Below are 144,179 nucleotides of genomic sequence, written 5' to 3'. Positions count from 1 at the left end.
ATGGGAGCGGGGGACGATGGCTGGCGGGGCCCTTGTATGGCCGTCACTATGGGAGCAGGGGCCGATGGCTGGCGGGGGCCCTTGTATGGCCGTCACTATGGGAGCGGGGGCCGATGGCTGGCGGGGGCCCTTGTATGGCCGTCACTATGGGAGCGGGGGACGATGGCTGGCGGGGCCCTTGTATGGCCGTCACTATGGGAGCAGGGGCCGATGGCTGGCGGGGGCCCTTGTATGGCCGTCACTATGGGAGCGGGGGACGATGGCTGGTGGGGGCCCTTGTATGGCCGTCACTATGGGAGCGGGGGACGATGGCTGGCGGGGGCCCTTGTATGGCCGTCACTATGGGAGCAGGGGCCGATGGCTGGCGGGGGCCCTTGTATGGCCGTCACTATGGGAGCGGGGGACGATGGCTGGCGGGGCCCTTGTATGGCCGTCACTATGGGAGCAGGGGCCGATGGCTGGCGGGGCCCTTGTATGGCCGTCACTATGGGAGTGGGGGACGATGGCTGGCGGGGGCCCTTGTATGGCCGTCACTATGGGAGCGGGGGACGATGGCTGGCGGGGCCCTTGTATGGCCGTCACTATGGGAGCAGGGGCCGATGGCCGGCGGGGGCCCTTGTATGGCCGTCACTATGGGAGCGGGGGACGATGTCCGGCGGGGGCCCTTGTATGGCCGTCACTATGGGAGCGGGGGACGATGGCTGGCGGGGGCCCTTGTATGGCCGTCACTATGGGAGCAGGGGCCGATGGCTGGCGGGAGCCCTTGTATGGCCGTCACTATGAGAGCGGGGGCCAATGGCTGGTGGGGCCCTTGTATGGCCGTCACTATAGGAGCAGGGGCTGATGGCTGGCGGGAGCCCTTGTATGGCCGTCACTATAGGAGCGGGGGCCAATGGCTGGTGGGGTCCATGTATGGCGGTCACTATGGGAGCGGGGGACGATGGCTGGCGGGGCCCTTGTATGGCCGTCACTATGGGAGCAGGGGCCGATGGCTGGCGGGGCCCTTGTATGGCCGTCACTATGGGAGCAGGGGCCGATGGCTGGCGGGGGCCCTTGTATGGCCGTCACTATGGGAGCATGGGCCGATGGCTGGTGGGGGCCCTTGTATGGCCGTCACTATGGGAGCAGGGGCCGATGGCTGGCGGGGGCCCTTGTATGGCCGTCACTATGGGAGCGGGGGACGATGGCTGGCGGGGGCCCTTGTATGGCCGTCACTATGGGAGCAGGGGCGGATGGCTGGCGGGGGCCCTTGTATGGCCGTCACTATAGGAACGGGGGCCAATGGCTGGTGGGGTCCATGTATGGCCGTCACTATGGGAGCGGGGGACGATGGCTGGCGGGGCCCTTGTATGGCCATCACTATGGGAGCAGGGGCCAATGGCTGGTGGGGGCCCTTGTATGGCCGTCACTATGGGAGCAGGGGCCGATGGCTGGCGGGGGCCCTTGTATGGCCGTCACTATGGGAGCGGGGGACGATGGCTGGCGGGGCCCTTGTATGGCCGTCACTATGGGAGCATGGGCCGATGGCTGGCAGGGGCCCTTGTATGGCCGTCACTATGGGAGCGGGGGACGATGGCTGGCGGGGGCCCTTGTATGGCCGTCACTATGGGAGCGGGGGACGATGGCTGGCGGGGGCCCTTGTATGGCCGTCACTATGGGAGTGGGGGACGATGGCTGGCGGGGGCCCTTGTATGGCCGTCACTATGGGAGCGGGGGACGATGGCTGGCGGGAGCCCTTGTATGGCCGTCACTAAGGAAGCAGGGACCGATGGCTGGTGGGGCCCTTGTATGGCCGTCACTATAGGAGCGGGGGCCAATGGCTGGTGGGGTCCATGTATGGCCGTCACTATGGGAGCGGGGGACGATGGCTGGCGGGGCCCTTGTATGGCCGTCACTATGGGAGCAGGGGCCGATGGCTGGCGGGGGCCCTTGTATGGCCGTCACTATAGGAGCGGGGGCCAATGGCTGGTGGGGTCCGTGTATGGCCGTCACTATGGGAGCGGGGGACGATGGCTGGCGGGGCCCTTGTATGGCCGTCACTATGGGAGCAGGGGCCGATGGCTGGTGGGGGCCCTTGTATGGCCGTCACTATGGGAGCAGGGGCCGATGGCTGGCGGGGCCCTTGTATGGCCGTCACTATGGGAGCAGGGGCCGATGGCTGGCGGGGGCCCTTGTATGGCCGTCACTATGGGAGCGGGGGACGATGGCTGGCGGGGGCCCTTGTATGGCCGTCACTATGGGAGCAGGGGCCGATGGCTGGTGGGGGCCCTTGTATGGCCGTCACTATGGGAGCAGGGGCCGGTGGCTGGCGGGGGCCCTTGTATGGCCGTCACTATGGGAGCGGGGGATGATGACTGGCGGGGGCCCTTGTATGGCCGTCACTATGGGAGCAGGGGCGGATGGCTGGCGGGGGCCCTTGTATGGCCGTCACTATAGGAGCGGGGGCCAATGGCTGGTGGGGTCCATGTATGGCCGTCACTATGGGAGCGGGGGACGATGGCTGGCGGGGCCCTTGTATGGCCGTCACTATGGGAGCAGGGGCCAATGGCTGGTGGGGGCCCTTGTATGGCCGTCACTATGGGAGCAGGGGCCGATGGCTGGCGGGGGCCCTTGTATGGCCGTCACTATGGGAGCGGGGGACGATGGCTGGCGGGGCCCTTGTATGGCCGTCACTATGGGAGCAGGGGCCGATGGCTGGCGGGGGCCCTTGTATGGCCATCACTATGGGAGCGGGGGACGATGGCTGGCGGGGCCCTTGTATGGCCGTCACTATGGGAGCAGGGGCCGATGGCTGGCGGGAGCCCTTGTATGGCCGTCACTATGGGAGCAGGGGCCGATGGCTGGCGGGGGCCCTTGTATGGCCGTCACTATGGGAGCAGGGGCCGATGGCTGGTGGGGCCCTTGTATGGCCGTCACTATAGGAGCGGGGGCCAATGGCTGGTGGGGTCCATGTATGGCCATCACTATGGGAGCGGGGGACGATGGCTGGCGGGGCCCTTGTATGGCCGTCACTATGGGAGCAGGGGCCGATGGCTGGCGGGGGCCCTTGTATGGCCGTCACTATAGGAGCGGGGGCCAATGGCTGGTGGGGTCCATGTATGGCCGTCACTATGGGAGCGGGGGACGATGGCTGGCGGGGCCCTTGTATGGCCGTCACTATGGGAGCAGGGGCCGATGGCTGGTGGGAGCCCTTGTATGGCCATCACTATGGGAGCAGGGGCCGATGGCTGGCGGGGCCCTTGTATGGCCGTCACTATGGGAGCAGGGGCCGATGGCTGGCGGGGGCCCTTGTATGGCCGTCACTATGGGAGCAGGGGACGATGGCTGGTGGGGGCCCTTGTATGGCCGTCACTATGGGAGCGGGGGCCAATGGCTGGTGGGGTCCATGTATGGCCGTCACTATGGGAGCGGGGGACGACGGCTGGCGGGGCCCTTGTATGGCCGTCACTATGGGAGCAGGGGCCGATGGCTGGCGGGGGCCCTTGTATGGCCGTCACTATAGGAGCGGGGGCCAATGGCTGGTGGGGTCCATGTATGGCCGTCACTATGGGAGCGGGGGACGATGGCTGGCGGGGCCCTTGTATGGCCGTCACTATGGGAGCAGGGGCCGATGGCTGGCGGGGGCCCTTGTATGGCCGTCACTATGGGAGCGGGGGACGATGGCTGGCGGGGGCCCTTGTATGGCCGTCACTATGGGAGCAGGGGCCGATGGCTGGTGGGGGCCCTTGTATGGCCGTCACTATGGGAGCAGGGGCCGATGGCTGGCGGGGGCCCTTGTATGGCCGTCACTATGGGAGCGGGGGACGATGGCTGGCGGGGGCCCTTGTATGGCCGTCACTATGGGAGCAGGGGCGGATGGCTGGCGGGGGCCCTTGTATGGCCGTCACTATAGGAGCGGGGGCCAATGGCTGGTGGGGTCCATGTATGGCCGTCACTATGGGAGCGGGGGACGATGGCTGGCGGGGCCCTTGTATGGCCGTCACTATGGGAGCAGGGGCCGATGGCTGGTGGGGGCCCTTGTATGGCCGTCACTATGGGAGCAGGGGCCGATGGCTGGCGGGGGCCCTTGTATGGCCGTCACTATGGGAGCGGGGGACGATGGCTGGCGGGGCCCTTGTATGGCCGTCACTATGGGAGCAGGGGCCGATGGCTGGCGGGGGCCCTTGTATGGCCATCACTATGGGAGCGGGGGACGATGGCTGGCGGGAGCCCTTGTATGGCCGTCACTATGGGAGCAGGGGCCGATGGCTGGCGGGGGCCCTTGTATGGCCGTCACTATGGGAGCAGGGGCCGATGGCTGGTGGGGCCCTTGTATGGCCGTCACTATGGGAGCGGGGGACGATGGCTGGCGGGGCCCTTGTATGGCCGTCACTATGGGAGCGGGGGACGATGGCTGGCGGGGGCCCTTGTATGGCCGTCACTATGGGAGCGGGGGACGATGGCTGGCGGGGGCCCTTGTATGGCCGTCACTATGGGAGCAGGGGCGGATGGCTGGCGGGGGCCCTTGTATGGCCGTCACTATAGGAGCGGGGGCCAATGGCTGGTGGGGTCCATGTATGGCCGTCACTATGGGAGCGGGGGACGATGGCTGGCGGGGCCCTTGTATGGCCGTCACTATGGGAGCAGGGGCTGATGGCTGGTGGGGGCCCTTGTATGGCCGTCACTATGGGAGCGGGGGCCGATGGCTGGCGGGGGCCCTTGTATGGCCGTCACTATGGGAGCGGGGGACGATGGCTGGCGGGGCCCTTGTATGGCCGTCACTATGGGAGCAGGGGCCGATGGCTGGCGGGGGCCCTTGTATGGCCGTCACTATGGGAGCGGGGGACGATGGCTGGCGGGGGCCCTTGTATGGCCGTCACTATGGGAGCAGGGGCGGATGGCTGGCGGGGGCCCTTGTATGGCCGTCACTATAGGAGCGGGGGCCAATGGCTGGTGGGGTCCATGTATGGCCGTCACTATGGGAGCGGGGGACGATGGCTGGCGGGGCCCTTGTATGGCCGTCACTATGGGAGCAGGGGCCAATGGCTGGCGGGGGCCCTTGTATGGCCGTCACTATGGGAGCGGGGGACGATGGCTGGCGGGGCCCTTGTATGGCCGTCACTATGGGAGCAGGGGCCGATGGCTGGCGGGGGCCCTTGTATGGCCGTCACTATGGGAGCGGGGGACGATGGCTGGCGGGGCCCTTGTATGGCCGTCACTATGGGAGCAGGGGCCGATGGCTGGCGGGGGCCCTTGTATGGCCATCACTATGGGAGCGGGGGACGATGGCTGGCGGGAGCCCTTGTATGGCCGTCACTATGGGAGCAGGGGCCGATGGCTGGCGGGGGCCCTTGTATGGCCGTCACTATGGGAGCAGGGGCCGATGGCTGGTGGGGCCCTTGTATGGCCGTCACTATAGGAGCGGGGGCCAATGGCTGGTGGGGTCCATGTATGGCCGTCACTATGGGAGCGGGGGACGATGGCTGGCGGGGCCCTTGTATGGCCGTCACTATGGGAGCAGGGGCCGATGGCTGGTGGGGGCCCTTGTATGGCCGTCACTATGGGAGCAGGGGCCGATGGCTGGCGGGGCCCTTGTATGGCCGTCACTATGGGAGCAGGGGCCGATGGCTGGCGGGGGCCCTTGTATGGCCGTCACTATGGGAGCAGGGGCCGATGGCTGGCGGGGGCCCTTGTATGGCCGTCACTATGGGAGCGGGGGACGATGGCTGGCGGGGGCCCTTGTATGGCCGTCACTATGGGAGCGGGGGCCGATGGCTGGCGGGGGCCCTTGTATGGCCGTCACTATGGGAGCGGGGGACGATGGCTGGCGGGGCCCTTGTATGGCCGTCACTATGGGAGCAGGGGCCGATGGCTGGCGGGGGCCCTTGTATGGCCGTCACTATGGGAGCGGGGGACGATGGCTGGCGGGGGCCCTTGTATGGCCGTCACTATGGGAGCAGGGGCGGATGGCTGGCGGGGGCCCTTGTATGGCCGTCACTATAGGAGCGGGGGCCAATGGCTGGTGGGGTCCATGTATGGCCGTCACTATGGGAGCGGGGGACGATGGCTGGCGGGGCCCTTGTATGGCCGTCACTATGGGAGCGGGGGACGATGGCTGGCGGGGCCCTTGTATGGCCGTCACTATGGGAGCAGGGGCCGATGGCTGGCGGGGGCCCTTGTATGGCCGTCACTATGGGAGCGGGGGACGATGGCTGGCGGGGCCCTTGTATGGCCGTCACTATGGGAGCAGGGGCCGATGGCTGGCGGGGGCCCTTGTATGGCCATCACTATGGGAGCGGGGGACGATGGCTGGCGGGAGCCCTTGTATGGCCGTCACTATGGGAGCAGGGGCCGATGGCTGGCGGGGGCCCTTGTATGGCCGTCACTATGGGAGCAGGGGCCGATGGCTGGTGGGGTCCATGTATGGCCGTCACTATGGGAGCGGGGGACGATGGCTGGCGGGGCCCTTGTATGGCCGTCACTATGGGAGCAGGGGCCGATGGCTGGTGGGGGCCCTTGTATGGCCGTCACTATGGGAGCAGGGGCCGATGGCTGGCGGGGCCCTTGTATGGCCGTCACTATGGGAGCAGGGGCCGATGGCTGGCGGGGGCCCTTGTATGGCCGTCACTATGGGAGCAGGGGCCGATGGCTGGCGGGGGCCCTTGTATGGCCGTCACTATGGGAGCGGGGGACGATGGCTGGCGGGGGCCCTTGTATGGCCGTCACTATGGGAGCGGGGGACGATGGCTGGTGGGGGCCCTTGTATGGCCGTCACTATGGGAGCAGGGGCCGATGGCTGGCGGGGGCCCTTGTATGGCCGTCACTATGGGAGCGGGGGACGATGGCTGGCGGGGGCCCTTGTATGGCCGTCACTATGGGAGCGGGGGACGATGGCTGGCGGGGGCCCTTGTATGGCCGTCACTATGGGAGCAGGGGCCGATGGCTGGCGGGGGCCCTTGTATGGCCGTCACTATAGGAGCGGGGGCCAATGGCTGGTGGGGTCCATGTATGGCCGTCACTATGGGAGCGGGGGCCGATGGCTGGCGGGGGCCCTTGTATGGCCGTCACTATGGGAGCGGGGGACGATGGCTGGCGGGGCCCTTGTATGGCCGTCACTATGGGAGCAGGGGCCGATGGCTGGCGGGGGCCCTTGTATGGCCGTCACTATGGGAGCGGGGGACGATGGCTGGCGGGGGCCCTTGTATGGCCGTCACTATGGGAGCAGGGGCCGATGGCTGGCGGGGCCCTTGTATGGCCGCCACTATGGATGCATTTAACCTCTTCAGGCCTGCACACATTTTGGTGGTTTTTTTGGGCTTATGTAAATAACTTTCTTTTTTCGGGAACACGGATCCTAATTGTTATATTTTTGGGATCGAAGCGTTTGTTTTTCACATTTTTTTTCTTTGTTTTTTTATTTCCTGATTGCGAAAAGTGCAACTAAGTTTTAGGTGAAGTCCCCACTTAGCAAGCCGTGACAGGAAACCTCTGCAGAAAAGTCCACAGCGGAAACGCATTGCGGGTTTTTCTTCCTCTATGCTGGCGTTTACCTAGTGATAATTGGCGCGCTGCGGGTGTTTTCGATCTCTCAGCAGCTCCGCTGCAGGTATTTTTCTGCAACGTGTAGATGGGGTTCGCCAGAATCTCTTCCACTGTGCAGGTAATGTAACATTCAGCATTTTATGCATTGACTTTTTCGCAACGTAGGGCTTCGGTATTAAAATAGTTTTTCTTGTCCGTTCCAATCATTTTTATGCAGCTGACACAATGTGTTTGGGGTGAGACTCTGTGATGTGATGTGAGTGGATTTTTGTATTTATTTTACGTTTAGCATGCAAATACAATAAAAAGCTGATCTAAGGCCTTTAGGACCCAGCAGCTCCTGTAGTTCCCAAACCTTGTTGGATCACATGATCGCTGGGTCAGAGGGGAGCTGCATCATGGCGGATGCTATAGCTGTGTACACAGTGATGGTAATAAACCAGCTGTAGTAACGGCAGCCGCTTAACATTGCAAAGATAGATCGCAACGTCCTAGCAGCATTAAATGGCTGAAGGGGTTCAAGAGCGATCAGGAGTACGAGAGAGTGAAAGTCCCCAACAGTCTCTTTGTAGTGCACTTGTGTGAACAGTGCTCCATTTACTGTTATGGGGCTGTGATGCCAGAGGTGACACATAGAAGTCAATGGAGTGTCCTGTGAATGTACTGTTGCTTCATTCACAAGGAGACTGGGGGGAGGGGGGATGTTTGGTTCTGAGCACTGGAGAACCTTGTGGTTGGCCCCCCTGAAAACTAACAATTATTCATCGCCCTGTTTATGGGTTTAATTGTCCTTAACCAGTTCTAGATTGTCCATAGACTAAATACATCTGGAGAGTGCTCCTCTAACGCTGTGTTCACACCTGCGTTCATGTCTCCGTTCTATGGTTTCCGTCTTCTGCATGGCAGAAGACGGAAACCATAGACCGGGTCTGGCCGTGCGCGGCGGTGAGCGTTTTAGGCTCTCCGCCGCGAAACCGGATTTTTTAATCCGGACACAGAGTAGTGCATGTCTGACTCTGTGTCCGGATTATAAAACCCGGTTTCGCGGCGGAGAGCGCAAAACGCTCACTGCCGCACAGCTTTCTCACCCATTCAAATGAATGGGTGAGAAAGTCTCCTGCAGGCTTCCATCTCCTGCATCTGTTTTATGCAGGAAACGGAAACCTGCAATAAGGACAGATGAACGCAGATGTGAACGAGCCCTAACCCTACAAGGACGTATATATGTATATGTGAGTATATGTAATGTCCCTGCAAGGTTAGCTTGGGATCGGGATGTCGGCTGTTAGTACATCCCATAGGGAAGGCAGGAACTGATTTTTTTAATTTTTTAAAAAAAATTTAAATTATTTTTACGGGTTAAAACATAAAATCTATATAAATTTGGTATCTCCGTAATCGTACTGACCCTCAATCCGTTTTCAGTGATAAATTGACCTTTCTTTTTTTGTTTTTATTTTTCAGTTTTTTTTCTCTTTATTTTAATATCTGAGAAAATGTTAAAAAGGAGGGGTTTTTTTTTTTTTTTTTTTTTTTAACAGCAGGCCGGGCTCCTAATAATTTTCTCCCTCTGTTACAATCATTTTCACTTTGGTGACACCATTGTTGTGTCGCTGTGGGTGGGGCTACCTAGCCCAGAGGTGCCTTCCTTTATTTTTGTGTTATTAATTATTATAATTTTTTTTTAAATATTGTGTTGTATTATATAAATCTGGATTTAAGAAAAACAAAACTCAGATTTGATGTCATTATCATCTGTCACCCTTTAGCAAAGTTCGGCAACCTTACAGAGATCGGGGGTCCCTGCCAAGTTATTGCACTCCTGTGACAGGACCCTGGGGTGAGGGTTCCGGGCCACTAGATAACAAATGGAGCTTTCTGGCCCTGTATTAGATGAACACCGGGGGGTTGTCCCATCACAAGGATCCTATCTATACTGCTTGTTAATGTGGTTTTAAGACTTTTCCTAAATACATTGCTTCAGCAAAACTGCTTTGTTTGTACACTATCTTACTTTATTCAATTCATTGTTGACACAGCCCTTGATTTATCTGCTCAAAAGTCAAGTGATGTATCTGCCTGCAATCAGGGGGGAAGGAGGAGGGGCTAAGTGCACGGGAGCGAGCCTGTGTATCTAGCTATTCCTGTGTCTACACCACGTGACCTAGGTCCTGCACTCAGATAGGGGAGAGGAGCTGCTTTCATTTCTTCTGTTCTCCCATTTATCAGGCTAGCTAATTCAATTGTGTTCATTATGGCAGAGACAGGCAGAATTGTGCATATAGTGTTGTTTGAGGACCTTTGATGACATTACAACATTCAGCTGCCTCATAGGATCATGCTATGAGGTGGGCGGAGCCACACATTAATTTGGGGGTGGAGCTAAATGGCAGATTGCATGAAACCCCGCCCACCAAATAATGCAAGAAACCAGGAAGAAAGAAGATTTTACAGCAGTGAAGACTGGTGACTATGCGATGTGGGAATACCCCTTTAAGTGACTCCGTCCAGATGATTGGTGCCAAGCGTCGGTCCCCTACAGATCACTTATTTATGTATAATCAAGTTTATTAAAGGTTTTTCAATAACGTAAAATACAAACAGAAAAATAAATGAACAAGGCACACAGGAGATATAAAATAGAGGCCGGCAAGGGGGCAGCCCCCAACTGGTATATCAATATAGCATATACACATTGCCTAAGCAAAACGAAAATGAGACCAGGTGGGAGAAGATTGTCACGGAAGAGGAGGAAGGGAGACAACCAACAAGAACATAGGCGACAGACGAGGAAACCAGACAACAAAAACGGACAAGACAAATGGCAAAGAGGGAAGACCAAGAGGAGGGGATGGGAGGAAAAAGAGGAGGAAATGAGGGGCAACCGACCCCCAGCTTAGGAGAAGGAAGAGGAAAAGTCGGAAGACTCCTGGAACAATACCCAAGGCTGCCAGGGTGCTCAAACCTGGAGGGGTCGGGAGAGTCCTCCGCAACCAGGGCTTCCATCCTCCGAATAAGGAGAAACTCCTGAAGGAATTTTTAATTTTTTTTTAAATGTAGATTGTGAGCCCCACATAGAGTTCACAATGTACATTTTTTCATCAGTATGTCTTTAGAATAGGGGTTGGAAATCCATGCAAACACGGGGAGAACATACAAACTCCTTGCAGATGTTTTTTTGCACTTGGCTGGATTCAAACACCGGGACTCCAGCACTGCAATGTGACCCCACTCCTGAAGGAATTTGAGCATGGAAGGTGGAGTAGAGCTGCGCCAATGTCTCAGGATGACAGCCCTGGCGGCCGAGAGGAAATGCCCCAGGAGATCCTTCTTCTATATCTCTACTACAACTACCAGGGATGACCGACAGAAGTGCTAACTGGGGTGTGGCGGCAACAGGGTGCCCACACACCCTGGAATACAAGGAGAAGACCGCGCCCCAGAACGGCCGAAGGACATCACATTCCCACCAGATGTGGAGCATAGTGCCCCTCTTGGTGCCACAGTGCCAACACCGGTCAGAGACCGCAGGGAAGATCCTATGAAGGAGGGTAGGGCACCTATACCATCAGGTTAGGCTCTTGAAGCTCCTCTCCTGCGCACTGCAGGGCAGAGCTAGCTTGTGAGACAGCAGAAAGGATTTATCTCAGTCAGCAGGCTGAAGATTAGACAAAAGGTCAGAGTTCCAAGCAGCCACGTAGGAGGGGAGCTCAGGAGTGGCATCATTGAGGAGGAAGTCGTACAGCGCGGACAATGCGTGCTGAGGAGGGTCCGGGCATGCGAGAGCGGACTCCAAAGCCAAAAGGGGCGAGGAGAGCTGGGGCGGGAGGCAGAACTTCCTTAAAAAAGGATCACAACTGACCATGCCCTAACCAAGACAGGTGTAAATCAGGATGAGCGATGCATAATTGAGCAAATGGGAGGAGCGGAGAGTCTCTGGCAACTTGATGAAGACGGACATCATCCCCCTTATTCCAACAGAGAAATCTATCCACAGAACAGCCCGGAGGGTTCATGGAGTTGTCAAAGTGGAGAGTCAGCGGACCCGGAACTCGGGCCAGTCGTCCGCTAGAGCACACCAGATCCCAGACTTTAGGAAATGTGACGAGAGAATGTAATGGCCAGGAGATTTAGAGCGGAAGTGCGGTGGGTTTCATGGCATGGAGGGTAATGAAGGCGAGATCAAATCAGCCTCAGTAGAGACCCACTGCTTGTCTCCACGCCGATAACGCCAGTCAAACAGAGTAAACCCGAGGAGCGGTAGTACATTCGAACGTCCGGTAGGTCCGCGCCCCCTCTATGCTTGCGTCTAGTGAGAGAGCGATAGTTAAGCCTGCTCTACGAAGCGCCCCACACAAACCTCCCAAATAACGATTGGACCCAGACCAGGAAGCCGCGCGGTAGCGGAACGGGAAGGGCCTGAAACAAATACAAAAACCACGGAAGGACGTCCATTTTAAGGGCGTGGATACATCCAAACCATGAGAGGGACCGGGCGTCGTAAGAGTGCATGTCGGAGGTGACCTTATCAAGGAGCAGCAGGTAATTAAGTTGGAAAAGGTGGGACAGATCAGGGGGAATATGTATCCCTAGGTATTTAAAGGATGTGGGCTGCCAGCGGAATGGGAAGTTACTCGCCAGAAAGTTGGCCTCCGTGGAGGGGAGCGAGACATTAAGAGCCTCGCTCTTAGAGAGATTTACTTTGCAGTTACTGCGGAAGCCGAAACGAGAAAACTTGCGCAGGATGGCAGGAAACGACACCCGCGTCTCAGTAATCTACAGCAAGAGATCGTCTGCATATAATACTGCCTTAACCGTACGGGAGCCCATCTGCAGAACATGAATCCTAGGGCAATGCCGAATCGCAACCGCCAAATGCTCCATAACCAGGGCATAGAGCAGCGACGATAACAGACAGCCCTGGCAGGTGCCGTTCCGAAACAGAAAGGACCTGGTTTGCCCGAACACGCGCTGACGCTTCGCCATAGAGAGTGAGGACCTTGCTCAAAAAGCCAGGGCCTACAACCACTTGAGAAAGGGGAACCCCCGTAGGAACCCCCAATGCACTCGGTCAAACGCCATTTCGGCGTCGAACGAGAGCAAGCAAAGAGGTGAATTAGTGGAAAGAGCCACTGGGCAAACGGGATCCTTACCAGGCTTAGAGAGCATGGTGATCAGGGCAGAGAGGGACTGCGAGGCAAATGGGGACGAGTCATCCACACTATTGAAGACCCGCGTCATTACCGGGGAAAGTAAATCAATGAAGCACTTATAGAATCGCGCGTTAAAACCATCCGGGGCCTTGCCTGGAGGAGACGACTGAATGGTGAGGGAGACTTCCTTCAGGGAGAAAAGGCGTCTCAAGGGGTGGCCCTTCCAGCGGTCCAGTGTGTCTGTGTGTATTTGTCTGTGTGTGTGTTTGTCTTTATGTGTCTGTCTTTCTGTGTGTGAGTCCGTGTGTGTTTGTGTCTGTGTGTGTTTGTGTCTGTGTGTGTCTTTTTGTGTTTGTGTCTGTGTGTGTGTCTTTGTGTTTGTGTGTTTGTCTTCGTGTGTGTGTGTCTGTGTGTGTGTATGTGTCTGTATGTCGGTCTGTGTGTCTTTGTGTGTGTGTGTGTGTCTGTGTGTGTGTCTATGTGTGTTACCCCAAGGGCCAAAAACTAAAACACTGCTGGTGCAAGGTTCAACTCCCCCCAAGGGCCAAAAACACTGCTGGTGCAAGGCTCATCTCATCCCAAGGGCCAAAAAACTAAAACACTGTTGGTGCAAGGCTCTATTAACCCCAAGGGCCAAACACTAACATTATTTTAATATTTGGCCCTTGGGGTAAGTTGAGCCTTGCACCAGCAGTGTTCTTGGCCCTTGGGGTGAGTTGAGCCTTGAACCAGCAGTGTTTTAGTTTTTGGTCCTTGGGGTGAGTTGAGCTTTGCACCAGCAGTGTTTTTTGACCTTGGGTTGAGTTGAGCCTTGCACCAACAGTGTATTGGTGCAAGGCTTTACTCATCCCAAGGGCCAAACAGTAATACACTGCTGATGCAAGGCTCAACTCACCTCAAGGGCCAAAAACTAAATCACTGCTGGTGCAAGGCTCAACTCACCCCAAGGGCCAAAAACACTGCAGGTGCAAGGCTCTACTCACCCCAAGGGTCATAACCTAAAACACTGCTGGTGCAAGGCTCTACTCATCCCAAGGGCCAAAAACTAAAACACTGTTGGTGCAAGGCTCAACTCACTCCAAGGGCCAAACACTAACAGTTTTTTTTTAATTTTTGGCCCTTGGGATGATTTGAGCCTTGCACCAGCAGTGTTTTAGGCTCTTGGGTTGAGGTGTGCCTTGCACCAGCAGTGTTTTAGGTTCTTGGGGTGAGTTGTGCCTTGCACCAGCAGTGTTTTAGTTTTTGGCCCTTGGGGTAAGCTGAGACTTGCACCAGCAGTGTTTTTGGCCTTTGGAGTGAGTTGAGCCTTGCACCAGCAGTGTTTTATTTTTAGGCCCTTGAGGCGAGTAGAGCCTTGCACCAGCAGTGTTTTAGTTTTTGTTCCTTGGGGTGCGTAGAGCCTTGCACGAACAGTGTTTTAGTTTTTGGCCCTTGGGATGAGTAGTGCCTTGCACCAGCAGTTTTTTAGGTTATGGCCCTTGGGGTGAGATGAACCTTGCACCAGCAGTGTTTTTGGCCCTTAGGGTGAGTTGATCCTTACAACAGCAGTGTTTCAGTTTTTGACCCTTGGGGTGTGTTGAGCCTTGCACTAGCAGTGTTTTAGTTTTTAGCCCTTGGGATGAGTAGAGCCTTGTACCAGCAGTGTTTTTGTCCCTTGGGGTGAGTTGAGCCTTGCACCAGCAGTATTTTAGTTTTTGGCACTTGGGGTGAGTTGATCCTTACAACAGTAGTGTTTTAGTTTTTGACCCTTGAGGTGAGTTGAGCCTTGCACCAGCAGTGTTTTAGTTTTTGGCCCTTGGGGAGAGTTGAGCCTTGCAGCAGCAGTGTTTTAGATTTTGGCCCTTCGGGTGAGTTGATCCTTACAACAGCAGTGTTTCAGTTTTTGACCCTTGGGGTGTGTTGAGCCTTGCACTAGCAGTGTTTCGTTTTTGGCCTTTGAGGTGAGTTGAGCTTTGCACCAGCAGTGTTTTTGGCCCTTGGGTTAAGGTGAGCCTTGCACCAATAGTGTTTTAGTGTTTGGCCATTGGGAAGAGTTGAGCCTCGAACCAGCAGTGTTTTAGTTTTTGACCCTTGCGGTGAGTTGAGCCTTGCGCCAGTAGTGTTTTAAGCTCTTGGGGTGAGTTGAGCCTTGAACCAGCAGTGTTTTAGTTTTTGGCCCTTGTGGTGAGTTGAGCCTTGCACCATCAGTGTTTTAGGCTCTAGGGGTGAGTTGAGCCTTGCACCATCAGTGTTTTAAGCTCTTGAGGTGAGTTGAGCCTTGCACCAGCCGTGTTTTAGTTTTTGGCCCTTGGGGAGAGTTGAGCCTTGCAGCAGCAGTGTTTTAGATTTTGGCCCTTCGGGTGAGTTGATCCTTACAACAGCAGTGTTTCAGTTTTTGACCCTTGGGGTGTGTTGAGCCTTGCACTAGCAGTGTTTCGTTTTTGGCCTTTGAGGTGAGTTGAGCTTTGCACCAGCAGTGTTTTTGGCCCTTGGGTTAAGGTGAGCCTTGCACCAATAGTGTTTTAGTGTTTGGCCATTGGGAAGAGTTGAGCCTCGAACCAGCAGTGTTTTAGTTTTTGACCCTTGCGGTGAGTTGAGCCTTGCGCCAGTAGTGTTTTAAGCTCTTGGGGTGAGTTGAGCCTTGAACCAGCAGTGTTTTAGTTTTTGGCCCTTGTGGTGAGTTGAGCCTTGCACCATCAGTGTTTTAGGCTCTAGGGGTGAGTTGAGCCTTGCACCATCAGTGTTTTAAGCTCTTGAGGTGAGTTGAGCCTTGCACCAGCCGTGTTTTAGTTTTTGGCCCTTGTGGTGAGTTGAGCCTTGTACCATCAGTGTTTTAGGCTCTAGGGGTGAGTTGAGTCTTGCACCAGCAGTGTTTTAGAATCTTGGGGTGAGTTGAGCCTTGCACCAGCAGTGTTTTAGACTCTTGGGGAGAGTTGAGCCTTGCACCATCAGTGTTTTAAGCTCTTGGGGTGAGTTGAGCCTTGCACCAGCAGTGTTTTAGTTTTTGGCCCTTGTGGTGAGTTGAGCCTTGCACCATCAGTGTTTTAGGCTCTTGGGGTGAGTTGAGTCTTGCACCTGCAGTGTTTTAGACTCTTGGGGAGAGTTGAGCCTTGCACAAGCAGTGTTTTAGTTTCTTGCCCTTGGGATAAGTAGTGCCTTGCAGCGGCAATGTTTTAGGTTATGGCCCTTGGGGTGAGATGAGCCTTGCACCAGCAGTGTTTTTGGCCCTTCGGGTGAGTTGAGCCTTGCACCAGCAGTGTTTTAGGTTATGGCCCTTGGGGTGAGTTGAGCCTTGCACCAGCAGTATTTTTGCCTCCTGGGGTGAGTTGAGCCTTGCACCAGCAGTGTTTTAGTTTTTGGCCGTTGAGATGAGTAGCGTATTGCACCAGCAGTGTTTTAGGTTATGGCCCTTGGGGTGAGATGAGCCTTGCACCAGCAGTATTTTATTTTTTGGCTGTTGAGATGAGTAGAGCCTTGCACCAGCAGTGTTTTAGGTTATGGCCCTTGGGGTGAGTTGAGCCTTGCACCAGCAGTATTTTTGCCTCCTGGGGTGAGTTGAGCCTTGCACCAGTAGTGTTTTATATTTTGGCCCTTCGGGTGAGTTGATCCTCACAACAGCAGTGTGTCAGTTTTTGACCCTTGGGGTGTGTTGAGCCTTGCACTAGCAGTGTTTTCGTTTTTGGCCTTTGGGATGAGTTCAGCTTTGCACCAGCAGTGTTTTTGGCCCTTGGGTTTAGGTGAGCCTTGCACCAATAGTGTTTTAGTGTTTGGCCATTGGGAAGAGTTGAGCCTCGAACCAGCAGTGTTTTAGTTTTTGACCCTTGCGGTGAGTTGAGCCTTGCGCCAGTAGTGTTTTAAGCTCTTGGGGTGAGTTGAGCCTTGAACCAGCAGTGTTTTAGTTTTTGGCCCTTGTGGTGAGTTGAGCCTTGCACCATCAGTGTTTTAGGCTCTAGGGGTGAGTTGAGCCTTGCACCATCAGTGTTTTAAGCTCTTGAGGTGAGTTGAGCCTTGCACCAGCCGTGTTTTAGTTTTTGGCCCTTGTGGTGAGTTGAGCCTTGTACCATCAGTGTTTTAGGCTCTAGGGGTGAGTTGAGTCTTGCACCAGCAGTGTTTTAGAATCTTGGGGTGAGTTGAGCCTTGCACCAGCAGTGTTTTAGACTCTTGGGGAGAGTTGAGCCTTGCACCATCAGTGTTTTAAGCTCTTGGGGTGAGTTGAGCCTTGCACCAGCAGTGTTTTAGTTTTTGGCCCTTGTGGTGAGTTGAGCCTTGCACCATCAGTGTTTTAGGCTCTTGGGGTGAGTTGAGTCTTGCACCTGCAGTGTTTTAGACTCTTGGGGAGAGTTGAGCCTTGCACAAGCAGTGTTTTAGTTTCTTGCCCTTGGGATAAGTAGTGCCTTGCAGCGGCAATGTTTTAGGTTATGGCCCTTGGGGTGAGATGAGCCTTGCACCAGCAGTGTTTTTGGCCCTTCGGGTGAGTTGAGCCTTGCACCAGCAGTGTTTTAGGTTATGGCCCTTGGGGTGAGTTGAGCCTTGCACCAGCAGTATTTTTGCCTCCTGGGGTGAGTTGAGCCTTGCACCAGCAGTGTTTTAGTTTTTGGCCGTTGAGATGAGTAGCGTATTGCACCAGCAGTGTTTTAGGTTATGGCCCTTGGGGTGAGATGAGCCTTGCACCAGCAGTATTTTATTTTTTGGCTGTTGAGATGAGTAGAGCCTTGCACCAGCAGTGTTTTAGGTTATGGCCCTTGGGGTGAGTTGAGCCTTGCACCAGCAGTATTTTTGCCTCCTGGGGTGAGTTGAGCCTTGCACCAGTAGTGTTTTATATTTTGGCCCTTCGGGTGAGTTGATCCTCACAACAGCAGTGTGTCAGTTTTTGACCCTTGGGGTGTGTTGAGCCTTGCACTAGCAGTGTTTTAGTTTTTGGCCTTTGGGATGAGTTCAGCTTTGCACCAGCAGTGTTTTTGGCCCTTGGGTTTAGGTGAGCCTTGCACCAATAGTGTTTTAGTGTTTGGCCATTGGGAAGAGTTGAGCCTCGAACCTGCAGTGTTTTCGTTTTTGACCCTTGCGGTGAGTTGAGCCTTGCACCAGCAGTGTTTTTGGCTCTTGGGGTGAGTTGAGCCTTGCACCAGCAGTGTTTTAGTTTTTGGCCCTTGTGGTGTGTTGAGCCTTGCACCATCAGTGTTTTAGGCTCTTGGGGTGAGTTGAGCCTTGCACCAGCAGTGTTTTAGAATCTTGGGGTGAGTTGAGCCTTGCACCAGCAGTGTTTTAGACTCTTGGGGAGAATTGAGCCTTGCACAAGCAGTGTTTTAGTTTTTGGCCCTTGGGATAAGTAGTGCCTTGCAGCAGCAGTGTTTTAGGTTATGGCCCTTGGGGTGAGATGAGCCGTGCACCAGCAATGTTTTTGGCCCTTCGGGTGAGTTGAGCCTTGCACCAGCAGTGTTTTAGTTTTTGGCCCTTGAGATGAGTAGAGCCTTGCACCAGCAGTTTTTTAGGTTATGGCCCTTGGGGTGAGTTGAGCCTTGCACCAGCAGTATTTTTGCCTCCTGGGGTGAGTTGAGCCTTGCTCCAGCAGTGTTTTAGTTTTTGGCCCTTCGGGTGAGTTGATCCTTACAACAGCAGTGTTTCAGTTTTTGACCCTTGGGGTGAGTTGAGCCTCGAACCAGCAGTGTTTTACGCTTTTGGGGTGAGATGAGCTTTGCACCAGCAGTGTTTTAGTTTTTGGCCCTTGTGGTGAGTTGAGCCTTGCACCAGCAGTGTTTTAGACTCTTGGGGTGAGTTGAGCCTTGCAACAGCAGTGTTTTAGACTCTTGGGGAGAGTTGCGCCTTGCACCAGCAGTGTTTTAGTTTTAGGCCCTTGGGGTGAGTTGAGCCTTGCACCAGCAGTGTTTATGGCTCTTGGGGTGAGTTGTGCCTTGCACCAGCAGTGTTTTAGATTTTGGCTCTTGGGGTAAGTTGAGCCTTGCACCAGCAGTGTTTTAGTATTTGGCCTTTAGGGTAAGTTGAGCCTTGCACAAGCACTGTTTTTGGCCCTTGGAGTGAGTTGAGCCTTGTACCAGCAGTGTTTTATTTTTTGGCCCTTGAGGTGAGTAGATCCTTGCACCAGCAGTGTTTTAGTTTTTGTCCCTTGGGGTGAGTTAAGCTTTGCCCCAGCAGTGTTTTAGGTTTTGGCACTTGAGGTGAGTTGAACCTTGCACCAGCAGTGTTTTAATTTTTGGCCCTTGTGGTGAGTTGAGCCTTGCTCCAGCAGTGTTTTAGTTTTTGGGTCTTGGGGTGAGTTGAGCTTTGCACCAGCAGAGTTTTTCGCCCTTGGGTTGAGTTGAGCATTGCACCAGCAGTGTTTTAGTTTTTGGCCCTTGGGGGTGAGTTGAGCCTTGCACCAGCAGTGTTTTAGTTTTTGGCCCTTGGAATGAGCTCAGCCTTGTACCAGCAGTGTTTTATTTTTTTGCCCTTGAGGTGAGTAGAGCCATTCACCAGCAGTGTTTTAATTTTTTGGCCCTTGGGGTGAGTTGAGCCTTGCAGCAGCAGTGTTTTAGTTTTTGGCCCTTGGAGTAAGTTGTGCCTTGCACCAGCAGTGTTTTAGTTTTTGGCCCTTGGGGTAATTTACGCCTTGCACCAGCAGTGTTTTTGGCCCTTGGGGTGAGTTGAGCCTTGCACCAGCAGTGTTTTAGTTTTTGGCAGAGCTTTCTCCCAGACTGGTTGATTGTGTCAGTACTTCCGTCTCACTTCTCTCTTTTCACCTGTGCTACTTACAAAGCCCTGCTGGTCTGTTTCCAAGCCTGAAGTGGATTGCCCTGTAGGACTGGCCCAAACTCTTACTCCAGTCCAGGGCCTACAAGCTAAACGACTGTGCATACTGCAACAGTTTTGTGGAAAAATGGTGGTTCTCCCACACTATACCTCTCTCCACTTCACACAGGTCACAGACCGAGGCACACGTGTTTAAGTGTACAGCAAGGGGGGTTGAACATGTCCAAATGGGTCCCCAATGTAGGTATGCCGATATTCTCACTATATGATGACATATAGTGGTATATATCGGCTCTACACAGGGCTCTGCAGACAATTTAGTTGAATACAGGGCATTAACATTTAGTGACTTAGCGGTGACGTATCTGCCTAGTCGTTCATATTCCCCGTCCCTTTCATCTGCATCGCCATGACCACTTCTTCCAGTCTCTGTAAGTTTGCAGCACAGACATCTTTGGCTCCTCACTTTTCCAGGCACCTGACCCACATTGTCCTCACCTGCACACCCATCCTGCTGCTAACCCAATTATAGCGTACACAATATAACCCCCCATAATGAATAACACCCCCAAGTGCATCTTTACATTAATAACATGATGAATAATAATGAATAAAAATTCAATCAGTAAAAGATCACCTTTTGAACTAATGGCACGTTGGAATAGCCTTTAAAAAGCTGCGATCGGGGCAAACACTGTTTGCAGGTGTCAACACTTTTGACGTCCCAGTTAAATGCGACCGCGGCAGATAAAGTGTGCAAGTGCTGAGGGCGCCACCTTCTTTTACTGAATGTCGCCCTCTGGAATGGTCTCTGAGGGCAGCCAAAGGTTGCCATGACAGCTGGGGGCCTATCGAAGGCTCCTGGGCTTGTCATTACATCAGTTTTATCACATGGTGCAATAGGCAAAATAAAAAAACACATCAATAATGGAAAGAGGCTTGCCGTCATGTGCCACAGGGCCACTTTCAAATAGGAGGCTGCCAGCGGAAATCTGGAAAAAAAAACAAACACATTTTTACTAACCTCTCATGGATGTCCAGCGTCACGTTCCAGGCGTGTGATTGGACCTCAGGGTTTACATTAGGCGCTAGCGTCATAATGTCAGGATGCCCCATGTGACCGCTAAGGTCCACTCACTGGCCTAAGCAGTGATGTCAGAGGCAGACCTGAAGAAGAAGAATGTTCGTGAAAATGAGTCTTGATGGGTTCACCTGAAGTGGCTCAAGGCTCTGGGCAGTAAATTATTGTGTTCTATGGCCGTATTATTCCCTCATAAAGTCCGGTGCATAAATCGGCCATGGAGCTATTGGGCATCATGGTAGTATAGGGGATGACGATGTAGAGAACATATTAGGTTATGCCAAAAAGACATACATATGTAAGATGTAAGTGAAGGAGCTGTGGTGTATGCTATTAGCAGGAACCTGTTGGGTGAGCCCCCAGAACAAGTTCCTCTGGTGGGTCATAGTTCTTTCAGGCCAACATTGTATAAGGGGGAACAAATATATATAAGAGGGTTATAAGGGAGAAATATTTTATATGAGAGGGAGGTCTTTTTTATATGGGAGGGACAATGACGTAACTACTGCCATAGCAGCAGAGGCAGCTGTCACAGGGCCCGGGACATTAGGGGCCCGGCGAAAGCCTCTATCGCTGCTATCATTATACTCTGGGGTCTTTTCGGACCCCGAGTATAATGATTGGCGGATCGGGAGAGGTAAGAAACATAAAAAACACTGTTACTTACCTCTCCACGATCCGTGCAGACTTCGGCCTAGTCGTCTGACGTTTCATGACCCCGGCCTGCGTCCCGGGTCATGTGACGTCTGACGTCATTGAAGACTTGTGTAGGTTACTGATTCTTTCAGCTGCAGTTCATTTATTGCCCTGCAGTAAGGTAAGCCACCTCTTTCAGCTTTCCCTCTGTGGTCACTGCAGAGACTAAAAACACTACGTGGTACGTTGAAAACTGGCTTGGTGGTCCCAGCTCAGGAAGTCCACGGTCCAGACATCCTACCCTGTTGAACTACAAGTTCCTCCCTCACAGGATGGGGAGCGCTTCTGGGGAGACCCCGGTATGTGGGACCTGGAACCAGCTAGAGAAGGCTCATTTGTCCAACTTGCGAGAGCTCACTGCGGTGCACTGTGCGCTTCTAATGTTTGCACCCCACCTGCAAGGGAAAGCTGTGAGAGTGAGAACAGACAAGTTAACAGCAGTCCGATATATAAACAAACAAGGGGGGAACCAGATCCCCCCTCACTTCTGCAGGTGACGAATCTAATATTCTCCTGGCAGAGAGAAATCTTTCACAACTATCAGCGGTTCATATTCGAGGTTGGCTGAATATCCTTGCGGATCAGCAAAGCAGAGGCCTGGTGACGACAGGCGAATGGTCCCTAAATCCGGACATCTTTCATCATCTCACCGAGATGTGGGGTCTCCCCGAGGTGGATCTGATGGCCACCCAGTACAATGCCAAAGTGAGGAAGTTTTGCTCCCTCTACCGAGAAGACAATTCTTTGGCGGTAGATGCCCTGTCAATACCTTGGAGGTTCAAACTGGCATACGTTTTTCCTCCGATTCCCATGATTCTGAAGGTATTGGTGAAACTCAGGCACGACCAGACTTCGGCAATAGTGATCACGCCGTTCTGGCCAAAGAGGGCATGGTTTACCCACCTCATTCTGATGAATTGAGGGACCTACTGGACGCTTCCACAAGTCCAAAACCTGGTAACTCTAGACAGACAGCTCTGCCACGACCTGGACAGGTTCAACCTCACTGCCTGGAGGTTGACCACGCCATATGCGGAGATAAAGGATTGTCCCAGGCCGTTCTAAGAACGTTGGCCCATTCAAGAGCGGATTCAACTAACAGGAGATACCAAAGGATCTCACAGATATTTCAAGATTGGTGTGAGGATAGGTAGCTTAACAACTCTGCTATCGAATCGGTCTTGGCATTTCTACAGAGTGGCCTGGATAAGGGGCTAACTCCAGCTACCTGAAGGTTCATGTTTCAGCACTTTCCGCTCTTCTAGGGACCTGGTTATCACAAGATCCTCTAATAAAGGAATTCCTTTAAGGGGTTTCTAGGCTCTGTCCTCAGGTACAGTCCCCCTCCCCCCTTTGAACCCTTACCAGAAGTGGACTGGCGATATCTCTCATACAAGGTAACCTTCTTATTGGCAATTACCTCTGCCAAAAGGGTTGGATCGTACAGCTTCCTTTCGAAGAATCTACTCATCAATATCTACGGCCATAACAAAGGTGTTAAAGCCTCTAAAGCCACCCTGTCAAGATGGATCAGGGAGGCCAACGTTTGCTCTCTTCGCTCTCAAGACCTACCAGTACTGGAATTCATGCGTGCCCATGCAACCAGAGCTGGATCAACTTCCTGGGCAGAGAGACACTCGCTCTCCTTAGAGCAGATATGTTCCGCTGCTTCCTGAAGTTCTCATCTGATGTCCGCCAGACACTACAGATTGGACGGGGCTCAGAGGCCGCAGGCTTCGGACATTCTGTCTTGGCATCTGCTTGCCAAGATCTCCCGCTCTACTTGGGATTATACTTGCTAGTTCCCCATCTTGTGCTGCTGTTGGGTGTAGGGGGAATGGAAGATTATAAAGATAATCTGTTTTCCCTTAGCCCAAACAGCAGCACAAGGCTCCCTCCCATTGTTTATGATAATGTGTGTTTATATTGCCTTTTATACTTTTTGACTAACACAGGGGGAGGAGGTCTCTCCAGCCTCTTATAGGGGAAAAACTATTAGCTAATTAAAAGTTCCACCTGTCCTAACAGCACACAGGGGCAGGAATACCCCATCTTGTGCTGCTTTTTGGGCTAAGGGAAAACAGATTATCCTTATGATCTTCCATTTCCTACCAATTTTGTGGTTGTGGACTCACAACCGGCATTTCTGGGCCTCAGTGATGATAACGAGACACAGTTGCCATCAGGTCAAGCTGTGGTTATGTGCGGTTTGCAGTAAGAGGAGAGTGAGCAATTGGAAGAGGAGTTGGTAGACCACGAGGCCACCGACCCGACATGGACAGGGGTGATGTCTAGCGGGAAAGCAGTGTAGATGTGGAGGAAAGCGCAGCAGCAAAAAATGTGGCTAGAGGCAGAGGCATGTCCAGAGGCAGCAAGGCCAAAGATTTTCCATGTACTAGCCACTCGCGCAAAACTCGCCCATGTTGGCAGACTTATGTGAGATCTTGCGTGTCTTTGAGGAGTCCACCAAGAGGGTCCCACTCCTGTGTGTGATGGAAGAATCCCTCAATGCCATCAGGGATAACGCATTGTACGCTGAGGAATAGGGCATAGGAGCAGAACCATCCCAGCAGGATAGTCAGTGCACACTCCTGTCTGCTTCACAGCGTATAGTGATGGAGGAAGAGGAGGAGGAGGATGACGAAATGGTAGATGATCTCATTGTAACACAGCGGCACCCCCTGGCCAAACTACTGCCACTGAGGGGCCTAGTGTCACCAGGAGGGACAAGTATAGGCGCATGTTGTGGGAGTACTTGGCTGACCACAGCCCTGTCCTCTCTGATCTCTCTGCGCCCTACACTTAGTGGTTCTACAAGTTGGATTTGTGGCTGGAACTTGCGCTATACGCCTTGGAGGTCCTTTCCTGCCCTGCCGTCAGCGTGCTATCAGAAAGGGTCTTCAGCGCAGCCAGTGGCATCATCACGGATAAGCACAGACGGCTGTCAGCTGACAGTGCTGACCGGCTGACTTTCATCAAAATGAATAGCCAATGGCTAGACCCATCATGTACATGTCCACCAGTGTTAAGCACCCTGACATGAAGTTTCATGTGTGTGCTCACCCTCTACAATTCCTCCTCCTCATACTCCTCCACCATGAGCATTGCACAAATCTGCTCCTACTAGGCTCAATTCACTCTGATTCCCCCAACTCTGCTGGTTAGAAGCTCATTAGAAGTCATGCCAAGTAACACACTGGCACACATGGCTGACTTCATGTTGGGTTGCTTTTCAAGAGATAAAGGCATAGTTCACATCATGGAGAGCAAACAATACTGGATTTTTGCAATCCTCGACCCCTGATATAAGTAAAAAATCTCGTCCTTTGTTCTGGTAGGGGAGAGGAAAAAAAAAAATCGCAAAAATGAAATGTAGATATGGAGGCAAGCTAAGCAGGTAAAAAGGTGGCTAGATGCAGAGGCATGTCCAGAGGCACAGGACACCTGCTTCCCAGAAGCCAGGCCTGAGGCAGCAAGGCCCAAGATGCTCCCTCTTCTAGCCACCTGAGAGAAACTCCCCCATAGAGGCCTCGTTCCGCGATGGTGTGGAAATTTTTCAATGTATACGTGGAGATCAAATTTAGTGCGGTTTGCACACTTTGCATGGCTAAACTGAGTAGGGGCTCCGAAAAGAGCAACCATACCACCTCTGGCATGCACCGTCATTTGGAAGGCAAACCCTGGGCTCAGTGGGAGCAAATGCAGGACAATCGTCGGCTGGCGTTGCCAACATTGACTCTTCCACAGTTTCCAGTGCTGGAGATGCAGTCCAGACCACCAGCCTGGACACCTCAATATCTGCCTCTAACACTTTGTGGAGTTCACCCTCATCTGCCCCTTTTCCTGCCTCTGCTCCTCTCGCCTGCACCATCATGCGCCTCTTCCCAGCAACTCCCCATCTCCCAGGCGTTTCATCGCCAGCAGAAGTACAGCGCAACCCCCCACATGCCCAAGCCTTCAATGGCCTCATATCAAAACTGCTGGCCCTGGAGATGTTGGCGTTCCTGCTAGTGGAGACTCATGCTTTCCGTGACCTGATGGCAGCTGCGGCACCTCACTATGATGCCCCTAGACATCACTACCTCTGTTGGTGTATCATCTCTGCCTTGCGCCTGCACGTGTCCCCTAACATTACTCAGGCCCTGAGTTCCACACTTTGCTGTAACGTCCACTTGATCACCGATGCATGGACAAGCGCCTGCGGTCAGGGACACTGCTTCTCTGTAATGACAGGCCGGGTGAATGTCGTTGAGGATTAACCTGGGGTGCAAACTGGGGTGGCCTATCTCCTCTCCCAGCCCAAAAATCCTGGCAGGGCCTCTCTGAAAGCCTACTCCTCCGCTGCAACCTTGACCACACCTGCGACCTGTAAGTGCTTCAGCACTGGGGTGTGGAGACATCAGCAGGTCGTGCTGAAGCTCATCAGCTTGGCCGACAGAAAACACACTTCCCCCGAGGTTAGGGATGCCATCCTCGATGCGACGGCAACGTGGTTTTCCCCGCTGCACCTGGGTCCAGGCATGTTGGCGTATGTGATAATGGTTGGAACCTGGTAGCAGATCTGGAGCTTGCCAGACTCAAACACGGTCCACACATGGCCCAAGTTTTGTAACTTGTTGGTGCAAAGGTTCTTTGAAACCTACACCATTGTGTCTGATATACTGGTGAAAGTGCGGCCATTTTCGTAAGTGAGAAGTAGCCTCTGCTAGGCTGAAAACATTCAGAACACACCTGTCATCACAGCGTTGGCTGGTGGAGGAAGACGAGGGGGATGATGTGGCATTTCATGTCACTGTCCCACACGAGGCTTGAGGGTGAAGTTCAGTGCATCCCATTGCTTCAGCACGGATGGTGTGAAGGGGAGTGGAAAATGGAGGAAATGGAGAGTGACCCTAACAGTTGGGGGGCAGCAAAATCATGTCAAGTAACACACTGGCACACATGGCTGACTTCGTGTTGGGTTGCTTTTCAAGAGACAAAAGCATAGTTCACATCATGGAGAGCAAACAATACTGGATTGAACAAAAACTGGATTGAGCTTATATAGCCTGACGGAATTGCTGTGTATCCCACTTAGCTTTTGGGGGGTAGACCCTTAAAAATTGGATTGACCTTATATAGCCTGTCTAAATTGCTGTGTATCCCACTTAGCTTTGGGGGGTACAGCATTAAAAACTGATTTAAGCATACATGGACTGAATGAATTGCTGTTTATCCCACTTAGCTTTTGGGGGGTAGACCCTTAAAAATTGGATTGACCTTATATAGCCTGTCTAAATTGCTGTGTATCCCACTTAGCTTTGGGGGGTACAGCATTAAAAACTGATTTAAGCATACATGGACTGAATGAATTGCTGTTTATCCCACTTAGCTTTGGGGGGTACAGCATTATAAAGCTGGATTTCGCATATATGGACTGACTGAATGGCATTGTATCCCACTTAACTTTGGGGGGTACAGCATTAAAAACAAGTTTGAGCATACATGGACTGACTGAAATGATGTTTATACCACTTAGTTTTGGGAGGTACAGCTTTAGAAAGCTGGATTTCACATATATGGACTGACTGAATGGCTATATGTCCCACTTAGCTTTGGGGGTACAGTATTAAAAACAAGTTTGAGCATACATGGACTGACTGAATTGCTTTGTATCCCTGTTAGGTGTTTGGGGGTACACCCCGTGGAAAGCTGGGTTGAGCGTATATAGCCGGAATTAATTGCTCTGTGTCCTTGTTAGCTGTTTGGGGGGGCACCCTGTGGAAAGCTGGGATGAGCGTATATAGCCGGACCTCATTGCTCTGTATCCCTGTTAGTTTTCGGGGGGACACCCCATGGAAGGCTGGACTCCTCTCCCTGCAGTATAGCTCTGAAAAGAGCTGTTGTTTTTCTTCAGTTTTTCCCTGCCTACTAGAAGCTAATCCTCTCTAGCCCTCAGCAGCACATCTGTCCCTACGTCTACAAGCCGCAAAATGGCATGAAGATGGCGACCGGTATTCTTATAAATCGGAGGTCACATGTTTTTCGGCAGCCAATGGGTTTTTTTTAAAAAAAAAATTCAATTCTTATGTTGTCGTAGTTCCTGTCCCACCTCCCCTGCACAGCTATTGGTGCAAAAAACGCACCAGGGAAGGTGGGAGGGGATACAAATTTTTACTGAGTTTTCCGCGTGGTATTCTATTGGAATCGAATACCACGAACGACCTGATATTCAATCCAATACCTATTCGATCGAACGGCGTTCGCTCATCTCTAGTCACTGTTATGTCAATTAATTCGTCAGGTGCGCAATACAAAGGTGCACATTTTAAGCCCAAAGACCATAAGCCTAGGGGCCTAGGAGGAGTCCAGACACCAAACTCATTACCTTGACAGTTCGCTCTTGACTGCTATCCTGTACACATATGAGCAAGTCGGCTCTGTGTGTTTGGCCCCCTCCCCCCTTGATGGGGGGAAGGGCGGGACTAAGAAGCCATGTGACTGAGGGACTCTGGAAGAACATGTGTTTTTGTACTCTGATCATGGACTTTCATACCAGTATGCACTAAAAACTCTCTCTATTGTTATATGTTATGTGGTGGGCTGTATGTCTACACTATGTATACACTATTGGACTGTAATCTCTTGCCTTATGGATACCATGTGCTAGATGTGGAAATGCCATGTGCCTAAGGACTGTTCTGTAATGGAGTAGTCAGCCCCCAACAACCTAAGGACTACTTATGGACTCTAAAGGACTGTGCCCTGGATTTCATGAGGTGAAATTCCAGAGACCCAATCGGGTATTACATTTATTTCTCAAATTTTTTATCCTTTTTATCTTACTGTACTGTATCATACCTTTCTGTAACCGTATAAGCTTGTATCTGCTAGCATATATCTCTATGTATGTTGGATGTCTAGTATCGACCCTCTTGGGTTAATATAAAAACTTTAGAAACTTTGTCTCGTATTATCCTATAAGACCCAGTCCGTTCTCATTGTAGGAGAGTGGACGGTAAAGGTAAGAAGGTGATTGCAGTTTTGCCTGTGTAAGGCCAGGTGGGCCAGCGGCAGGGCCAAAGTGGCTTTGGCGGAGGTGAGATCCTTCACATTGATGTCAGCGGTGGGAATAGGATAATAGTGTTGTGAGTTCGTTATAACTTAAGCATTGCAGATTGTTGTGGCAATTCTATGATTCAAGCTCGGTACTAGAACAAGCTGTATATACGGTGAAAGTGTGATTCGGTGCAGTTTCCTTCTTTCTCTCTGTTTGTCTATCCTATCTCCTAGTCTGCAAGATTTTCCAGCAGGTGGCTGGTGAGCAGACAGAAGCAGATGGACACGATATCTGACCCCAGGGTTAAAAGGCAAAGCCCTGGAAGTATTTGCTAACCTACCATCTGAGGCAGATGGGGACTGTAATATCATTAAGGCAACCCTCCTCAAAAAAGTACAACCTCACTCCGGAGGTTTAGTGAAGAAAATTCAAAAGCGTCAAGCGGGATGTCACAGACAGCTATGCCATTGTTGCGGACAACTTACTATCTTCTGGCGATGGATTGGAGGAATTACTGTTACCAAGTTTGAGGACCTTGCGGATCTTGTGATTAAAGACCAGTTCCTCCATGTTTTTCTTTTGGATGTCCCCCAGTTTGTGTGTGACCAGGAGCCTAAAACAGAAGTCCAAGCTGCATAGTTTGCAGGTTGCCATGCGGCCACCTGGAGGCCCAGAGACCGAGGGAGGAGCCAAACTGCAAAGACAGGCCGGAAGGAATGTGTTACGGTCAGCAGGGTTTATTTAAAAAAAACTAAACAAAAACCCTACAGAACCCACTCAATTCTGACTGCTAAACACTCTGATGCAAACAGGGTCAGGCAGTTAGTGTCACTGCTAGCTAAACAAAACAACCAGGTGAGCTCTGTTAGAAATCACAGAGACCTATGCAGCTTCAGAGCAGCCACAAACAATAAACAAAACTGTCTCGCCAGAAGTCCTGGTCTAGACAGAGACCGATTAAACCCAGTGTGCTACAGTTCCACCCAACCAGCAAGGAAGCTTACTGCCAAACCCACTTTCAGTAACCCTGACTGAGAAGTAAAGCTAGCTAAAGCCTACTGAGTTCTTCACCACACAAGGCAGTATGCTGCCTAACAGTGACATTGCTATCTCAGAAGGATATTGCTAGCTAGGCCAACTAATAGTTTGTTCAGGCTGGAACCCAAGCACACACACACCAATTCAGGTTTGATCTTAGAGTGCCGGGCGTCCACACCAGCCCCCTTAAATAGGCAAGGGCTGGTCACAAGCAAATATCCCAGCTGCCCACGCCAAGCGCAGATTGGCCGACATGCCAGTCAGTCAAAGAAGTCAACCCTTACAGTGCTGGACTGTGCAGTGGAACAGGCTGCGACTTCCATATCATGGCCGCACCTGCTGCACAATCCTAACAATACCTCCCCCTCCACGGCGCAACGTATGGTGAGGAGTGAGCCAAACACGATCCCCAGGGGACAACTCCGTCCCTGACCTACGTTTGGGGTCAGTTGTTGCTCTCCTTCCTTTGGCCTGCCACATGGCAGAACATATAGACAGTGGAGCTTTGCCATTAGGTACAAGATTTGGCAAGTCAGGGGTGTAAACAAGTCCAGTCCTTTTATCCTGCCCAGATACTGTGCCAACACTCTGCTCAGTGTTCGGCTTTTTCCCACTTATTTTTTGCGGGCGCAAAACCTGACTGGCACCTGATGGCAGGGGACGAGACTTTGTTGTAGATTTTAGCCTCCTGCTTCTGCTCTGAGGTGGCTTTGTCCTCGGCAACAGGTCAGTGGAGTAAACATGAGGCCTGGGTTCTGGCAGAGTCTTAATAGCTTTTTTTTTTTTAGAAAAGACCTCATCAGGCTTAGGGGGTAAGCCCTCCTGTTTTGAAGGCCTTACTGGGGGGACGGCTGATGGTATAGCCTCCATACACCTTCCCTTGGACTCAGAACTCCACTTAATCTCCCCATGCCTCCACTCTATAACTGGCGAGTGCCGGTGTAACCGCGGGAGACCTAGTAATACTGCATCAGTTAAGCCCTCCAAGACGTAGAAAGAGAGCTTTTCTGCGTGCAGTGTCCCACTCTGCAGAAGCAACGGTGGCCAAATCTGAGAACCATCAACCACTGTAATGTTAATGGGGGTCTGGAGAGCTTTCATGGGAATACCATATTGCTGAGCAAATCTTATAGAAATGAAATTTCGCATGACTTCAGAATCTACAAATGCCCTAGTTTTAACCCAATCATTACCCAGATTGAGGGCTACTGGGAAACAGACATGAGTAAGGGACTTTTGTGTACCAAGTTGCCCACCCCCAATGGACACTTGGCTAGTCTTCTTTCCTGGTGAACTCGAGCATTGAGGAGCAATATGCCCTAGCCTGTTGCAATAGTAGCAGATCACCTTCCTAGTTTTCCTACTCCTGCTGCCACCAGAAATGGAAGCACGGGATGTGTCCATAGGTTCCGTGGACTCCTCAACAGCCGAGGCAAAGGTAGATTTTATGACCCCCCTCTGAGACATGAGGTTATGCTTGAGCCCCCGCTCCACTCTCCTATCAGACAACTGTGTATCCACACGAGTCACCAAATTTATAAGGGCTGAGAGTGAAGAAGAAGGTTCTCGGCCTGCTAGTTCATCCTTTATATTTGAGGACAAACCTTCCCAAAAAAGGTTTCAAATACACTTGTATTGTCGTCTATGGGACTCAAATGATTGCAGGTTCAAGTCCCCTAGGGGGGCTAATATAATAGTGAAAAAAATAAAAAGCTTTAATAAAATATAATAAAAAAAATAAAGTTCTAAATCACTTCTTTCCCTAGAATACATATAAAAGTAGAAAATTACTGTGAAACACATACACATTATGGCAGGTTCACACCAGCGCCCAATCTCCGTTTTGCAGGTTTCCGTTTCCTGCCCGGGAGACGGAAACCGGCAGACAGTTTTCAAACCCATTCACTGGGGACTTTCAGACACAGGGCTACCTAAGGGCGGGTTCACACCAGTGCCCGATGTCTGTTTTAACGTTTCCGTCTTCTGCCGACAGGAGACGGAAACCCGGCATTCAGTGTCAGCCAGTGAGTGCCCATGAGCGTCTTCTGCTCTCCACGGCGAAACAGTTTTTTTTTTTTAACCGGACACAAAGTTGGACATGCAGGACTTTGTCTCTGGTTAAAAAACAAAACAAAACAAAAAACTGTTTCGCTGCGGAGAGCAGAAGACGCTCATGGGCAGATTCTGAATCCCAGGTTTCCATCTCCTGTTGGCAAAAGACGGAAACCTGAAAAAGGAGATCGGGCGCTGGTGTGAACCCGCCCTTAGGTATCCCTGTGTCTGAAAGTCTCCGGTCTACTGAATATAGGGGATCTGCAAGGCTCCTATTCCATCAGGAAGGGGTTAATAGGAGCACTGCAGATCCCCTATATTCAGCCAGGCTGAATTCCAAGTGGGGGAAAAAAACCCTCAAAAAACCTCAAGCTCAGGGAAGGGGCAGACAGACAACCAAAACACCCCCTCCCCAGCAACTACTGCACCCAAAAACTCCAGCCATATAGATTTTTGAAATTTTCCAGTAGCTGCTGCATTTTCCCCCCTCGGCTTATACTCGAGTCAATAAGTTTTCCTAGTTTTTTTTTTGTAAAATTAGGGGCCTCTGTTTATATTCGGGTTGGCTTATACTCAAGTATATATTATATACAGTGAAAACTAAAATTTAAAAAAACAACAAAAACAAATAAATAAGCTACACTTTTATATTATAAATAAAAACTAAATCTTGCCCTGCAAAAAGAAACACCCTACACAGATTTCTACACTAAAATGTGATAAAGTTATGGGAATTTCAGTAAGACAACACAAATTAGCTTCTTTTAGTAATTTTGTTTTTTATATAAAATATTTTATTTTGGTAAATTTATTAAAACACGAAGAAAACTTTGTAAACTTGTTATCTCCAGTATCATACCGATTTGCACAATATAGGAAACGTATCATTTTATCGGGATGTGAGCACCATAAAAATGAAACCTGTAAAAAAAATGTTTTAAAAAAATGGAACAAATGTGTTTTTTCCCCCAATTCTAACTTAGTGTGATTTTTTTTCCAGCTGCAGCACAGAATATTAAATTGCGCCATTATGTACAAACTGTCCTGAAAAAAAAAAATTGTCATACAGCTCTGTGAACGGAAAAAATGAAGACACAGTCGCATGGTTTGTAAAGTTTTAGAAGATGAGATATCTGGGCAATTGTAATATGAAAATGCTTTTTCACTTGTGTCCAAATGTGTCCTATGAAAACATTTTACACATTCAGTACCTGAAAATGATTTATCTCGTCACCCTCAAGATGTGCTTTGTGTTCCTGGTAACATATATTGCGTGTGTGTAAATCTTGATGCTTAAGAAGAAGGGATTTCCTTGTGAAATATTTCCCACAATCTGAGCAAGAAAATGGCTTCTCCCCCGTGTGAGTCCTTTGATGATGAAGAAGACGCGACCTCATTGTAAAACACTTCCCACATTCTGGACACGAGAAGGGTTTATTTCCTGAGTGAGTCATCTGATGTTCTACAAGACTCCATTTCCTGGTGAAGCATTTCTCACATTCTGGACATGAGAATGGCTTCACCCCAGTGTGAGTTCTTTGATGCTTTAAGAGAAGCGATTTCAGCCGAAAACTTTTTTCACATTCGGAACATGAAAATGGCTTCTCCCCTGTGTGAATTTTCTGATGTTCCACAAGATGTGATTTTTGGGCAAAACATTTCCCACATTCGGAACACGCAAATGGCTTCCTCCCTGTGTGAATTTTCTGATGTTCCACAAGTTGTGCTTTTTGGGCAAAACACTTGTCACATTCAGAACATGTGAATGGCTTCTCCCCTGTGTGAATTTTCTGATGTTTCACAAGATGCTCTTTTTGAGCAAAACATTTCTCACATTCGGAGCATATATACGGCTTCTCCCCCGTGTGAATTCTTTGATGTTTAACAAGATTAGATTTTTGGGTGAAATATTTACCACATTGTGAACATAAAAATGGTTTCTCCCCTGTGTGAACTCTTTGATGTTTAGCACGATCTGATTTATGTCTAAAACATTTTCCACATTCTAGACATGAATATGGCTTCTCTCCTGTGTGAATTTTCTGATGTCTAACAAGGTCCGATTTCTGGGTTAAATGCTTACCACATTCTGAACACGAAAATGGCTTCTCCCCTTTGTGACTTTTCTGATGTCTAATAAGATCTGATTTCTGCGTTAAGTATTTTCCACATTCTGAACATGAAAACTTCCCGTCATTCCCGTGAATTCTTTTGTGCGCAGAAACATTACATTTCTTCGTCATTTTTTTCCCACCTTCGCCATCTCTCATGCCCTCTCTATAACCTGTATCCTGATTCTGAAATAGATTAGAGGAAGGTTGTGTGTGAGGAGTTAGATCAGAAGGCAGATTTCTGCTGTGAAGGTCTGAGTTTAACCAAGAGGTAAGTGAGGTTTCCTCGTAACTATGTTCTGTGATATTGTTGTGATATTGTAAATGATAACCTGGAGATGAAAAGAGATGTTCTGCCATGTTCACAGCACAATCATCTGTGGGGAACAAAACAGATTTTATGGTTTCAGTTTCCAAAGCCAAATAGTAGATATTAGAGATGAGCGAACAGTGAAATATTCGATATTCGTTTCCAGTAGAGCCTCAATATTCGACTACTAGATCGAATATCGAATCTCATTATAGTCTATGGGAAAAAATGCTCGTTTCAGGGGAAACCACTATTTGACTAAAGGAGAGTCACCAAGTCCACGAGTAGCAGGAGGAGAGTGTTTAGGAGGAGCGCTGTGCAGTTAAAGCGCACAGACCCCATTATAGTCTATGGAGTCCGTGCGCTTTAACTGCACAGTGTTTACAGTTGCGCTGATAAAAAGTAAGCTCCCTCGTAACTGCAAGCTGCCAGCTCTCCCGACTAGCAAAGATGAGCCTGCGGCAAATCAACGCTGGTTCTGCAGCAGGCTCGTCCTTGCTAGTCAGGAGAGCTGGCAGCTTGTTGTTACGAGGGAGTTTACTTTTTCTCATAGGAATGAATTGACCAGCGTTGATTGGCCAGTGTACAGCATTCTAAAAGATAGAAAAACACCGAGCACACTTTATAGTGTAGATAGTCTATTCACCTTTTTAGATAATTGTAATGAATGTATCAGACCTGGTGGCTTCTCACCTGGTTTGGTTGTGACAGCGTTCACAACTCCGTACTAAGGTGTATATGATACCAGGTATGGGGAGCAGCACGTCTCAAAGGCACCAGTTGTGTCAACCGGGGAAACAGCAGAGGAATAGGGCAGGACGGCGCTCACAGGTCCAATAGATTTTATTAATAAGAAGAAGTGCAATTCTTCTTATTAATAAAATCTATTGGACCTGTGAGCGCCGTCCTGCCCTATTCCTCTAGTGTACAGCATTCGGCCAATCAACGTTGGTTCTGCCGGAGGCTCGTCTGTGAGGAGGCGGAGTCTAAAATCAGACCACAATGGAGACTGCTGTGGTCCAATCCTAGACTCAACCTCCTCACAGACGAGCCTCTGGCAGAACCAGCATTGATTGTCTGAATGCTGTACACTGGCTAATCAACACTGGTCAATTAATTCCTATGAGAAAAAGTCAGCTCCCTCGTAACACCAAGCTGCCAGCTCTCCTGACTAGCAAGGACGAGCCTGCTGCAGAACCAACGTTGATTTGCTGAATGCTATACACTGTATAGAATTTGACCAATCAACACTGGTTCTGAATCGAATATTTACTGCGCATAGAAGTAGCATTCGATCAAGTACGAATATTTCAAATACCGTACACTGTCTGCTTTCCCGATGTGTGCCCCGGGTGAAGAGCTAGCGGTCCCGGTACCGTAGGTCTTCACAGTCAGAAGGGCGTGTGACAGTCTGTCAGGAACGTCGTTCTTCACAGCAGCGCCTATAGCGCTGTACAGTGTAAGCGGGGAGGAACCTCCTCCTATGGACGAGTACTGTGAGAAGAGGGAGGGGGGCGTTCCTCCCCGTTCACACTATTGGCGCTGCTTGTACAGAAGGACGTTCCTGACAGAGTGTCAGAAGTGCCCTTCTGACTGTAAAGAGCTACGGTACCGGGACCGCTAGCTCTTCACCTGGGGCACAGATCGGGAAAGCCGACATTGCGCTGAATTCAGCGCACTGTCGGCTTTCCAGTAGTATATAGAACTACCTGTGCCCCAAACCATGAAAGGTCCTCTTTAATTAAAGGGGTTAAGCTTAGGACAAGCCATCAATAGTAGATCTGCAAGGGTTTGTCACTGAAGTCTATGGGGCATGCCATTACAAAATCTCCCCAAGAAAACCATGCCACTACAAATCGATAACATTACTGAGAGCTGCGCTCTCCTTGACCAGTAGATCTGTGGGAGACTCGGCTGTCAACTCTCGCCAGTCTGCCATTTGTGAGGTCCTTATTACGTATCAGAATATGAAAGTTTATGATCTGAATTATTTATTGGCAGAATTGTCTGAAATATAGCCATGTTTGCAGGGTAACACAAACTTGGATTTTTTTTTAAATGCAAATCTTAGAATTTTGCATCAAGGCCAATGTCTACCTAGGATTGCTGCATAGATTTCTGTGGTCTAAAGTTACATAAAAAGTAGAAAGTGGTTAACGCTTACCTGTGCTCGTATCTGTAGAAACTTGCTCTCCTTTACATTGCTGGCTGATGTCTACACACATCTGTATATCTCCTGTTATAGCTTCTTCTTTAATGTAACTTAAGCATTCAGCCTACGATACCCCATAATGTCCAAACAAGAAAGAGGTTAGTGAGGTTTTAATGGAAGCAAAGAGTAAGAAATTATGATAAAAAAATTTTAAAAAAATTCAAAGGGGCTCTATCACTGGATTTTCGCTATTTTAGATAAACATATGCCTGAATAGCCTATAAAAAGGCTATTCAAGCACAGTTCCCTCTGTCTATCATAGATTTCCACGTGCACAGTAGATCTATGATATGATAGACACAGGGAGCTGCAGCCCCTGCTCTGTATAGATCACTAATTAGAAGACGACAAAGGACGTTGTAGTGACATCATCACAGGTCCTGTGCCACTAGCAGGGAAGAGACAGTTGAGAGGCAGTGAATCGAAAAGAGGAGGAGGGACTTACATAGAAGAACCACAGAGGAGGGCGTGAACAGAGTATGACATGAGGGGTGCACAGTGCACGGAGGGCTCATTTACATATATGTTTAAAAGGTAATTCATTAAAACGGGGGGGGGGGGGGTCTTTTAACAAACGATTAGCAGGACTTAAATAGCCTTTATAAAGGCTATTCATGGATATGTTTATCTAAAATAGCGAAAATCTAGTGATAGAGCTCCTTTAAGCAGTTAACAAAGACCAAACTAAATCATAGATAGCACTTGGTGATTGTCTACCTGATAATCCTGTTGGAGGTTGTGAATTTTCTTGCAATAATCTTGTGTATGAAGACGACTGGAAAATCCTTCGGTCTTGTTCTCTGTACTGGATTTTTCTGTACGGGACAAACAAAGTTACTGAATACGTTGATTGTATGAAGTTTTCAAGAGACAGATATTTCTCGGTGACCTAAACTGCTGTCTCCTTTCCAGTCAATGAAAGTCTCCTCTTACCCCATGACGTGAGGGGCTTGAGGGTCTTCATCATGATGTCCTCGTACAAATGCTTATGTGCCTTTAAGTACTCCCACTCCTCCATGGAGAAATAGACAGTGATATCCTGACTTCTTATAGGAACCTAACACACAGGGAAACAGATTGACTAGAAAAATTCAAAAACATTACTTGGAAACTTATATTGGCCTATATATCTGTAAGGAGTTGTGAGGGGATCTAAAAAACCCCAAAACCACAGTATTGTGCAAAAGTTGAAGGCATGTGTTGAAAAAAGTATGTCAAGAATGCTTTCAAAAATAGAAGTCATTAAATCACATCACTAGGTGTGTTCATGCTTTGCTTTCTATCAGTTCTTCTCGGTACACTTGCAGACAGATTTTGATGGAACCATACCTTTAATACCACTCCTCCGCTGCTTGTGCTCCGTCTGCCCTCCTCCTCAAATCTCAGTTCTCCAGAGAACTACGCAAAAACAGCCGCTCGGACATGCGGTGCTATACTGGGTATGTCTGAGCGGCCATTTAGGTGTAGTTCTCTGGAGAACTGAGATTTGAGGAGGAGGGAAGATGGAGGAGAAGGAGTATCCAGGGAAGAGGAGGGCAGACGGAGCATAAGCAGTGGAGGGGCAATATTAAAGATATGACGTTTGGGCTTTGTGGGGGTCATATCATCACTTCCAGGACTCCTCCTCCAAAAGTTGGTCACACCAAATATTGATCGGATTTAGATCATCACTTACTTCCTCCAGGGTTTTTTATATGATGAACCCAGTTGTTCCAGACTGGGTCACATGATTGTAACCAGCACTAGGTACCTAAGGCGCTCCCATGGTACAGAAGACTACCAGTAAACACAGGAAAGGAAGGAGCAGACTAAGTGACTTGGGGGTCAGCTGCTGGTTTTGATCATGTGACCTGGAATCGGAACCAGTTTAGCACCACTGAGTTTGTTGCAGACAAATGTTGGAAGAATTAAGTGATGATAGACTTCCTGAAGAACCCTTTTAAAGAAGAAAGTCTACTGCCTACAGGAATAATCTGGCATTAGAACTTCAATTTTGTAACCTTGTCAGGAATTGTGAACTCTCTAACTTAACTTCTCGGAAATCTCTGTCTGCCTAAATACTGGCCTATTTACGACTGAGGCAACTTCGGAAATCTCTTGGAAGATTAGAAACTCACAGGAGGCCGCAGAAACCAAGCACTGGGCAGAGGCCGCTGAGCAGAATCTTTTAAGAGCACAAATCCTATGCAATTCATTAGTGGACATAAATATTAGAAAAACAAGCATTGACTTTGTATATTATCGACTAGCAATCATTGCAGGCAGAAATCTGCCAATGTAAGAGAACCCTTAGGGTAAGTTTACACGACGGAAAAGGTGGTGGAAACTTTTTCCGCCTTGTGAACATACCTAGTGCAGTATCGGCATTCCGTTGCGGCATCCTGCTCCTAATTAGGCCCAAATGAATGAGCCGTCTCGAGCCGTGGACGCCGCAGCTGACTCAGCCACGTAATCTGCGGCAAGCTAGGTCATGTCGCTTCTTTTTTCCACTACTAGCTAGCGGGAAAAAAAAGCAAGCTGCTCCCATTGAAGTCAATGGAAGCTATTTTTGCAAGCAAATTTTGAGGCGGATTCCGCGTCAAAGTCCGCCTGCAAAAAAACTCTGTGTGAACATCCCCTTAATGTGTAATATCCCAACAGCACTCACCTCTCCCGTCAACAGTTCTATGATCTTGTTGGTCAGGGCTAGAATCTCCTGCTCATTGTTTCTCTCGTCCACCAGTGAGCACTCCATGATGGGAATGTGAGCCTTACTCCATTTTTCACCCTCCTCCTCAGGTATCTTCTTTACCACTATATAATCCTGTACATGGAGAGACAATGATGTCACTTTATACATTCCCTTTATTTGATCATGTCCCTGACTAAATGATAAGCACTTTATGGATAGTGTACTTACTTCCATACAATCTAGCATCCTGAAGGCTTCTCAATACATTAATAATATTCTTAATAGATGTGGTGCCATGTTTAACTCCCCTATGCCATAAGGTGATCTAGGGAGAGACTGATAAAGCCCCATGTGTATTTAGTACCGCAGCTTCTGCTATGTCATAACCTTATTCACAAGGCTAAGGTCAGAGGTCAGCTAAGAGGTTGTCTCCTGCAGCAGTAAATTTCTCTTAAGATCATTCACACCCACGTCACACTGTGGGGACTGATAGCAGGGCAAAAAGTATGACGTTCTCTCCTCTATGTAGTTCTTGACTCCTCGCAGCTCTGTGCTGGAGGCCTTATACCCGGGTTAGAACAGGTGTATAAAACATAGAGCACAGAGCTGCATGGAGGGGAAGGAGAGGATTTATGATTTTGTTTATCCTGCTATCAGCCCCCAAAGCCTGACAGATCGGAGGCTCGTACTGCAAACAAAAAAATTTACTTTGGTAGAACAAAATCTCTTCACTGACCTGTGACCGTGAGAACTGAGAACAAAAAGCTCTGGCACAAATTATAATAAATGTGTTGATTGTAGAAGGCTCCACTCCATTCTGCTAATCCCCACCCACTTTCTCCCATCACATTTTAAAAGCGACAGGAGAGACCCAAAATGGTCAAAATACGTGAAACCTGAAAAACCCCTTTAAGGGTCAGTTCACACGTGAAAACCGCCTAGCTTATTTGTGCGAGGTAAAAAACCTCGGGGAGTTTTTTTGACGCTGTTTTTTGCATTCCACGCGGTTTTTGACACGGTTTTCGCTAGGGTTTTTTTTTCCTATATGTGCTATAGAAACTGCAAGTCGAAAACCGCGCGGTTTTTTGCAAAAAACCACGCGGTTTTGTGTGCAAAAAACCGCGCGGTTTTTTACCGCGCGGTTTTCGCCTCCCATTCACTTCTATGCAATTCTTCAGGCGTTTTCCGCCTGAAGAAAGGTCATGTCGCTTCTTCAGGCGGGAAACGCTAGGAGGAAAAAAAAAGCTAGTGGTCTACATAGACCACCATGTTAAAGGAGAGGTTTTTGAAGCGAATTCCGCTGTCAAAAACCTCCCCTTTGCCCACGTGTGAACTAGCCCTTAGAGCAGTTTACACCGACTAGAGATAAAAATCACAATTTATAACAAGATTCCCCAAATCCCTCACCTCGCCAGTAAGCAGGTAGATGATCTCTAGGGTGATATTTAATATCCTTCCAGCCATGCGTTTCCCATTCTCCGCCATCCTTGGTGGGTAAGGGAGGAAGAGAGTCATATCTAGTTGAGGAGACTTTGCCTGGGAAGGTACTTGACTTCACGAACCGGAGAGAAACAACTGATAATGGAGAACAAACATGGAAGAACGTCCTATGTTATCCAGATTATCATCCATGACATTTTGATGTATTGTGTTGTGGCTTTCTGGTTTGATTTGTTGACCAGCACAGTATGAATAACACACACACACACACACGTGGACAAAATTGTTGTTACCCCTCGATTAATGAAAGAAAAACCCACAATGGTCGCAGAAATAACTTGAATCTGACTAAAGTAATAAGAAATAAAAATTCTATGAAAATGAACAAATGAAAGTCAGAAATTGCTTTTCAACCAAAGCTTCAACAGAAAAAAAAAATAAAAATTCATAAAACAGGCCTGGACAGAAAAGATCCCGCTCTCAAGTCTGTACCTATATTCTACCTTTATACTTTGCATTACTCACCGTTCCACCCACAGTATTACACTATTAGCGCTGTTTTGTGTGTATTTTTCTTCTGTGGACAGAAATGACTGTTCCCTTACCTTAATATTTTGTTGCACAACATTTTGAGGCAATCGCTGCAATCAAACAATTCCTGTAACTGTCAATGAGACTTCTGCCCCTCTCAGCAGGGATTTTGGCCCCCTCCTCATGAGCAAACTGCTCCAGTTGTCTCGGGTTTGAAGGGGGCCTTTTCCAGACGGCAGGTTTCAGCTCCTTCCAAAGATGCTCAATAGGATTTAGGTCAGGGCTCATTGAAGGCCACTTCAGAATAGTCCAATGTTTTCCTCTTAGCCATTTTTGGGTGTTTTTAGCTGTGTGTTTTGGGTCATTATCCCGTTGCAAGATCCATGACCTGTGACTGAGACCAAGCTTTCTGACACTGGACAGCACATTTCTCTCTAGAATCCCTTGATAGTCTTGAGATTTCATTGTACCCTGCACAGATTCAAGACACCGTGTGCCAGATGCAGCAAAGCAGCCCCAGCACATAACAGAACCTCCTCCATGTCTCACAGTAGGGACAGTGTTCTTTTCAAGATAGGCTTCATTTTTCCATCTGTGAACATAGAGCTGATGTGCCTTGCCAAAAAGTTTGATTTTTGTCTCACCTGTCCATAGGACATTCTCTCAGGAGCTTTGTGGCTTGTCAACATGTAGTTCGGCAAATTCCAGTCTGGCTTTTTTTATTATTATTTGTATTCAATAATGGAGTCCTACTTGGTCGTCTCCCATGAAGTCCACTTTGGCTCAAACAATGATGGATGGTACGATCTGACAATGATGTTCCTTGAGCTTAAAGTTCACTTATAATCTCCTTAGAAATTTTTCTGGGCTCTTTTGTTACCATTCATATTATTCGGATTTGTCATCAATTTTCCTCCTGCGGCCACGTCCAAGGAGTTTGGTTACAGTCCCATGAATCTTAAATTTCTGAATAATATGTGTAACTGTAGTCACAGGACATCAAGCTGCTTGGAGATGGTCTTATAACCCTTACCTTTAACATGCTTGTCTATAATTTTCTATCTAAGCTCCTGAAACAACTCTTTCCTTCGCTTCCTCTGGTCTATATTGAGTGTGGTCCACACCATGTCCCCAAACAGCACAGTGAGTATCTGTAGCCCTATATACAGGTCACCAAACAGCACAGTGAGCATCTGTAGCCCTATATACAGGCCTCTGACTGATTACAAAAGGAGACCCCTGTGATGCTATTTAGTGGACACACCTTGATGTAACACGTCCCTTTGGTCATATTTTTTTCAGGGGAACCATCATTTTTGTCCAGGCCGGTTTCAGGAGTTTTATTTTTTTTTAAATTCTGTTGAAGCGAAAAGCAATGTCTGACTTTCATTTGTTCATTTTCATAGAATTTTTTATTACTTTTGTCAGATTCAAGTTATTTCTGTGACCATTGTTGGTTTTTATTTCATTAAACAAGGGAACCAACAATTTTGTCAACGTGTACATATGTATATGAATAACGTGAAGAGAACATTGTTGCAGCCTTCAAATCCGTATGTGCAAAACAACCCCAAAAATGTGTATACTAAGGGGCCCTGGGACACGCAGATCTGGTGACCCGGATCGGAGCACCACTAGTAACAAGTGTAATCGGCATTCTATGCACGCTGATACTATGGACATCTATGCCAGAGCAAGGAGCTAAGTCCCTGCTCTTACTATGACGTCACTACATCGCGCCGGACCTACTCACAAGCGGGAGAGACTTCTGCATCAGGACTCAGCGTGGGAACGTGGTATGGTGAGTAAGTTTTATTATTTTTTGAGAAATAAGAGGGCGCTATTGCTAAAAGACTAGGCCACATATTTATAATAGTTCCCCTACTACATTTACTATTAATAGTTACATTTTATAAATCCCCTGATATAATAGCTCCCCAGCCTTATTAATGATAATCTCGCCTTATAAATAGCTCTATTCATCAAATATATATATATATATATATATATATATATATATATATATATATATATATATATAGAAGGAGAGAGAGGAGAGAGGAGGTAGAGAGAGAGAGACAGAGACTTATTAATAAGGCTGGGGGATCTATTATATAAGGGGATTTATAAAGAGGAACTACTAATAGTAAATTAAGCAACTGCACGTGATAAATAAGCAGAAATATAATTTTGCACATCCTACTGTGATGTCCATCATTACATGATTGACTACAGGTTGGGACCCTACGTCTACAGGATTTAGAATCCACAACTGCATCCTTCTACAGTAAACTGCTGCTTGGGCACACAGTAGGGCTCAGTAAAGTGGAAATCACAGACATGTCACCCCATTTTGGAAACTACACTCCTAAAGGGATTTATCAAGTGGGGTAGCGAGCATTTTTAACCCTTGAGTGTTACATTCACTTAATTTCCAGAAATGAACGTGCAGTTGATAATAAAAAGTGACTTTTGCAATTTCTCCAGAGATTCGCCATTTCAGTACTCGATATATTGCACTCAGCTTGTGTCAGTAGAGGCACAAATTACAAAAACTGGTAAGCGGGTATCCCGGGTACAACAGCATTCGGCGCGTTCATCTCTTATACAAGTCGGGCACAACATATTATGCACTAAAATGAAGTATGCCTGGAAATATTTAAGCTTTTCCTATCACCGCCATCTGCAGATTAATTTCTGGAAAATAAATTAATACAACACTTTGAAGTTAAAAATGATCTTTGTACCTCGGGGTACACGTCAGGGGTGTAGTTTCCAAAATGTGGTTACATGTTAGGAGACTCCACCTTACTGGCATTTCAGAGTTCTGCAAAAGTGGTATAACATCCAAAACCAAACCATCTAAATCTGTGCTCCAAAATATCGCTCCTTCCCTTCTGTGCCTGGTTGTGCCCTAATATCAGTTTATACCCACATATGACATTAACTACGTTATCCTGGGTACACCAGTGTCATACATGGGGCATAAACTGCAGTTTGGGCGCACAGCAGGGCGCAGATGTGAATGAGCGAGATGTAGCTTTTGGGGTACAGATTCAGATGTTTGGTATCTGGACGCCATGTCATGTTTGTAGAGCCTGTAAGGTACCAGAAAAGTGAATTCTCCAAAAGAGTGACCCCATTTTAAATACTGCACCCCTCAAAGAATTTATCAGGGGGTGTAGTGAGTATTAGTATCACAGGCAGGAATGCACAGCGGATGGCGAAGAGGGAATATATAAGCTGTGCGAAGGACATTGCAGACACCAAATTCCCTACTATGTCCCAGTAGCTCCTATAATTGGGGGAGTCACTCTGGGGGTCACTTCTGGTGTATTTTCCCTCATAAGCTGTAAATATGGGGTGTCCCCTGATATTCGCTCACACAGCTTATATATTCCCTACCTGCCACAGCCAGTTGTATTCTAATGATTTAGTGATTTTTTGGGGCTTTTGTCTTCACATTGCTAGATGCTATATTTTTCTGGTTATGTGGCCATATAAGATTTTGTTTTTTGCGGGATGAGATGTATTTTGTAATGACATCCTTTTTGGGTGCCTATAACTAATAGAATAAATGTTATTAACTCTTTCTTAGTGGACTAAGAAAAACTATGCCAGAATTTCTTTTTTTTTTTTACCTTTTAATTTTTTGGCCGTGCAGCGTACACTATAAGTAACATGTGACCTTTATTCTGATGCCAAAAGTATAAGGATCACTGACTTCACCCGATGGATAAATCATCAAATCTTCTTTATTTAACGTCCAGAGTAAACAATGCATTTCGGGCCTCTAATTGCCCTTTCTCAAGTGCAATGAACTTCTGTGGGTTGCTGGTTGCGCAGTGATCCATATTCTTTGGTCCTTTTGGTATTTGATTGACACTGTTGGAGGTACGGATCCTGCGGCTCAACATCACCCAGGGAGGAACCCCCTGCTATATGGTTCTGAGGCACGTCTGGTAGTTGTGAATCCCTCACAACTTAGTCAAGTGAGAGTTATCGCTGCTTAGTTGTATCATCACAATATTTTACAATACTTCACCCTATACAGCTCGGTGCTGTCTTTGCTTTTGTTTTCACCTTTATTCTGAGAGTCGGTAAGATTACGGCGAGACCTCATTTATCATTTATATTGTTTTTTTATGCAGAACAAAAACCCATTTGGGGACATAAATCCATTATTTTTGCATTGCAATCTTCTGAGATGTGTAACGTTTTTATTTTTCGGTTTACAGAGTTGGTTGAAGTCTTATGTTTTGCGGGACAACCTCTGCTTCTCATTGGTACTGATTTGGGTGTATGTATGACTTTCTGATCACTTTTTATAGCATTTTTTGTAAGGCAAAAAGTGTAAAAACATTTATTTCCATCGTTTTTTTCCGTATATATATGAAATGGGAATTTTGGTTGCATTATAACTATATGAATTTTTTTAAAACTTTTTTTTTTTTTTACATTTTTTATTTGTCCTATAAGGACACCAGAGCCAGCCTGCCATCGCAAGCAGGATAAACCAGGTATTTGGGGCTTCTAGCAGCCTGGGGTCACTGGCCAGACCCCAGGCTACAAATTATAGATGCTGGCACCCCACAATCTCGCCGCGAGAGTCGGGGAGGAGTCAGCGGCAGTGTTAAAACCCCTCATTGGAGCTTAACTCCAATAGGGGAGTTAAGGAGCAGGGTTTTAGCTGTCAGACACAGATAACACCCTGTCCTGATCCCGCCCGTGACATTCAGAGTCTCTGAAAAACCCCTAAGATGCCACGGTCTTTATTGATCATGGTATCTTAAGGTTTAAACAGCGTGGTTTGGTGTTATCACAGTCCCCACTGTTGCAGCAGAAGCCTGGCTGTCAGATACAGCCGGTCTCCTATGGTGAACGTACGGGCTCTGCTTCTGAGCCTGTGTGATCACCATCACGTGCATGCATGTGGGGATGCGGTAAGTAACCACATTCTTCCATGTACGTGAGAACGCATGAAGGGGTTATAGGGGTTTTCAGACGCAAACTGATTTTTGATACTAATGACCTATGCACAGGATAAGACAATACTATGTGATCTGTGGGGTCCAATTGTTCTAGCAGCCTCCATGTGCTGATAGCTGGTGATGGACAGGATGCAACACCGTTACTTTTCAAGTAATAGGAGTGGCAGAGCAGCGCCCTTCTCTGTATAGTGGTGATTCTGGGTAATTGCAGTGCTTTTCCTATGGCTTGAATAGTAGTGGTGTGGCATCCTGTCCATTAGCAGCGTCTGGCACTCACAAGCTGCTAGTACAGCTGATCTGTGTGGGGTTCGGGTGTTGAACCCTGACAGATTACATCCTGATGAGCCGTCCTGAGGAGAGATTATCAGTATATATATATATATATATATATATATATATAAAAAAAAAAACGCTGGAAAAACCTTTACTTGATCTGGTGTTTGTTAGAAGTCTGTGCAGAGCCAGACGACCTCATGGAGATAGTCACAATGTGGAGCTAGTAGTGTGCTACCTGGGCCTAGTATACAGGTATTACTAGTCTATATATGATGTGTATTGTCTGTATAGCGGTAATAATTCTCCCCAGTATAGCATTATACACATAGCGGTGCACATGGTGGTTACAGAACTATATACCTTTGCAATATTTTTCCCCTAACCTTCTCAGACTATATCACTTCCGCTGGCCGTGCAGCTCTGACTTCTGAAAGGACTATGACGGTGTTTTTGGTATGTCAGGATTTTGGGCCCCGGGGCCCCATTTTGTCTAAAACCGTCCCTGTCCACTGGCGGGTCACACACGCACGTCTATTGTGCAGGACATGGCTGAGGGCACTACGTATAGCTGAGGCTTATCAGTCAAACTGAAGAATTGTACTGTCCTAAATAAAGCCATTGCTGTTACTGAGAGGATTTGGCTACTGGACATAGTTACAGATCTGTCAGAGACTGACACACATGTGACTGTCATACAGACACATCCTCTAACAGTCACTGTATATAATACACACACACACACACACACAATCACAAGAAATACAAGTCACATACCCTGGTCACCAACTTGTCTGCAGGTGCTCTATCCTAGGTACTGCAGGACCTCTGATGACGTCACAGTCACCTGATCAGGCAGTATAAGACCTGTGTTGATGTTACGGTCATGTGACCAGTCATGGGCGGAGTCAGCTTGGGTTTATAGTTATAGTCAGGTCGGTGTGTAGTCACGTGATGTGCGATCTCCTCAGCACCGCTGTAGCGCAGGTTTCATGTAGTAGAGCTGTGTGTGTAATGTGTAGCTGCAGTTCTTGTACCGTCTGCCTATGGCTCGGTAAAGCGGTAACTGACATACTACCTATAGGTGGGGGGCGTCTGACTGCTTACTCCATAGCAACCATAGTGAGTACAGCAGCCTGTGTATCATAGACATGAATGGGAGCAGCTACTAAAGTACCACAAGTGAGACGGGGGGAGGGGGGAGCAGCAGGTGTTTGGGGGTCTGGTCTACATAATCGAAAGCCAATAGAATATCAAAATTACATATACCGTTAGATACCCTTTAAAGGGGCTCTACCAAATATTATGGTGGGGGGGGGGAGAGATAGGCAAAACAGTGAAAGATAATAGCAAAAAGAAAAAATAGGAAGGGCACTCACCCATAAAGAGGCTTATCTTTCTTTAAAAGGACTTCCTTTATTAGGGTATCACATCTTTAAAAACAAAATTCTTCTTAGGGAAGTACAGCATCAATGGCATGAAAGGCAACAGTCGTTTCACGCTTCTACATGCGCTTTTTCAAGCCTCAGAATGCAATCCTGATTACATTCTGAGACTTGAAAAAGCGCATGTAGAAGCGCGAAACGACTGTTGCCTTTCATGCCATTGATGCTGTACTTCCCTAAGAAGAATTTTGTTTTTAACCCCTTAAGGACCCGGCCATTTTTTGGTTTCGCATTTTCGTTTTTCCCTCCTCACATTTCAAGAGCCATAACTTTTTCATTTTTCAGTTCACAGAGTCACATGATGGCTTATTGTTTGCGGGACAAATTGTACTTTGTAATGGCACCATTCAATATGCTGTGCAATGTACTGGGAAGCTGGAAAAAAATTCAGAATGAGGTGCAATTGGAGAAAAAATGCATTTGCGCCATTTTCTTATGGGTTTAATTTTTACAGCGTTCACTGTTTGGTACAAATGACATGTTACCTGTGTTCTACGTGTCAGTACAAACGCGGTGATACCAAATTTATATAGTATTTGAAATGTTTTGATACTTTTAAAAAAATGATAAACTTTGCAAAATAGAAAAAAAATTTGTGTCATCATGTTCTAACACCTGTAACTTTTTCATATTTCCATGTATGGAGCTGGTTGTGGTGTCTTTTTATGCGGGACAAGATGTCGTTTCTATTGATACCATTTGGGGAAAGATCCGATGGTTTGATCACTTTTTATTCAATTTTTTATAGGAGGCAAAGTGTTGAAAAAAACACTTTTTGGCTGTTTTTATTTTTTTTGCCGCTACGCCGTTCGCAGTACGGGATAAATGTTTTAATATTCTAATAGTTCGGGCATTTTGGAGCGCGGGGATACCTAATATGTTTATGTTTAATGTTCTTTAATTACTTTTATAGCTAATCTAGGGAAAGGGGGGTGATTTGAACTTTTATATTTTTTTTATTTTTTTAATACTTTTAAAAACTTTTTTTTTCTTCTGTTACATTTATGATCAGACCCCTTAGGTACCTTGAAACCTAGGGAGTCTGATCGCTCATACTATTCACTGCAATACTACAGTACTGCAGTGAATAGCAGAATCCCAGCACTTCTATTAGACGATGCCTCTGGCATCGTCTAATAGATCTAGTGCAGAGACAAGCCTGGAAGCCTTCAATAGGCTTCCGGCTGTCATAGCAACCGATCACCGCCCTCATGTGACGTTCAGGAGGGCGGCGATCGGCAAAACATGGCGGCGCCCATGCCGCCGGCGCCGTTTACACACTGCGGTCACGTTTGACCGCAGTGTGTAAAGGGTTAACAGCAGCGATCGGCTCGGGCACCAACCGCTGCTGTTAGTGGCAGGTCCTGGCTGTATGATACAGCCGGCATCTGCCGTGTATGGAGCGAGCTCAGCGTGTGAGCTCGCTCCATACATCCCCATGCGACCCATGACGTACAGTTACGTCAAGGGTCGCTAAGGGGTTAAAGATGTGATACCCTAATAAAGGAAGTCCTTTTAAAGAAAGATAAGCCTCTTTATGGGTGAGTGCCCTTCCTATTTTTTCTTTTTGCTATTATTTTTCGAATGTCTCTTATTGGATGTTGAGCACCCCTACGGCTTTATCTATACGAGGTTATATTCCTGTCTATTTACCTCCTGCCTACCAGCAGCTACACTATATAAAGACTCGGCTGTGCCATCCTGACTATTTCTCTATTAAAACAGTGAAAGAATGGAGATTCAATTATTTTTTTTTACTGCTATGGCCTTTATTGTATGCGATGAATTATATATATATAGTTTGGGCATTCTGAATGCGAGATGCGTAATATGCTTATTTTATAGAAACAGGTCATTTGAAACTTTAGATATATTTTAATGGGGGTTATGGTTATGACACGATAAATGGGATTTTTTTGTACTCACCATAAAATACTTTTCTCGATATATTGACTGGGGGACACCGCACCATTGGTATAGATCTGGCCACTAGGAGAATCAAAAACTGTCGGCTCCGCCTCTGGGCTATATCCTCCTCAGGGCAGGTTCACACCTGCGCTCCGGTCTTCGCTTTTACGATTGCGTCTTCTGCCCGAGAAACTGGACAAAAGACGGAAACCGTTTGCACAAGAGACGGAGAGACCAAGACCGAGGTCCAGGCCAGACTGGAAAAAAAACAAAAACAAACAGGAACCTGGGAAAAGAAAAAGAGAGCAGAAGACAAAACAGCACTCTCACAGGAGTGGGCCTAAGACTTCCATGAACAAGGGAAGAACCTGGCTTACCGTGGTTTACAGGCCTAATAGATCATCTGGACATCAAATTCTAAAGACATTTCACAACCCCTGCTTCATCAGCCACGCGTTAAATGCAGTTGAGGCAAGGCATTCTTGAAAGAGAAGGGCAACTGCAGAGTAAGAGCCAAGGAGCGCCCGCCAGCAGCAATATGAGATTCGCATACCAGGCCTAGCAGGGTCAATCCAGAGGCACCAGGATGGTTGGAACCCCCTTGGACTTGCGCTCTTGAAACCCGAAGATGAGGAGAAAAGAGGTACAGAAGGAAGTCTGATCATGGAATCACAAGAGCAGCAATGGGCCGAGGGCCCAGGGACCTAGCCACGAGGCAGGGAAAACTGGGACTCAGGAGGGAGATGAAGAGGTCAACATGCCCCAATGGGAGCAAGCTGGAGGACCACCTACAGATGACGCGACCACGCACCCGGGAAGTATACCCGGGCAAGGACGTGAGAAGCTCTGCCCATTGGGAGAGTGGGAGGCTTCTAGAAACACCGCACAGTGCCAGGAAACACCCCAGAAGGTTCAAGTAAGCAACCGCAGTGGGGTGGCCGGACTGGACTCTGACCGGATGCCCTAGGAGAGAAATCCAAATAGACAGGGTTGAGAAGATGGCCCCCATGTCCAGAGGTAGATATGGAGAAGGACTTCGCTTTAGACCACAGGCCATGAACTGTCAAGGCACTGAAGACTGCTCCCCAGCCAGAAGACTGGCGACAGGGGGGCAACCTGCGAAAGGAGGGTAAGAGAAACTCTGCTGAGAGAGGGTCCCGGAGAGGTGAGCCAAGAGGCTCCAGCCGAACCTGGGAAGACAGGAGAAACAGGCAGACAAACTGGACACAGATCAGTCCCAGTGGCCCAGAAACACCATTGCAAGGACTTAGGAGGAACTAAGCCAAAGGGAGGGCCTCGAAGGACAAAACTATCGAGCCCAGGGCTCGCAGACAGAATTGCAAACAGCACAAAGGGAACCTTGGAAGGCAGGAAACACTGGAATGGGGGGCCCAAATCTCAGACTCCGGGAGGAAAAAAAAAAACTTGACCAGGAGCGTACCGAGCATCATTCCCCAGAATTTCAGGTACAAGTACATTGTGAGTCCTATATGGGGCTCACAATCTATATTTAAAAATATTTTCATTCTCCTAGGTCTATAGCCATGGTGCTGTGCCCCCTAGTAAATTGCTCATTAGTGGGGATCTGACTGCTGAGAATAGGAGTATAATATCCCTGTTGTGAAAATAGTTGTGGTAAATACAAACCCCCCCCCCCCACACACACACACACACACACACACACTCATTTCAATGGGAACACTAGAGAAGAGCTGCATTCCAGTTCAGTTAATGGGAATATGACTGCACCTGTCTTCACTACAATAGTATTGCAGTCTATGCATACTTGCATAACTACTGAAGCCTGCTAGGCCTCAATAGTTGTATTACTATGACTGCAATGTTAGAATGCGGGCATTATGGCCAGATCTCTACTGTGTAATACAGCAGAGACCCGGTAGTTATGGTATTCACTCTGCTTGTGAGAAGACACCATACTGAAGGGGAGGGGCATAAAAGGCAGTAATCAATTTGACGATTCTGTTAAACGACGTGACTCACTGCTCTGTGGGGGGAAGGGTGGCTGAGTTCTCCATATCGTGCTTTCTCACAGAGCTGTTCTCTCCTTTTATTATCCGGTCTGCAAATAGATGTTAAAGGACCTGGCAGTGTCTGTTATCGCTCTATGTAAATGAAAAGATAACATTAAATTTACTGCAAGAACATTCAATGTGGACGCATGGTAAATGTGCTCTACAACTTGTGTAATGTAATAGACATTTACTTTGCATGTTTGATCTACATTATTACAGATTTCTAGCCTTCATATTAAATACATCTCTTATGGTAAATGAAATCTCTATATCTACTGAGGCACTTCATAGTGTTTTACCAAACAGTTCACTTGTCTGTACGAAATTAGTAAATCTGGGCCAGTGTTTGTGACTGAAGGAAACAAAATAAAAAGTTAAAATAAAATTCAATCAGTTATTCTCGAACAAGGAGAGAAGGTCATCATTTCCGCTGCTTGGAAGGTCTGGAGGGCCTAGCAGACAGCTCCTCCAGTCTAAGGCTGCATTCACACGGAGTAAACGCTGGCGTTTTTTGTGTGTTTTTTGCACATAGCGCCGCGTTTACGCCGCGTAGCGTCGCGTTAACGCCGCGCTATTTAGCGGTGGCGTTGCCCGGCGTTAACGCGGCGTATACGCGGCGTTAACGCGGCGCTACGCGGCGTAAACGCGGCGCTATGTGCAAAAAACACACAAAAAACGCCAGCGTTTACTCCGTGTGAATGCAGCCTAACACTGCAGTGTCCACTAAACTCAAATGAGGGCTGACTGCCATGCTTTTATCATCAATGGATACTCACTACCAGCAGATTATTTAGCCCAATGTCCAGACCTTCTAACACCTGATACTACATAGGACATCATGAATATTGGCTAGTCTCTCCAATTCGGAAATATCAATTCTACATATTCAGAAAAAAGTTCCCCCCAAAATATTTTATTCATCCTTTCCATTTATTCCAAGGATACAAACATAAAAGTCGAGGGCTGTTATCATGTATGATTGCGACTCCTCTGATGTATTACCAGATTTGATTTCTTAGTAAAACGTTTCCCACATTGTGAACATGAGAAGGGCTTCTCGCCTGTGTGGATTCTGAGATGTTCGAGAAGCCTGGACTTGTTTGTGAAGCCTTTCCCGCATTCAGAACAAGGATATGGCTTCTCCCCTGTGTGGGTTCTCCGATGTTCGACCAGATGAGATTTATTCTTGAAACATTTCCCACATTCAGAACATGGAAATGGCTTCTCCCCTGTGTGAACTCGAAGATGTCCGAGAAGGTTGGACTTCTGGGCAAAACTCTTCCCACAATGAGGACATACAAATGGTTTCTCCCCCGTGTGAACGCGCTGATGTTCTAGAAGGTTTGACTTCTTTGCAAATCCTTTTCCACATTGAGAACAAAGAAATGGCTTCTCCCCCGTGTGTGTCTTTAGATGATTCACAAGGTTAGATCGCTGTCCAAAACATCGACCACATTCTAGGCATATATGGTCATGTCTTCCTAGTATAAAGTCATTATGAGAGTCTAAACCTGTGTATACGGTATTGTCAATGTGAGTAGAACTTTGTGTAACCGTGTCAGCTGCAGGAGCGGTATATCCTCTATGTATAATAGTTTCATATGAGTGATCTAGACCATGAATTGCTGGAAGGATATTCACATATTCAACTTCTGGAAAAGGACTGAGTTGATGGTCTAAGGTACTGGTCATGTGTCCATCTGCTGGAAATAAAATCATATGTTATTTACAGTCAACTGTCTCCTAATTCTGCAGCTATGTAGCATTAGGTTATACTCATACGACTGTGCTGATTCTTGACCATGTTTTTTCACACGACAGTCAGCACCCGTAGACCTATACCTTGCCACTATTGTCCTGATGATTCCTGATTTCCTACTGGCCTCTGTGTTATTTTTTGCATTCGAGGTGGCTGGACAAAGGCCCTAATCCTGAGCCACTGGCTAAGGATAAACCAGGAGCAGTGTAAGAACACAGAACAAGTGCAAATGTTTTCATTATACCTTAGCTCTGCGTTGTCTCCAATCCTGGTTTTGGCTGACAATCACTGATGGAAAACACTGACCCTTGTGAATAAGAACTTAGTGTTCATATACTCATATACTATGCCCCATTTACTGGATCACTGATCACAGCTGTATGCATGAGCCCTGATGGGCCAGACATGAACCTATAGGGTAGATGCTTATATTGTAGGTAACACTAGAACAGGGGTAGGCTACCTTTTTTGTTCAGCGTGCCGAGTTAAATTAAAAAAAATCAAAGATGAGGTCCTCGGACTGCCGTCAATAATTGTACAGCTGACGACCCCTACACTATAGTCATATAGCACAAACAATAACATAGGGGTGCTGCCATACTGCGCTCCCAGCCACATATGTTTACCGCTATTTGCCTTGATACACCTGTACTTTTCCATTAAAAGCAATGTAAGTACATGTGTAACTGGAAATGAGTGGTAAATGTATGTGACTGGGAGCAGGGTGAGGTAACACCTGTACAGCGGTGACACATGATATACCTGGATGCTACATCCCCCAGCCATTGGTACTTTCACTTTTCTGTAAGTGAAACGCAGATTAATTTCAGCCACATTTAATTCCTGGCGATGCGGCAACAGCAAAACCACAGCCAGGAATTAATGGGTGTCACACTTACACCAAAGTGACTGTACTAGCACCCGGGGACTGAATTTGGCTAAAGCCGCATCTGGGTGCACAGTGTCACAACCTGAAAAGAAACACCCTAAGTCTGAGGCCCCAAGTTATGGAAATGCAGCTTTTTTTTTTTGTTACAGATATTGCTGTGTTTTTCTGAGCCAAAGCCAGCAGTGGATTGAGCAGAAGGGAGACATATAAGAAGCTTCCTAGGCATTTCCCTTTCTTTTAGTAGCCTTGGCTACTTGGTACCCTTGGCTTTGGCTCAAAAAACTGCTGCAAAATCTGCAACAAAAACGCTGTGTTTCCGCAATGCGGGGCTTCAGCCTTAGGCCTCCTGCACACAAATGGCACCGATGTGGTTTTCACTGATCTATACATTAAGAATTAATTGACAGGGCCGTAAATGCAGTCCCATATAGGACAGGTATAGGACAGATATACAACCTGCTCCATAATTTGCAGCTCTTCAATTTGGCCCGGACACAGAACCGCAAAAACGACGGCATCTATGTGTACGGGCTTACTGAAATATAATAGTCCATATTTTTATCCGCAATTGCGGATAAAAAGTCTGGTCATGTGCATTACAGTTTTGTAAGGTTGCGTTCACACTACCGCCGCTGTCCACCCTGGGGTTTCCATCCTATACCCTGGTGTCCGTATGTGGCTTCTCCACCTGGAAACCATTTTTTTTTTTTTTGCATGGACACAACATCGTACATGCAGGACTTTGTGTCCATGCAAAAAAATGGTTTCCAGGCGGGCAGGCTGCATACGGAAAGTGGCGGTTACTTTTAAAAACCAACTCAGTTTCCCCAGGGTTTAGGACAGAAACCCAGGGGCGGATAGCGGCGGTAGTGTGAACACCCCGTAACTAAATTAATAGCAATTAACCCCATCATGTCCTTCACATTAACCCCTGTGTGCCTCACATAAGGGTTACTGATATGTGAGACATATGGAGGTAACAATCAAGTATCATCATTATTAAGGTACTTTATTAGTACCTCCATATATCTCACATATTAGTAACCCTTATATGAGGTACCCAGGGGTTAATGTGAGGGACTTGATGGGGTTAACTGCTATTAAGGTGAGGCACATGGAGTCACTAACACTAAATTAATAACCCCAAATGCCTGACACTACTAGGAATAGAAACCTAGTATGTACCTGGTGTTTTTACTTTCACTTCAGAGCTCGTTCACACGGGGCAACAGGGGGCGGATTTTGGCACTGAATCCTCCTCAAAATCCGCCCCCACAATAGAGATCTATGCAGACCGCTAGCATTCTTTTTTCCACTAGCGGTTTGTTGCTGCTAGTGGAAAAAAGCGGCGAGCTGCCCTTTTTACAGGCAGATTCCACGGCTGATTCAGCTGCGGCGTCCACCTCGCGGCAGCACCCTCCGGACTAGGCCCATTCATTTGGGCCTACTCCGGAGCGGGAAGCCGTGACTGTCGGCTTCCCGTGTCAAAATCAGGACCTAAATACACGGTCACAACCCCCGTGTGAACTAACCCTTACTGTACAGAGCTCTCCTCTCCTCCTCTTCTTTGCAGGAGCTCCTCACTATAGCAGGCAAAGGTCATCCTGCTGCACAGTGTACGCTCAGCCTCCTGGGCTTTCCTCTCTAGCAAGAGAAGAGGGAGCATCCTATATTATTGCTGTAAAAGAGCCCTAAAGGACGCTCCCTCCTCTCTTAATATATGCAGGTCCTGTGCTTGGCTGCTGTGCCAGCAAGATACGCCACATGTGCCAGGGGCTGCCGAGCCCTGTACTCGAGAGACATTGCCTTCATTCTGAAGGAGAGCTAATTTTCATGTTCCAGGAAGCAATGTCTGCAAGGAGAGCCAGTACTTTTCAACTGGTGGGCTGGAAATATCACCTCATGGAAGCAATAGTCATATCATGGTTTAATGTATAAAATATGCAGTAACAGCAAAACAAGAGAAGGATCTTGTTATCAGTGGTTAGTAATCCTTTCCATTAACTGAGGTTTGGACCACTGTGAAAACCCTATGGAGTGGAGCGGCAAACTACATGGTGCAAGACTGTAAGCAACCAGTGTATGCCCTGGAATTAAAGGCACTGGGCAGTAGGTGAAGAGTGGCCCCTAGATCAAAATCATGGGCAAAGTAGTTTGAAAGCTGAGGTGCAGAAATGCCTCTGAGGTGCAGAAGTGACCCTCCTGGGGTATATATTTTATAGATATGGCAGGAAGGCCGGGCTGTCATCACAGCACACTTTCACTTATTTATTTTATGTTTTTTACAGTGTGTTATGTATGTTTCACAGGATGAAGGGATGCAGAAGCCTTTTCTAGGACCCCTGCGAGGTCCAAGGGAAAGAGTCGTGTGGCCATATAGCTTGTCTCCTACCCTGCAACCAAGCCCCTCCCCCCCTTCCCCAGCATCTTCTTCTGCGGTTGGGTCTAATACAATGCCAACTCCTTGGTAGACACTGGGTTGAGAATTGAGGAGCATGTACAGTATTGGGCTCCCTAAACTTCCGTGATTGGGTCTTGAAGGGGACCCAGGGAGGTGGCCATTGAATGGGGAAACCGAAGAAAAAAAAACCTAAGACACATCCTGTCCTCTGGTGTCCGTTGCTGCTTTCTGTTCCACGTGCCGAGGATTAGGAGGGGGCTTGCAATAGACTACATATTGTGCACATTTTTTTGCGTGGCACTCCTATACTTTTTACACTTTCCTACACTTATTTATATAATGCAGAAACCCAGGAAAACCTCTGCACTGAAAAAATAAGAATACAAATAATTTGTGATTCCCTATTCCATTTTTGGCTTACATGTTCCTAATATTTGTATGCACGTGACTGTCTGGGATATATTTTTGCCTACCTAGCATAGGGTTAAGATGGACGTAAAGCTGACAATACACAAGACATTGATCCGCTGAAAATGACTTCTCCCATGAACACGCTGCTGCCAGCCACCTCTGTCTCACCAAAAGAATATCTAGGATGAAATACAAAATGCTGGATCCCTCTTTTCCCCAGCACCCCGAACACTGTTTTGGCCATTACTCACCTGGACTGACATCTGTAGAAACCTCCTCCCTCTGATCATCTATCATTTCCTCTTCATCAGTCTCTTCTATTTTAATCTTGATGAAGTCTTCATCCTAAATATCGTGTAACTTATTAATCTTATGCTTTAGTTAACTTTCTAAACAGCAGATATTAGCAGTGATCCTTTCCATAGCTCTCAAGTTGGCAGCCATTTACCCATGTGACTGTGTCCCTAGCTTTCTGCTTTACCTTGCCACAGCTGAATTATCGATGAATGGGGTCAGCACGTGCACATATACAGAAAGCTGAATCTACTACATTTGCGCATGTACTGAACCAGTGGCGTAACTACCGCCATAGCAGCAGTGGCAGCTGCCACAGGGCCCGGGACATTAGGGGCCCGGTGACAGCCGCTACTATCATTATACTCAGAGGTCTTTTCGGACCCCAAGTACAATGATTGGCGGACCGGGAGAGGTAAGAAACATAAAAAAAAACACTGTTACCTCTCCACGATTCTGCCGGGCCTCCTTCCTAGTTGACTGACGTCACATGAACCCGGCCTGCGTCCGGGGTCATGTGACGTCCAACGTCATTGAAGAAGGACAGCAGCGGAGAAGACAGCGTAGGAGCCGGGGACAGGTAAGAAACAGTAGTTTTTTATGTTTTTATTCCCCCGGGTCTCTGATTATTATACTCTGGGGTCTGAAAAGACCCCAGATTATAATAATTGTTTATGGGTGTCCACTGTGGGCTATAATACTGTGTGCAGGGGCCACTATGGGGTATAATACTGTGTACAGGGGCCACTTTGGGGGATAATACTGTGTGCAGGGGCCACTATGGGGGATAATACTGTGTGGAGGGGCCACTGAGGGACATAATAGTGTGTGCAGGGGCCACTAAGGGACATAATACTGTGTGCTGGGGCCACTATGGGGGATAATACTGTGTGCAGGGGCCACTATGGGGGATAATACTGTGTGGAGGGGCCACTATGGGGGATAATACTGTGTACTGGGGCCACTATGGGGCATAATACTGTGTGCAGGGGCCACTATGGGGGATAATACTGTGTGGAGGGGCCACTGAGGGACATAATACTGTGTGCAGTGGCCACTATTGGGGATAATACTGTGTGGAGGGGCCACTATCGGGCATAATACTGTGTGCAGGGGCCACTATGGGGGATAATACTGTGTGGAGGGGCCACTGAGGGACATAATACTGTGTTCAGGGGCCACTATGGGGGATAATCCTGTGTGCAGGGGCCACTATGGGGGATAATGCTGTGTGCAGGAGCCACTATGGGCATAATGCTGTGTGCAGGGGCCACTATGGGGGATAATATTGTGTGCAGGGGCCACTATGGGGCATAATACTGTGTGCAGGGGCCACTATGGGGCATAATACTGTGTGCAGGGGCCACTATGGGGGATAATACTGTGTGTAGGGGCCACTGAGGGACATAATAGTGTGTGCAGGGGCCACTAAGGGACATAATACTGTGTGCAGGGGCCACTATGGGGGATAATACTGTGTGCAGGGGCCACTATGGGGGATAATACTGTGTGTAGGGGCCACTATGGGGGATAATACTGTGTACTGGGGCCACTATGGGGCATAATACTGTGTGCAGGGGCCACTATGGGGGATAATACTGTGTGGAGGGGCCACTATGGGGGATAATACTGTGTGGAGGGGCCACTGAAGGACATAATACTGTGTGCAGTGGCCACTATTGGGGATAATACTGTGTTCAGGGGCCACTATGGGGGATAATCCTGTGTGCAGGGGCCACTATGGGGGATAATCCTGTGTGCAGGGGCCACTATGGGGGATAATCCTGTGTGCAGGGGCCACTATGGGGGATAATCCTGTGTGCAGGGGTTACTATGGGACATAATCCTGTGTGCAGGGGGCCACTATGGGGGATAATCCTGTGTGCAGGGGCCACTATGGGGGATAATACTGTGTGCAGGGGTTACTATGGGACATAATACTGTGTGCAGGGGCCACAATGGGGGATAATCCTGTGTGCAGGGGCCACTATGGGACATAATACAGTGTGCAGGGGCCACTATGGGGCATAATACTGTGTGCAGGGGCCACTATGGGGGATAATCCTGTGTGCAGGGGCCACTATGGGGGATAATACTGTGTGAAGGGGTCACTATGGGGCATAATAGAACACGCAGGAATGCGTGGGGGGGGGGGGCGGTCGAGGTCTTCGGTGTCGGTTGGGGGGGCATGTCAGAAGTTCGCCACAGGGCCCCACCATTCCTAGTTACGCCACGGTACTGAACGTTTATAGACATTGCCAGCTTCAGCGCATAAATGCAGAAAGTCAAGGAGATGGGGAGTAAATCATGTTGCTATTGCATTTTAAAATTGTGACTAAAAAGTGAAAAACACTTGGTTTAATGTAAACTTACACTTTGGGATTTGGTAAAAGTGAAATTCTATCTACCTGAGGATTCTGTGGGCCTTGGGGATTTATCTCTAGATAATCCTGGGAATGCAGAGGACTGGGACATCCCACTGATGGATTTCTTTTGCTGATTCCATCTGAAGGAAACACATACACAATGTATTCAGTCACTGTGTATATCGGATGATCAGCTCATGGATGCATCTAGGTGATCCTGACAAGAGCTCTCTCATTTACCCTGTGATGTGAGGCTTTGGTAATTCTCCACCATGATGTCCTCATACAGGTCCTTGTGTCCTTCTAAATACTCCCACTCCTCCATAGAGAAATGGACAGAGACATCCTGACATCTTATAGGAACCTGACAACACACAAAGATATAGTCATTATCCAAACACAGGGGGAGAAATTTATAATATGTTTGCCAAGAAATTGTGTACAAAATGGTGCAGATTTTATGCATCAAAATTTGTGACTTGTGCTGTAATTTGCACCCCACATGCCTTTTTTCCAAGAAGTAGGCATACCAGCTGGAGGATTCTTAGAAAGAAGTGTTGAGCGCTGTATACACAGCGATCAAGATGGCAGGGAAGGGAATAAACCTTCCCTGTCATCTCTCTGGGAGCTCCGGCTGAAGTTACAGCCGGCTCCCAGCTTCAGTAGCTGCATGATCTCAGTGCATCTGCTGAGTTCTGACTGGACGTACGGGTACGTCCTGTCAGAACTAAGCAACCACTTCTTGGACGTATAAAATCTATGGGCGGTCCGGAAGTGGTTAAGAGCTGCCGAAACACCGGAGCAGGCAAACCATCGACGGCAGAAATTTGCTGAATATGGGCAGATCATCGACGCCAACAACACGCAGACGAAATCGCGGGCAGAGGCTAGTAGCTCATATTTACGCCAGCCACTAGCTGGTATAGATGTGAGATTCTGGCACATGGCAGGCAGGAGATGTGCCTAACTTATTAAGAGGCATTACTATCTTTACTGAGAACCCAATCTTCCCATTAAGTCCCACTACCAGGATGCACATCATTCAGTAAAGTGACATGTAAGGTGCAAATTGCCAATGAGTTGCATATATAATATTGTATAAACCCCCGCAGCGCTCACCTCTCCCGTCAAAAGCTCAATGATCTTACTGGTCAGGTCCAGGATTTCCTGCTCGTTGTTTCTCTTGTGCAGTAAGTGAGCTGGAGGCTCCTTCATTGGGCTTTGGCTCTTGTCCCAACTGCTTGGTACGTGAGATTCCAACATGGATGTCATCTGTTTCCCTGATTTCCTCACAGGTCCATAATTCTAAATAATCATCCAGAAAATAAATGATTATATAGAAAATGCCCTGAAGGCTCTGCAGTGGTCACTGTGGCATCTGAAGCACCCTCACCTCTCCTGTCAGCAGGTATATAATCTCCAAAGTCAGGTTTAGTATCAGATCAGTGGTACTCTTCTTTTCACTCTTCCTCTGTGAATCCATCTGACGACCCAAGGAGTATTTCATCTTAACCCCAAAGGCTGCAGGATCAGAAAAAGAACAAGACTGAACCACAACATATCTTACTGACCTCAAGATGCTGCCATGCCAGCTATCTCAAAAACACATAAAAGGCATTGTTTGTATTTTTAACCCCTTCCTGCCACGGGCATTTTCCGATTTTCGTGTTTGACTCCCCACCTTCCAAACTCCATAACTTTTTTATTTCTCTGGTTCCAGAGCCATATGACGTCTTAAAGGGATTCTACCATTAAACTACCTTTTTTTCTAATTACCACATCAGAATAGCCTTCAGAAAGGCTATTCGTCTCCTACCTTTAGACGTGGTCTCCGCCACGCCATTCCATACAAATACCAGTTTTAACCGGTATGTAAATGAGCTCTCCGCAGCAATGAGGGCGGGCCCCAGCGCTGAAAGGCCGATGAGTGCATCCCCATTGCTGCCCGGAGCTCTTTCCTGCGCCGCCTCCTTCATCTGCAGCAACTCCGCCTCTTCTGGCTTCTCTTGCTCTTGTAGTTCTATACAGGAGCATAGAGAGGCCACCTCAAAAATGGCCGCCGGCTCCTGTATTGAACTGCAAGAGTGGCTACCCAAAAATGGCCACCGGCCATTTTTGGGTAGCCGCTCTTGCAGTTCGATACAGGAGCCGGCGGCCATTTTGGGGTAGCCGCTCTCGCAGTTCAATACAGGAGCTGGCCAGCGGCCATTTTGGGGTAGCCGCTCTTGCAGTTCAATACAGGAGCCGGCCGGCGGCCATTTTGGGGTAGCCGCTCTAGCAGTTCAATACAGGAGCTGGCCAGCGGCCATTTTGGAGTGGCCTCTCTATGCTCCTGTATAGAACTACAAGAGCAAGAGAAGCCAGAAGAGTTGCTGCAGGAGAAGGAGGCGGCGCAGGAAAGAGCTCTTGGGCAGCAATGTGGATGCGCTCATCGGTGTTTCAGTGCTGGGGCCCGCCCTCATTGCTGCGGAGAGCTCATTTGCATACCGGTTAAAACCTATATTTCTACGGAACGGTGCGGCGGAGAACACGTCTAAAGGTAGGAAACGAATAGCCTTTCTTAAGGATATTCCGACGTGTTCATTAGAAAAAAAGGTGGTTTAATGGTAGAATCCCTTTAATGTTTGCAGGACAAATTTTTCCTCATGATGCCGCCATTAATTATTCTGTATAATGTACTAGGAAGCTGGAAAAAAATTCAGAATGGGGTGGATTTGAAGAAAAAGAACATCTGTGCAACTTTCTTACAGGCTTCGTTTTTACGGCGTTCACTCTGCAGAAAAAATAACATGTCCCCTGTATTCTATGTTTCGGTATGATTCCGGGGATACCAAATTTATAAGGTTTCATTTACATTTTAATCCCTTAACAAAAATTCAAAACCATGCCAACATTTTTTTTTTTCTAAAAGTCGCCATATTCTGACCCGTAACTTTTTTATACTTCCATGTATGGGGATGTATGGGCGTCTTTTTTGCGGGACCAGGTTTACTTTGTAGTTATATCATTTTGGGGAATTGCTATTGCTTTGATCACTTTCTATTAAAATTTTTATCAAAAGAAAAAACAGTGGTTTGGCACTTTTGATTTTTAGATAGATTTGCAGAGCGGGCGATTTCGGACACAGGGATATCTAATGTGTATGTGTTTCACTGTATTTAAGTACTTTTATATGCGTTCTAAGAAAGGGGGGCGATTTGAACTTTTAATGCATATATATATATATATATATATATATATATATATATATATATATATTTTTCTGCATTTATTAGACCCTCTAAGGCCATGATGGCGAACCTATGGCACGTGTGCCAGAGGTAGCACTTAGAGCCCTCTCTGTGGGCATCCATCTGTGGGGCAGATTGTACTGTGTGAGAGCAACTGTGGGGCAGATTGTACTATGTGGGGGTCATTGGTCATTGTGGGGCAGATTGTACTGTGTGGGGGTCATTGTGGGTCAGATTGTACTGTGTGGGGTCCCTTCTCTATTTTTATCACAGCATGTGTTTCATAGCAGACTAATGACATTATTACAGACCATCCATAATTGTGGATCTGCACAATATTAAAGTCAAATTGCCGTGCTGGCACTTTGTGTTAAATTAGTGGGTTTGGGGTTGCAGTTTGGGCACTTGGTCTGTAAAAGGTTTGCCATCACTGCTCTAGGGGGCATTGAACCCCAGGGGGTCTCATCACTAATGCAGCAGTAGTTTAGGAGAGTAATCTCCAAATAAGTATGCAGACGCACATAAAAGAAGCTGCTAAGCTTCTCCTAAACTTCTGCTACACTGACGCTTAATTTACTTCTTTGATTCTTCTTGCATGGCAATCCGGGTCTGATGAAGGTCTAATATAGACCGAAAAACGTTTTACTCTATTTTATTGGATTGCATATTTACGTAATAAAGCTCCAATTTTTTTGAACAACAAAAGAATTCCGGTTGATTTTGAGTGCCTGATATATCTTTCTACAAATCTCTGCTTGATGTCATTCCTTGTTTATTCCCGGTATATTAAAAATCAGTCTATGGTCACGTGATGGACCGTCCATGGTCACAGCACAGTATCTGAGCTCTGTCCTATAGCGCACTGTGCATCTGTGTGTCCATCACATGACCATGGACTTCGTCTACAGGTAAACAAAGGAAAACAGTAAGCAGGGATTTAGAAAACGGAATTGATAACAGAAAATATACTGGTATAACTGCTTAATATACAAAGAATAACATTATTTGCTGAAACCGGACAACTCTTTTGACAAAACCCAGGCCATTACGGCAGCCAGAGGCAGGCAGGCCAGCCTCCTGTATAATAATAATACACAGACAGGACACCACAGTCTGCTCCTCCTGTATAATAATAATAATAATAGACAGACAGGACACCACAGTCTGCTCCTCCTGTATAATAATAATACACAGACAGGACACCACAGCCTGCTCCTCCTGTATAATAATAATAATAATAATAATAATAATACACAGACAGGACACCACACTCTGCTCCTCCTGTATAATAATAATACACAGACAGGACACCACAGTCTGCTCCTCCTGTATAATAATAATAATAATAATACACAGACAGGACACCGCAGTCTGCTCCTCCTGTATAATAATAATACACAGACAGGTCACCACAGTCTGCTCCTCCTGTATAATAATAATACACAGACAGGACACCACAGTCTGCTCCTCCTGTATAATAATAATAATAATAATAATAATAATAATAATAATAATAATAATACACAGACAGGACACCACAGTCTGCTCCTCCTGTATAATAAGAATAATACACAGACAGGACACCACACTCTGCTCCTCCTGTATAATAATAATAATAATAATACACAGACAGGACACCGCAGTCTGCTCCTCCTGTATAATAATAATAATACACAGACAAGACACCACAGTCTGCTCCTCCTGTATAATAATACACAGACAGGACACCACAGTCTGCTCCTCCTGTATAATAATAATAATACACAGACAGGACACCGCAGTCTGCTCCTCCTGTATAATAATAATAATACACAGACAGGACACCGCAGTCTGCTCCTCCTGTATAATAATAATACAAAGACAGGTCACCACAGTCTGCTCCTCCTGTATAATAATAATACACAGACAGGACACCACAGTCTGCTCCTCCTGTATAATAATACACAGACAGGACACCACAGTCTGCTCCTCCTGTATAATAATACACAGACAGGACACCACAGTCTGCTCCTCCTGAATAATAATAATAATAATAATACACAGACAGGACACCACAGTCTGCTCCTCCTGTATAATAATAATACACAGACAAGACACCACAGCCTGCTCCTCCTGTATAATAATAATAATACACAGACAGGACACCACAGTCTGCTCCTCCTGTATAATAATAATACACAGACAGGACACCACAGTCTGCTCCTCCTGTATAATAATAATAATACACAGACAGGACACCACAGTCTGCTCCTCCTGTATAATAATAATAATACACAGACAGGACACCACAGTCTGCTCCTCCTGTATAATAATAATACACAGACAGGACACCACAGTCTGCTCCTCCTGTATAATAATAATACACAGACAGGACACCACAGTCTGCTCCTCCTGTATAATAATACACAGACAGGACACCACAGTCTGCTCCTCCTGTATAATAATAATAATACACAGACAGGACACCACAGTCTGCTCCTCCTGTATAATAATACACAGACAGGACACCACAGTCTGCTCCTCCTGTATAATAATAATAATACACAGACAGGACACCACAGTCTGCTCCTCCTGTATAATAATACACAGACAGGACACCACAGTCTGCTCCTCCTGTATAATAATAATAATACACAGACAGGACACCACAGTCTGCTCCTCCTGTATAATAATAATACACAGACAGGACACCACACTCTGCTCCTCCTGTATAATAATACACAGACAGGACACCACAGTCTGCTCCTCCTGTATAATAATAATACACAGACAGGACACCACAGTCTGCTCCTCCTGTATAATAATAATAATACACAGACAGGACACCACAGTCTGCTCCTCCTGTATAATAATAATACACAGACAGGACACCACAGTCTGCTCCTCCTGTATAATAATAATACACAGACAGGACACCACAGTCTGCTCCTCCTGTATAATAATAATAATACACAGACAGGACACCACACTCTGCTCCTCCTGTATAATAATAATAAACAGACAGGACACCACAGTCTGCTCCTCCTGTATAATAATAATACACAGACAGGACACCACAGTCTGCTCCTCCTGTATAATAATAATAATACACAGACAGGACACCACAGTCTGCTCCTCCTGTATAATAATAATAAACAGACAGGACACCACACTCTGCTCCTCCTGTATAATAATAATACACAGACAGGACACCACAGTCTGCTCCTCCTGTATAATAATAATAATAATACACAGACAGGACACCGCAGTCTGCTCCTCCTGTATAATAATAATAATACACAGACAGGACACCACACTCTGCTCCTCCTGTATAATAATAATAATACACAGACAGGACACCACAGTCTGCTCCTCCAGTATAATAATAATAATACACAGACAGGACACCACAGTCTGCTCCTCCTGTATAATAATACACAGACAGGACACCGCAGTCTGCTCCTCCTGTATAATAATAATACACAGACAGGACACCACAGTCTGCTCCTCCTGTATAATAATAATACACAGACAGGACACCACAGTCTGCTCCTCCTGTATAATAATAATACACAGACAGGACACCACACTCTGCTCCTCCTGTATAATAATACACAGACAGGACACCACAGTCTGCTCCTCCTGTATAATAATAATAATACACAGACAGGACACCACAGTCTGCTCCTCCTGTATAATAATACTAATACACAGACAGGACACCACAGTTTGCTCCTCCTGTATAATAATAATAATACACAGACAGGACACCGCAGTCTGCTCCTCCTGTATAATAATAATACACAGACAGGACACCACAGTCTGCTCCTCCTGTATAATAATACACAGACAGGACACCACAGTCTGCTCCTCCTGTATAATAATAATACACAGACAGGACACCACACTCTGCTCCTCCTGTATAATAATAATACACAGACAGGACACCACAGTCTGCTCCTCCTGTATAATAATAATACACAGACAGGACACCACACTCTGCTCCTCCTGTATAATAATAATACACAGACAGGACACCACAGTCTGCTCCTCCTGTATAATAATAATAATACACAGACAGGACACCACAGTCTGCTCCTCCTGTATAATAATAATAATACACAGACAGGACACCGCAGTCTGCTCCTCCTGTATAATAATAATAATAATACACAGACAGGACACCACAGTCTGCTCCTCCTGTATAATAATACACAGACAGGACACCGCAGTCTGCTCCTCCTGTATAATAATAATACACAGACAGGACACCACAGTCTGCTCCTCCTGTATAATAATAATACACAGACAGGACACCACAGTCTGCTCCTCCTGTATAATAATACACAGACAGGACACCGCAGTCTGCTCCTCCTGTATAATAATAATAATAATACACAGACAGGACACCGCAGTCTGCTCCTCCTGTATAATAATAATACACAGACAGGTCACCACAGTCTGCTCCTCCTGTATAATAATAATACACAGACAGGACACCACAGTCTGCTCCTCCTGTATAATAATAATACACTGACAGGACACCACAGTCTGCTCCTCCTGTATAATAATAATACACAGACAGGACACCGCAGTCTGCTCCTCCTGTATAATAATAATACACAGACAGGACACCGCAGTCTGCTCCTCCTGTATAATAATAATAAACAGACAGGACACCACAGTCTGCTCCTCCTGTATAATAATAATACACAGACAGGACACCACAGTCTGCTCCTCCTGTATAATACTATACAGACAGGACACCACAGTCTGCTCCTCCTGTATAATAATAATAATACACAGACAGGACACCACAGTCTGCTCCTCCTGTATAATAATACACAGACAGGACACCACAGTCTGCTCCTCCTGTATAATAATAATAATAATAATAATAATACACAGACAGGACACCACAGTCTGCTCCTCCTGTATAATAAGAATAATACACAGACAGGACACCACAGTCTGCTCCTCCTGTATAATAATAATAATACACAGACAGGACACCACAGTCTGCTCCTCCTGTATAATAATAATAATACACAGACAGGACACCGCAGTCTGCTCCTCCTGTATAATAATAATAATACACAGACAGGACACCGCAGTCTGCTCCTCCTGTATAATAATAATACACAGACAGGTCACCACAGTCTGCTCCTCCTGTATAATAATAATACACAGACAGGACACCACAGTCTGCTCCTCCTGTATAATAATACACAGACAGGACACCACAGTCTGCTCCTCCTGTATAATAATACACAGACAGGACACCACAGTCTGCTCCTCCTGAATAATAATAATAATAATAATAATAATAATAATAATAATAATAATACACAGACAGGACACCACAGTCTGCTCCTCCTGTATAATAATAATACACAGACAAGACACCACAGCCTGCTCCTCCTGTATAATAATAATACACAGACAGGACACCGCAGTCTGCTCCTCCTGTATAATAATAATAATACACAGACAGGACACCACAGTCTGCTCCTCCTGTATAATAATAATACACAGACAGGACACCACAGTCTGCTCCTCCTGTATAATAATAATAATACACAGACAGGACACCACAGTCTGCTCCTCCTGTATAATAATAATAATACACAGACAGGACACCACAGTCTGCTCCTCCTGTATAATAATAATACACAGACAGGACACCACAGTCTGCTCCTCCTGTATAATAATAATACACAGACAGGACACCACAGTCTGCTCCTCCTGTATAATAATAATACACAGACAGGACACCACAGTCTGCTCCTCCTGTATAATAATACACAGACAGGACACCACAGTCTGCTCCTCCTGTATAATAATAATAATACACAGACAGGACACCACAGTCTGCTCCTCCTGTATAATAATACACAGACAGGACACCACAGTCTGCTCCTCCTGTATAATAATACACAGACAGGACACCACAGTCTGCTCCTCCTGTATAATAATAATAATACACAGACAGGACACCACAGTCTGCTCCTCCTGTATAATAATACACAGACAGGACACCACAGTCTGCTCCTCCTGTATAATAATAATAATACACAGACAGGACACCACAGTCTGCTCCTCCTGTATAATAATAATACACAGACAGGACACCACACTCTGCTCCTCCTGTATAATAATACACAGACAGGACACCACAGTCTGCTCCTCCTGTATAATAATAATACACAGACAGGACACCACAGTCTGCTCCTCCTGTATAATAATAATAATACACAGACAGGACACCACAGTCTGCTCCTCCTGTATAATAATAATAATACACAGACAGGACACCACAGTCTGCTCCTCCTGTATAATAATAATAATATACAGACAGGACACCACAGTCTGCTCCTCCTGTATAATAATAATAATACACAGACAGGACACCACACTCTGCTCCTCCTGTATAATAATACACAGACAGGACACCACACTCTGCTCCTCCTGTATAATAATAATACACAGACAGGACACCACAGTCTGCTCCTCCTGTATAATAATAATAATAATAATAATACACAGACAGGACACCGCAGTCTGCTCCTCCTGTATAATAATAATAATACACAGACAGGACACCACACTCTGCTCCTCCTGTATAATAATAATAATACACAGACAGGACACCACAGTCTGCTCCTCCAGTATAATAATAATAATACACAGACAGGACACCACAGTCTGCTCCTCCTGTATAATAATACACAGACAGGACACCGCAGTCTGCTCCTCCTGTATAATAATAATACACAGACAGGACACCACAGTCTGCTCCTCCTGTATAATAATAATACACAGACAGGACACCACAGTCTGCTCCTCCTGTATAATAATAATACACAGACAGGACACCACACTCTGCTCCTCCTGTATAATAATACACAGACAGGACACCACAGTCTGCTCCTCCTGTATAATAATAATAATACACAGACAGGACACCACAGTCTGCTCCTCCTGTATAATAATACTAATACACAGACAGGACACCACAGTCTGCTCCTCCTGTATAATAATAATAATACACAGACAGGACACCGCAGTCTGCTCCTCCTGTATAATAATAATACACAGACAGGACACCACAGTCTGCTCCTCCTGTATAATAATACACAGACAGGACACCACAGTCTGCTCCTCCTGTATAATAATAATACACAGACAGGACACCACACTCTGCTCCTCCTGTATAATAATAATACACAGACAGGACACCACAGTCTGCTCCTCCTGTATAATAATAATACACAGACAGGACACCACACTCTGCTCCTCCTGTATAATAATAATACACAGACAGGACACCACAGTCTGCTCCTCCTGTATAATAATAATAATACACAGACAGGACACCACAGTCTGCTCCTCCTGTATAATAATAATAATACACAGACAGGACACCGCATTCTGCTCCTCCTGTATAATAATAATAATAATACACAGACAGGACACCACAGTCTGCTCCTCCTGTATAATAATACACAGACAGGACACCGCAGTCTGCTCCTCCTGTATAATAATAATACACAGACAGGACACCACAGTCTGCTCCTCCTGTATAATAATAATACACAGACAGGACACCACAGTCTGCTCCTCCTGTATAATAATAATACACAGACAGGACACCACAGTCTGCTCCTCCTGTATAATAATAATAATACACAGACAGGACACCACAGTCTGCTCCTCCTGTATAATAATAATACACAGACAGGACACCACAGTCTGCTCCTCCTGTATAATAATAATACACAGACAGGACACCACAGTCTGCTCCTCCTGTATAATAATAATACACAGACAGGACACCACAGTCTGCTCCTCCTGTATAATAATAATAATACACAGACAGGACACCACACTCTGCTCCTCCTGTATAATAATAATACACAGACAGGACACCACACTCTGCTCCTCCTGTATAATAATACACAGACAGGACACCACAGTCTGCTCCTCCTGTATAATAATAATAATACACAGACAGGACACCACAGTCTGCTCCTCCTGTATAATAAGAATAATACACAGACAGGACACCACAGTCTGCTCCTCCTGTATAATAATAATAATACACAGACAGGACACCGCAGTCTGCTCCTCCTGTATAATAATAATAATAATAATAATACACAGACAGGACACCACAGTCTGCTCCTCCTGTATAATAATACACAGACAGGACACCGCAGTCTGCTCCTCCTGTATAATAATAATACACAGACAGGACACCACACTCTGCTCCTCCTGTATAATAATAATACACAGACAGGACACCACAGTCTGCTCCTCCTGTATAATAATAATACACAGACAGGACACCACACTCTGCTCCTCCTGTATAATAATAATACACAGACAGGACACCACAGTCTGCTCCTCCTGTATAATAATAATACACAGACAGGACACCACAGTCTGCTCCTCCTGTATAATAATACACAGACAGGACACCACAGTCTGCTCCTCCTGTATAATAATACACAGACAGGACACCACAGTCTGCTCCTCCTGTATAATAATAATAATACACAGACAGGACACCGCAGTCTGCTCCTCCTGTATAATAATACACAGACAGGACACCACAGTCTGCTCCTCCTGTATAATAATAATAATACACAGACAGGACACCGCAGTCTGCTCCTCCTGTATAATAATAATACACAGACAGGACACCACAGTCTGCTCCTCCTGTATAATAATAATACACAGACAGGACACCACAGTCTGCTCCTCCTGTATAATAATACACAGACAGGACACCACAGTCTGCTCCTCCTGTATAATAATAATACACAGACAGGACACCACAGTCTGCTCCTCCTGTATAATAATAATACACAGACAGGACACCACAGTCTGCTCCTCCTGTATAATAATAATAATACACAGACAGGACACCGCAGTCTGCTCCTCCTGTATAATAATAATAATACACAGACAGGACACCACAGTCTGCTCCTCCTGTATAATAATAATAAACAGACAGGACACCACAGTCTGCTCCTCCTGTATAATAATAATACACAGACAGGACACCACAGTCTGCTCCTCCTGTATAATAATACACAGACAGGACACCACAGTCTGCTCCTCCTGTATAATAATAATACACAGACAGGACACCGCAGTCTGCTCCTCCTGTATAATAATAATAATACACAGACAGGACACCACAGTCTGCTCCTCCTGTATAATAATAATAAACAGACAGGACACCACAGTCTGCTCCTCCTGTATAATAATACACAGACAGGACACCACAGTCTGCTCCTCCTGTATAATAATAATACACAGACAGGACACCACAGTCTGCTCCTCCTGTATAATAATAATACACAGACAGGACACCACAGTCTGCTCCTCCTGTATAATAATAATAATACACAGACAGGACACCACAGTCTGCTCCTCCTGTATAATAATAATAAACAGACAGGACACCACAGTCTGCTCCTCCTGTATAATAATAATACACAGACAGGACACCACAGTCTGCTCCTCCTGTATAATAATACACAGACAGGACACCACACTCTGCTCCTCCTGTATAATAATACACAGACAGGACACCACAGTCTGCTCCTCCTGTATAATAATAATAATACACAGACAGGACACCGCAGTCTGCTCCTCCTGTATAATAAGAATAATACACAGACAGGACACCACAGTCTGCTCCTCCTGTATAATAATAATAATACACAGACAGGACACCACACTCTGCTCCTCCTGTATAATAATACACAGACAGGACACCACAGTCTGCTCCTCCTGTATAATAATAATAATACACAGACAGGACACCGCAGTCTGCTCCTCCTGTATAATAAGAATAATACACAGACAGGACACCGCAGTCTGCTCCTCCTGTATAATAATAATACACAGACAGGACACCACAGTCTGCTCCTCCTGTATAATAATAATACACAGATAGGACACCACACTCTGCTCCTCCTGTATAATAATAATACACAGACAGGACACCACACTCTGCTCCTCCTGTATAATAATACACAGACAGGACACCACAGTCTGCTCCTCCTGTATAATAATAATAATACACAGACAGGTCACCACAGTCTGCTCCTCCTGTATAATAATAATAATACACAGACAGGACACCGCAGTCTGCTCCTCCTGTATAATAATACACAGACAGGACACCACAGTCTGCTCCTCCTGTATAATAATAATAATACACAGACAGGACACCGCAGTCTGCTCCTCCTGTATAATAATACACAGACAGGACACCGCAGTCTGCTCCTCCTGTATAATAAGAATAATACACAGACAGGACACCGCAGTCTGCTCCTCCTGTATAATAATAATACACAGACAGGACACCGCAGTCTGCTCCTCCTGTATAATAATAATACACAGACAGGACACCACACTCTGCTCCTCCTGTATAATAATAATACACAGACAGGACACCACACTCTGCTCCTCCTGTATAATAATACACAGACAGGACACCACAGTCTGCTCCTCCTGTATAATAATAATAATACACAGACAGGTCACCACAGTCTGCTCCTCCTGTATAATAATAATAATACACAGACAGGACACCGCAGTCTGCTCCTCCTGTATAATAATACACAGACAGGACACCACAGTCTGCTCCTCCTGTATAATAATAATAATACACAGACAGGACACCGCAGTCTGCTCCTCCTGTATAATAATACACAGACAGGACACCACAGTCTGCTCCTCCTGTATAATAATAATACACAGACAAGACACCACAGTCTGCTCCTCCTGTATAATAATAATACACAGACAGGACACCACACTCTGCTCCTCCTGTATAATAATACACAGACAGGACACCACAGTCTGCTCCTCCTGTATAATAATAATACACAGACAGGACACCACAGTCTGCTCCTCCTGTATAATAATAATAATACACAGACAGGACACCACAGTCTGCTCCTCCTGTATAATAATAATAATACACAGACAGGACACCGCAGTCTGCTCCTCCTGTATAATAATACACAGACAGGACACCACAGTCTGCTCCTCCTGTATAATAATAATACACAGACAAGACACCACAGTCTGCTCCTCCTGTATAATAATAATACACAGACAGGACACCACAGTCTGCTCCTCCTGTATAATAATACACAGACAGGACACCACAGTCTGCTCCTCCTGTATAATAATAATACACAGACAGGACACCGCAGTCTGCTCCTCCTGTATAATAATAATACACAGACAGGACACCACACTCTGCTCCTCCTGTATAATAATAATAATACACAGACAGGACACCACAGTCTGCTCCTCCTGTATAATAATAATAATACACAGACAGGACACCGCAGTCTGCTCCTCCTGTATAATAATAATACACAGACAGGACACCACAGTCTGCTCCTCCTGTATAATAATACACAGACAGGACACCACAGTCTGCTCCTCCTGTATAATAATAATAATACACAGACAGGACACCACAGTCTGCTCCTCCTGTATAATAATAATACACAGACAGGACACCACACTCTGCTCCTCCTGTATAATAATACACAGACAGGACACCACAGTCTGCTCCTCCTGTATAATAATAATACACAGACAGGACACCACAGTCTGCTCCTCCTGTATAATAATAATACACAGACAGGACACCACAGTCTGCTCCTCCTGTATAATAATAATAATACACAGACAGGACACCACAGTCTGCTCCTCCTGTATAATAATAATAATACACAGACAGGACACCGCAGTCTGCTCCTCCTGTATAATAATAATAATACACAGACAGGACACCACAGTCTGCTCCTCCTGTATAATAATAATAATACACAGACAGGACACCACAGTCTGCTCCTCCTGTATAATAATAATAATATACAGACAGGACACCACAGTCTGCTCCTCCTGTATAATAATAATAATACACAGACAGGACACCACAGTCTGCTCCTCCTGTATAATAATAATAATACACAGACAGGACACCGCAGTCTGCTCCTCCTGTATAATAATACACAGACAGGACACCACAGTCTGCTCCTCCTGTATAATAATAATACACAGACAAGACACCACAGTCTGCTCCTCCTGTATAATAATAATACACAGACAGGACACCACAGTCTGCTCCTCCTGTATAATAATACACAGACAGGACACCACAGTCTGCTCCTCCTGTATAATAATAATACACAGACAGGACACCGCAGTCTGCTCCTCCTGTATAATAATAATACACAGACAGGACACCACACTCTGCTCCTCCTGTATAATAATAATAATACACAGACAGGACACCACAGTCTGCTCCTCCTGTATAATAATAATAATACACAGACAGGACACCGCAGTCTGCTCCTCCTGTATAATAATAATACACAGACAGGACACCACAGTCTGCTCCTCCTGTATAATAATACACAGACAGGACACCACAGTCTGCTCCTCCTGTATAATAATAATAATACACAGACAGGACACCACAGTCTGCTCCTCCTGTATAATAATAATACACAGACAGGACACCACACTCTGCTCCTCCTGTATAATAATACACAGACAGGACACCACAGTCTGCTCCTCCTGTATAATAATAATACACAGACAGGACACCACAGTCTGCTCCTCCTGTATAATAATAATACACAGACAGGACACCACAGTCTGCTCCTCCTGTATAATAATAATAATACACAGACAGGACACCACAGTCTGCTCCTCCTGTATAATAATAATAATACACAGACAGGACACCGCAGTCTGCTCCTCCTGTATAATAATAATACACAGACAAGACACCGCAGTCTGCTCCTCCTGTACATTACCGTTGTCAGGCTGATCAGTAGCTGGTGTAGAATGGGTTATGGTTGTGACTAGAGTGCTGTTGCTCCTGGTAGGTATGATGTCACAGGAAGGGGCGTGGCCTCTCAGAGGAGGGCGGAGTTTCGGCCATCACTGCTCTGTGCTGTGTAGAGGAAGCCGGAGCCGAGCACATGGAGCTGGAGAACAGAAAGCAGAGAGGATTGTAGCGTGGTAATGGAGGCTGGAAGGGGAGAGACAGGTTTGTTTTACATGAGACGGCACGTTGGAGGAGGCTGAGGGGAGAGAGTGATGTAGTTACATGGGACTGCACGTTGGAGGAGGCTGAGGGGAGAGAGTGATGTAGTTACATGGGACTGCACGTTGGAGGAGGCTGAGGGGAGCGAGTGATGTAGTTACATGGGACTGCACGTTGGAGGAGGCTGAGGGGAGCGAGTGATGTAGTTACATGGGACTGCACGTTGGAGGAGGCTGAGGGGAGCGAGTGATGTAGTTACATGGGACTGCACGTTGGAGGAGGCTGAGGGGAGCGAGTGATGTAGTTACATGGGACTGCACGTTGGAGGAGGCTGAGGGGAGCGAGTGATGTAGTTACATGGGACTGCACGTTGGAGGAGGCTGAGGGGAGCGAGCGATGTAGTTACATGGGACTGCACGTTGGAGGAGGCTGAGGGGAGCGAGCGATGTAGTTACATGGGACTGCACGTTGGAGGAGGCTGAGGGGAGCGAGCGATGTAGTTACATGGGACTGCACGTTGGAGGAGGCTGAGGGGAGCGAGCGATGTAGTTACATGGGACTGCACGTTGGAGGAGGCTGAGGGGAGCGAGCGATGTAGTTACATGGGACTGCACGTTGGAGGAGGCTGAGGGGAGCGAGCGATGTAGTTACATGGGACTGCACGTTGGAGGAGGCTGAGGGGAGCGAGCGATGTAGTTACATGGGACTGCACGTTGGAGGAGGCTGAGGGGAGCGAGCGATGTAGTTACATGGGACTGCACGTTGGAGGAGGCTGAGGGGAGCGAGCGATGTAGTTACATGGGACTGCACGTTGGAGGAGGCTGAGGGGAGCGAGCGATGTAGTTACATGGGACTGCACGTTGGAGGAGGCTGAGGGGAGCGAGCGATGTAGTTACATGGGACTGCACGTTGGAGGAGGCTGAGGGGAGCGAGCGATGTAGTTACATGGGACTGCACGTTGGAGGAGGCTGAGGGGAGCGAGCGATGTAGTTACATGGGACTGCACGTTGGAGGAGGCTGAGGGGAGCGAGCGATGTAGTTACATGGGACTGCACGTTGGAGGAGGCTGAGGGGAGCGAGCGATGTAGTTACATGGGACTGCACGTTGGAGGAGGCTGAGGGGAGCGAGCGATGTAGTTACATGGGACTGCACGTTGGAGGAGGCTGAGGGGAGCGAGCGATGTAGTTACATGGGACTGCACGTTGGAGGAGGCTGAGGGGAGCGAGCGATGTAGTTACATGGGACTGCACGTTGGAGGAGGCTGAGGGGAGCGAGCGATGTAGTTACATGGGACTGCACGTTGGAGGAGGCTGAGGGGAGCGAGCGATGTAGTTACATGGGACTGCACGTTGGAGGAGGCTGAGGGGAGCGAGCGATGTAGTTACATGGGACTGCACGTTGGAGGAGGCTGAGGGGAGCGAGCGATGTAGTTACATGGGACTGCACGTTGGAGGAGGCTGAGGGGAGCGAGCGATGTAGTTACATGGGACTGCACGTTGGAGGAGGCTGAGGGGAGCGAGCGATGTAGTTACATGGGACTGCACGTTGGAGGAGGCTGAGGGGAGCGAGCGATGTAGTTACATGGGACTGCACGTTGGAGGAGGCTGAGGGGAGCGAGCGATGTAGTTACATGGGACTGCACGTTGGAGGAGGCTGAGGGAAGGTGTGATTTACAGTGTTGGCCAAAAGTATTGGCACCCCTGCAATTCTGTCAGATAATACTCGTTTCTTCCAGAAAATGATTGCAATCACAAATTCTTTGGTATTAATATCGTCATTTAAATTGTCTTCAATGGAAAACCACAAAAAGAATTGTCAAAAAACCAAATTGGATATAATTCCACAGCAAACATAAAAAGAGGGTACGTCACCTTTAGGGAAACGCAATACGAGCTCTTGATGCATTGGTACCATACCCCGGCCCTCCTCCATGCTTTGAACCCTGCACTTCCTATGTTGTGCTAGCGCTGTAATGCCACTGTGGGCACTCTGTATCATTTTTTTAATACGTCAGAATAGTCTTAAGAAAGGCTATTCTTCTCCTACCTTTCTTTGTTTTCTCCATGCCGCCGTTCGCTTGAAATCCCGGTTTTTGTCGGTATGCAAATGAGCTCTCTCGCAGCACTGGGGGCGGGCCCCAGCGCTCAAACAATACCGGGATTTCAAGTGAACGGCGGCATGGAGAAGACAACGAAAGGTAGGAGAAGAATAGCCTTTGTTTAGGCTATTCCGACGTGTTAACGAGAAAAAAAAAAGTGTTTGAATGATCAGATCCCTTTAATACACAAATTTCCATTTCAACTACGAAGAGAAGACTTCTATAGTTTCCCCATGGTCGGACTATTAAAGAATTATCTTATATGCAGGTTTGACAACTCGAGTATCCATCACAAAAGAACTCGCAAGATTACAAAAAAAAAAAGAAAAAATTTTACATGACAAACATTTGTAAAGCGCTTTTCTCATGGAGATGCAAAGCATAGGAAGCATTATGGAGTAGGGGAGTTAGTGGCTGTGTCGGGGGAATGCCCTGGGGTAGATGCCACCGGTTTCTTGGAAAGATGTGTTGCGAACTCAGAGAATACAAAAACAGGCACACTGCGATGCCGTATATATACGTGCATACATAATCCATGAGTTAACACGATTTTCCGTGTCCACCGGTTTAGCCTTATGAAAGTATTTGCACATACCGCTAAGATGGATGATATGATCTTAACGTTTCATAGTTGGGGGGGGGGGCTACCTAAGCAAGCTGTTAGAACTGGCTTCATATCTTGTGAACAGTCTGTGTCTGCTATAGGACATGAGAAACTTAGGAACATTCCAACTTTTTGGTACACAGATAAGAGCAGCTTGCTTCATGGTTGATAATCTGCTACGTGCAGAACATCTTCTAGAATGGAGACTATAGAACAAAAGAGAGTATACAGACCAAGATGGCTGAAGAACCAATATCTCTACACAGATATTTTTCCCCTCACCGGCTGCCATACAGGCTCATCCCCAACATCAACAAAGATCAGTGGTTGCACAGGGAGTTTTCAAAATTATCAATATCATTTTGGTATGAAACTTACTCAATTACGGGGAGAACATACAAACTCCATGTAGATTTTGCCCTTGGTCGGATTCAAACCCAGGGCTCCAGTGCTGAAAGGCCTCTGTGCTTCCCTTTCTCTGGTAGATTATGCAGGTTTTGTAAGTTCTCAATTAGATTAAAAGATGGTTCTTCAGTTTGTGACACCAACTGTCAAACATGGAGGAAGACGCCCTGAGGATCTTCTGCGGAATCCAGCCACTCGTACAAGGTGACTAGCACACTGTATGCCTATTAATGATCCAAAACATACTCCTAGGTTATGTCAGGGCTACTGAAGAACACAAGAAGAAACCGGTAGGCTTCAAAGAATGGAGGGGCCTGCATAGTCTTCAGATATAAACCCTATTGAGCTTTATTAGGATGAACTGAACCAAAGGCAGAAAGCAAAGCAACCTACAAAAATAGCATATTTGTGGGCCCAGACAACAACTTATTTATTAATGAATGGGGTAGGCCATCCTTTTTGTACGGCAAGATGAGATGCTTGGAGTGCTGAACAATAAATGTAAGACTGACGACCCCTATCCTAAAGTCATATACCACAAACCATAACATAGAAGTGCTGCCACAAGGCGCTTCTGGACACGTGTGTTTACTGCTAGTTCCCAGGAGGCACCTGTACTTTCCCAATAGAAGCAATGACAGTTCATGTACAGCCCCCAATTAGTGGTAAATTACGGTGACCTTATGGTGTTCACACACTATGTATCTTGATGCAGCTTTATTCTTAGGCCAATGATACTTTTACTTTAATGTAAAGCTGCATTTACATGGTGCGTTTTTATACAAAAAAAAAAATCTGCCTGTTTTGTTTTTTTTATATTAAAAACACACCATTATACAGAATAATTTCCTGTAGTTGCTCCTTCACACATTATAACGTCCCATAGCAGCCCCTACAAATGGTATGTCCTATAGCGGGCTCTGCACACGGTATTATGTCCCATAGCGGCTTCTGCACACGGTATTATGTCCCATAGCGGCTTCTGCACACGGTATTATGTCCCATAGCGGCTTCTGCACACGGTATTATGTCGCAAGCGGCCCCTGCACACCGTGTTATGAACCATAGCGGCACCTGCACATGGGGTTATGTTCATAGAGGCTCCTGCACAGTGTTATGTCGCATAGCGTCCCATACACACAGTATCCTATTAATATTATAAATGTTAAAGTTTGTGTGTTTGGATGTTTGCATGTTCAGATGTTTGTTCCTCAATCACGGAAAAACCGCTCGACCGATTTGGTTGAAATTTTCCACAAACATAGTTAATATACCCGATTAAACAATAGGCTATTTTTCGTCACAATAGCGCACATACGTTTGTGCTAGGACCCCCACAAAACCCAAACTCACACCACCATCTCTGCAATCTCACACACTTTGTACCATAGCAAGCCACAAAATTCATATTGCCCTCTGTAGCCTCGCCCCTAACCCCACACAATCACATATACATATACTTTACCACTTTGCCCCTCATCTTAACGATACTCCAGGAGGCGCTCTTTAATGCTCCGGAGCAGCCATGTTTGCCGACCCCCACCGCTCTGACAATCCGTGACACTGCCCACCCATGTCAATACCCCTAGGAGGTCTAATAAATGCAAAAAAAAAGTTTAAAAAAAGTAAAAAAATAAATAAAAAGGATTAAAAATTCAAATCACCCCCCTTTCCCTAGAACACACATAAAAGTAGTTAAAAACTGTGAAACACATACAGTCCTATGAAAAAGTTTGGGCACCGCTATTAATCTTAATCATTTTTTGTTCTAAATATTTTGGTGTTTGCAACAGCCATTTCAGTTTGATATATCTAATAACTGATGGACACAGTAATATTTCAGGATTGAAATGAGGTTTATTGTACTAACAGAAAATGTGCAATATGCATTAAACCAAAATTTGACCGGTGCAAAAGTATGGGCACCTCAACAGAAAAGTGACATTAATATTTAGTAGATCCTCCTTTTGCAAAGATAACAGCCTCTAGTCGCTTCCTGTAGCTTTTAATCAGTTCCTGGATAAAGGTATTTTGGACAAACAATTCAAGTTCAGTTAAGTTAGATGGTCGCCGAGCATGGACAGCCCGCTTCAAATCATCCCACAGATGTTCAATGATATTCAGGTCTGGGGACTGGGATGGCCATTCCAGAACATTGTAATTGTTCCTCTGCATGAATGCCTGAGGATTTGGAGCGGTGTTTTGGATCATTGTCTTGCTGAAATATCCATCCCCGGCGTAACTTCAACTTCGTCACTGATTCTTGAACATTATTCTCAAGAATCTGCTGATACTGAGTGGAATCCATGCGACCCTCAACTTTAACAAGATTCCCGATGCCGGCATTGGCCACACAGCCCCAAAGCATGATGGAACCTCCACCAAATTTTACAGTGGGTAGCATGTGTTTTTCTTGGAATGCTGTTTCTTTTTGGACGCCATGCATAACGCCTTTTTTATAACCAAACAACTCAATTTTTGTTTCCAAAATGAAGCTGCCTTGTCCAAATGTGCTTTTTCATACCTCAGGCAACTCTATTTGTGGCGTACGTGCAGAAACGGCTTCTTTCTCATCACTCTCCCTTACAGCTTCTAGTTGTGCAAAGTGCGCTGTATAGTTGACCGATGCACAGTGACACCATCTGCAGCAAGATGATGCTGCAGCTCTTTGGAGGTGGTCTGTGGATTGTCCTTGACTCTTCTCACCATTCTTCTTCTCTGCCTTTCTGATATTTTTCTTGGCCTGCCACATCTGGGCTTAACAAGAACTGTCCCTGTGGTCTTCCATTTCCTTACTATGTTCCTCACAGTGGAAACTGACAGGTTAAATCTCTGAGACAACTTTTTGTATCCTTCCCCTGAACAACTATGTTGAACAATCTTTGTTTTCAGATCATTTGAGAGTTGTTTTGAGTAGCCCATGATGCCACTCTTCAGAGGAGATTCAAATAGGAGATCAACTTGCAATTGGCCACCTTAAATACCTTTTCTTATGATTGGATACATCTGGCTATGAAGTTCAAAGCTCACTGAGGTTACAAAACCAATTTTGTGCTTCAGTAAGTCAGTAAAAAGTAGTTAGGGGAATTCAAAAAATGATTAAGATTAATAGGGGTGCCCAAACTTTTTCATAGGACTGTACATGTTAGCTATCCCCATGTCTGAAATCGCCCGCTCTACAAAGCTATACAAATATTTTTCCTGTTCGGTAAACGCCGTAGCGGGAAAAATGGTCAAAAGTGCCAAACCGCCGTTTTTTCACTGTTTTGATTCTGATAAAAATTTGAATAAAAAGTGATCAAAGCAAAAAAATTTCCCGAAAATGGTAGAACTACAAAGTACACCCGGTCCCGCAAAAAAAGACGCCATATACATCCCCGTACACGCACGTATAAAAAAGTTACGGCTGTCGGAATATGGCGACTTTTCAAAAAATAATTTAACACTTTCGGATTTTTTTTTTAAGGGGTCAAAATGTAAATAAAACCATATAAATTTGGTATCCCCGGAATCGTAACGAAACACAGAATACAGGGGACATGTCATTTTGGTTGCACAGTGAACGCCGTAAAACCAAAGCCCGTAAGAAAGTCGCAGAAATGCATTTTTTCTTCAAATCCACCCCATTCTGAATTTTTTTCCAGCTTCCCAGTACATTATATAGAATAAATAATGGTGGCATCATGAATAAAAATCTGTCCTGCAAAAATTAAGACCTCATATGGCTCTGGGAGCGGAGAAATAAAAAAAGTTATGGGGTTTAGAAGGAGGGGAGTCAAAAACGAAAATCAAAAAATGCCATCGGCGGGAAAGGGTTAACTTCAAATACTTCTGTCCCAAAGTCACTATGTACAGTTTATACCAACACCGTATATATAGCAGCTGAAATACAAATTAACTTCAACACAAAAGTCTCACGTATTCTCTGAATTATAGCAAAACAAGATAAAGTTACATTTCATATCCCATCCCTTATACACACTACGAAAACCTTACCCGCGCCTGTATATACCCACTTCTACAATCACCGCAGACGAAGTCGCGGGTACCAGCTAGTTGTCTCATAGCGGCCCCTCCACACCGTATTATGTACCATAGTGGTTCCCAACCCCTGAGCTAGAGGTAATCACTTTGAAGAGTGAAAATTTTACCTGTTATCCATAACATAGGACATAAGCAATCCATTATTATTATTATTCATCTTGTTCATTTCTTCTATGGTTTTATTGCAAACCACATTAATGACATTCAATGTGTACATATCAATACAAACTGGAAAATCTCATGTGCTGTGAAACCTTTCACCAATATCTTTACAACTGCGTTCGAGCATTTATTGGAAAGTGAACATTAACACTGCTTCAGTATTGTGTGTTGTTTCTTATGTATAACAAGGGCCGACAAGGTAAAATATTCCCCACAATCTAAACATGAAAAGAGTTTCTCTTCTGAGTGAGTTTTCTGATGGTCAATGAGATGTGATTTAACAGCAAAATATTTTCCACACTGTAAACATGAATATGGCTTCTCTCCTGTATGAGTTCTCTCATGTCTAACAAGATCTGCTTTCTGACTGAAACATTTGCTACAATCGGGACTTGAAAACAGATTCTCTCTTGAGTGAATAGTCTGATGTTTCAAAAGATAGGCCTTCTGGGTAAAACATTTTTCACATTCAAGACATGAAAATGGCTTATCTCCTGTGTGATTTTTCTGATGTTCAACAAGGTTTGATTTCCGGGTGAAACATTTCCCACATTCTGAACATGAATATGGCTTCTCTCCTGTGTGAATTCTCCGATGGTCAGCAAGACTTGATTTATAGGTAAATCTTTTACCACACTCCAAACATGAAAATGGCTTCTCTCCAGTGTGAATTCTCTGATGGTCACTAAGACTAGATTTCTGGGTAAAACATTTGCCACATTCAGTGCATGAAAATGGCTTCTCTCCTCTGTGATTTTTCTGATGTTGGACAAGATGTGATTTTTGAATAAAACATTTCCCACATTCTGAACACAGAAATGGTCTCTCGTTTTTGTGAATTCGTTTATGTCTACATAGACTACATTTAGTCTTAAAATTCTTCCCACATTCAGAACATGTAAAAACTTTAACCCCTTCAGGGACAGTATCCAGTTGATCATTCAGTGGTCGACCAAATGAAGATTCTCTGTGGTCGGAGAAATGAATAGACAAGTCTCTGTTGTGAAGAACTGAGTTTAACATTGAAGTAATGGAGCGTTCATCGGAATGACCTTGTGAGGTATCATTATACTCTGCTTTATAATCTGGAGCTAACATGACATGTTCTTCCAAATTTCTGGCATCTGTCAAAGAAGAAAAAGAAAATATGATTGTGTTCATTCAAGATGGTAGCACTATAGCAGTGACTACTCATTGCTGCTAATACTACTGCTAATCATCCCAATGATAGTCATAATCTGAGTGTAAAAGTGGCAGAAGTCAACAAAAGTAAAAAAAAAAAAAAGTGCAAAGATATTTATGGTTTAGCCGAGGCTTTACAATGCAATGGTTAATTGTCAGCACAGCCACATGAGAAGGCACCAGTAATCACCACCACTGTGGAAATCCCTCAGCAGATCAGTAAAGTGTTGCCTTAACATCGAAGTAAGATGTAGTACTGTAATGAGTTTACGTCTAAAAGTCACACTTACTAAATTAAAGCGGAAAAGTGATATCTTAGGCAGGGTTCACACTAACGTTAGATTCCATTATGAAGGTGTCCGTTTAAAAGAAAAAAAAACTAACACCTATCATAACAGACAGTAAGGGCTCGTTCACATCTGCGCCCGGGACTCTGTTCTGCAGGTTTCCATTTCCTGCACAAAACAGGGCAGGAGACTGAAACCTGCAGTCATTTTTCAAACCCATTCATTCCGATGCCTCCAACAGGGAACCCCTTTCCTCCAAAACCCCATAGATGCTGCTGTCAATTTTGACTGCATCATCTAAAGAGTTAAATTCCCATGATCGGTATTTTAACAATCCTGAGAGTTAGGAGCAAATGTCCTTAAGTGAATGGGGGAGCCGCTTCATTGTTCTGCGGAGGCAGACGTAGAAGGTCAGCAGCAGTGGAATTGGTGACCGATGTAGAACCCCTACTAATCCTAAGTATAAAGGGGCTCTAAGTGCTGCTACCCTTTCACTGGTTTTCCGAGCACAGCTGTGCAGGGGAAGTGTAGCAGGTCCCATTTACACGAATAGGAGCAACTCTGCGCACACTTTATAAGAAGAAGTTATGCTAAATTGACACAGCAGCCTATATATATATATATTTTTTGTAGATTGTGAGTCCCAATAGAGCTCACAATGTAATTTTTTTTCTCCCTATCAGTATGGAATACCCCTTTAACATGGATTGTGGGTTCATCTGAAAATATAAAAATGGATTCTCTCCACTCTGAATTATTTGAGGTTTTACAAGATAGGATTTCTGAGCAAATTTCTTACATTCTGGGAAAGAAAACGTCTTCCCTTCTGTGTGATTTTTCTGATGTTCAATAAGATTTGTTTTCCTTGTGAAGCTTTTCCCACATTCTGGACATGAATACGGCTTCTCTCCTGTGTGGATTCGTCGATGGTCAACAAGACTTGACTTATAGGTAAAACATTTCCCACATTGCAAACAAGGGAATGGCTTCTCGCCGGTGTGAATTCTTTGATGGTCACTGAGACTTGATTTTTGAGTAAAACATTTTCCACATTCAGAGCAGGAAAATGGCTTCTCTCCTCTGTGATTTTTCTGATGTTGGACAAGGTGTGATTTCTGAATAAAACATTTCCCACATTCAGAACATAAATATGGTCTCTCGTTTCCATGAATTTTCCTATGTCTATAAAGACTACATTTAGTTGTAAAATTCTTCCCACACTCAGTGCATGTAAATCGCTTCCCCCTTCCAGGAACTGTAACTTCTTGATCATTCAGTGACGGATTAGGAAAAGATTCCCTGTGGTCGGTGGGATCAGTAGACAAGCCTCTGTTGTGAAGGACCAAGGCTAATCCTGAAGTAATGGAGGGTTCTCCAGAATGATCATGTGGGATCACATTATACTGAACATTATAATCTGGAAGCAAAAGGAACTGTCCATTCAGATTTTCGACAAAGTGACCTGTTGGAAGAAAAACAAATATGCTTTATCTCTTCCAATTATGACTCTACTAGTAAACGTTATTAAAGGGGTATTCCCATCTCAAGGAGCCTATCTATACTGGTAACTTATGTAAATTGAAGACTTTTCCTAAATATATTGCTTTAGAAATGCTGCTTTGTTTGCTTGATATGTGAACTTATTCCTCGCATTGTTTACACAGCGTTTCCACAACGCCAGACCTGTGAGATAGGACAAGTGACCTCAATCACTGCTCTCACTGTTATATACAGCTCTGCTGTTCAGCTAATTGCATTTTGCTGATAAAGTCTGGTCTATGAAAACACACAGATAACACTGAGTACATTCTCATGTGCATATTATCTGATCTGTATAAGTATTGTGATACTTCATAGTGTCCTGTTCAGCAAGCTGGTAAAGGAGGGGGAAGAGAAATACAGGAGGTGAGAAGAAGAGACAGGCAAACTGCGGAAACAGAAAGATGGGAAAACCCCTTTAAGCCTCCTGGTTAAGCTATATATATACCCATTGCTGTTCCCACAAACATAACCAGATTTAAATTAAATTAAAAGTTTAAAACATTTTTGCAAATATGAATAATCAAAAATTTTGCAACTTCTAAAGATTCTCTCTAATCATCTTAGAGGTGACAGTCTTTTGTCTTGAATGAAAGAAAAAGTCCTGCATGCAGAACGTTATCCTCTGTTACAAAAGTAAACAAACATGGCGGAAAATAGCTGGCGAAAAAAATGTTGTTTACTAGAGATGAGCGAGTACTATTCGAAATTCCCGTTTCGAATAGCACGCACCTATAGGAATGAATGAAAGCGGCCGGCACGCAGGGGGTTAAGCGGCCGGCCGCCGGCAAAGTCTGCGTGTCGGCTGCTTCCATTCATTCCTAAGGGTGCGTGCTATTCGAAACGGGAGTTTCGAATAGTACTCACTCATCTCTATTGTTTACATTAGTGTGAATGAGAACAGACACAGAATCTGTTGTGCTCATTGTCTGCAACAGTTTAATTTCCATAGCTGTCCTCCTATGACAGAAGACACCAAAGGACATTAACTTTTTAACGACCAATGACGTACCTGTACATCGTTGGTCACATGGGGATGTATGGAGAGGGCTCAGGAGCTGTCGCTAACAGCAGTGATCGGTGCCTTCACTGATCGCAGCTGTTAACCCTTTAGACACCGCAGTTAAACGGGACTGCGGTGTCTAAACTGCACAGGCACCACTGGCCCTGCCATTTTTCATTGATCGCCTCCTTCCAGAACGTTATCATTGGGCGGTGATCAGTTGCCATGACAGCTGGGAGCTTATTGAAGGCTCCCAGGTTTGCCATTGTATTAAATCTATTGCACAATGACAGAGGCAGTGTGTAATAGAGAGGCAAGCTGTGAAGGATCTCGCCTCACCAAAGCCACTTTGACCCAGCCTCTGGCCTACCTGGCCTTGCCACGGGCAAAACTGTGATCACCTTCTTACATTTACCGTCCGCTCTCACCCTGAGAGAGGGACCGGGTCTTATGGGATAATATGAGACGAGCCTTCTAGTTTTATATTTATTAACCCAAGAGGGTCGATACTAGACAACTAACATACATAGAGATATATGGTAGCGGATACAAGCTTATACGGTTACAGAAAAGTATGATATAGTGCAGTAAGATAAAAAGAATAAAAGATTAGAAACAGAATTATAATACCCAGTTGGGTCTCCGGAGTTCACCTCATGAAATCCAGGGCATAGTCCTTTAGAGTCCATAAGTAGTTAGAGTCCATAAGTAATCCTTAGGTGGTAAGGGTTTGACTACTCCATTAGCAGAATAGTTCAGGGTGCATGGTATCTCCATAGGCAACAGAGACCTTAGTCCAAGGAATTAGCTTCCATAGCATCACAGCACTTCATGACACATCCCAGCAGTCCAGGAAGAACAACAAGACCCTGGGGTCTTGTCATGTGTGACAATATATCTCCACTCAGCCCCCTCCCACGATGAGGTCAGCAAGATGGGAAGCTCTCCCCCTCACCTTGTACCAGTATGACTAGATACTGTCATAACTCTTTGAAAAAAGAAAAAAGAGAGAGACACCGAGCGCCAATAGTGTAGTATTCCCGATAAGATGAGGCAATAGGCATAAATTAAAGTCCCTTACCTTGTTGTGTTGTGACAAATCACAACACTATTAGCACACAAAATTAAAGCGTGGTGGCAGCAGCTAGTCAAGGCTCGCAAAAAATTAAATGTACAGGTGGCCCTCAAAGTCCAAGACCAATCGGGTAGCAGAGGAGTGGGGTAAGGCGCGCACAAACCAGCTGGACATAACTTCTTCCAGAATCCTTATTGACAAGGCACTACGCGTTTCGGGCACTAGCCCTTTCTCAAGTGCATATAGGTCTGTTTAAGTCGTCTGCAGCGTCTGACATGTCACAAAAGTTTTTCTTTTTTTAAAAGGTATCAAAACATTACCATTACCGACAACAATTTGTTTTGGCAACAATAAGCCGTCATGTAAGTCTGAACTGAAAAATTAAAAAGATGGTTCTTCGAATGTGTGAAGGCAAAAACGAAAAATGGCCGGGTGCTTAAGGGGTTAACAAAGATAGTATGAATCCAGCAATAGATATGAAACATCTATAGCCTTTGGCTCATCTTTGACTGTTCCCCGATACCTATCTACTTCTCTTGTGACCGTTTTATTAATGTCTGTTTACATGGTTCTGCTTCCTACTATGTAACTTCCTCAGTAACCTCTCTCACCTTATTCTCCTCTCCTTCCTCACACCCCCCCTCTCTCTCTCTAGCTCTACTCAGCCCAACCCCTGACCCATAGTATATACTTACCCTTCACGCGTCTTCCTGTGAGATGGCCCCTCCTCCCCCTGTACTGATCATCCAGGGATGATGAACCTTTACTGCGTATGCATAGTAGAGTAGCGACGATCCATTTCAGGAAATGGGGAAACAGATTTTCTGATTATCTGGTGACAATGTCCTTGGGGCGGTCACATGACCACCCCAGAGATATGGGTAAATATACATTTTTTATTAATAATATTATTATTCAGAAAGTAGGGGGGATGTTTAGACTAGTGTAGGGATTTCAAAATATCCCAGGCAACCCCTTTAAGAATAATATTGTTCTTCATTCTTTTAAGCGAGTATCTTTGTAAAACCATTTAAAAACGTATGGTGCCATCTTGTTGCAGGATCGGGAAATGGGGTGTGACTCAGAGCTCAAATCAGAGGCAGCCAGTGTCAGAACTCAGAATCTCACCCTTTGCCTGCTCCTGCCTGGCACCGCCCTCTTGACAGTACAGAGAATAAATAGTATATCAGGCACCAAAACTAACAGCACATATTCCACCATTGATCAATGAATTCCTTCATAATATACGTCACAGCCAATACTATTGATTTATACAAAATTTGTTGAAATGACCAGTAAATAGTTGTCGCTCACCCGTGCCGATATACGTGGGAATCTCCTCCTCTTTGCGCTGCTGCTTATCTTCCACGTACCTTTCTTTTTCTTCTGATATAACTTCATGTTTAAGATCAGACAGTTCTTCATCCTATTTTCCCATATACAGAAAAAGTGGTACAAATAAGGCAATTGAGAACTCTTCACGGAACCAGAAACAACAGTCAGAGACCAGACGGGTTCATCTACAGGATTTGCTGTGATCTCGTATCTACCTGATGATCCATTAGGGCACTGTCATTTTCTTCTGGACAATTCTGTGTAAGAACAGGATCGGTATGATCTGGTACGTCCTTCATACTTAACTCACCTGTAGATGAAGCAAGAACAGTCAGTGCGGACGTGTTAGGAACCCTTACAACTGCTCTGGCACTGACATGAGTGGCACAACTACTGCCAATGTTACGTGTGAGGCCAATACAAAGCCCTGCACTAGTCCACATTAGCATTTTGTGTCAAAAGGTAAGGAAGACTGAGAATACCCCAAATAGCTAAGTATAACAGCATGATCTGAGGTTGTGCGGGATATAAAGAAGCTCTTACCCTAAACTAAACCCCCTCCCATCTACTTTATAATTCACTTTTATTAACAAAAGTGAATATTTACCATAATCGCTGGGGTGATCATGTGACCATAGTATCCTGTGACTCTCCATCTCGCCACTTCCAGAGATGGGGGGGGGTCATATATTATATCCCCCCCCCCCTCATCTCCTTACTTCCCGTCCCCTCACCTCATTACACTGTCTCCAGCCCTTTCTTACCGTCTCCTCATTTCCCGTCCCCTCCCCTTCCTGCCGTCTTCTCTCTGGTTGTGTCATCAGCGACGCGTGCGCAGTGAGCTATTGCGCATGCATGAGCTGGCTAGCTAGCTAGGGAAAAAAGGAGTGAGACAGTGAGTGTGAGGTGTGGTTAAGGATAGCTAATATTATAATGATGGCTGCTGAGGTTGTAGTGGGCGGGCTAGCTAAGGAAACAGGGAAAAAAAGGCTTGAAGAAGGTTCTGACAAGAACCAAAACGCCGCTCTGCTTGGAATAAACCCACACTTTTTCTAATTGTTGGAGTGCTGCCATTTTTTCCACTTCTTAAGGAATCAGGGAGGGGGAGTGTGGGTGAAAGGGAGGGGGTCCGTCAGTGAGAGACAGAGAAGTGAGGCATCCTGGGACTTGTAGGAAACACAGAAGAGGAAGTTATGGATATAAACTAATGCAGAGGATACTGTGCGCTCACTGAGAACCCCAGAAATCGCTCAAAGCACCGCTAAAGGTATTTGGTGGCATTTATTAACCCACTAATAGAACTAACAGACCTTTTTTGTAAAATGATTTTTTTGCCCGGAAAACCCCTTTAAGGGAGTCTGGTCTCCAATAGGATAATGAAGGGATATGTCGTCTGATATGGGTCTGGTCTAACATCTGATGAATTTACTAGTCTAGGCCACAATTTGCCATCGGCTTTTTTTTTTTTTTTTTTTTTTTAGTTAAGTCCTTTCTTGCAGCAAATTAAACTTTTGCTTACACAGTGAGGAGAGGGCCTGGTGATTCTCCAACAATACATCCTTGTACAGATCCTTGTATCCTTCTATATACTCCCACTCCTCCAAGGAGAAATAAATAGCAACATCCTCACATCTTATAGGAATCTGAAACGGAGATAGACATTTAGTGGAAAAACTCAAGCACAGTCGGTTTGGCTGATCCTGGGTTCTGTAGTACAAGGACCAAGAATGGCTTTTTGGTTGTTACTTATCAGTTCAGTGTTCCTTCTTTATTAGGGTCCATTCACACGGAGTAACGTGCCATGTGATGTCTCACATACCGTATACGTGCCACATCACGCGGCACGTTACTCTGTGTGAATGGACCCTTACTGTTACATAATGTGTGATATATATATATATATATATATATATATATATATATCAAAAATATGTATATAACATTTTCAGATTTTTCATTCATTCATTTATTTATTTTTATACTGACCCAAAGGATAATGTTCAAAAACTCAAACTCCTCTGAAGTAAAGGAGGTCCCAGACCGTTGGCATATACCTGAGGGATATAGGATACCTGGTGGTTCCACTGAGTCATTATAGGGGCTGTTCACATTCAGACGAATGTTGAGAGATCAATGTTATTGTTTGGATAAGTAGTTCTACAATTTTCCCATATATTTTTATTTTTTTTTAAATGTAGATGGTGAGCCCCATATAGGGATCACAATGTATATTTTTTCCCCCTATCAGTATGTCTTTGTAGAATGGGAGGAAATCCACGCAAACACAGGGAGACCATGCAAGCTGCTTGCAGATGTTGTTCCTGGTGGGATTCGAACCCAGGACTCCAGCGCTGCAAGGCTGCAGTGCTAACCACTGAGCCACCGTGTTGCCCCTACCTATTTTCCCATATACTTTCTGTATCAATTTTTCACGGTTTTCTAGATCTCTACTTGTTGTCATTCTTTCTGTTTACTCTCCAGTGGATAAAAATCAGTCCATGGTCATGTGACGTACAGTCCATGGTCATGTGACGTACAGTCCATGGTCATGTGATGAACACACAGTTGCAGAACTCGTTACCAGGCAGATGTGTGATTACTGTACTTAGACTATAATGAGACGTGCACCTGTGTGTCCATCACATGACCACGGACTGTACGTCACATGACCATGGACTGTACGTCACATGACCATGGACTGATTTTTATCCACTGGAAGTAAACAGAAGACAGACAATAAGCAGAGATCTAGAAAACAGTGAAAAATTGATACAGAAAGTATATTGGAAAATTGCAGAACTTTTTATTACACAAACCATAACATTGGTCTCTCAATAATGGTCTGAAAGCATCTTCTTTGTCTAAATAAGTAACTCTCAGCTCCAATGACTTGCAATTGCCTCTTACAGAAGGCAAGTATAAAGCCGTATAAATAGCTATTGTGTAAAAAGGCTTTAGCATTTACGCAGCTATCCCTTAACAGAGGAAAAATAAAGGAAAAAAAAAATTGACATACTGGTATAAACATTCTGGTGTAATAAATAGTTATCATGTAAAGTACAGAAAAAGAGAACAATCCCATATGTACTTGTTATCTTGTATTACTCAATTTTGGGATATCTCGAGACAAGGGGGAAGGAAAGAAATGACACATGTGCAAAAAGGAGAGATTAAAGTAGCTTTAAAGTACATTGCATTGTTGTACTATTTTCTAATATATCCCAGTTTTTCATTCCGTACTTGTACATCAGTCCTAATAGTTCCCAGAAGACTTATCTCTCTGCTTATGTTTTCACAGTACAAAACATCTATTCCTGCCAGTTCCTTCCTCAATGTGGTTTTAACTGCAGTCTATTGTAATATACCATTCTAGAATGTATCTATATACTCTAACTAGTAGCTCAGTGACCTGCAGGTACCAGAGCTAATCTCATAGACTGGATCCCTGTGCTCAGCGCTGTTACTGTAGATGGCAGCAGGTTAACCACCAGATAATTCCTGCTAACCCACTGTGTTTACTGCACATATTTCTTTAAAAACATAATATAATAAAGATTCTTGTATTCAAATTTACTATTAATTAATAAAATGTCTTTATAAGAGCTAGGAGATTAAATGGCAGTGTATATGGTAGACTCCTGCCCACCGGCTTTATGGAACCAAGGTTAAGATGATGATGAGAAACACACAAAATAACACCACTACTTTAAGAAGATCCAGCACAGAGATGGTCCAAAATTAAAGGGGCTTTATCATTGAGAAAAATCATTTTTAACTAAGCACATACTTTAGAAAGGCTATTGCACACATACCTTTTGTATGCTAATCGCCCCAGTAGTTTTTGAATGAGCCTTTTTTGTTTTTATCCATATGCTAATTAGCTTCCGCCGTGCACCCTCTGCTATTCTCTCCTATGTATGTGTACAGCACAGGCTGCTGCTGACGACTCTTCTCAGTGCTCTCACACATAGCAGAGAATAGCAGAAAGGAGTGCTGCTGAGAACTTCCTGTGCTGGCTGGAAGCTCATTAGCACATGAATAAAAACGGGCTCATTCAAAAACCACTGAGGCAATTTACATACAAAAGGTAGGTGTGGAATAGACTTTCTAAAGGCTATGCAAGGATGCGATTAGTTAAAAATGACTTTTCCCAATGATAAAGCCCCTTTATATAGGCTTTCATTAGAATATGTTAGGGTGCGTTCACACTACCGTTATTTAATGTCCATTGCTCTCATCCATTATAGAAATACATGCAGGACTTTTCCTTCCATTACAAAAGTATACAAACATGACAAAAGAAAGAGTCTGTAACACTTTTACATTATAGTCAAAGGCAACAGACGAAGACAAAAGGGGCTCTGTCGGCATCCATCCCTCTATTACCATGTCTCCAACATTAACGGTAAGTTCTAGAAGTGAATGGGTACAGAAATGTCAACTTACAAACAGATGTGAAAACCAGTCACCACCATACACCTTCCATACTGTTACTGAATCATGTCCTTCCCAGCAGCGCTCACCTCTCCAGTCAGCAGCTCAATGATCTTGTTGGTCAGGTCCAGGATCTTCTGCTCATTGATTCTTTTATCCATCAGTGAGTGAGGTGGAAGCTTTGTGATGGGGATCTGGTCCCTGCTCCATCCTTCATCCTCATCCGATATGGTCTTCACTACTATGTAATCCTTTACATGGAGAGGGACAATGATTTAGCTTTACACGTTACTTTCACCTTTCAGGTCATGTACTCTCTTATTTAGTGCAAGGAAAAGAGAGGCAATAATATCATGTACTCCTTATAAAGTACCGTATGTAAAATACATTATAGAATAAATCCATAAAGGGTAAGAAGAGAAACTAAAGGTGTCCATAGCCTGTAAGATGCAAAGTAAATCAAAATCTGACCTTAAATATGTACTATGGGAAGAATATGCAAATCTGTCTGCCATGATGTAATTAGGAAGTCAGGTGCCTCAGTGTTGCAAACCAATAGAGGGCGCTCACTAGAATGTGCAAGCCTGTCTTCCCTGATGTAATTAAGAAGACAGAATCTCAGTGAAAGCCCAATAAAGGCTGCTCCCATTAACATCATGCCGACCTTCCAAGAGGCCTTGCAGGTTTTGCAATGATGCTGGGAGGGGCTGAAACAGCATCGATCTTTGTGAACGTTGTAGAGGGTTGATGGTTAGGTGTGCAATGTTATCATCAATCCAGTTTATTTCACGGAGATAAAAGAGATGTCATTCCAAGAGTAATAGACATGGCATGACACATTCGTATAAGTTCCCAGAATCCCTCACCTCTCCAGTTAGCAGGTAGATGATCTCTAGGGTGAGGTTCAATATACTCTCAGCCATGTGATTCTTGTTCATCCTCAGTGGCTCTGTCAGGAGAAAACTCCTATTTCAGCAACCTAGAATGGAAATAAAGAGGAATTGCACTTGGAAGAACGTTCTCTATCAAATATAAACGTATTTTCTCTACGAAAACATAACATGCACTGGAATTTGCTATTGGTCTAAATACCTTCTTGTCAGTGGCGTAACTAGGAATGGCAGGGCCCCTTGGCGAATTTTTGACATGCCCCCCCCTTCCTGACCGAAACCAAAGACCTCGACCGACCGACTCCCCCCGCATTTCTGCGCGCTCTATTATACCCCAGAGAGGCCCCTGCACACAGTATTATGCCCCACAGTTGCCCCTGCACACAGTGTTATCCCCCACAGTGGCCCCTGCACACAGTATTATGTCCCTTACTGGCCCCTGCAAACAGTATTATGCCCCATAGTGGCCCCTGCACACAGTATTATGTCCCTTTCTAGCCCCTGCACACAGTATTATGCCCCATAGTGGCCCTGCACACAGTATTATGCCCCATAGTGGCCCTGCACACAGTATTATGCCCCATAGTGGCCCTGCACACAGTATTATGCCCCATAGTGGCCCTGCACACAGTATTATGCCCCATAGTGGCCCTGCACACAGTATTATGCACCATAGTGGCCCTGCACACAGTATTATGCCCCATAGTGGCCCCTGCACACAGTATTATGCCCCATAGTGGCCCTGCACACAGTATTATGTCCCATAGTGGCCCCTGTACACAGTATTATGCACCATAGTGGCCCCTACACACAGTATTATGCACCATAGTGGCCCTGCACACAGTATTATGCACCATAGTGGCCCTGCACACAGTATTATGCACCATAGTGGCCCTGCACACAGTATTATGCACCATAGTGGCCCCTGCACACAGTATTATGCCCCATAGTGGCCCCTGCACACAGTATTATGCCCCATAGTGGCCCCTGCACACAGTATTATGCCCCATAGTAGCCCCTGCACACAGTATTATGCCCCATAGTAGCCCCTGCATACAGTATTATGCCCCACTGATGGCACCCATGAACAAGACCCCAGAGTATAATAATCGGAGACAGAGGGGGGATACAAACATAAAAAAACACTGTCACTTACCTATCCCTGGCTTCGCTGCAGTCCTCGGTGGTGTCGGACATCTTCAATGACGTCATGGACGTCACACAACTAGGCCCGATGCCTGTATGGAGCGCGGAGAGGTAAGTAACTGTGTTTATGTTCCCTTACGTCTTCCGGGCATCCGATTATTATACTCGGGGGTCTGAAGAGACCCTCCCCAAGTATAATAATAGTATTTGTGGGGCCCGTGGCGTCACTTACCGATCCCGGCCCCTCTCAGGATTGGTAAGTAAATAGGGCCTGTTACCGGCTGAGTAACTCTGCCTATTAAGAAAAAAAAAAAAAAAAAAAAAAAAACGCAGCGGTAGCGGCCATCGCCGGGCCCCTAATGTCCAGGGCCCTGTGGCAGCTGCTAGTCCAGTAGTTACGCCTCTTCTTCTTGCTGCGATAACTGCGATGTTTAATATCCCTGGACAGTATACAGTAACATGAACATGGGCGCTATAAAGCTATAATCTATTTTTGAGATAGCATACTATAGTACAATAACATCTATATCACAGAACAGGACCAAGATTGAAAGGCGGGAATGGAGGGGGCTCAGGATGTAGGGGTCTGGTTTCAACTTCAGTTGAAGGGTTTAAAGAGGTCCTGCCTTGCCTCCTGCCTCTAATGTATGCACTACATTAAGTTACAACGTCAGGAGCTTCTTGCTGGCTGTTGTGACTTGATTCAGGCAGCTTTGTTGAATCAGATGAGAGGAAGGAAGTTTAAAGTGGGCAGCTTAGAAAGAGGCTCAGGTTCTGTCCATTGAACACCATGGTTCTTGTAATGCGAAGCAGATGTGCGTTACCACTGTGTCACTTTCCAGAGGGGTACTGTGACTAGAGACTGCTGACTAGAGACCTGACAGACTCTTATGAGACAACAAGGCGTATAGGAAGAGGGATAGTCTCTCTCCAGCATCCCCTTTGGTCCTCTTTTGCCTGCGACTGAGGTCATGTGCCTCATCTGTCACATAAGGTGCGAAGGCCCCAGCAGTGACCCCGGGTGAGTATAAGTATTTCTTATTCTTACTCACCTCATGAGGCTACTATTTGAAAGGAGCCCGGCAGCATGTACAGGCATCACACAACACCAGACCCTTTCCATTAATGAGAAGTATAGCGGTTGGGGAACCAGGCCAGGTGAAGTGGCCGCCTCAGGCAGCACCTTCAGATGGGGTGGCAGCTGGAGCAATTTGACTTTTTTCTTTTCCCCTAAACTAGCCCAGGACAGGCCGCTCTGAAAACAAACTGAGCGGCCCTGTCCTGGGATGGTTTAGACGTCTGCGTCTCAGCACAGGCGGCGTCATCACGTCACCTGCGCTGAGACTCAGACGTCTTAATGCTGGGTGAAGAAGTGGAGGGCAGCAACAGTGGCAAGGTAGGTAAATAAATATTTTTTTTTTCCAATAGACTGTTACCTGCTGCAATATCCTCAACAGGTAGCGGCCTATTTACCTACTACCCCGAGCCTGCCCAGGGCCGCCCCCCTCACTTCCCCTTCTGCTATAGGACGCAGTGGGCGGTCCTCAGCAGGCCCAGCCATGAACTCTATTATTATTATACTCGGGGGTCTTTTCAGACCCCCGTGTATAATAATCGGAGCCCTAGGGGAGGTGAGGGAGCATAATAAACACTGTTACCTCGCTTGGATCCGGTATTATTCCTAGCAGGCTTCGGGCCTGTACGGAACGTGACATCTGGGATATTACCATAAAGGCCCAAAGCCTGTGCTAGCAGGAACATCGGATCCCAGAGAGGTAAGCAACGGTGTTTATTATGTTCACTCACCTTCCCTGGGTCTCTGATTATTATACTCCAGAGTCTGAAAAGACCCCAGAGTATTATAATAGCTCATGGGTGGGCCACTATGGGGCACAATAGTGTTGGGTGGGCAACTCTGGGGCATAATAGTTTATTATGCATAATAGAGGCTGCAGGGGCTGCTGTAAGGCATAATTCCACATGCAAGGGACATTTATAAAGTGTTCAATAGGGGACACTACGAATCGAATGGGCATAATATATACACTCACCGGCCACTTTATTAGTTACACCATGCTAGTAACGGGTTGGACCCCCTTTTGCCTTCAGAACTGCCTCAATTCTTCGTGGCATAGATTCAACAAGGTGCTGGAAGCATTCCTCAGAGATTTTGGTCCATATTGACATGATGGCATCACACAGTTGCCACAGATTTGTCGGCTGCACATCCATGATGCGAATCTCCTGTTCCACCACATCCCAAAGATGCTCTATTGGATTGAGATCTGGTGACTGTGGAGGCCATTGGAGTACAGTGAACTCATTGTCATGTTCAAGAAACCAGTCTGAGATGATTCCAGCTTTATGACATGGCATTGCATTATCCTGCTGAAAGTAGCCATCAGATGTTGGGTATATTGTGGTCATAAAGGGATGGACATGGTCAGCAACAATACTCAGGTAGGCTTTGGCGTTGCAACGATGCTCAATTGGTACCAAGGGGCCCAAAGAGTGCCAAGAAAATATTCCCCACACCATGACACCACCACCACCAGCCTGAACCGTTGATACAAGGCAGGATGGATCCATGCTTTCATGTTGTTGATGCCAAATTCTGACCCTACCATCCGAATGTCACAGCAGAAATCGAGACTCATCAGACCAGGCAACATTTTTCCAATCTTCAATTGTCCAATTTCGATGAGCTTGTGCAAATTGTAGCCTCAGTTTCCTGTTCTTAGCTGAAAGGAGTGGCACCCGGTGTGGTCTTCTGCTGCTGTAGCCCATCTGCCTCAAAGTTCGACGTACTGTGCGTTCAGAGATGCTCTTCTGGCTACCTTGGTTGTAACGGGTGGCTATTTGAGTCACTGTTGCCTTTCTATCAGCTTGAACCAGTCTGGCCATTCTCCTCTGACCTCTGGCATCAACAACGCATTTCCGCCCACAGAACTGCTGCTCACTGGATGTTTTTTCTTTTTCGGACCATTCTCTGTAAACCCTAGAGATGGTTGTGCGTGAAAATCCCAGTAGATCAGCAGTTTCTGAAATACTCAGACCAGCCCCTCTGGCACCAACAACCATGCCACGTTCAAAGGCACTCAAATCACCTTTCTTCCCCATACTGATGCTCGGTTTGAACTGCAGGAGATTGTCTTGACCATGTCTACATGCCTAAATGCACTGAGTTGCCGCCATGTGATTGGCTGATTAGAAATTAAGTGTTAACGAGCAGTTGGACAGGTGTACCTAATAAAGTGGCCGGTGAGTGTATATATATATATATATATATATATATATATATATATAGGAGTTGGATCCGTGGAGAAGTGAGGAGTCAAAGATGTCTGTGTTGCAAACATTACAGAGTCAAGTCACAGCTAGAAGAAGTGGTCATGGCGGTCCAAAGGGAAGAGATGGGAAATGTGGGAGGACGTCTCCTATAAGTAACAAAATATTACTACACTGTATTCAGAAGACCCAGCACTGAACCCTGGGGTACACCATTTATAACAGGGGACCAGTCTGAGTTGCAGTCAGTGACCACAACTCCCTGGATACGATCCTTTGACCAATTTTCAATCTAATTACAAATTATATTATCTAAACCAACAGACTTTAATCTGTGTCAATTTTTCACGGCTACCACAGGTTCACAGAACTAAGGAGGCGTTATGTAGCTATTCCTAGTATTTGTATGGTATGGCAGCACAGTTATCTTTGTTAGCTGCAGCAGTTTGGGTTAACACCGCTACATCTGTATATACAGCGTACATCTATAGTATGCATTTATAGAATAAGGCTGCATATCCTTTTATTTGGAGATATGTACTATACAGTAGTTGTGTATATATAGTATGTATTATATAATGTATAGCCATCATATGAATATGTTATATATCAATGTCTATGTATATATGGTGTGTGTACTGTATACACTAGAAAGCTATCATGCACATAAATAGTAGTATACATGTTGTAACTTTATTCAGGATATGCTATTTAGGTGTGTATATATAAAATATACATACTATATACAATGTGCAGGGAATAAGTCTTCATTATGAGTACAGCTCTGAAGTATATACTGTGTTCCTGTTGTGCTAGCTCCCACACTATATACAGACACCTAGGAGGCTACGGTACACAAGCTAGGTCAGCTATACATAATACACACTATATGTAGTAGTAGTATTATACACAACCCTATACTATGTAGACACTGTATATAACACACACATATCAGAATAGTAGCTACCCCAGTATATAGTGCAGTATTATACACAACCCAATACTATGTACACACTGTATATAACACACACATATCAGACTAGTAGCTACCCCAGTACATAGTGCAGTATTATACACAACCCTATACTATGTACACACTGTATATAACACACACATATCAGACTAGTAGCTACCCCAGTACATAGTGCAGTATTATACACAACCCTATACTATGTACACACTGTATATAACATACACATATCAGACTAGTAGCTACCCCAGTACATAGTGCAGTATTATACACAACCCTATACTATGTACACACTGTATATAACACACACATATCAGACTAGTAGCTACCCAGTATATACTGCAGTATTATACACAACCCAATACTATATACACACTGTATACTGTACACACACATATCAGACTAGTAGCTACCCCAGTATATAGTGCAGTATTATACACAACCATATACTATGTACACACTGTATATAACAAACACATATCAGACTAGTAGCTACCCCAGTATATAGTGCAGTATTATACACAACCCAATACTATGTACACACTGTATATAACACACACATATCAGACTAGTAGCTACCCCAGTACATAGTGCAGTATTATACACAACCCAATACTATGTACACACTGTATATAACACACCCATATCAGACTAGTAGCTACCCCAGTACATAGTGCAGTATTATACACAACCCTATACTATGTACACACTGTATATAACACACACATATCAGACTAGTAGCTACCCCAGTATATAGTGCAGTATTATACACAACCATATACTATGTACACACTGTATATAACAAACACATATCAGACTAGTAGCTACCCCAGTATATAGTGCAGTATTATACACAACCCAATACTATGTACACACTGTATATAACACACACATATCAGACTAGTAGCTACCCCAGTATATACTGCAGTATTATACACAACCCTATACTGTAAATACACCGATATCACAGGATACGATGGCAACATGTCACGTACCCTGTGCAGAATGAAGCTGCTCCTGGCTGGTCACATGGCCCTGGCTGGTCACGTGATCCACGGTGCCTTGAAGAAGCAGGAGGAGGTCACATGACCGGACTGGCAGGGCGGGGCTTACCTGTAACGTAGCTGAAAGCCCTAGTGAGCGCTGACTGAGCGAGAGGGAGATCAATGACAGGGAGCCGGGGAGGGAGCAGGGACTCCGGGCATGGCACAGGGTACAGAGCACACACAAGTATTGTACTGAAATATCATATTCTATGTGTGGAGGAGGTGGCAAATAAAGTAATGCCCAAACCTGCCAGAAAGAGGGACAAAATGTCCGGCGCACCTTGTGCCCCCACACAGTACAATCCTCCTACAGTCACCCGTACATTATATGTCCCCCCACATTATAATGTTCCCCTCCAATTTCCCCACAGTAAGAAGTCCCTCTCCTCGTGCTCCAATTTAAACTGGGGACAAATTGGGGGGGGAGGCATTAAACTGAGACAGCTAGAGGGGGGCATTAAACAGTGGGGGTAGTTATAGGGGGGCAATAAATGAATAGCAGCTAGAGTGGGACATTAAACTGAGGGCAACTAGATGGAGACATTGAACTAGGGCAGCTGGAGGGGGACATTAAAATGGGGGCAAATAGAGTTGGACATGTTGTCCCCAGTTTCATGTCCCTTTCCAATTGCCTCTAGCTTAACCCCTTAGTGACCAGCCTATTTTAGACCTTAATGACCAAGCCAAATTTTGGAAATTTGCCCTGTGTGACTTTATCAATGAATAATTCTGTAACAGTATAGCGCATCCAAGCGATTCTGATATTGTTTTTTCGTGACATGTTGTACTTTACTGAGAAGGTAAAATTAGACTGATATAACTTGTGTAAATTTATTTTAAAAACTCGCAAATGGTGAAAATTTTTAAATTTTTACAATGTTTTTCATTTTCAGCTGCGATATCTCACATATGCACAATAATACAGGGCAAAAAAGTTACTAGTTATATATTTCCAAATGTTCCTTTTGTGTTTCAAGCATATTTGAAATAATTTTAGCATATTTGAGTAATTTAGACAATTTAGAAGTTTATCAAATTTAAAAGCAAATTTTGGAAATTTTGAGTTTGTGATTTTTTCCTGTACCAAGCTATGTTTGCAGACAAGAATAGGTGACATAATGACAGAACCTCCCATTAAATGACCCAATTTGTAAAACTAGACCCCTTCAGGTATACTTTGAGGGGTATAGTGAGCATTTTGATCAAACAAATATTGTTTTGCAAGAATTATTACAAATGATGAAAAAAATTACATTTTCATTTTCTTCAAATATGTGTCATTTTAAAACCAGTTTTTTTGCACACAACACGTCAAAAAGAAGAAACACATCCCAAAATAGATCACCCCACTTCTCCCATGTTAAAAAAATGTACACTTTGTGGCCTTAGTCCCATGTACAGTAGGGCCCAAGAGGTAGGGAGGGTCAAATGGATTTCAAAGCACAAATTTTGCTTGCAGATATTTTAGGCCCATTGCACATTTGAACAAGATTTGAGTTACCAAAGCAATTGAAAACCCCCATAAATGACCCCATTTTATAAACTAGACCCCTTAAGGTATTCATTGAGGGGTATAGTGAGTACTTTGACCCCATATGTTTTTAGAAAATTTGCATCAAACAAAAAAATGTCATTTTGTTACACAAAAGTGTCATTTTATAGGCAGTTTTTTTGCACATAACACATGAAAATGAAGAAAAACACTCCAAAGTAGATGACTCCATTTCTCCTGTGTTCAAAAATGTACACTTTGTGGCCTTAATTCTATGTACAGACGCACAGTAGGGCCCAAAAAGAAGGGAGCACCAACTGGATTTCAAGACACAATTTTTGCTTCCAAATGTTTCAGGCCCATTATGCATTCAAACAAGATTTGAGTTACCAAAACAATTTAAAACCCCAATAAATGACACCATTTTATAAACTAGACCCCTTGAGGTATTCATTGAGGGGTATAGTGAGTATTTTGACCCCATAGGTTTTAAAAGAATTTGTGTCAAACAAAAAATTGTCATATTCTTTACACAAAAGAGTCATTTTAAAGGCAGTTTTTTTGCACACAAGGCATGAAAATAAAGAAAAACACCCCAAAATAGATGGCCCCATTTCTCCCGTCATCAAAAATGTACACTTTGTGGCCTTAATCCTATGTACGGACGCACGGTAGGGCCCAAAAAGATGGGAGCACCAACTGAATTTCAAGACACAAATTTTGCTTGCAGATATTTCAGACCCATTGCACATTCAAACAAGATTTACGTTACCAAAACAATTAAAAACCCCCATAAATGACCCCATTTTATAAACTAGACCCCTTAAGGTATTAATTGAGGAGTATAGTGAGTATTTTGACCCTATAGCCTTTTCACAGATTTTACTAACCTTGGGATGTGTAGGTTAAAAATTACTAAAATGTCCCTTTATCCCCAAAGTTTTCATTTTCACAAGGGGTTAAATGAGAAAAAGCCTCCCACAGTTTGTTACACAATTTCTCCTGAACACGGCAATACCCCATATGTGGCCATAATCTGCTGTATGGGTACATGCTGGGGCTCAGAATGGAAAGAGCGCTATTTGGGTTTTGGAGGGCAGATTTTCCTGGAATAGTTTTCAGGTGCCATGTCGCATTTGCTGAACCCCTAAAGTACCAATACAATGGAAACACCTCAAAAGTGACCCCATTTTAAAAACTACACCCATCAAAGAATGTATCAAGGTGTATTATCACTCTAAGGGTGCATTCACACTGAGTAAACGCTAGCTTATTTTGTAGAGTAAAATTACACTTGTAAATTTTGCTATCCCATTGACTTCAATGATATTTTTTTACAAGTGTAAAAATACGCCTGTAAAAAATACGCCTGTAAAAAATACGCCTGTAAAAATACGCCTGTAAAATGTCATTGAAGTCAATGGGATAGCAAAATTTACAAGTGTAATTTTACTCTACAAAATAAGCTAGCGTTTACTCAGTGTGAATGCACCCTGAGCCTAAAAATGCTTCCCAAAAATTAATGTACAAAATGAAAATTGAAATTTTGAAAGAAATCTGCCATTTCGGTGTCCAATACGTTGCACCCACTTTGTGTTGTCAGAGACCTGCACTCCTGAAACTATTAAGGGGCCATCCCGAGGGTCAAAAAATTATATATGTGGGTGTAAACTGCTGCTTGGGAACACAGCAGGGCTCAGAAGAGAAGGAGCAGTGCGCTTTTTAGCTTTTGGGGTACAGATTTAGAGGGACCCTCTAGGCGCCATGATGTTTTTGCAGAGCCCTGGAGGTTCCAGTAAACTGGAATTCCCTAAGAAGTGACCCCATTTTGTAGGGGCAATTTTAGGGTCTCGGCAAATATGACATGGTGTCCAAACACCAACAATCTAAATCTGCACTCCAAAAGCACATAGCGCTCCTTCACATCTGCGCCCTGCTGTGTACCCAAATGGCGGTGTATGCCCACATGTATGACACTGGTGTACCCTGGATAACGGACTTAATGCCATATGTGGGTAGAATCGGCTGTTTGGGCACAGCCGGGCACAGAAGGGAAGGAGCGCTAATTTGTTTTTTGGCGCACAGTTTGGTTTCTGGACATCACTTTTGCAAAGACCCTGAATTGCCAATAAAGTGGAATCTGCAGACATGTCACCCCATTTTGGACTCTAGCCCACTGATGGGATTTATCAAGTGGCGTAGCGAGCGCTTTTAACCCTTGAGGGTTGCATTTATTTAGTTTCCAGAAATGAAATCGCAACTGACAATGAGAAGTTAAAAATGAAATTTTTCCAGAGATTCGCCATTTCAGTATATGTTGTGCCCAACTTATGTCAGCAGAGATACACACTCCAAAAATTGTTAAGTGGGTATCCCGGGCACAACAGCTTTCAGAGCGTTCATCACTGATACAAGTCGGACACAACATGACAGATTCCTGGAAAAATGGTCATTTTCACTTCACACAATCAGCTTCGTATTCATTTATGGATAATAAGTTATAGCAACACTTGGGGGTTAAAAATGTTCTCTGTACCCCTGGATAAATCCTTCAGGGGTGTAGTTTCCAAAATAAGGTCACATATCAGGGGATTCCACTTTACTGGCGTGTCAGCTCTGCAAAAGTGTCATGGCATCCAAAAACCAAACCATCTGCGCTCCAAAAACCCAATAACCCTTCTTCCCTTCTGTGTCCAGCTGTGCCCTAATATCAGTTTATACCACATATGACATTACGTACATTATCCCGGGTACACCAGTGTCATACATGTGGCATAAACTGCAGTTTGGGCGCACAGTAGGGCGCAGAAGGGAAGGAGCGCGATGCGGCTTTTGGAGTACAGATTTTGATGTTTGGTATCTGGACGCGATGTCATGTTTGTAGAGCCTGTAAGGTACCAGAAAAGTGGATTCCCCAAAGGAGTGACCCCATTTTGAAAACTGCACCCCTCAAAGAATTTATCAGGGGTGTAGTGAGTATTAGTATCCCGGACGTGACTGCACAGCGGATGGCGAAGAGGGAATATATAAGCTGTGCGAAGGACATTGCAGACACCAAATTCCCTACTATGTCCCAGTAGCTCCTATGATTGGTCGAGTCACTCTGGGGGTCACTTTGGGGGTCATTTCTGGTGTCCGTTCCCTCATAAGCTGTAAATATGGGGTGTCCCCTGATATACGCTCGCACAGCTTATATATTCCCTACCTGCCGCAGCCAGTTGTATTCTAATGATTTGGCGATTTTTGCGGGATTTTGTCTTCACATTGCTGGATGCTATATTTTCTTAATTTTTCTGGTGACGTGGCCATATAAGGGCTTGTTGTTTGCGGTATGAGGTGTATTTTGTAATGACACCATTTTTGGGTGCTTACAATCTATTGAGTACTTTTTATTAACTCTTTTTTTGCTGGATTTAAAAAAATAAAATCAATTCTGGCATTGAGTTTTCCCTTTTAAATTTTGCGCTATGCAGCGTACAGTATAAGTATCATGTGACCTTTATCCTGCAGGTCGGTACGGTTACGGCGATACCTCATTTATAGTATTTTTTTTATGCGATACTAATTCTGCAGAACAAAAACACATTTGGGGACATAAATCAGTGATTTCTGCATCGCCACCTTCTGAGAGGCGTAACATTTTTATTTTTCCGTGGACAGTGTTGGTTGGGGGCTTATTTTTTGCGGGACAACCTGCGCTTTTTATTGGTACTATTGTGGGGTGTATATGACTTTTTGATCACTTTTTATAGCATATTTTCTAAGGTGAGATGGTGAAAAATCACTACTTCCGGCGGGTTTTTTCCGTTTTTTTCCCCCGACGTTTACCGTATACATTAAATATTATTTCAGTTTTATTGTACAGATTGTTACGGACGCAGCGATACCAAATATGTATTGTTTTTATTAATTTTTAGGTTTTTTTTTTTACATAACTCATTTTTTTATAGAAAAAAGGAGACTTTTGGGGCTTTATAACTTTATTCATTTTTTTCAAAAGCTTTATTTATTTATTTTTCACTTTTTTTTCACTTTTTCTTTCACTTTTTTATGTGTCCCTCTTAGGACACTTGATTCAGCAATGACTTCATTGCTGAATCAGTATTACAGGCTGGAGACACAGGAGACACAGGCTGCACGTGTCTCCAGTCTGTGTCAGGAAGCCAAGCGATGTAGATGCATCGCTTGGCTTCCTGACAACAGGGGCAGGATCAACCAGGTAACAGGGGGCTCAGGCAGTCTGGGGTCACTGGCCAGACCCCAGACTGCATGTTTTGTATATCGGCACCCTCCGATCTCGCCGCGGGGGGTGCCGATACCGCCGGCACCATCACGGAACCGCTTCAGTTCCGTGATCATGTTTGATCACAGAACTGAAGGGGTTAAAACCCCCCCATCGGAGACCCCTCCGATGGGGGGTTATGGAGCAGGGTCTTAGCTGTAAGATACAGCTAAGATCCGCTCCATTCACGTCGGCACTGACAGGGAATCCTTCCCTGACTGCCCGACGTAGTTTTCCTATAGGGCAGTCAGGAAGGACCTGTCACTGCCGACGTAGATTCCCTATGGGCCGGTCGTTAAGGGGTTAATGTCTCCGTCCAGTGACCCCCATTTTTCAATGTCCCCCTCCAGCTCTCCCCAGTTTAATGTCCCTCTTAAACTCTCACTATTTAATGTCCCTACCCCCTCCATTTGCCACCAGTTTAATGTCCCCCCCTTCATCTGCCCCCATAGTTTAACATAAAAAACACTGATACTCTCCTCACTCCCCTGCTGTTCTGTCTGCAGTCTCTTTTCCCAGAGAGCACAGTCAACTCATCTGCGTCCGGAGAGGACGCAGATGAGTTGAATCCGGGACATACCTCCCGCTGACCGGGACTGAGGGACATGACCCACAATCTGGGACTGTCCCGCAGAATTCAGGACAGTTGTGAGGTATGAATACCACATACTCATGTGTTCTTGGTGCTGTTATGTATCCATATTGTACCCGTGCATCCATGGCCACTCAGGCCCGTCACCCACCTTAGTAGTCGATGGTGAGTAACCAGTGAGGTATGTTAGTGACTTCAGGGATTCAGCATTATTGATACAGAAGTACAAAACAAAATGGACAATGGAGTGCCTGGGACTGGTGAATATGCTTTATTTTTATTTCACACCACCCCACAGCTTGCTCCAGTTTCTGGAAAACCCTTTTTTCGATAAGTTTTCAGAATGGTTTCCTGTCTGAAAGGGGATCATGGGGACCAGTATTTGTGGGGGGACACAGAAAAAGCAATCTGGGAGGCAGAAAAGTTGGCATAGAAAATGAATGCGAAAAAGGGTGGTATGGGGAGCAGTCTGTATGTACTGAGGAAGGTACGTGAGTGGTCTTTGTGAAAAGGAGCATGTGGGGCAGGCCGTGAAGCAGAAGCGAGCACATAAGTAATACATTTTGAAAAAGCGTAGGAAATAGAGATGAGCGAGTAGGTATTCGATAGAATACTACGGTATTCGAAATATTCGTACTCGATCGAATACTACTAGCTATTCGCAGTAAATATTCGCTTCAGAACCAGTGTTGATTGGCCGAATGCTATACAGTGTATAGCAGTCGGCCAATCAACGCTGGTTCTGCCGGAGGCTCGTCTGTGAGGAGGCGGAGTCTAAGATCGGACCACAAGTCTCCATTGTGGTCCAAACTTAGACTCCGCCTCCTCACAAACGAGCCTCCGGCAGAACCAGCGTTGACTGGCCGAATGCTGTACACTGGCCAATCAACGCTGGTCAATTCATTCCTATGAGAAAAAGGTAAGCTCTCCTGACTAGCAAGGACGAGCCTGCTGCAGAACCAGCGTTGATTTGCCGCAGGCTCATCTTTGCTAGTCAGGAGAGCTGGCAGCTTGCGGTTACGAGGGAGCTTACTTTTTATGAGCACAACTGCAAGCGCTGTGCAGTTAAAGCGCACGGACTCCATAGACTATAATGAGGTCTGTGTGCTTTAACTGCACAGCGCTCCTCCTAAACACTCTCCTCCTGCTACTCGTGGACTTGGTGACTCTCCTTTAGTCGAATAGTGGTTTCCACTGAAACGAGCATTTTTTTCCCATAGACTTTAATGGGATTCGATCGAGTAATGGAATATTGAGGCTCTACTCGAAAAAAAATATGGAATCTCGAATATTTCACTGTTCGCTCATCTCTAGTAGGAAACAGTCCTTAGTGCTCCAGATTGCTTATTTGCTTTAACCCTTTCCCGACATCCGCCATACTATTACGGCGCATGCTGGGTGTGTAACTATGGCGACTGCCCGGGAGCCGGGCAGCCGCTATAGCTGCCGGGTGTCTACTGCTTTACGCAGTAGACAACCAGCGCTAATGTCTCTGGTCCCCGGACCAATCGGAGACATTAACTCCTCCGGCGCTGCGGTCAAAGGCGCCGGAGGCGCCATTTTCCTGGCGGCGCATTTGCCGACGTAACGTTTCCTTGACAGCCGAGAGCCTTGTAAAGGCTTTTGCAGGTCTATGCAGCCTGCAAAAGAAATGATGATTTTTTTGCTATGCATTACAATGCATTAGCATTATAAGGCATTGCATTAGTGATCAGACCCCCTGGGGTTCAAGACCCCTAGGGGGTCTAATCAATGCAAAAAAAAAAGTTTAAAAAAAATATAACAATTATTAAAAATTCAAATCACCCCCCTTTCCCTAGAACACATATAAAAATAGTTAAATACTGTGAAACACATACATGTTAGGTATCCGCGCGTCCGAAATCGCCCGCTCTACAAATCTATAAAAATATTTTTCCTGTTCGGTAAACGCCGTAGCAGGAAAAATAGTCAAAAGTGCCAAACCGCCGTTTTTTCACTGTTTTGATTCTGATAAAAATTTGAATAAAAAGTAATCAAAGCAATAACATTTCCCGAAAATGGTAGAATAAAAAGTACACCCGTCCCCTCAAGAAAAGACGCCATATACATCCCCGTACACGGACGTATAAAAAAGTTACGGCTGTCAGAATATGGCGACTTTTAGAAAAAAAAATTTTTTAACACAGTTTTGGATTTTTTTTAAGGGGTCAAAATGTAAATAAAACCATAGAAATTTGGTATCCCCGGAATCGTAACGAAACACAGAATACAGCGGACATGTCATCTTGGCTGCACAGTGAACGCCGTAAAACCAAAGCCCGTAAGAAAGTCACAGAAATGCATTTTTTCTTCAAATCCACCCCATTCTGAATTTTTTTCCTGCTTCCCAGTACATTATACAGAATAATTAATGGTGGCATCATGAAGAAAAATTTGTCCCGCAAAGATTAAGACCTCATATGGCTCTGAGAGCGGAGAAATAAAAAAGTTATGGGGCTTAGAAGGAGGGGAGTCAAAAACGAAAATCAAAAAATGCCATAGGCAGGAAGGGGTTAATAAGTATTATAACAACGGATTACCAAAGCAGATGTTATCAGCCAGATTCTGCTTTTGTTGACATTTGCTCCTAGAACTCAATCATGACAGATGTCTTATCACAGAGGACAACAAAAACCAATGAAGTCATTGGAAGAATATTTTTCAATTACTTTTCATTTGTTTTCGTTGTCTTGTGTAATACAGCAACATACTACAGAAGTTTAGGTTAACTCTGCTATATCTGTACATCAGTTTGATTGTATTCTATAGCATGTACAAGATGTATTGAACTGTGTCAGTCTGAGTAATACTACTGAATCATGGTGGATAATAACTTCTGCTGATGTAATGCACAACATATTGAGTCTTTGCTATGGGTGATTCTATGCTTGCGTTTCCATCTCATGTAAATGACTTTCATTTTAAACTTTTAATATTGTACATACAGTATTTAGATCATAGGATCACCATAGGATTATAATTGGTCATGGTAGTGTATCTACTTTCTACCAATTTAAGAATGACTCAAGGTATCGTTACAAGTATTACTCTTTTCTGTAGCTCCCACCATTCCCAAGCTATCAATGCTGTTAGTTTTGGTGCCTGATGGTGCCAGTTCCAATTTTTTTTAATTCTATCAAATTTCAGAAGAAGAAATTCATGTTTTGAGATGTTTCTTATAAGCTGGATGGGGACCTTGAAGAGATTCTCCACAGGATAGGTAATCGATATTAGATCTGTGGGGGTCCAACACCTAGGCTGTGATGAAAGAAGCCCACCTGTGCATATATCCTTAGTTATATTGCTCATGAATCTATTATTAGTGAATGTATCGTGTATGCATGTGCATCAGTATATTACATTGGTATATACAGTACAGACCAAAAGTTTGGACACACCTTCTCATTCAAAGAGTTTTCTGTATTTTCATGACTATGACAATTGTAGATTCACACTGAAGGCATCAAAACTATGAAGTAACACATGTGGAATTATATACTTAACAAAAAAGTGTGACAACTGAAAATCTGTCTTATATTCTAGGTTCTTTAAAGTAGCCACCTTTTGCTTTGATTCCTGCTTTGCACATTCTTGGCATTCTCTTGATGAGCTTCAAGAGGTAGTCACCTGAAATGGTCTTCCAACAGTCTTGAAGAAGTTCCCAGAGATGCTTAGCACTTGTTGGGCCTTTTGCCTTCACTCTGCGGTCCAGCTCACCCCAAACCTTCTGGATTGGGTTCAGGTCTGGTGACTGTGGAGGCCAGGTCATCTGCCGTAGCACCCCATCACTCTCCTTCTTGGTCAGATAGTCCTTACACAGCCTGGAGGTGTCCTTAGAGTCATTGTCCTCTTGAAAAATAAATGATGGTCCAACTAAATGCAAACCGGATGGAATAGCATGTCGCTGCAAGATGCTGTGGTAGCCATGCTGGTTGAGTATATCTTCAATTTTGAATAAATCCCCAAGTGTCACCAGCAAAGCACCCCCACACCATCACAGCTACTCCTCCATGCTTCACGGTGGGAACCAGGCATGTAGAGTCCATCCATTCACCTTTTCTGCGTTTCACAAAGACACGGTGGTTGGAACCAAAGATCTCAAATTTGGACTCATCAGACCAAAGCACAGATTTCCACTGGTCTAATGTCCATTCCTTGTGCTCTTTAGCCCAAACAAGTCTCTTCTGCTTGTTGCCTGTCCTTAGCAGTGGTTTTCTAGCAGCTATTTTACCATGAAGGCCTGATGCACAAAGTCTCCTCTTACCAGTTGTTGTAGAGATGTGTCTGCTGCTAGAACTCTGTGTGGCATTGACCTGGTCTCTAATCTGAGCTGCTGTTAACCTGCGATATCTGAGGCTGGTGACTCGGATGAACTTATCCTCCGCAGCAGAGGTGACTCTTGGTCTTTCTTTCCTGGGGCGGTCCTCATGTGAGCCAGTTTCTTTGTAACGCTTTATGGTTTTTGCAACTGCACTTGGGGACACTTTCTAAGTTTTCCCAATTTTTTGGACTGACTGACCTTCATTTCTTAAAGTAATGATGGCCACTCGTTTTTCTTTACTTAGCTGCTTTTTTTCTTGCCATAATACAAATTATAAGTCTATTCAGTAGGACTATCAGCTGTATATCCACCTGACTTCTGCACAACACAACTGATGGTCCCAACCTCATTTATAAGGCAGGAAATCCCACTTATTAAACCTGACAGAGCACACCTGTGAAGTGAAAACCATTTCTGGTGACTACCTCTTGAAGCTCATCAAGAGAATGCCAAGAGTGTGCAAAGCAGTAATCAAAGCAAAAGGTGGCTACTTTGAAGAACCGAGAATATAAGACAGATTTTCAGTTGTTTCCCACTTTTCTGTTAAGTATATAATTCCACATGTGCTAATTCATAGTTTTGATGCCTTCAGTGTGAATCTACAATTTTCATAGTCATGAAAATACGGAAAACTCTTTGAATGAGAAGGTGTGTCCAAACTTTTGGTCTGTACTGTATGTATTGTTCACTATGATTTTTTGGTTATTACTTGGCTGCTCTCAGGCATTGTGTATTTCTTATATGCATTTTATCTCCCGTTGATGTAACTTCGGAGTTAAAATGGCACAAGTAAATAATTCTACCGTTCAAGACTGCAGTTGAATAAAAAACAAAATATTTGATTGTTTAATAAATGTGTGTCTACAAATATTAGAGGTGTTTAACATGGGAAAATAAATCTGAGTATTCAGAGTTAGTGCATTTTGTTCAGTTACATCATTTCTATCTTTATGAACAGTCCTTTATGCTTTTGCATAGTACTTACAAGTGATATTCAACTGAAGTATAACTTGTATGTATAACCGTAGTATGTGGTTTCTCTATGTGGTTATTGCCTGCAAAGCACAGCACCATCACAGTACAACCTTACACGAGTTATTGCATTTGTTGTAGAGTGAACTTTAAAGGGGTTATCTAGTACCTAACATCAAAGGCCTATCCTGAGACCAGAAGCCGCAGTACGGTTCACGGTGTTATTTACGTACCGTGAGCTAGGCTGGTCACTAGTTGTTAACACTGCAGTGGTTAATGTAGGTACTGTAGCACTTCACATAGATTTCAACGGGACAGTGCTGCAGGGATTCACCACTACAGTTTGTATGGCAAGTTTTTTTTGTTAAATGTAGATTGTGAGCCCCACATAGGGCTTACAATGTACATTTTTCCCCCCTATCAGTATGTCTTTTTGGAATATGGGATGGAAATCCACGCAAACACGGGGAGAACATACAAACTCCTTGCAGATGGTTTTTTGCCCTTGGCGGGATTTGAACACCAGGACCCAGTGCTGCAAGGATGCAGTGCTAACCACTGAGCCACCGTGTGGCCCCATGGCAAGTTTGCAGCGCAGCTTGCAGTATGTAAACTGTACCGCACACTGCACTGTCTCAATACTGGTAACCTGCAGGACCGGATCATGCTAGGAGACACTGGAGGCCAGGGACAGGTGAGTATATGTGTGTGTTATACATATATATATATATATATATATATATATATATTTTTTTTTTATTTATTTCTGCTGGACAACCCCTTTAATCTAGATTAGTATTACCGGTATGGTTCTTATGAGCAACTAAGTCCAGGTTAAACATTACCATCATTCTGAATATGAAAACAGTTTTTTCTTGTATGAATGATCTGATGTTTCACCAGATAGGCTTTTTGGGTAAAACATTTCCCACATTCTGAACATGAATGTGGTTTGTCCCCTGTGTGATTTTTTTGATGTTCAACAAGATGTGATTTCACAGTAAAGCGTTTTCCACATTCTAGACATGAATATGGCTTCTCTCCTGTGTGAATTCTCTCATGTCTAACAAGATCTGATTTCTGGTTAAAACATTTCCCACACTGCAAACATGAAAATGGCTTCTCTCCGGTGTGAATTCTCTGGTGTCCTCCAAGACTTGATTTCTGAGTAAAACACTTCCCACATTCTGGGCATGAAAATGGCTTCTCTCCTCTGTGATTTTTCTGATGTTGAACAAGGTGTGATCTCTGAATAAAACATTTCCCACATTCTGAACATAAAAAAGGTCTCTCATTTTTGTGAATTCTTGTATGTCTACAAAGACTACATTTAGTCTTAAAATTCTTCCCACATTCAGAACATGTAAATATTTTAACCCCTTGAGAAAGCAAAACTTGTTGATCAATCAGCGGTCGATTAGATGCTGATTCTTTGTGGTCAGTGGGATCGGTAGACACATCTCTTATGTGAAGGTCTGAGGATAATGTTGAGGTAATGGAAGGTTCTTCTAAATATTCTTGTGATAGCTCATTATGTACTACTTTACCACCTGGAAACAAAAGATCTTCCTCCAAGATTTTGGCGAAGTCATCGTCTGGAAAGAAAAACAAATTTCATGATTTTTTTTTCTTCTGCAAAATGCAATGGTAAGTACAACAGTACTTGTGAGAGTTGTAGCAGGCTCTTGGTATCAGCAGTACGGGTGGAAATGTCTTAGTAATGTGGGGGTGCCAGTAATATAGCAGTTTGTGGGAGTGGCCTAGTGACCATAACTTTTTATTAACTGGCTTATTAGGCTTTTCTACTGTATTGTGCAGTAGTTTGGTGAAAAATATTAAGACTTACTTTTGCTATTGGATTGAATGAACTCTATACATGTCCCTGGATAAACGTCTTCTTGTAGTTCCTCTGTAATAAGTAAAGAAGAAGTGTAATATCCCTCTACTATGTGACTTTATAGTATTTAATGTTTATTACTCACCATTGCTGTTATCCGTAGGAATTTCTCCATCCATATGCTGCTGGTTGTCTTCTACAAACATTTCCTCATCTTCTTCTATTACTTCACATTTAATGTCAGACAATTCTTCAATCTAATTCTCCACATAAAGGACAAATAAAACAAAAATAAGAAGACGGCTAAAAAATGGTTAAAAGCTATAACTACCTTTTCATTCACATTATTCATCTGTTTCCTAAACTCAAAATTAAGTGACTTTCTAAGTAATCTGCTACTAGTTGGTGCAGTCAGTGATCACAAACTCTGCTGCTGTTTTTGACATAGATCCTATCACCAATTCTAGAGATATTAGCAGGACAGGGGAGAAGGTTGTATTCATCAGATAAGAGTTAGAAAAACATCCAAGTCTTCAGGTAGGGCAGATCAAACAGGCATATAGGGAAGAAAGCACACTTGGTTGTCTGCAGGTGAAGGGGGTGAATGATACAATAAGGTAATAACTGCAGCGAGGTTGCAGACTACTTATATCATATATACTCCTCAACATCAGAAGAAGGAAGAAGAAATCCCTGATATGCTGGAGAGGGGGAAAGCATATATGAATTGAGCTGTAATACTGCATTCTGGAATCAAAGAACATTCAGCATGTGTTACTGGGTGTGCTCTATTATCTACCGGACAATCCTGTAGGATATTGAGATTTCCCTCTGGCCAATTCTGTGTAAGAAGAGGATACGAGAAGCCGTCTGGTATGTTCTTCATATCGGATCTATCTATAGAAGATGTAAATACAGTGACTAGAAACATTGTTTTAATGTGAACATCAGACTATGGATATGTCGTATGGACCCTTAAATATATGTAACCCTTATACAATGTAACGTATGTACACCTTCCAGCCAATGGAAGTATCTGCTTACACAATGATGTGAGAGCCTGGTGATTCTCCATCATGAAATCCTTGTACTGATCCTTGTGTTCTTCTAAATACTCCCACTCCTCCAAGGAGAAGTATACAGTGACATCCTGACACCGTATAGGAACCTGATACATATAAAAAAATAGGTTCAGTGGGAAAACATTTTAATGTTAAAACTGATTGAATGGCTGGCCAAGGCTGACCAAATCTCGAGGTTCGAGGAACTACTGAGCTGGAGCATATTCACACATGACCGATATAGTAAGATCTGGACGCCTTGGATCTGCTTCCGAAACTCTCGAGTCTACTCTGACAAGATGATTCGACGATCTTCTGACCAGTCTCTGCTGCCTGATGTGCCCAGACCACCACAATTCAGACTCTTTCCCCACCCCCCTACTTCCTTATTATCCTTCTGCATTTATCTCCACCCCCTCTCAATGGCTGATACTGTCTTTCCCTCCCCCTCTTCCCTGAGATTATTCCACAATCTCCCTATCACTCTATGATCCATATATTAGCAGTCTGACTATTGATTGTTTGTCACGATTTTATTATCTACCACTATTTTGCAGGTGCTTGTACTCTCCTGTTTTCTTCACATATTTTGACAATTGAATTTTTATTCACAGTTCTTTCTTCTTATGTGATTTTTCCTTATTGTATAACCAAAAAATGTTCAATAAAATTTGATTTAAAAAAACAAAAAAAAAAAGTTTGCTGTAGTGTAAAGGGAAGTCTAATCTTCAGGCGTCATGTCATATAGAGCAGGTGGAGCTGAGCAGATCTTAGATTTACTATAACTTGTCATTTATTCATGTGTATGTTGCTCTTTATAAACTAGGAAACAGTCATCTAGACATCGGGGTGGTCCTATCAGTGACTGACTGCCTCTCCTATGACTGTGCCAATCAGCTATAGGACCACCCATATGACTAGCTGACTGATTCTACGCAAAGTTATAAATGCTATGGAGCTTTACTCTTTTGCAGTGAGTCCTGAATACCAATCTTGACAGTGAATTCTAAATTTTCCCTTTGCTTTTTCTTTTGTAGAGACTTTAACTCCATGATATACTACCAAAGACCTGCAGATTCCTTGATACTTGCACAGACCTGACAGAGTGCTCTAAATAGTTTGCGAATCCATAATAGCATAAATTGTATATTATGCCACTTTCTAGAATTGGTTGAAGGACAGGTGATGTGGTTGTGAGAGTTTTGATTCTGTGGTGAAATGTGTTCCTTTGTCTTTCCTGGTGAGTATTGTCATGTCTGATAGGAAATTCTCAAGATTGTATTGGCACTGAGCCAGAGTCTCCTATCATGGATATGGAGTTCAAGTTACTAACGCTGACATATAAAGCCATTCACAACCTGTCCCCTCCATATATCTCTGAACTAATCTCCCACTACCTGCCCACACGTAACCTCAGATCCTCCAGTGACCTCCTACTCCGCTCTGCTCTCATCCGCTCCTCACACAACCGTCTCCAAGATTTCTCCCGTGCATCCCCCATACTCTAGAACTCCTTACCAAGACACATAAGACTGACCCCCACAATCACAGGCTTCAAGAAGGCCCTGAAGACTCACCTATTCAGGAAGGCCTACAACCTCCAATAACACTACTATCACCACATCCCCATCTGTACGGCCTCTCCCTCACCTTCTGTCTCTACCCCCCTTCCCTCATAGATTGTAAGCCCTCGCAGGCAGGGCCCTCTACCCCACTGTGCCAGTCGGTCATTGTTAGTATTATAGCTACCTGTATATTCTGTGTATTGTATGTAACCCCCAAATGTAAAGTGCCATGGAATTAATGGTGCTATATAAATAAACAATAATAGTAATAATGGACATAATATTTTCTGTCACAATGCGACTAGTCTGTGATATGTGCAATTGTTTCTAGATATTATCCCAAAACAAAAACTGATTCCTGAACTAGCAGATGCCAAACTAATGTAGTTTCTGGTGACTGCGGCTGAAATTTCTCAACCTGACCCATCACATTTTCTGCAGACACAAGTAAGCCATCAACCACTGCAAATGATACTGACTTCTACCTTGCTTGTGATCTTTCAATGCATTGCTGCTTAGTAAACTACACACATACATCAAGGAATACAGAGTTTCTCATTCTTATTCAAAGCAGAAATGTGAGACCCACTTCCTGCTACACTGCACCAAATACTCAGCTGTGAGGGCTGTCTACTAGCAAAGACTCTCTGCCCACATCCCAGACTTCATATTTGCAGACAAGAAGATGAAACTCTACATCCTACTGGGAGAAGAAGAGGCCACTGTGGAGATCGCTGCCCAAAACGTGTCCAGCTGTCACCAAACAAAAGGAAGATAAGACTCCACGGACTGTTATACCCCAAACCACCCACCCCCACCTCCCCATATAGCGGCCACCAACTTAGAGGAACATGAGACTCCACGGACTGTTATACCCCAAATCAACCCCCCCACCCCCCCATACACACAACTCCCCCCGACTCCAACTCCCCCCCCCCACACTTTGGGCTAGTTCACACATGGGCAAAGACGCTGATTTTGACAGCGGATTTCGCTTCAAAATTAGCCTCTTTACAATGGAGCCCTATGTGAACAGCTAGCTTTTTTTTCCTGCTAGCTTTTTCTTCTGCTAGCTTTTTTTTCTGCTAGTTTTTTTTCAGCTAGCAGAAAAAAGAAGCGACATGACCTTTCTTCAGGCGTTTTCCGCCTGAAGAAAGCAATAGAAGTGAATGGGAGGCGAAAAGCCCATTCTCTTTATGGGAGGGGAAAACAGCCTGGCTTTTTTTGGAAGCAGTTTTTACAAAAAAAAAAGCTCCAAAAAAAGCTTTTTCAGGACCAAAATAAGCCAGGTGGTTTTTACGTGTGAACTAACCCGTTACAATCCTACAGTAGCCTTGGAAGTCTCTCGCTTTACAACCCTAGGATACTAAATATATGTCTCAGGGAAATAATCTGCTAGTGGACACCTCTGACTGATGCTGATCTCCCAGAGAACAAAAGGATCCATCAAAATTTCAAGATTCAAAATCCATCTGGCCGCTTATCAGGAGGCTCACATATACCAGACACACTAGGTCAGGCCCATGGTATGTCCACCTTTATTGTGTAAAGCCTTAGCAGACCCAGCAGCGCTCACCTCTCCACTCAAAAGCTCAATGATCTTGTCGGTAAGGTTCAGGATCTTCTGTTTATTGCTTCTGTCATTCAATAGTGATTGAGGTGGAAACTTTGTGATGGGGATCTGGATGGTGCTCCTTTCTTCACCATCATCGGATATCGTCTTCACCATTATGTACTCCTTTGCACGGAGAGAAAGAGAATTATTTCACTTTAACCTCTTATTGAGCAGGCTGGTTGGGGTCTGAAAGTGTTTTTCTCCCAGTAGGGTGTGGGGACTTTTCTCCTGTTCAGTGTCTGAATATTGCAAGTTCCCCTGAGTGCTCCATATGAATACACATGCTTGGCAGCTCCATTGAAGTCTATAAAACTGCCAGAGAACACTGCCTTGGCAGACCCATAGAAGTGAATAGAGTAGTATCTGTACAGGTGCACCACATGGAGCATTTGGGGAAACTTTTGGACCCCCCTTTCATGATCTCTGCAGGTCCCAGTGGTCAGATTCCCAATAATCAGAACTCAATAGATAATATAATTTTTCTATTTTATTGTTGCATTCCAAAAGTCTCTTATTTTTCTATCAACAGCTGAATGATAGCTTGTTTGTGTGGGAGGAGTTGTATTTCTTAATGGCACCATTTTGTACACATAAATTTAAAGGGATTCAATCATTAAAATGGAATTCTTTAAGACTAATACGTAGGAATAGCCTTAGGCTATTCTTCTCCTACCTTTAGATGTCTTCTTTGTGCCTCCATTCTGTAGATATCCCAGTTTTCATTGTTATACAAAAGAGTTCTCTCGCAGCACTGGGGGTGGTCCCCAGCGCTCAAACAGCACTCGGGGCATCCCCTGTGCCGCAGGAAAACTCTCCAGCGACAGCCTCTTCTTCTTCTGGCAAACCATCTCCACGACAACTTCTTCCGATGGCTTCTTTTGGCTTTAAATGGCACGCATGCACGCCATCAGGCAGAGCCAACTGCGCATGTCTGCATCCATTTTCTTATGGCTGCTTACACAAGCGCACTGTGTAAGTGGCTATAAGAAAATGGCCGCAGGCATGAAGGCGCATGTGTACCATTTAAAGCCAGAAAAAGCCAAGAAGTCGCAGAGGGCGTGCCAGAAGAAGAAGAGGCCATCGCAGGAGAGTTTTCTTGCAGTACTGGGGACACCCCAGTGCTGTTTGAGCGCTGGGGGCCGCCCCCAGTGCTACGAGAAAACTCATTTGCATAAAGATGAAAAATGAGATATCTACGGAACGGCGGCACGGAGAAAGCATCTAAAGGTAGGAGAAGAATAGCCTTAAGAAAGGCTATTCCTACTTGTTCTAAAGAATTCCATTTTAATGATTGAATACCTTTAACCCCTTCCCGACATCTGCCGTTGTAGTGTGGTGCATGCCGGGTGTTTAACTATGGCGGCCGCTATAGCCACCGGGTGTCTACTGTTTTATACAGTAGACAACCAGCGGTAATGTCCCCGGTTGGTGCCTGGACCGATTGGGGACATTGACCCTTCCGGTGCCTCAGTCAAAGCTGACCGAGGTGCCATTTTCCTTGTGATCGCCGGAACCTGGAGTAAGTAGCGGGGCCGGCGTCACGTTGCTATGACAGCCAGGAGCCTTGTGAAGGCTCCCCAGCCTGTCATTATTTTGCTTCTATTGCAGGCTATGCTACATAGCCTGCAAACAGAAGTGCCGGTATTTTACAGTGCATTAGCATTGTAATGCATTGCATTAGTGATCAGACCCCATGGGGTCCAAGACCCCCTAGGGGGTTTAATAAATGCAAAAAAGTAAAAAAAAAATTAAAATTAAAAGTTCAAATCACCCCCTTTTCCTAAAACACATATAAAAGTGCTTAAATACTGTGAAACACATACACATTAGGTATTCCTGTGTCCGAAATCGCCCGCTCTACAAATCTATAAAAATATTTTTCCTGTTCAGTAAACGCCGTAGCAGGAAAAAGAGTCAAAAGTGCCAAAACGGCATTTTTTTCTCGTTTTGCCTCTGATAAAAATTTGAACAAAAAGTGATCAAAGCATAAGCAATTCCCCAAAATGGTAGAACTGAAAAGTACACCCGGCCCCGCAAAAACGACGCCCTATGCATCCCCGTACACAGACGAAATAAAAAAATGTCAGAATATGGCGACTTTTAGAAAAAAAATTTTTTAACACAGTTTTGAATTTTTTTTAAGGAGTTAAAATGTAAATAAAAGCATATAAATTTGGTATCGCCGGAGTCATAACGAAACACAGAATACAGGGGACATGTCATTTTGGCTGCACAGTGAACGCCGTAAAACCAAAGCCCGTAAGAAAGTCGCAGAAATGCATTTTTTCTTCAAATCCACCCCATTCTGAATTTTTTTCCAGCTTCCCAGTATATTATATAGAATAATTAATGGTGGCATCAGGAAGAAAAATTTGTCCTGCAAAGATTAAGACATCATATGGCTCTGGGAGCGGAGAAATAAAAAACTGTAGAATCACTGTGCAACAATAATGTGTTGTCTTGATATGTGGGTAGCTACAGTTAGCTAATGCCACATTTATATAGGAGATTTACACTGCCTTCCTCCTGGCTTTCAGAGCAGGTTATGTCAGTTCAGTTCTGATGATCATGTACATCAGATTTTTTACAAATTTTTTGCACTTGATTTTTAACATTTATTTGCCTTTTCTGGTCATGCCCTCATTTAAAGGGGCTCTATCAGCAAAATCATGCTGCTAGAGCCCCACATATGCGTGAATAGTCTTTAAAAAGGCTATTCAGGCACCGTAAAAGTTATATTAAACTACCCCCCAGTTTTAAAATAATACCCTAAAAAAGAATGTGCTCTACTTACGGATCATGCATGCTGGGCGGGCATTCAGGGTGCGTTGTCATCTTCATCCACGCCTCCTCTTCCTCCGACGTCCTCCGGTCCCGTCCTCCTCCGGCGCTCGCGAGCGGATTCTGATATAAAAAAAATAGCCTGGGCGCATGCGCAGTAGCTGTAGTAGAAACCGCATGCTATTGCGCATGCGCCCAGGCCATTTTGTTAATATCAGTGTCCGCTCGCAAGCGCCGGAGAAGGACGGGACCTGAGGACGTCGGAGGAAGAAGAGGCGTAGATGAAGATGAAGACACACCCTGAATGCCCGCCCAGCATGCACGATGCGTAAGTAGATATTCTTTTTTAGGGTTTTATTTTAAAACGGGGGGGGGGGGGAAATGGCAGTTTAATATAACTTTTACGGTGCCTGAATAGTCTTTTTAAAGGCTATTCACACATATGTGGGGCTCTAGCAGCATGATTTTGCTGATAGAGCCCCTTTAATGTTTTCTTACAGAAGAACTTGTGTACGCTTGTTCACATAACATAAGATTTTCATGAATCCTTTAATTTCTTGGAAATAAGTGATAATAGTTAATAATTCCTAGAACAGAGTAGATAAGAGGGAGCGATGCAGCAGCTTTCCCATATTCCTCACCTCTCCAGTCAGCAGGTAGATGATCTCTAGAGTGAGGTTCAATATCCTCTCCGCCATGTGTTTTCTGTTCTTGTCCATCCTTGGTGGCTGTCAGGAGAAAACTCCTCAATCTCAGCAACTTAGAGGGGAGAAAAAAAGGGGAACTTCTAAGAAGTGAAAGTCTCTGATGTGTAATGATTATATGATGGGATGGGCGATAAGTATTGGATGTGCAGGGGTGTGACACACAGGACCCCCCACAGCCATCAATGGGGCGGTGCTGCACTACTTAGGCCTGGTTCACATCTGTGTTCAGTATTCTGTTCGGGGAGTCCGCTTGCTTTAAAAAGCGGTAAGCAATCAACAGACCCTATAGACTATAATGGGGTCCTTGTGTTTTCTGCACGTTGTCCGCACCAATCATGCGGAGAGAAGAGTACTGCTTGAAGTACTTTTCTCTCTGCATGATTCGTGTGGACACAGCGTGGAAAACACAAGGACCCCATTATAGTATATGGGGTCCGTGTGCTTTCATTGCTCACCGCTTTTTAATGAGTTCGATATTCCGTTTAGGCATACCTCCCAACCGTCCCAATTTCCGCGGGACATTCACGATTTGGGTGACGTGTCCCGTGGTCCCGGTTGGAATGTCCCGATTTCAACTCAGATCTCTGTCCAGAGGACGCAGATCTGAGTTGAACACATTTCAGCTCCTTGCTTCGCCGCTGCATGCCAGCTACTGGCTTTGTAGACGCGATGTGATGACGTCACATCATGTCTACAACTGTGCGCCAGTGAGAGAGAGGCGCGCAGAGAGCGGCGCAGGAACTAGGAGAAGGTAAGTGTAATGTGTACACTCAGGTGGAACGTGAAACTGGGGGCAGATGAAGTTGAGGACGGTATGACACTGGGGGCAGAGATGGAGGGAACATGAATCTGGGGGCGCTTTCCTGTGGGAGTTAACCCCTTTATTCTTGTGCGCATATTGTCATTCACTCATTTCCATTTTCCCCACCTGGGGAGCGGGTTTCCGGATAGCGGCGGCAGAGGAAATTGGACCCCTCTTGACCTGCTGGACTTTGTCTTTATTGATTTTTTGCATCAAACATACAGAGCTTGAAAAAGGCCTATTGTGGCCGAAAACGTTTGCTCCATCACGCTCTACCAATAAAACACGTTTATTTGGTGGCACATATTTGTGTGAAGCTCTCTTCTTTGATATTGAATACGGGGTGGGACCCTAGCTTCAAACACTGGGACATCGACTGTATCCCTGCGAAAATGAATCTGGGGGCAGAGATGGAGGGGACATGAATCTGGGGGCAGAGATGGAGGGGACATGAATCTGGGGGCAGAGATGGAGGGGACATGAATCTGGGGGCAGAGATGGAGGGGACATGAATCTGGGGGCAGAGATGGAGGGGGGACATGAATCTGGGGGCAGAGATGGAGGGGGGACATGAATCTGGGGGCAGAGATGGAGGGGGGACATGAATCTGGGGGCAGAGATGGAGGGGGGACATGAATCTGGGGGCAGAGATGGAGGGGGGACATGAATCTGGGGGCAGAGATGGAGGGGGAACATGAATCTGGGGGCAGAGATGGAGGGGGGACATGAATCTGGGGACAGAGATGGAGGGGGGACATGAATCTGGGGGCAGAGATGGAGGGGGGACATGAATCTGGGGGCAGAGATGGAGGGGGGACATGAATCTGGGGGCAGAGATGGAGGGGGGACATGAATCTGGGGGCAGAGATGGAGGGGGGACATGAATCTGGGGGCAGAGATGGAGGGGGGACATGAATCTGGGGACAGAGATGGAGGGGGGACATGAATCTGGGGGCAGAGATGGAGGGGGGACATGAATCTGGGGGCAGAGATGTAGGGGGACATGAATCTGGGGGCAGAGATGGAGGGGGGACATGAATCTGGGGGCAGAGATGGAGGGGGGACATGAATCTGGGGGCAGAGATGGGGGGACATGAAACTGGGGGCAGAGATGGGGGGACATGAATCTGGGGGCAGAGATGGGGGGACATGAATCTGGGGGCAGAGATGGGGGACATGAATCTGGGGACAGAGATGGGGGACATGAATCTGGGGACAGAGATGGGGGACATGAATCTGGGGGCAGAGATGGGGGACATGAATCTGGAGGCAGAGATGGGGGACATGAATCTGGAGGCAGAGATGGGGGACATGAATCTGGGGGCAGAGATGGAGGGACATGAATCTGGGGGCAGAGATGGAGGGGGATGAATCTGGGGACAGAGATGGAGGGGGCATGAATCTGGGGACAGAGATGGAGGGGGGACATGAAACTGGGGGCAGAGATGGGGGGACATGAATCTGGGGGCAGAGATGGAGGGAACATGAATCTGGGGACAGAGATGGAGGGACATGAAACTGGGGGCAGAGATGGGGGGACATGAATCTGGGGACAGAGATGGGGGACATGAATCTGGGGACAGAGATGGGGGACATGAATCTGGGGACAGAGATGGGGGACATGAATCTGGGGGCAGAGATGGAGGGGACATGAATCTGGGGGAAGAGATGGAGGGGACATGAATCTGGGGGCAGAGATGGAGGGGGGACATGAAACTGGGGCAGAGATGGAGGGGGGACATGAAACTGGGGGCAGATGAAGGGTGTATATGAAACTGGGGGCAGAGATGAAGGGGGGACATATAATTTACGGGTGACTGTAGGAGGATTATACTGTGTGCGGGCACATGAAAAATTAATGAGAATGGGCGGAGTCAACACAAAAGTGGGCAAGGCTAAATTTACCACGGCGCCGCACATTTTGTCCCTCTTTCGGTTCTTCAAAAGTTGGGAGGTATGCATTTAGGGGGTCCCCAAGCGGACTCCCCGAGCCCAGATGTGAACACGGCCTTACACTTGTGGCTACAGTATATACAGCAAGTGAGCAATAAGGCCCCTCAGCACTTCCAAGAAGCCAAAGGGCCAAAGCATTAATGTCATTACCTACCTAGTTCAAATATAGAAATAAATATTATATAGACATGTTACAGGCATATACTATATAATATACATGCTATAGCTGTATGTAATACACAAGACACTATCTCATTCTAACAATGGATACAAGTCACTTACCCTGATTTTCAATCCTAATGACTAAAGGACCTGTCATGATGTCACAGTCATGTGATCCATTTACCCAGAAGGCAATCACTGGTCAGGTGACTGTGACATCATCAAAGGTCCTGTAGCCCTGGAATATATAACGCTGTGAACGCTGATCCGCTGTGGACTCCTGACAATCTGTAATTTCCCCCTAGAGATACAGTTTTCAGTAGAAGGACCAGGTCCCTTAGCCCACTAGGATTTAGCCTGTTTTATACAAGAAAACTAAATCCTATTTGGCTAATGGACATGTAATGTATATATAGAAGTGTAATGGTGTTTTTTTTTTTTGTTTTTACACAAGCTAGCATAAGAAGAGGCAGCAGAATTGATCCATTAGAAGGTGAAATTTTCTTATTATTTAAATAACAACATTTTAAAAACAATACAAAAACAGAACTAAATAAACATCTCAACATTTTAAACATTACTTTTCGCAATAAAGTGCCCTTTACATTACAAACAAAAACTGTACAGCAAATCAATTACTTTTTGCATTTTTTGCACAGAAACTCCTTGGTTGTTTCCCGTTTGTCTTTTGGTGATACACCTGCACAAGAAAAATGAAGCCACATCTGACATTGGTCACACTGGATCATTGATTCCTGGGAATACATATGACAAATGCAAAAAGTTGTAAGACGCACTTTTTTTGCTGTTGTTTTTTTATCAGAAGCAGTGAATGGAAAACTTCCATTTTTTTCCATCTAGACAGTGCAGTAAATGATGTCTCATCTTGTCCTGTAAGAATGTAATTTTTCTTGGGTTGATCTGATTTGCCAGGGCCGAACAATTTGCTATTGCAAATAAACTACAATCATTCCCTCCCTCCTGTCGCTGACACACATGTAATTTACTGTAAGTACTTTGTTTTTCCCAGTAAACAGCGGAGAATAAATTTTGATGATCTGGTTGCGGAGAGTGTCTGCAATCCCAGAAAATGGCATAGAGTCAAAAACATTAACTATTGATCCAGTAGCTTCAGAAACCACCCAATGAGCTCCTAAGTGATGTATCTGGAGCATGTGACCCATTGCAGTAACAGATGTATCACTGTGAGCAAGAATCAAGATGTCAGCCAGTCCACCGACTACTGACCTGCATAGATTATCTCATCATCTAACCACATGCCATGCAGAATGTCATTTCTATGTGTGTGACAGTTTTATGCTGTTTACCATTCACCTTTTCCGTTGGCTGTTGCTGGATACACTTCTTTGTTTTCATCCATCAAGGGGGTTTGCCACACATCAAAGATTTGCCAAATCTTTGGACACCAGGCTTTTTTGGCTTGTCATATTTTCTTTTAGGCAGTGGTTTAATATCCAATTTCTTTTCATTTTCTCTGGGAAGCGCAATTCTAGGCAACCCATGATCTCTTGGAACATAAGCACTGACTTTTTTAAGAAGATCTTTGATCTTCACCTTCAGAGTACAATTCTGTGAGGGCACCAAAATCTTGAATTAAATAGATACAGTCTATAACCTTTTTAAATGTTTGTACACATTTCCTTATCAGGTGAGTATGATGATGCCTTCGTCGTGAAGGTAGAGGTTGTAAGTCTTTTACAGGGCTACAAACCGCTGTCTGGTCTAGATCAGATAAGTCCAGTGTGTCTAAACCACCTCTGGTTTTGACGCAGTCACTGTCCAAAATGAACAAGGGATTACTTGTGTATTGAGGATTAATTTTTTCCCAAATCCACTTTGAACATCGCAAAATTACACACGTGTTTGCAAGGCATAATCTATTTCTGCCAATCAGCACATGTACAAGATGGTAAATCTCCTCCTAACATGACAGTGTAGCTTAGTTCTGCAGCAGATTCACTGCTGACACTGAACATGCCAGTTTGTTCATTTATACATGTTATGTCGGCCACATATAATGTGCTGGAACACCTTTTTAAAACATGTGCTACAAATTCCCGTGGCCTATTTTTCAGAAAAGAAGGCACTTACTGAAGTAACTGTACTGCTCAGACCCTTGGATATTATGTTGAACATATCTGTGAAAAATAAACAAACTGTTAAAATGATTCCAAGCCAAATTAAAAAAAAATATAACGCAACTTAATCTCTACAGCAACATATTTGCCCATCTGTAAAATAAAATCTATTTTCACAACTTAGAGGCTGTCCAGGCAAAAATGAACAACCCATTTAAAGAGGACCTTTCACCACTTTTGGGCACATGCAGTGTTATATACTGCCAGAAAGCTGACAGTGCGCTGCATTCAGCGCACTGTCGGCTTTCCCGATCTGTGCCCGGTGTGAAGAGCTTACGGTCCGGTACCGTAGCTCTTCTATGGTCAGAAGGGCGTTTCTGACCATTAGCCAGAGACGTCCTTCTGCCTCGCGGCGCCAATCGCGCTGTACTGTGGAGCCGGGAGGAACGCCCCCTCCCTCTGCTCACAGCGCTCGTCCATAGACGAGTATTATCAGGAGAGGGAGGGGGCGTTCCTCCCGGCTCTCACAGCACAGCGCGATTGGCGCCGCGAGGCAGAAGGACGTCTCTGGCTAATGGTCAGAAACGCCCTTCTGACCATAGAAGAGCTACGGTACCGGACCGTAAGCTCTTCACACCGGGCACAGATCGGGAAAGCCGACAGTGCGCTGAACTCAGCGCACTGTCAGCTTTCCGGCAGTATATAGAACTGCATGTGCCCATATATGGTGAAAGGTCCTCTTTAAGTATTGAATAGGCCGGTGGCAGTTAAAAAAAAAAAAAAAAAAAATTATACTCACCTTTCCCCGATGCTCCTGTGCCTCCCTATGCAGTCTGGTCTTTTGTGGACCATGCTGATGTGTGGCAGAATTCAAAGATACACATGACCACTGAGGCCAGTTATTGGTTTCATTGAAAATCCTGAGATGTCACTACCTGTGACATCATGGGTCTCTTTCTGAGGCTGCTGATGCTGGTCATGTGACCTCTGAGGCCAATCAGTGTCAGGGATCCATGATGTCACAGCCAGTGAACAGATTCAGTTGGAGAAGATGCGGGAGCAGAAGGACCAGAACGCACGAGGAAGACACTGGAGCATCAGGGACAGGTGAGTATGATTTATTGTACAAAAAAAATTTTTCACCTCCCCCAGGTGTACAGGCATTAACAAAAATGGCTGGACAATACAACCTCTTTAAAGGGATCCTATCATTCAGATGCAATTTTTTGTTCATAACATGTCAGAATAGCCTTAAGAAAGGCTATTCTTCTAACTTTCGTTGTCTTCTCCGTGCCACCATTTCATAGAAATCCGGGTTTTCACTAGTATGCAAATGAGTTCTCTCGCAGCACTGGTGGCGTCCCCAATACTGCGAGAGAACTCTCCAGCAACGCCTCCATCTTCTTTGGGATCGTTCTCTTCCTGTGTCTTCTTCCGGCGCAGGCAGTGAAACTTGTAGGCCTTGGGCAGAGCTGACTGCGCATGCCCACAGGCCACAAGAAAATGGCCGCTTACTTACTATGTAAGTGGCCATTTTTCTTGTGGCCGCGGGCATGCGGTCAGCTCTGTCCGAGGCCTACAAGTTTCACTGCCTGCGCCGGAAGAAGACACAGGAAGAGGACGATCCCGAAGAAGATAGAGGCGTCGCTAGAGAGGTCTCTCGCAGCATTGGGGACATCCCCAGTGCTGCGAGAGAACTCTTTTGCATACCAGCAAAAACCCGGATATCTACGAAACGGCAGTGCGGATAAGACAACGAAAGGTATGAGACGAATAACCTTTCTTAAGGCTATTCCAACGTGTAAAGGACAAAAAATTGCATCTGAATGATAAGATCCCTTTAAGCCTATTTCGATATATTTGTCTATGTTGTCATACTGCTTTGTTAACAATAGTGAGTGTATACACTGAATAGACACTTTATTAGACACAAGCATCAAACTAACATTGACCTCCTTTGGCCTTCAAGCTGTGCTTAACTTATTAATATAACAGGTAGTAGGAGATCTATGGCGCACCAAGAAATCTTTACCTCTGCCATTACTACACCAGTGTGAAATGTTGACATTCGAAAGGAACATTGTGTGTTTTCTATCACTTCAGTTTTCCTTACTGCGCTCTGTTGGTTCATGAAAACAATTCCTGATATCCCTCTTCTGACCACTTTATAGGTAACTTGTCGCGATCCATAGTATCATCTCTTTCTGTATGCATTTCTTTTCCTTTTTTAGTATTTTCTCCACAACGCTACATCATTAAACTCAATGAGATGGCAGATTATGAAAAACCTAACCATGGGTAGTCTAACACTCAAAACCAAGTCTTGGTTGGAATCCCTCAGATCACTCCATGTTCCAAATTTGACATGAATTCACAATGAAACTGATCCACACAAAACATGCTGACTTGATTTTATGCTGAGCTCTGAGGCCACGTGTTTAATGTCCATACACAGAAGATCCACTTGTAATAGGCCAAAATTTATAATAAAGTGTCCATTCAGTGTAAATCAAAATGAATACAAAGTCAGATAAAGAACATATAGGTCATAGTCATGTAAAACTTTGTTATAACTTTTTTATATACACTGTGGCCTAATAAATAGAGACAGATAACAATGGAAGTTCAACTTTGTGCAGTCATAAAACCCCCTTATGAGACTATTTGTAATTTGATCAGAAGATCAAATATGTACTTACTTTTGATAGCTCTTTGGCAAGAAACGGGAAAGAAGAACTTCAAACAATTCCGCGAGTGTGCAGTTTCTGTAACCACGCAAGTATGTATGTTTCAATATCTCATGTTGCCTCTCTAATCCATTGTTGGTGTTAATTTGGAACTGCACAGTTTTGTTCCTAAAAACATGTGCCCACATCTGTATGCAATAAAAAAAATAGTGTTAAGTAACGCTAACATCTTATAGTATATGTAACTTTCATTAAAATTTAAAAAGATTAAGCAGATCATTAAATGGAAACTTAACACCATCAAAATGCAGCGCAATCTGCAGGCAGCAGTGTACAGAGCAGGGGGTGCTGAATACATTGTACATAGTGTCTTAGGGGGCATTCACACGGAGTAACGCCGGGCGTGTATCACAGCCGTACACGCCGGCGTTACAGCAGAATGCCGAACACTTCCCATTCACTTCAATGGGAGCACTTGTAACAGCGGCATTTACGAGCGCTCCCATTGAAGTGAATGGGAAGTGTTCGGCAGTCTGTCGTAACACCGGCGTGTACGGCTGTGATACATGCCCGGCGTTACTCCGTGTGAATGCCCCCTAAAGCTGTAAGTTATACAACAGGAGAAGCTGATACAATTGATATATGGGTTTATGAGAAAGATAAAGGATGAGGCCCCATATTGCGGAAAAGCAGCATTTTTGGTTGCATATTTTGTTGCTTTTTTGAGCCAAAGCCAGGAGTGGATTGAGTAGAAGGTAGAAGTAGAAGAACTTCCTAGATGTTTTCCATTCCTTTTGTAGCCGTTCTTGGCTTTGGCTTAAAAAACCTCAGCAAAATCTGCAACAAAAAAACTAATTTTTTGCAACATGGGGCCTTAGCCTTAGTAAAGCTTCTAATTTATGTCCGAGCTCTTTTTTAAATGTGAGAGTCTTACAAAATGTGATGAGATTGGTAATTACAGATAACAAGTAAATTTTCATGTATTTATTCTGCATGGAGAACACCATAAAGATATATACAATACATAAACAATGATAAATGAGATGTTTGGTTTTTTTAGAGAATACCAAATTCTAAAAGAATTCAAAAGCCAGGTGATAATAAATTAAAAAATTACATTAATATGATTGCTTCTTTTTGGACACAGTCAATGAAAATTTAAGTTATGTTGAAATAAGACATATGGATACATGGATTACCTTTTGAGATGGCAGCCACGTAGTAGAAAACCACTGATGAAACTTTTTTTTTTCCTTCCATATATTACTTGTTTGCAGATTCATCAAAGCCTTGCTAAAGCTTTCAAATGTCTCAGCATGAGCAATACTGCGAAGCATCTTCAAAATTTCCTGTTGTTGCTTTGAAACGTCATGATCTCTTTTCTTCACCCACTCAGTCCATGATTTTTCACGGTGAAAATCACATAACAAAATGTTGACATCTAGGGAATTACATAAAAAGTGCATTACATTACATATACAGTGGTGAACCTAGCCTCTCTGCTGTCTGAGGCGGACGATCAAAAGACGCCCCCTCCCCCCATATTGAGTTCGGGGGGGGGGGGGGGGATTAGGGGGGCTTGTTCATCTTTCGATCGTCCGCCTCAGACAGCGGGGGGATTGGGGGTGCTAGCAGTACCATTACAATAAATTACAACATTACAATAAATACAATGCAATGTGATATTTTGTGCAGTAATACTCACAGGAGACGTCTTCCCACATTTCCCGTCTCTTCCCTTTGGTTCGGCATGACCACTTCTTCCAGCTGTGACTTGCCTCTGTAAAGTTTGAAACACAGACATCTTTGACTCCTCACTTCTCCACACATCCATATATATGGCACAATAGACTGTAGGGCTTAATAGAGGTTGCAGGGGGGCCGCTGTGGGGAATAATAGAGGTTACAGGGGCCACAGTGGAACCTTCAAGCTCTATTATGCGCCACAGTTGCACACCCATGAACTATTATTATACTCGGGGGTCTTTTCAGACCCCCGAGTATAATAATCGGAGCCCCAGGGGAGGTGAGGGAACATAATAAACACTGTTACTCACCTTTCCAGGATCTGATGTTACTCCTAGCAGGCTTTGGGCCTATATGGTAATATGTCAAACGTCACGTGGTCTGGGATATTACCATATAGGCCCAAAGCCTGTGCTAGCAGTAACATATAGGCCCAAAGCCTGTGGTAGCAGTAACAGGCTATTACTACTAGCACAGGCTTCGGGCCTATATAGTAGTATCCCAGACCACGCGATGTCTGACATTACCATATAGCCCCGAAGCCTGCTTGGATTAACACTGGATCCCGGAGAGGTGAGTATTAGTGTTTATTATGTTCTCTCACCTCCCCTGGGGCTCCGATTATTATACTCGGGGGTCTGAAAAGACCCCCGAATATAATAATAGCGGCAGTGGGATCGCGGCCTGGCCCAGGCCTATTCACTACCGCCCGCCGCGGCCTAAAGTACAAGGGGAAGTGGGGGCGGCAGTGAGCAGGTCCGGGTTGGTAAATAGGCCGCTGCCTGCTGGTAGATACTCCAGCAGGCACCGGCCTATTATAAACCAAAAAAAGTTATTATACTTACCGACCGCGCGCTGCTGCTCCCACTGCCGCATCCTCTTCTCTCACAGGACGTCTGTGTATCCTTGCGCTGGTTGTGAGGGGGGAAAAAAAAAGTGCCCCCCCCCGGAACACCGCCCGAAGCGGGCGCTTCACATCGCCTCATTAGAGGTGCGGCCCTGACAGTATATATACCATTAATCGTGTAATATATCTAATTACTTGGTACTGGTCAATTATTAATACCCGAGACATATTTTTTCTTTGCTGCTTTTTTAACTACTTTACAATATTTGAATTGCAGTTCATGTACCTCAGATGAATGGGAAGGATATAGGAGTATTAGGCTGGGTACACATATTGCATTTTAGTAATGTTTTGAAACACAATAAAAAAAAAAAAAACTTGGACATTTTATAATGCTTGTTTTTTTAATTTCATTTTCCACCCTAACCCTAACTGACCAAAGTAATTACCTTTACCTTGGTGTCTCTTAGGCTTAGGTCCCACATGACGACCTGCAGCAATAAAGCACTGCGGGAAAAACCGAAGTAGCAACGCATCAGGGTTCTTCCCACAGCGATTTAAACATAAAGTTTGCGGAGTTTTCCTCTACAGACTTTTTGTTTCAATTATATCTATGGGGAAACCACTGGCTTGTCCATAGATATAATTGACAAGCTGCGATTCACAAAACCGCGCCTGTTTTGGAAATCCTGTCATGTCTGTACCACAGTTTTTAATGCAAAGTGTGCATGGGATTTGCAAGAATCCCATCCACTTTGCAGTTACTGTTAAACGCCGCGATTTTTCCTGCAGCTTTGTCACCACAGGAAAATTGCGGCGTTTCACATCTTAACAAAGCTTTCTGTTGGTAAATATTCAAATAATAAGCTTTTGCAATCTTAGGGCTCATTCACACTACATATACGGCAGCTTATTCTGAACGTAAAACACGTTCAGAATAAGCGGCGTATAAAGCAGTTCCATTCATTTCTATGGGAGTTGGCATACGAGCGCTCCCCATAGAAATGAATGGGCTGCTTTTTTCACTACGAGCACTCCCATTTTACGTTCAGAATAAGCTGCCGTATACGTAGTGTGAATGAGCCTTTAGATTGGCATATGCAAATGTACCTTTAGTAGTCACAGGGAAGAGGATGAGCTTCATCAAGTCATACAGTCTTTATAGCTTCATAGGGTGCGATTTTTTTATTTTTTTTCAAAATGACTGCATGATTAGATGAAGCTGCACCTGAACCTCATGACTAGTTTAAGATAAGTTTGCATATGTCCATCTAAGGTTTTAAATGCTTATGATGTAACTTTATAGAGAAACAAGAAGGATAAGAACAATGATATATAGGGGTGACAACAACACTGCATGCAGCAAAGGGAAGAGTCAGTCACTGTTTTTCACAAAGTGAATATAACAAATATAACTTGCACTGAGCCTTCAGATTGCCCAAACATATATGAACAGAAGAGATGTAGAAAAGTATTGGGGAAGGGGTAAACAATAGGTGGTATATTATTAAAGAGGGAGAGAGAGAAGAAAAAAGATTACTTCGTTCACATGGGGAAAGAGGGGGCGGATTTTGACGCCGAATGCACCTCTACATCCGCCCCCTTACAATAGAAGTCTATGTAGACCGCTAGCGTTCTTTTTTTAGCGCTAGCGGTTTGTTCCTGCTCGCGAAAAAAGAAGTGAGCTGCCCTTTCTTCAGGCAGATTCCGCGGCTGATTCAGCCACGGCATCCACCTCGTGACACCTCCCTCCGGACTAGGCCCATTTGTCAAGTCTGAGAACATGAATCAAGCTTCTTATACTTTATATTGTATGTTATATCATAGAAATACTAATTTTTCCTACAATAAGGTTAAATAGCTCTGAGACAAAGAAAGGAATTTCCAAGATGGAGCTTATATCCTGTCTTCATGTCTCGTGGCAGAAGTCTTCAGGTTACAGCAAGGAGGGGCCCAGCTGGATGTCAGAGGTCTGAAGCCAATGAGAGATGGACAACACTCAGGAATGCCAAAGGATGCAGTAACCCCTCCTTGCTTTGTCTAATAAGTGTGTGAGCTTTGAATAAACGTCAGCAATGCTGTTTGGAAGGGCTGAGAAGAGCATCTAGCTGATATTGAAACGGAACTCAGTGTCTGTCTCATTCTTAGCAGTTGTGCACAAATATGCTCATTAATTTGGACTGACTGATTGATCCAAGATATAGTCGATTATGACCACAACAATTGATGCCCCGTGTGAGGACTACGCAGAAGGAGAACCAGAGAGGCTTTTGACCCGCATGGGTCACCTTATTGAACCCCGTCATTTTCCAAGGAGGGTCCGGAACCTCAACCGCTCACGGTAAGTTTACTCATATTATATGTGTCTACTTGCCTGAGTCGGGAAATGATGGTTAGTAGATATGGTGGTTAAGACGGGTCGGATGCCTGAAGCCCATAAGGGACAGGCTTCTGGAACTCTCCTCTGGTAGGTAATAAGGACTGAGCATTGCTGGTTTTGTCCCATGTGGCTCAATCAGTCAGAGTTCTTAACCGTCTGTTTATTTAGGAAAGGTGTTGTGTTTCATGCCGTAACATAATTACTGGACATAGAGGCTGTCACGTCCAAGGAAGGAATCAGGACAGGTGTCCATGGAACCATTAAGGTCCAGATCATCTGCTAGAGGCAAGACACTCCCTGGTGGAGTGTGGGGGATACACGTAGAGCTGCAATTTTGGTGGGGGACCTGGCAACAAGATCCTTGGTGAGAAATAGGGAATCTTGTGTGCAATTGTAAGCCTACCACCGGTGAGCAGCTGAATCGGTGTAGTATCTCTCATTAGTGATCATGTTACGGTGTTTAAGCATAAACATACTTTGCCCAGTGAGGCACAGACGGCAGTGGAATTGGTTAAGGTTGGAGAGGGAATGATGTATGTGAAGGACACAAGTCGCCTGTATAAGTTAGCTGGCTTGCCGTCCAATGGTAGATTGCAGCCTAGCCTGTGGAAAGATCAGCGCTTGCCACAGGACGGGGAATGTTGGAGGATAAGGGCTTATTAGAAGCCGTGCAAGTTCATTACAGAGTCGCAAGGGCTCTGCAAGTGAAGGGTATGTAGAAGTGAAAGGTGAGGGAAGAGATGAAAGTGCTGAAATGCTGTTTGGCTATGTGAGCCGCCACCCTACAATGGTGCCGAGGCTAGTGGGGAATGGGTGGACTTGTGATGTATGTGGGGTGCAGAACCCTTGTTGGCGGGAAAATTGTACAGCCTGTGGTGCTCCCCGCCCATCCTCTATTGCTCTGTCTTATGGATTTTCACCTAATGATGGAGGAAGTGGGGCAGTGGCCACTTCCTGTGGCAGCCATATTCCTTAGCAAGTGAGGTTGTAGTCAGTCCAATGGACAGTTGCCATCAGAGAGAATGGAGGCATATTGAAGGACAATGGAGTGTTACAAGGCACAGCATGGTTTAGAGGCGTGTGCTATAGCAAAGAAGGATTTCTGGAAGTTGAATGTAAGGATGAGTAACTTTAAAAGCAAATACAAAGAATCTGATACATTGCCAAGAGAAATAATCCCTTGTAAAACTAGTGATAAGTTCAGCTAAAAGACCTCACTGTATACCACTATTATGATGTTTAGAGGATGATACGTTTATAAATTTCCCTTAAGGTAACTTCAAGTATAGTTTAAGAGGTTCTGAACATTTGTGGTAATTACAGAAGTGGGGTTTGCTATGAAAATATTCAAAAAGTTGCATGAAAAATATTAACGTGTAATTTTGGTGTCTGTACTAACTGCTATCTGTTTGAATTGTGTTCGTATGATTCCCTGGATTTCACAGCTTTAACTGATTGCCAAGAGCTTCAAGAAGGAGCAGAGGAGTCGAAACTTGATTCTGTGCCAGCACCAGAGCCCACAGTCTATGCATCATATATATTGTGTCCAAAGGAACATGGTTGGGCACAAAAAGGGTTAATCTTAAGTAAAATGTACTGACAATGTGTATCCATGGATATCCAAGCATATGATGGTTATGTTTTATTGTTTTGTCTGTTATTGTCTTTTAAACTGTTGCATCTACAAAAGAGAACAAAGGTGATGATTAAAAGTTTTGAATCTTCACAGCGTGGGTATTGGAGGACACGGAAGGGGAGAGGGCCCACTCGCCCTTCGTCGCCTTCACAATCAACAAATTGGGGTTTTATCCCAATTTGAAATTTTTGTGCAAGAGTTCAGGGAATAAAGGATATTCTGATTTTTGTTTATGTGTCTATGTTCAATAATTATGTGTTAAACTTGTGTTGTAACTTCACATTGTGTCATATTATGCTAATCACACCTTTCTTTGTCTCAGCAGTATATATATCCACACCTATACTGTATAAACATTCACTATCCGCCATTAAGGATTTGGTATCATTGTTCCACAATGGAATGCAGGAGGAAGGGTGTCGCCCTAGTGTTCGCCATCTTTGATTTTAACACTGGACCCGTCTCAGACATACACAGTATACTCTGTTACATTCTGTGTTCCTTTGTGATGAACCATGCCCCTATAAATCAGGATTGTTCCCCATTGTAGGACAACAGATATGGAAACTCAAAAAGGTGTCCCGAGTTTTGAAATTTAAAAAAACATGTGTGTGTATGCTGATTGATAAAAAGACGTAGCACAGATTATTTTCATCACAAAAATAAAGAGAGGAAAATTATTTTGTTCTATACTAAGTGAATTAGAAGCCACCCCCGTATCTGCTGTGTAATGTCCTTTGTGTATAATTGTGTTATGTGATCAGGAGTCTGATTTGATCCTTTGTTCAGTGTTTCTTCCTCCCCTCTGATGAGATTGTATGAATGTGTCTCTGTTCTTTTAAGAAGTGTGCATTAGAGCTTGCTGAATCCTGTAGTCCTACGCACACACAGAGGGAGGGGGGCACAGCCATCTGTGGGCTGTGTAGCTGCTTGCATGAGAAGACACTGCTAACAAAGGGGGTCGTAAATCTTGGATTGGAAGCAAAGATAACAGTGGCTGGACAGCTCAGCTGCAGTGTGATAAGAAGATAAACATTCTTGAACGTATCCAGCTTTGTCATTGGTAAAATATCTATTTCACAGAACACGAAAGTATAAAAAGTTCATAATTACATGATGCTTTTTGTTTGGTTATCAATAGCTTCAAGGGGGGAGTGAAGAAGATTAAGACAACTTAAGAAAAAATTTTGCTAATATGAATCTATTGATAACTTTGATTGAGTTCTTTTTTAAATGGTGGTTTCTGCACTGGATATGCCATAGTCACCAGAAATGAGGTAAACCAAGCACAAATAGAAAGCCATCACTTGAACATGGTACAATGTCTGAGGGTAGGCGTTTGATATGGTAGAATTATGGTCCGATCTGGAGGGCAAGAACTTTTTGTGTGATGGAGACCCTGCGGCTGCTCATAGGTGGGTATAGTCAGAAGTCATGGCAAACACCAAGGCTGATAGGAAAGAAAGTAGGGTAACATGTGGGCAGACACTGCCATTAGCCCAGCTGCATAAGCCTAGGGGACATGTAACTATAGGAGTCACTATCCTAGACCCAAACGTTTTTAGCTCTCTTTTCAGGTTTTACGACACTGATGCACCGAAAATGGTCCAGGAGGAGAGGAGACTTGGAAAGAGGATGTACAAGTCCTGGTGTCCGGTGGTAAGAGAGTATGTACTGAGAACATTGTCCCCACTTATGGCATAAGCAGCTTCTTACTAAGTGTACTGTTTAGAAGTAGCCATGTGTGACGTGGTGAGCGGAGGATGGGCAGCTGCAGGATCTAGCATCACTACAGTCAAATATATATATGTAAGCCCATATGGCATGCGTTAGGCCAAAGAGTCAGGCCTGAAGCCCTTGTACCTGTTCCAGGGATTGCAGGTTAACTATATACAGTTACTAAAGGTGAGACGGTATGAGTATGTGCTTGTGTGTAGTTATCTCCTTTCGGGATGGTCTGGGGCATATCTGGTGAAGAAAATCACCATAAACGGGACTGCAGATAGACGGCTACTGAAAGTAACCATGATATGGAGTAATTCTTCACATACAATACAGCGATCTTTGTAGATAGTGTCCAATTGAGCAGGTGATGGAGCTTGGAGCAGGAATGCTTTGGATAGTTTAATTAGTAGCTGCTTGGGTAGTTAAACTTGTATATACTTGATTCCTCTGATTCTTCGCAGCAGGACGCTCATTCGCCATGGCACCGTTCTAAGCGTCCTAAATTATTGGACATTTGGCGGCTTCTCCATGCTTTGCCTACTAAAATGGACCTGGAAGCCTTGGACCGCAGGGTCGAGGAACGGCAGGAAAAGATTGTGGCGGAATTTAAATCTGAGATCCAGTCTCTGTCGACGCAGGTGACCGCTCAGCAACAAGTTACAGCTGACTTGGACCACCGCCTGGCCGCTGTGGAGCTAACCTTGTCCTCCCAACGCTTGTTCAATCGCCATGTTCTATTGAAGGTGGATGACCAGGAGAACAGGGGGCGCAGGAATAACATCAAGCTGAGGGGCATTCCGGACTCTGTTCAGCCCTCTGAACTTCGTGAGGTTGCAACTATTGTTTTCAATACTGTCCTGGGCCGTCCACTGGAGACCGAGATTAACATTGACCGGATCCACCGCGTCCTGGGCGTGCGTAAGTTGCCTGCATCGGAGCCACGAGACGTCCTCTGTAGGATCCACTTCTATAGGGAGAAGGAGGACATTTTGCAAGCTGCCTGGCGTCACGGCCCGGTCTCCCTCCACGAATCCATGATTCATCTGCTCCCTGACGTCTCCAGTCGCACTCTGGCCATGCGACGCCTTCTCAAGCCTGTCCTGCAGATGATTCTGGATTCTGGGGCTACCTACAGATGGGGCCATCCTTTCCATCTCGAGGTTCGTCGTAATGGAACTGTGTTTGCTCTTCATTCCCCTGACCAGGCTGCTGCTTTGGCCCAATTTCTGGATTTGCCTGCTCTGCACCTTCCGGATTGGCTGGACTATCCTCTCTCTGCGGCTGCATCCACTGGCCGTTCTTCATTCTCCTCTCTACCCCGTCGGCAGCACCGGGCTGCTGACTCCAGGCGAGCTCCTTCGTAAGAGGCCTCCTGTGACGCTTCTCTTCTCTGAGTCTGGCCTTTATGGAGAGTCCCTTCCAGTGCCTTGGACTGCTGTGTTCGTTGTTTTACTCACATCTCCTGTTTTCATCTTGTGACTTAAGTGCCTTGCCCTGCTGGTGACGGCCGCGGGGTTCGCCCTGCGGTGGTCTCCGGTAGTGTTCTCCGCCCCCCTCCTCCTCCCTGGATGGGGTATGTCGTGGCTGATTGCTATTGATTCTTTTGGGTCCTTCCTCATTCCCTGTGTCTTTCAGCCTCAGTGTGCGCCGTCTTGGGGGTGCAGGGGAATCTGTTCGTCTTGGTGGTTATCCGACCGGACTTGGTATCTCTGGTCTTGCTCCCCGGTCTCCTTTTCATTTTGTTTCTTGTTTTGTTTTTGCCAGGTTGACATTTCATGTTGCTGCTTGGGGTTCGGGTGGCACTCTATTGTTTTCTGTGCCCCCCCCCCCAACTAATTAGGTTTGGCAGCTTTGTGGGGGCATACTGCGGTGTGCCCCCGAGACCTGCGTAAGTGGGTAGTTTCCCACCTTTTTTTTTGTTGTCATGTCCGGACTAGCTTGGATCGGAAGAGCTTTTTCCTCTTTGTCTTTCTCTCTATTGTTTGTCTAACTTCCCGGTGTTCGTCCTGATTCTTTTTCTCTTTTGGCCTTCTCCCCGCTTTCTTTCATCCCCCCCCCCCCAGCTTCTTCTGCCGTCCTTGGTCTCCGTAGCCTTTGATCTCATCCACGTCTATGGTCTTCATACTCCGGTGTAGCGTTCCTCTTCGTCTCGCATCCTCTGCTTTTACCTACGTCTTCGGTCGTATTACTCTGGGGTAGTGTCCTCTTTGTCTCGTCTTTTAGTTCGCCGGATTTGTACCATAGCCGTTGCCCTGACTCTACGCTCGGGGGGGGGGGGGGGGGGGGGGGTCGGTGTTCCGATGACTCGCTCCGTCGCCACGTAGCTTAGTGCAGTTGTCATGGATACTTCGGGTAGGTTCCTCTTTATCTCTCTCTCGCCATTTTCAGCTCCACATGTCTTGTCCTTTAGCTCCACACAAAAGACCCAGACAAAAGGTCCAAAACCCCCCTCGAGGGGGCTGTAACTCCTCCTCCTCCAGGCCAGTCAAGGGAGCTTGATTGGTCCTGAAGGTCACCTGATCATACTGGACATTCCTGTACACTGGCAACTCAAATTACAATGGCAAGTATAGGCAGGTGTAGTTCACAAAAACATCCACAAGATGGCGCATTAATAGACCCCCTGTGCGCTGGCTCTGGTAAAATAGAAACACTGGTAAATATATAGAAGGAATGAAGGGGGAGGAAACTCTTTACCTTATATGCAAATGTCCATACCATCTCGGTCTGCAAGGACTATTAAAGGGAATGGGACGAGCAGTACCGGTACAATATATATATATATATATATATATATATATATATATATATATATATATATATGCCCTTGCTATACAGACTGAAAGACCCCGTGATTCTTTAACCCTATGACTAAGGAGTAAATTAAAGTTCCACCATATCTTCAGACAAGTTTTCATATCAATTGGTATCAGAAGAGAGACCGACTCCTAAATGTCTGGTCATGTCAATTGATTCAAATACTATACACTATGTACTATATACTATACACTGTATCCAGTTAAGGTAAATAAACACCTAACATTGGTAACTATAACAAATGACATTCCCATACAAAAGAAAATCTCAAACATGAGCAGATAAAGTTTTAGCAAAGACATCAAATAGATAATTTGCCAAGGTAATAAATGTGATGGATGTGAGATTACACTCAAGTGAGACATAAACTTGTATCTTATATAATATATATAGGATACACGTTTGAGGTGTTGGCGCAAATTCTTCTGCAGCTGCAGGCAATGTTTACAAAGAAGCCTGTTTCCGTACTGTAAACTCATCTTGGTGCTGTTCAAAAAAAATAAAAATTTCCAAAACGGCACTAGTAAAAGGCAAAAGATAGGTTTGGTTTGATGAGCAACCAAAGGAGCAACCAGATAGCTAGAAGTCAAAAATTGGACTCATGGACAGGTGATAGTTTCCATAGATAAAAATGACTCTGTTTTGGCTTTTTTCCTTGCATTGTCAACACATATCTATACTATGACAGGTTGCATGACAGAAAGCCGCTCCAAGGTCCAACAAAATCTTTGTGGGGAGACCTCTGCAGCTACCATGGGACCAACAGCTTGGTAAAGCAAGGAGCCCTGTTTCTGCATGTCAGATTTCAGTTGACAGGTCCCTCACTACTAGACGTAAATAGAGATCCTTACTTGTGACCATAAAACTAAAATATAACTTTTATTTAAACCTTTAAAATCCTGATCCATCCCCCTCCAGAATGAAGAGGAGAGAGAAAATATACAGGTCAAGAAAAGGGTATGTGATTGCATTCAGGTTTCTGTTTATGCCCTTGATATACAGACAGACAGACCCAGTGTTTCTTTAACCCTATGCCATCCAAGCATCCCCACCACATTAGGGGGCGCTCACACTACCGTTGGTGTCCGACAGCTAGTGTCCGCTACTAATGTCTGTTCAAAATCTTGCATGGACATTAGCAGCGGACACTAGCTGTGTCCGTGATATTTTGGATTTATTTAAATGGTGATCGGGAGCGTTCTTTTACAGTCCGTGCCTGTTCAATCTCCATTTAAATAAATGCAAAATGTCAAGGACACAGCTAGTGTCTGCTGCTAATGTCCGTGCAAGATTTTGACATTAGCAGCGGACACTAGCCACACGCACAGGGAGGGAAGACAGCAGGATCGCAGGAATCCATTCACTGAAAGAGAGCAGGTGCTTTAGTAATGCTATAAGCCAGGCGCCCGGGTTGTGGCTAAGAAGTTGTGGCACATGCAGCAGTCAGCTCAGCGGAGATAGAGTGGTCTGGCAGGGATCCAGTTGGAGGCGGGTGGCAGTCACGTAGATAAAAAAATATATATATATATGTGTAAGGAGTAAATTAAAGTTCCACCATATCTTCAGATAAGTTTTCATATCAATTGGTATTAGTGTATAGTACATACACTGTATACTGTACACTATATACTATACACTGTATCCAGTTAAGGTAGATAAAGACCTAACATTGGTAACAATAACAAATGACATTCCCATACAAAAGAAAACCCAAAACATGAGCAGATAAAGTTTTAGCAAAGACATCAAATAGCCCACAAGATAATTTATATATACAGGTAGTCCTCGGGTTACGACATTTCGTGGTTACAACTAGAGATGAGAGCTCCCTTGTAACAGAAAACTGCCAGCACTCCCAAGTAGCAAGGACTAGCCTGCGGCAAATCAATGCTGGTTCTACAGCAGGCTCGTCCTTGCTCATCGGCAGAGAGCTGGCAGCTTGCTGTTATGAGCCGCTGCACACTAAATCACTGTGATCCGTTCCTATGCAGCGTCGGTATGGTAGGTTTCCGACTTACGTCGAAATTCGGTTTACGACACCGCGCAAGAACGGATCAACGTCGTAAGTCGAGGACTACCTGTATACATATATATATATATATATATATATATATATATATATATATATATATATATATATTCTTTCTACCTATATATAGGATACAAGTTTGTTTCATTTGGGTGTAATATCACATCCATCACATTTAATTTACCTGAAATTCAGAAACAGGGCTCCTTGCTTTACCAAGCTGTTGGTCCCATGGTAGCTGCAGAGGTCTCCCCAAAAAGATTTTGGTCTTTTTTTTCTTTGCAGTGTCAACACATATCTATACTATGACAGGTTGCATGATAGAAAGCCACTCCAAGGTCCAAAAGAGTCATTTTTATCTATGGAAACTATCACCTACCCATCAGTCCAAATTTTGACTTCTAGCTGTCTGGTTGCTCCTTAGGTTTGGTTTGATGAGCAACCAATCATATATATATTATTGAACAGCACCAAGATGAGTTTACAGTAAGGAAACAGGCTTCTTCTTTGTAAACATTGCCTGCACAACCGCTCAGAGCATTGCTCAGAGTACTTTTGGATTTACGGATCGCTTGAGAGAAAGTTCTTTCTGTGGATAGGTCTGGTTGGAGGGGGAGGGAGTATTAATTCAGAACATTCACTTTTTGTTTCTTTCTTTTTCTAGAAATGTCATCATCCTCTTCAGCCCTTCCTCCTAGGAGAAAGAGTGGAGGAAGAGGAGGCATCTGGCCTGCGCCAAATGCAGGATTCCACTCCTGGATGCCTGTGAATATAGGTTCTGCCAGGGTTGTAGAGCCCCCCCCCCCTCTAAGGCTACCCCGATCCGCGAGGTAGTTTCATGGGTTAAGGACTTCATGTCCCACTCCATGAAGAAGGTGGAGGACACAG

General features: G+C 45.2%; 2 protein-coding genes across 2 annotated transcripts; both read right to left on the bottom strand.

The window, feature by feature from the left end:
- Positions 1-32,233: 32,233 nt before the first annotated feature.
- On the bottom strand, positions 32,234-75,479 carry LOC142183175 (uncharacterized). Its single transcript, XM_075258115.1, has 15 exons — positions 75,421-75,479; positions 60,742-60,869; positions 60,468-60,653; positions 59,589-59,712; positions 59,391-59,488; positions 56,940-57,033; positions 52,202-52,931; positions 51,528-51,580; positions 51,197-51,275; positions 40,015-40,159; positions 38,584-38,739; positions 36,870-36,993; positions 36,654-36,751; positions 35,889-36,000; positions 32,234-33,791 (listed from the first exon to the last, which is right to left on the bottom strand). The coding sequence occupies exons 2-15, from the start codon at positions 60,853-60,855 to the stop codon at positions 32,500-32,502; spliced, it is 3,405 nt and encodes a 1,134-aa protein (XP_075114216.1). The 5' UTR covers positions 60,856-60,869; positions 75,421-75,479; the 3' UTR covers positions 32,234-32,499.
- A 7,283-nt stretch (positions 75,480-82,762) lies between these two features.
- Positions 82,763-125,503, bottom strand: LOC142182941 (uncharacterized). The gene is made up of 10 exons (XM_075257761.1): positions 125,446-125,503; positions 122,343-122,460; positions 118,882-119,043; positions 115,724-115,847; positions 115,479-115,576; positions 114,825-114,936; positions 114,689-114,751; positions 113,775-114,437; positions 85,236-85,898; positions 82,763-84,091 (listed from the first exon to the last, which is right to left on the bottom strand). Exons 2-10 carry the CDS (start codon positions 122,418-122,420, stop codon positions 83,112-83,114), a joined length of 2,943 nt encoding a protein of 980 aa, XP_075113862.1. The 5' UTR covers positions 122,421-122,460; positions 125,446-125,503; the 3' UTR covers positions 82,763-83,111.
- Between the last annotated feature and the right edge of the window lie 18,676 nt (positions 125,504-144,179).

The sequence above is a fragment of the Leptodactylus fuscus genome, chromosome 10 (genome assembly GCF_031893055.1).
Source record: "Leptodactylus fuscus isolate aLepFus1 chromosome 10, aLepFus1.hap2, whole genome shotgun sequence".
Lineage (NCBI taxonomy): Eukaryota > Metazoa > Chordata > Amphibia > Anura > Leptodactylidae > Leptodactylus > Leptodactylus fuscus.
This window is presented reverse-complemented; position numbering and strand designations above follow the sequence as displayed.

Bases quoted from the DNA above. Each gene is read 5' to 3' on its own strand.
- LOC142183175 (XM_075258115.1), bottom strand. From the start codon at position 60,855: ATGAAATACTCCTTGGGTCGTCAGATGGATTCACAGAGGAAGAGTGAA. The intron at 60,654-60,741 runs GTGAGGGTGCTT...ATGATTATTTAG, and splicing joins TATACCTGCTGACAGGAGAG to AATTATGGACCTGTGAGGAA. The intron at 33,792-35,888 runs GTAAGCGTTAAC...TGTTCCCCACAG, and splicing joins TTCTACAGATACGAGCACAG to ATGATTGTGCTGTGAACATG.
- LOC142182941 (XM_075257761.1), bottom strand. From the start codon at position 122,420: ATGGACAAGAACAGAAAACACATGGCGGAGAGGATATTGAACCTCACT. The intron at 115,848-118,881 runs GTGAGCGCTGCT...TATATGTATCAG, and splicing joins TTGAGCTTTTGAGTGGAGAG to GTTCCTATACGGTGTCAGGA. The intron at 114,438-114,688 runs GTAAGTCTTAAT...TTTTCTTTCCAG, and splicing joins CATTCAATCCAATAGCAAAA to ACGATGACTTCGCCAAAATC.